The sequence below is a fragment of the Gopherus evgoodei genome, chromosome 1 (assembly GCF_007399415.2).
Source record: "Gopherus evgoodei ecotype Sinaloan lineage chromosome 1, rGopEvg1_v1.p, whole genome shotgun sequence".
Classification (NCBI taxonomy): Eukaryota; Metazoa; Chordata; order Testudines; family Testudinidae; genus Gopherus; species Gopherus evgoodei.
In genome coordinates this window covers 263,390,563-263,509,492 of record NC_044322.1, presented here as the reverse complement: position 1 = coordinate 263,509,492, position 118,930 = coordinate 263,390,563, and the positions used below count along the sequence as shown (strand labels likewise).

The 118,930-nt window shown below is 44.0% G+C and overlaps 4 protein-coding genes across 10 annotated transcripts in view; 2 read left to right on the top strand and 2 right to left on the bottom strand.

Annotated features, from left to right (window-relative positions):
* The first annotated feature begins 17,089 nt into the window (after positions 1 to 17,089).
* On the top strand, positions 17,090 to 55,698 carry GLT8D2 (glycosyltransferase 8 domain containing 2). Of its 2 annotated transcripts, none has more exons than XM_030544616.1 (10): positions 17,090 to 17,114; positions 33,448 to 33,492; positions 36,400 to 36,495; positions 37,647 to 37,815; positions 38,909 to 39,026; positions 41,422 to 41,506; positions 44,036 to 44,148; positions 44,864 to 45,030; positions 46,758 to 46,870; positions 53,250 to 55,698. In XM_030544616.1, exons 2-10 carry the CDS (start codon positions 33,474 to 33,476, stop codon positions 53,420 to 53,422), a joined length of 1,053 nt encoding a protein of 350 aa, XP_030400476.1. In that variant the 5' UTR covers positions 17,090 to 17,114; positions 33,448 to 33,473; the 3' UTR covers positions 53,423 to 55,698. The 2 variants fall into 2 exon arrangements, with proteins under 2 accessions (XP_030400476.1, XP_030400465.1); XM_030544605.1 differs by lacking the exon at positions 17,090 to 17,114 and adding an exon at positions 30,625 to 30,889.
* On the bottom strand, positions 54,017 to 77,428 carry TDG (thymine DNA glycosylase). 6 transcript variants are annotated; one of them, XM_030544551.1, is made up of 10 exons: positions 77,263 to 77,428; positions 70,166 to 70,311; positions 65,370 to 65,587; positions 64,793 to 64,862; positions 60,553 to 60,688; positions 60,380 to 60,462; positions 60,202 to 60,296; positions 58,454 to 58,625; positions 57,993 to 58,121; positions 54,017 to 56,332 (listed from the first exon to the last, which is right to left on the bottom strand). In XM_030544551.1, the coding sequence occupies exons 1-10, from the start codon at positions 77,373 to 77,375 to the stop codon at positions 56,196 to 56,198; spliced, it is 1,299 nt and encodes a 432-aa protein (XP_030400411.1). In that variant the 5' UTR covers positions 77,376 to 77,428; the 3' UTR covers positions 54,017 to 56,195. The 6 variants fall into 6 exon arrangements, with proteins under 6 accessions (XP_030400411.1, XP_030400439.1, XP_030400429.1 ...); XM_030544579.1 differs by having other exon boundaries at positions 77,140 to 77,353; XM_030544569.1 differs by lacking the exon at positions 77,263 to 77,428 and adding an exon at positions 75,369 to 75,452.
* Positions 77,429 to 77,483: 55 nt separating this feature from the next.
* Positions 77,484 to 81,431, top strand: C1H12orf73 (chromosome 1 C12orf73 homolog). The gene is made up of 3 exons (XM_030544630.1): positions 77,484 to 77,648; positions 78,058 to 78,208; positions 81,060 to 81,431. Exons 2-3 carry the CDS (start codon positions 78,101 to 78,103, stop codon positions 81,153 to 81,155), a joined length of 204 nt encoding a protein of 67 aa, XP_030400490.1. The 5' UTR covers positions 77,484 to 77,648; positions 78,058 to 78,100; the 3' UTR covers positions 81,156 to 81,431.
* Positions 81,432 to 101,241: 19,810 nt separating this feature from the next.
* Positions 101,242 to 118,930, bottom strand: part of HSP90B1 (heat shock protein 90 beta family member 1) — an 18,048-nt gene continuing 359 nt past the window's right edge. Inside the window, exons 2-18 of the mRNA XM_030544541.1 lie at positions 118,470 to 118,569; positions 116,928 to 117,069; positions 116,732 to 116,848; positions 115,934 to 116,265; positions 113,841 to 113,952; positions 112,736 to 112,849; positions 111,831 to 111,947; positions 109,725 to 109,862; positions 109,559 to 109,636; positions 109,386 to 109,451; positions 108,666 to 108,935; positions 106,918 to 107,163; positions 105,967 to 106,103; positions 104,968 to 105,046; positions 104,725 to 104,880; positions 103,653 to 103,754; positions 101,242 to 101,958 (exon numbers count right to left, since the gene is read on the bottom strand). Coding sequence (XP_030400401.1) covers positions 101,929 to 101,958; positions 103,653 to 103,754; positions 104,725 to 104,880; positions 104,968 to 105,046; positions 105,967 to 106,103; positions 106,918 to 107,163; positions 108,666 to 108,935; positions 109,386 to 109,451; positions 109,559 to 109,636; positions 109,725 to 109,862; positions 111,831 to 111,947; positions 112,736 to 112,849; positions 113,841 to 113,952; positions 115,934 to 116,265; positions 116,732 to 116,848; positions 116,928 to 117,069; positions 118,470 to 118,569 — 2,336 coding nt within the window. The 3' untranslated portion in view covers positions 101,242 to 101,928. The remainder of the gene's footprint in view (positions 101,959 to 103,652; positions 103,755 to 104,724; positions 104,881 to 104,967; positions 105,047 to 105,966; positions 106,104 to 106,917; positions 107,164 to 108,665; positions 108,936 to 109,385; positions 109,452 to 109,558; positions 109,637 to 109,724; positions 109,863 to 111,830; positions 111,948 to 112,735; positions 112,850 to 113,840; positions 113,953 to 115,933; positions 116,266 to 116,731; positions 116,849 to 116,927; positions 117,070 to 118,469; positions 118,570 to 118,930) is intronic.

Here is a 118,930-nt window from a genome sequence, read left to right as displayed (position 1 = left end):
TGCTGAGCACTCTGACTCCAATCCAGCATGTCACTTAAATACATCGTTAATTTTAAGTATGGGAGTAGTGCCATGCCCTAAGTGACAAGGTCCTGATCCTGCGGCCAAGCACTTGCTTAACTTTAAGCACCCAACTAGGGTTGCCAAGTGTCTGGTTTTCGACTGAAAGGCCCTTTCAAAAAGGGACACTGGTGGCCCTGGTCAGCACTGCTGACCGGGCCGCTAAAGGTCCAGTCAACGGCGCAATGGGGCTAAGGCAGGCTCCCTGCGTACCCTGGTTCTGTGGCTCCCAGAAGCGGCCAGCATATCTCTCCGGCTCCTAGGCACGGGCAGCCAGGGAAGTTCTGTGCACCACCTGTGGCGGGTTAGATTGCAGAACCCCTCCTGTGAGCTGCCACCTGATGTGCCCAGACTACTTCTATCCCTGCTTTCGCTACCTGCGTGGGACCCCAGCACCCTGTCTTACTGAGCCAGACACTCCCATCTGCTCCAACACAGACCCAGGGTCTGAATTACTTGCCCCAAAGCTGCAGGTTTACCTGAAAGCAGCTCACAGAAGTGTTCCTGTCTTTAACACTCAGATGCCCAACTCCCAGTGGGGTCTAAACCCAAATAAATCCATTTTATCCTGTATAAAGCTTATGCAGGGTAAGCTCATAAATTGTTTGCCCTCTCTAACACTGATAAAAGATATGCACAGCTTTTTGCCCTGAGGTATTAACACATCCTCTGAGTTAATTCATAAGTAAAAAGTGATTTTATTAAATACAGAAAGTAGGATTTAAGTGGTTCTAAGTAGTAACAGACAGAACAAGGTAAGTCACCCAACAAAATAAAATAAAATGCACAAATCTATGTCTAATCCAACTGAATACAGATAAAATCCTCACCAGTTCCAGAACGTTCCCTTTTACAGGCTAATCTTTTAGCCTGGGTCCAGCAATCACTCAAATCCCTTGCTCGCTGTCCTTTGTTCCAGTTTTTTTCTGGTATCCTGGCAGGTGGAGAGGCTCTCTCTTTAGCCAGCTGAAGACAAAATGGAGGGGTCTCCCACAGGTTTAAATAGAGTTTCCCTTGTGGGTGGAGACCCCCCTCCTCACTCCTATGCAAAGTCCAGCTCTAAGATGAAGTTTAGGAATCACCTGGGCAAGTCACACGTCCATGCATGACTCTCAGTTTTTACAGGTAGCGTCCATTGTTTACATGCTACCTTGAACGTCCTCAGGTAGACGTCTTACGTGGATTGGAGCATTCCAAGATCCATTATCCTTTAAGTGTTTATTGATTGGGTACTTAATTTCAACATTGCTTTCTCCAGGAACTGACCCAATGCTCTACTAAGGTTATTTAGAAATCAAGTCAGTACACAGCCAACATTCATACCTTCAAATACAAAAATGATACATGCATACAAATAGGATTAATACATTCAGTAGATCATAATCTGAGATGTTACATGGCATATGTAGCATAAAACACATTCTAAGCATATTTCTATAAAGCCTTATGGGAGGTGCCGTCACACTGCCCTTGCCCACAGGCGCTGTCCCCGGACCAAGGCAAGCACAAGGGTGTTCAGTTTTCTGCAGTCAGAACATTGGCAGCCCTACGCCCAACTAATACCACAGGACTAGGCACCTTCTTCAAATTAAAAAAAGTGCATGTTTGCAGGATTTGAGAGATGTGAACAGTAGAGAAGGAGGGGGCGTTATTTAGGGTGGGTCCAGAAGGCTCTTACTGGGAAGGATTCAAGTAAGGAAGCAGCAGTAGCTTCCATTCTGAACCTCTTCCCGCACGTCACAGGAAGAGAACAGCTTGTACCCTGCCGGTCAGTGCAGTGCTCTGCTTCAGGACTCACTCTCTGCTTGGCTCCAACAAGCCTGTTGTCTTCACAGCAGCACTGACAACACCCACTGCACAAGTGCAGGGAAGATCTGCCTGTGGCTGAGCCTGCAGGAAACACAGGCTAATTTGGTCCTATTGGTATAGATGCTACTGTACCCTTTGCAGCCACTTGCTCCTCCCCCAATTACACCAATCCACCCTGCACATTCAGCACTCTGGAATCAAAACTCACCTATCTAAAGGCATTGCTTAAATATCTGAAGCCTGCACGCACACAAAAGAAGTTGGTCAGGTAGCAGCCAACCTCAATGTGTGTGCCGGAGTTCACAGTGATTAGATTTGGAAGTGGAGGCTCATTTTGAACCAAAAACAATGGGGAATCCGGTGGTTTCTTGAAGACTAACATTTATTTGGGCATAAGCTTTCATGGATAAAAAACCCACTGATGCAGATGCAATCTTGTGGATACAGACTAACATGACAACCCCTCTGACATTTGAAGCAAAGAAACCACTGACTCAAGCAGGCCAAATCAAAATGTAAGGCAGCCGAGCCACCCCGCCTGCTGGCTTTCACACATTAGCTATGTTGCTGATATATGTTCTGCAGACTCTCCAGCTCTAGGCTGGCCATGCATCCCACGCATCAGCTTCCTGCTGAACTGCCCCCAGAACACCCTGCATACAGAACGCTCAGCAACTGCACCTGCATTACGCCACACAACAGCCCGGCTCTGACTTTAGGCAAACTGCCCCAGGGCACGCATGAGAAAGTTTGTGGCCAGGAGTAGGAGCTTATTAGTTAACTCCCTCCTCACGCAGTACTGAAATTCTCCCCAGAGGGAGAACTACCATAAAGCCTATAGCACTTGCAGCCTCAGCCTGTTCTTAAGCTCCTTGCTGAAAGGAGCTTTCTCCCTCACACTCGCCCCAGTTTTAGAACTTCTTGTCTTTAATGGTTTACCTATCAGACACTTGCCAAGAAGGATGGTTTTGTACTTAAGGGGCAGGCATAGGCAGCAGAAGGCCTAGGGTCTGTTTCCACTTCTAACAGTGGCCATATTTTTCCTACCTCAAGTGGGAGCTGTATGGTTCCTGTTACATATGTAACATAGTCAGTCACAGCCTTTAGCCTGGGGGTGGGATGTAGGTGATCTGGCTTTAAATCTTTGCTCCGGAATAGAGCCAGAACACCCTTTATTGATTCACCAAAATTTAAAAAAGTCAAATCAGGTTCAGTTCAGCCTAAACCAACTTTTTGGTTTGGTTTGTTTGTTTTGGAACTACCACCAAACCAAAAGATCAGTTATTTGCCATGTAGATGTACTCAAGGAGTCCTGACTAGAGCTGGGCAATCAGAAACCCACAGCAGCGAGTCTGGGTCTAAAAACTTGGGTTCACAGGCTCATGCCACAGTGCAGCAATAGCTGTGTAGATGTTCAGGCTTGGGCTGGAGCTTTGGCTTTTTCTGCAGAGCTATTTTTAGCAGTGTAGCATGAGCCTGAATCCATAGACCCAGGGTCTGAGACTTGCTGCCACATGTTTCTGCTAGTGTAGACTTACCTCTTGGGTCTTTATCCAACTCTGCCAATGGCTTGCTGCATGACCTCCAATTAAGCATGCTATTTAAACTTTCTGTACCTCAGTTTCCCCATCTGTAAAATGTACTTGTTTCTGGATGTGGTGAAGCTTAATATTTATAAAACATTTTGAGACCCTTCAATGAAAAGTGCTATAAGGGTGCACAGGCATATTTATTTTCATTATATTTTTTATTTAATGAGATTTGAAAATGCCATAGCCACAGATAGTTTAGAATACTTTGAACAGGGAGGGCATGAGTCCTCTTCACTTATATGACAGTGGAGTTACTCCTGACTTTACACCAGAATAAGTGAGAGGAGAATCAGGCCAAGAGTCTTAACAGACTTACAGGAGCCCCATTTGCACATCAGATAAGGTCTAATATGCCTAGCCTATACTGGCTGCTTTTGTAAGCATTTTGAAGAGATGGGCTGGGGAACTGCTTCTCCTTGGAACTATTGAAGCCACTGATAGGATTTGTCACCCTTCCATGGGTTACTCTTTAGATAAATTAATATTTAATAATAATTAATTACATGTTCTAGATATGCTGACTTTATAAATAAGTCATCACAAAATGGTGCCTTAACCCACAGGTTCCTGCCCATTTATGTAAACATCAGCTAAAGCTCCAGAGAGAGAGAGAGAGAGAGAGAGAGAGAGAGAGAGAGGGCATGTGCTGCCCCAGTGCAGCAAAATAGAAATGTGATCCTTAAAAAACAGAGAAAAAATTACTTTAGGGCAGTAAATAACCCAAAGCTAATTACATCTTTCTCTGTTCTCTTAGGAGAGTGCTCATCGAACAAATATTTGGGGAGGGGTTTACAGAAGGAAAGGACTGCAACTCAGTGGCTCTCAAGCTTTCCAGACTACTGTACCCCTTTCAGGAGTCTGATTTGTCTTGTGTACCCCCAGGTTTCAACTCACTTAAAAACTACTTGCTTACAAAATCAGACATCATAATGCAAAAGTGTCACCACACACTATTATTGACAAATTGCTTACTTTCTCATTTTTACCATATAATTATAAAATAAACCAATTGAAATATAAATGTTGTACTTCCATTTCAGTGTACAGTATATAGAACAGTATGAACAAGTCATTGTCTAGATGAAATTTAAATTTGTACTGACTTCTCTAGTGCTTTTTATGAAGCCTGCTGTAAAACTAGGCAAATATCTAGATGAGTTGATGTACCCCCTGGAAGACCTTTGCGTGCCTCTGGTTGAAAACCACTGCTGTAACTTATTTGATCTCTGAGTAAAATGGAAGCAAGTATATTTGTATCATGGACCTAGAGAATGCAGAGTAAGAATTTAGAGGGTGAGGTGTGACTGAATGATTTGGGAGTAGTGGGAAATGAGTTGCAGTGATTTTCACCTCTAAAGCACAAGCTGCCATGCAGCTCCACCTCAGTGGATTGAGTGACTCAAGGAGATAGAGATAAAAGGTTCTGTATGCTAAGGCCAGGGCCGGTGCTACCATTTAGGCAGCCTAGGCAATCGCCTAGGGCACCAGAATAATTGGTGGGCGCCGTTTTGCTGGAGGGGGCTGCAGGTGGCTCCGGTGGAGCTGCCGCAGTGGTGCCTTTGGAGGGTCCGGTGCTCCGTGGCTCCGGTGGAGCTGCCGCAGCGATGCCTGCGGGCGGTCGGCTGCTCACGCGGCTCCGGTGGACCGCCAGCAGGCATCGCTGCGGCAGCTCCACCGGAGCCGCAGAGCACCGGACCCTCCGCAGGCACTACAGTGGCAGCTCCAGCGGAGCCGCGGGACCAGCGTGCGGGGCGGTGAAATTGCCGTCTGCCTAGAGTGCTCAAACCCCTAGTGGTGGTCCTGGCTAAGGCACAGTTTACATCCACTCTCAGGTCATGGGGAATGGGTTAAATAGAGTTTTTTCACCTCTGCAGAAGTAATCTTTTCCAATGTTGCCCTATGCATGGGGAGAGTCAGTAATTCACGGGGGCTGGAAGGGGACACTTAGCCACTCAGCTTTAGGTGCCATCAGTTCCTATGTAGATTCATAGATTCTAGGGTCAGAAGGGACCAATGTGATCATCTAGTCCGACCCCCTGCACAAAGCAGGCCACAGAACCCTACCCATCCACTTCTATAACAAACCCCTAACCTATGCCTGAGTTATTGAAGTCTTCAAATTGTGGTTTGAAGACCTCAAGCTGCAGAGAATCCACCAGCAAGTGACCCATGCCCCACGCTGCAGGGAAAGGCGAAAAACCTCCAGGGCCTCTGCCAATCTGCCCTGGAGGAAAATTCCTTCCCGACCCCAAATATGGCGATCAGCTAAACCCTGAGCATGTGGGCAAGACTCACCAGCCAGCACTCAGAAAAGAATTCTCTGCAGTAACTCAGATCCCATCCCATCTAACATCCCATCACCAACCACTGGGCATACTTATCTGGCGATAATCAAAGATCAGTTGCCAAAATTAGGCTCTCCTGTCATACCATCCCTTCCATAAACTTATCAAGCTTAATCTTAAAGCCAGATATGTCTTTTGCCCCCACCACTCCCCTTGGAAGGCTGTTCCAGAACTTCACTCCTCTAATGGTTAGAAACCTTCGTCTAACTTCAAGTCTAAACTTCCAAGTGTCCAGTTTATACCCATTCGTTCTTGTATCTACATTGGTACTAAGCTTAAATAATTCCTCTCCCTCTCTAATATTAATCCCTCTGATATATTTATAAAGAGCAAGCATATCCCCCCTCAGCCTTCTTTTGGATAGGCTAAACAAGCCAAGCTCTTTGAGTCTCCCTTCATAAGGCAGGTTTTCCATTCATCTAATCATCCTAGTAGCCCCTCTCTGAACCTGTTCCAATTTGAATTCATCCTTCTTAAACATGGGAGACCAGAATTGCACACAGTATTCCAGGTGGGGTCTCACCAGCGCCTTATATAACGGTACTAACACCTCCTTATCTTTGCTGGAAATACTTCGCCTGATGCATCCTAAAACCGCATTAGCTTTTTTAACGGCCATATCACATTGGCGGCTCATAGTCATCCTGTGATCTACCAATACCCCAAGGTCCTTCTCCTCCTCTGTTGCTTCCAACTGATGCGTCCCCAATCTATATCTAAAGTTATTATTATTAATCCCTAAGTGCATGACCTTGCACTTTTCACTATTAAATTTCATCCTATTACTATTACTCCAGTTTACAAGGTCATCCAGATCTTCCTGTATGATATCCTGGTCCTTCTCCATGTTAGCAATACCCCCCAGCTTCGTGTCATCCGTGAACTTTATTAGCACATTCCCGCTTTTTGTGCCAAGGTCAGTAATAAAAAGGTTAAATAAGATCGGTCCCAGAACTGATCCTTGAGGAACTCCACTAGTAACCGCCTTCCAGCCTGACAGTTCACCCTTCAGTACGACCCGTTGTAGTCTCCCCTTTAACCAGTTCCTTATCCACCTTTCAATTTCCATATTGATCCCCATCTTTTCCAATTTGACTAATAATTCCCCATGTGGAACCGTGTCAAATGCCTTACTGAAATCGAGGCAAATTAGGTCTACCACATTTCCTTTGTCTAAATAGTCTGTCACCTGAAGGAGATCAGGTTGATTTGGCATGATCTACCTTTAGTAAAGCCATGTTGTACTTTGTCCCAATTACCATTGACCTCAATGTCCTTAACTACTTTCTCCTTCAAAATTTTTTCCAAGACCTTACATACTACAGATGTCAAACTAACAGGCCTATAGTTACTCGGATCACTCTTTCTCCCTTTCTTAAAAATAGGAACTACGTTAGCAATTCTCCAATCGTATGGTACAACCCCCGAGTTTACCGATTCATAAAAAATTTTTGCTAACGGGCTTGCAATTTCATGTGCCAGTTCCTTTAGCATTCTCGGATGAAAATTGTCCGGGTCCTCCGATTTTGTCCCATTAAGCTGTTCAAGTATGGCTTCTGCCTCAGATGTAGTAATATCCACCTCCATATCCTCATTCCCGTTTGTCATTCTTCCATTACCCCTAAGCTCCCCATTAGCCTTATTAAAGACTGAGGCAAAGTACTTATTTAGATATTGGGCCATTCCTAGGTTATCCTTAACCTCCTTTCCATCCTCAGTGTGTAGCGGTCCCACTTCTTCTTTCTTTGTTTTCTTCTTATTTATATGGCTATAGAACCTTTTACTATTGGTTTTAATTCCCTTTGCAAGGTTCAACTCTACTTGGCTTTTAGCCTTTCTCACTTTATCCCTACATGTTCTGACCTCACTAAGATAGCTTTCCTTGCTAATCCCACCCTTCTTCCACTCCTTGTAGGCTTTCTGCTTTTTCTTAATCACCTCCCTGAGATGCTTGCTCATCCAGCTTGGTCTACAACTCCTGCCTATGGTTTTTTTCCCCTTTCTCGGGATGCAGGCTTCCAATAGTTTCTGCAGCTGGACTGAAAGTAATTCCAGGCCTCTTCCGCATTTAGATCCACAAGTTCTTCAGTCCAATCCACTTCCCTAACTAATTTCCTTAATTCTTTAAAGTTAGCCCTTTTGAAATCCAAAAACCCTAGTCCCAGATCTGTTTTTGTTTATCCTTCCATCTAGTTTGAACTGAACTAGCTCATGATCACTCGAACCTAGGTTGTCCCCTACAACCATTTCTTCTATGAGGTCCTCACTGCTCACCAAAACCAAATCTAAAATGGCATCCCCTCTTTTTGGTACTTCAACTACTTGGTGAAGGAATCCATCAGCTATCACATCCAGAAAAATCTGAGCCCTACTATTCTTGCTAGCACTTGTCCTCCAGTCTATATCTGAGAAGTTAAAGTCTCCCATGATCACACATTTCCCATTAGTGTTTACTTCCTTAAAAACATTAAAGAGGTCTATATCCATCTCCAAATCAGATCCTGGCAGTCTGTAGCACACCCCAAGCACTATCTCAGGGGAGGCTCTAGTAGCTTTCTTTCCCATTGTGATTTTTGCCCAGACAGACTCTGTCTTGTCCATTCCATCACTTCTTATTTCTATGCAGGTCAGTAGTGAGTGATCAGAATTCATTCCCATCTGCCCACTGTTCAGTGCACTGTGTGAAATTGTTTAGGGTTGCTGTCTAATACCTGTTTGGACAATTGTCCACATCACAAAACCCACTCCCATGGCTGGGATTGCTTACCCTTAATTGGCTGTCTCCCAAGGAATGGATGGGTCACAGAGACCAAATTCCCTACTCAGCCCTGGAAGAGGGATCATGATCAAGTCACTTTGATGGAGGACTGATGTGTTGGAAACTTGTACTGCCACTGCTCATACTATACCTGTTTGGAGAGAGATACAAAGAGCTTGAGGTTCCTGGACTCATAGCCCAGCACGTTTCACTAACATTGTATTCATGGAAAGTAAACCAACAAAAAACAAAATAGAGATAGAAATGTCCTCTTTCTCCAACCAGGAGGCTGGTACAAGCTCATTGACTATGGGAGGCTTGATGGTGTAGGTTCATAGTTCAAAATACTTAGTCCATAGGTTCATAGATTGTAAAGCTAGAAGGGACCACTGGGATCATTCAGACTGACCTGTATAATGCAGGCCATAGAACTTCCCTAAATGAATTCCTGTTTGAGCTAAACAGGAATTCATTTTTCCTCTGATGCTTCAGAGGAGATTGAAACATCCACAATGCCCCATGTGAAGCACCATTCCACCATATATACCATGAAAGGAAATTTCTTCCTGACCCCCAGGGAGTAGTTTATGCCCTGAAGCACTAGGAATGAGGGAAATATGTAACCCCTGTAGAGTCACTGCAGATGCCATTCTTATATTTTAATTCCTACAGAGCTATTTGCCTCAGTAGTAACCCAGGTCAATGCCTTCAATTGGGCAATTCTAACTTTCTTTCCTTTCAGGTGCCCCCTTTACCTTCTGTTACGGGTTAGGATGAATAAAAGTGCCCAGCTGGCCTTTGCATTGATGGGTCTTTTCCTGTTGCTAACCAGGTGTCGGCAACCTTTGCACGCAGCCCATCAGAGTAATCCGCTGGAGGGCCGTGAGACATTTTGTTTATGTTGACCGTCTGCAGGAACAGCCCTCCGCAGCTCCCAGTGGTTGCGGTTCACCTTTCCCAGCCAATGAGCCTGCGGAAAGTGGCGGGCCACAGGAACATGCAATGTAAACAAAATGTCTCACGGACTGCCACCGGATTACCCTGATGACCCGCATGCCGAAGGTTGCCAACCTCTGATTCTAAACTATGCTAACACCTCCTTCTGTACTTGCAGTTTCTTCCAGGTCTTCTCCATTTTGCCATCCCTTGACCATATCCCTAGGAGTAGCGGTGACCATTCTGCTTGGGACTGTGACAGGTTTGGCTGTTCTGAGTAAGTTCTGGCTCCTTGCTTCAAAACCAAGAAGTCACAAGAAGGGGAGGGTTAGTTCAATAATGGATGAGACATGCCATAGGACCTCCATTTTTATTATCATATTTTCCATCCCTAATCCATCTGCCCTGCATATTACACTGGAAACACAACAGCTAGAGATTTCTAGCTCTCAGCCATTTTAATTGATGGAAGGAAAAGAGAGCCCACTGAAGAGGGAAAAAGTTTGCATTTAGAAAAGCTTGGCATCTTCATTCACTGCTCCTGCTACTTGTCCATTTGGCCAGATGAGACAAGTGTAAAGCAATGACTGAGGCATAAAAGCAAACCTCTGCCATAGGCAATTTGGAGAGACAGTCAGGCCGTCTGTGGCAAAAAAAAGGACAATATTAGACGAGCCTCATTTTTCCTCTATCAGCTCATCACAGAGTGACACTGCCCTTAGGAGTGAGCAGAGCCAGTGCCTCTGTGACCCATCAGCTGTCTCCCAGTTGTTTTAAAAGAACATAAGAATGGCCAGACTGGGTCAGACCAAAGGTCTTCTAGCTCAGTATCCTCATAGACTCATAGGTCAGAAGGGACCAATCTGATCATCTAGTCTGACCTCCTGCACAAGGCAGGCCACAGAACCCCACCCATCCAATTTTATAACAACCCCTATCCCAGGATCGAGTTATTGAAATCTTCAAAATTGGTTTGAAGACCTCAAGCTGCAGAGAAACCACCAGCAAGCGACCCGTGCCTCACGCTGCAGGGGAAGGCGAAAAACCTCCAGGGCCCCTGCCAATCCGCCCTGGAGGAAAATTCCTTCCCGACCCCAAATATGGCGATCAGCTAAACCCTGAGCATGTGGGCAAGAGTCACCAGCCAGCACCCAAGAAGGAATTCTCTGCAGTAACTCAGTTCCCATGCCATCCAACATCTCCCCGCAGACCACTGAGCAGACCTATCTGGTGGTAATCCAAGATCAATTGCCCAAATTAACAATCCTATCATAACATCCCCTCCATATACTTATCAAGCTTTGTCTTAAAGCCAGGAAAGTCTTGTGCCCCCACTACTTCCCTCGGAAGGCTGTTCCAGAACTTCACTCCCCTAATGGTTAGAAACCTTCGTCTAATTTCAAGTCTAAACTTCCTAATATCCAGTTTATACCCATTCGTCCTCGTGCCTACATTAGTACTAAACTTAAATAATTCCTCTCCCTCCCTAACGTTAACCCCCCTGATATATTTATGTAGAGCAAGCATATCCCCCCGCAGCCTTCTTTTGGCCAGGCTAAACAAGCCAAGCTCTTTGAGTCTCCTTTCATCAGGCAGTTTTTCCATTCCTCGGATCATCCTTGTAGCCCGTCTCTGAACCTGTTCCAGTTTGAATTCATCCTTCTTGAACATGGGACACCAGAACTGCACACAGTATTCCAGATGGGGTCTCACCAACGCCTTGTATAACGGTACTAACACCTCCTTATCCTTGCAGGAAATACCCCGCCTGATGCATCCCAAAATCGCATTTGCTTTTTTAACAGCCGTATCACATTGGCGACTCATGGTCATCCTGCTATCAACCAGTACCCCAAGGTCCTTCTCCTCCTCCGTCGCTTCCAACTGATGTGCCCCCAACGTATATCCAAAATTCTTATTATTAATTCCTAAATGCATAACCTTGCACTTTTCACTATTGTATTTCATCCTATTTCTATTACTCCAGTTTACAAGGTGGTTCAGATCTTCCTGAATAGTATCCCTGTCCTTCTCCGTGTTAGCAATACCCCCCAGCTTCGTGTCATCCGCAAACTTTATTAGCACATTCCCGCTCTTTGTGCCAAGGTCAGTAATAAAAAGGTTAAATAAGATCGGTCCCAAAACCGATCCTTGAGGGACTCCACTAGTGACCTCCTTCCAGCCTTACAATTCACCTTTCAATATGACCCTCTGGAGTCTCCCCTTTAACCAGTTCCTTATCCACCTTACAACTTTCATATTCATTCCCATCTTTTCCAATTTGACCAACAGTTCCCCGTGCGGAACCGTGTCGAACGCCTTACTGAAATCTAGGTAAATTATATCTACCGCATTTCCTTTATCTAAGTAATCCATCATCTTCTCAAAGAAGGAGATCAGATTGGTTTGACACGATCTACCTTTAGTAAATCCGTGTTGCAATTCGTCCCAATTACCATTGACCTCTATGTCCTTAACTACTTTCTCCCTTAAAATTTTTTCCAAGACCTTGCATACTACAGACGTCAAGCTAACAGGCCTATAATTACCCGGATCACTTTTATTCCCTTTCTTAAAAATAGGAACTACATTAGCAATCCTCCAATCATACAGCACAACCCCCGAGTTTACTGATTGCTTAAAAATTTTCGCTAACGGGCTCGCAATTTCACGCGCCAGTTCCTTTAATATCCTCGGATGGAGATTGTCCGGGCCCTCCGACTTCATCCCATCGAGCTGTTCAAGTACGGCCTCTACCTCAGTTGCGGTAATATCCACTTCCATATCCACATTCCCGTTTATCATCCCTCCATCATCGCAGTGGCCAATGCCAGGTGCTTCAGAGGGAATGAACAGAACAGGTAATTATCAAGTGACTGTGATCCATCCTCTGTCACTCATTCCAAGCTTCTGGCAAACAGGAGTTAGGGGCACCATCCCAAAAGAGGGCACCTGGGCTGAGAGGAAGAGAAACCTGGTGAATCAGAGCTCCCAGAGAGCAGGAGATGGGAGGAGTTGTCTGGCAGAGTCTGTAGGGAGCAGAGAGCTCTCTGCAGGCCTTCCCTGGAAAGAGGTGGGAATTCTTAAGAAGGCAGTGGAGGTGCTGGCTAGCTGACTTTCCTGAGCTAGACCGACAAGCCAGGAGAGAGCTTAAGGCTGAGAGCAGTGGAGGGAGATGCCCGCTGGCCTGTGGAGCCAGACACCTGAAGCCAAAGGGACAGAGAGGGTGGAAGGCTGAGAGAAAGGCCTGGTGAGGGATGCCAGAGCCTGCGGTGAGGGATGTTGATTGATTTGATGTTGGGAATATGATTATGGGACTTGGGTTATGGATTGTGTGCGTCGGACTTTGGTAATTAACCCTGCAAGGACTATGGTTGTACTCAAAGATTGTTTGGACTATTTACTGGGAACTCTGAGAAAGGGGAAACAGGCAGGTGCACCTCTCATGCTGTGGCTTGCTGTAGAAGGGCACTCCAAGCGAGGTTGCCATGTGATACAGCTACTCATTTTGCTTAATCCATTACACGTGTTTATATATCTGTGTGTTTTCTATTTTAAGTCTTTCAAGGCTCTAGTCTCAGCTGCCTCAACAGTGCCCAGAATTTGTCTGAGGAACGTAGTGGAAACAACCAGAATACGTCCAATGACCTTCACAGAAGTACTATGGTGATGCTGGGCAAATTAAAGGAACATTTTTGTGGGGAATTAGAGAGCGGGGAAGCAGGTAACAGTGTCATGTGATATTCTCCTTCCTGTGCATCACTGAAGCATGCAGAGACCTGTATCTTTATTAATAATAGTTCATAGTTTTATGACTGGAGGCATTTATAAAGCCCTAATCACTGTAGTACCTTGGTGCACTTTGAATAATTTAGAGCAGGTTTGGAAACAACATTTTCCCCTCTCCCCAAATACACAGCAAATACACCATTGTCCTCTGCAGCACCAAACTGGCTACCCAAAAAGGATATGGGGTGGACCACCTAGTGGCCTGAATGGCATTCCCACAATCTGCACTTACTATAAAGTCTGAACTGAGAGATGGATTTTACATCGCACTTCAAATGAAGCCAGGCTCAGATCAGATATTTTTTCTAGCAGAAGTGAATTCCAGAGGTGAGGACTGGAACATCCTGTCTATGGTGCCCAGGTCTAGCCCCCCTCAGGCAGGTGGCAGGAGCATTCCTGCTGAGCATAGGTGCAATGACTGGACAGAGAGAGAGCGAGCTGGAGCCTAGAAACAGGGCTTTAATAGGTGATGATCAGTGCTTTGATTATCACCTAGTGATGACTTGGCACCTCAGGAAGAGAAAGGAGCATGGGTATAATAAGGTGCTGTTGCTCTGCACCCTTCAGAAAGCGGGCAGCTGCATTCTGTATTAGGTGAAGCATCTAGCTGGTTTTTCAGGGAGTCCCCAGGTAGTGTGTGTTCCTGCAATCTAGCCTTGAGTAGACAAAGGCAGGGACTGCCATGTCAAGCTCCACATCTGAGAAGAAAGGATGGTCTGTGAAAGAGAAAGGAAGCTGGAAAAAGGAGGGTGAAAATACTCCATTGATCTCTTCATAGGACTCTTTCTTTACTCTGTAGAACATGCCCAGTGTGAGTACTGCCCACTTGGATGGGTTCTGCACCATGGAAAATGCTACTACTTCTCGGAGAAGAAAAAAAACTGGAGTAATAGTGAGAGATTCTGCAACTCACGGGCAGGCAGCCTGGCTGTGATTGACAATGAGGAGGAAAAGGTGAGAAAACACCTCATTCACATTTCTAATGGAGAAAGGGGGAGCAATCCAACAAGGAACATAAGAAATACCATACCAGAAGGAAGTAAAATGTAGCTCACTTCTTTCCACAGAGGGTCAGTCCATTGTATGGTCTGTATCAAGCTCCTGACATACCAGACATGACCAGGAGTCCATTTGTCCAGGGTCCCTTCATCTGCTGCGCCACTACTGGTTCAGATCAATGGTGCATCTCATCCATTATACTCAATCAGCTTTTGCCATAGTGGAACAGACCAAAGGCTCATCTAGCCCTGTATTTTGTCTCTGACAATGGTCAGTGCGAGATACCAGTAGGATGTATATCCACAATGCCCTATTATTATACTGGGGGATGGGGGAATTGCTTCCTTGAAAGTCGGTCTTCTCTGATTTTTTTTTTTTGCTGAGGGTCCTGTTGTGACAACTGGTCTATAACTTTTGCCTGCTTAGAAAATTACCATGGAAAGTAGATTGTTATTTTCAATTAAAAAAAAAAACAGCGTTATAATTGGGTGCAAAAAAATCAGAGACTGGATTAGCCTAAACCAAAAAGATCACGTTGATATAATCCAAGGACTTGAAATTATGCTTGTTAAAACATTATGTGGAGCCAGATATTAATGAATTAAAAGTAGTATGTCAGTTAATAGACCTAATTGCTGAACAAAACAAGAGGGATGGACTATCCCACCCACCATTCCTTTTGTGAGTCCTTAAAGAAAAAGTCTTTGGGGGAGAAAGGAGTGAGTTTCACCACCCTGGCTGCCACCCCCACCACCTCCTGGGATCCGTGGGCCTTCATTTATCCTAACCTGAGGATATGCCTGCACAGGGATAAAAACACATGGCTGACCTGGGTCAGCTGACTTGGGCTCGGGCTCCAGGGCTGACAAATTACTGCTTAGATATTTGGGCTTAGTCTGGAGCTTGAGCTCTGGGACCCTGTGAGGGTGGAGGGTCCCAGAGAACAAGCTCCAACCTGAGCCCAAACATCTACAGAGCGATTTTTTAGCCCCATAGTCCAAGCCCCACCAGTCTGGGGCAGCTTCTTTTATTCCTATGTAGACATACCATGAGAGATGTCCTGACCAGACTAGGCCAGAGAGCAGTACCCAGATGACATTGCCACCTGTACCGGCTCCAGCTGAATCCCAAATATTACCTGGGATTAAATGGGATCTCCTTTAACAGTAGCAAAATCTGCTCCAGCTCATTTCAGCTAACCTTCTCTTTTGCCCAAAAAGACAGTTATCACCATCTTTAATAGCATCTAAGAGACTGTCATACAAATGTATTTTCCTTCTAACCCTCTCTGCAGCTAAAAGGAAAAGGAATAGAAAATGTTGTTAAATTAAAAGCCTTAATTAATACTTTACATTTCAAATAATTTAACTTCTCTTCTGTATCTTTTAATAAAAGGTTACAAGGATTTTTAATGGTGTATTTGCCATACATGATTTGCCACAGACTGAAGTCTCTGTATGCCAAATCATGGACCTTTGTTTAACACGGTTTAGTGTTGGACAGTGAGTGGGTTATGCTAATACCTTTAGCCCATATATTCCATGTAAATTAATACAACAGTCCGGGGAAGATGTATTATGTGAGATCCTTTGTTTTCTTTTATATGTTTTGTGAGCACTGTCGCACTTTCTGGAAAGTGTCTCCATTGTAGTCACTTTTCTTGAACTGTATTAATGCTCTTATTTTTAAAACAAATTGGGTTTAATTTTTGTAACTATTAAGCCCTGGATCTTATCTTCTCTTTGTGCAGAGAAGTGAGATTATGCCATTAAGGCACCAGGTCACTTCACAAGCTAACCAGAGTCCCTTTAGAGTATCCTACTTCTGTCTAAGGACAAAGTACAATAATAGAGAGCTTTCTATCCAAAGCATATTAGCATTAAAGAATCCTGGAAAGGCCTTATTGTTGTTATTTATTATTAGGCTGAACGTAGTCCAGTGCCCACACCTCACTAGCCAGTTCAGTATTGTTCCTTGCAACATATGCTCACTGTTGTTCTTTAACTCATTTCTTTAGAAGTTTCTAGATATGGTGTTTCAACCACTTCCTCAGGGGACTGTTCACAAGGGGAACTGAGTGTTACACTCAATTGATATGGGCTCAGAAAGAATAGTCTTGCAGTTAACACACAGGTCTGGGGGTCAGGAGACCTGGATTCTGTTCCTACTCTTGTCACAAGCTTGTATGATTTTTAAAATTACTTAAACTATTTGGGTCAAATTCACCTATGCTCAGAAAGACAGAAACAGTGTCTAAGTACCACTTAGTTGCATTCACTGGCCTGCTGCACAGGGGTGAATTTCACTCTTTGTACCTTAATTTCCCCATTTTTAAAATGGGGATAATAAGACTTAGCTGTTATTTATAAAGAGCTCTAGATCAGTGCTTCTGAAAGCCAGTCCGCCGCTTGTGCAGGGAAAGCTCCTGGTGAGCTGCGATTGGCCAAACCTGCTGATGCGGCAGGTAAACAAACCGGCCCGGACTGCCAGGGGCTTTCCCTGCACAAGCGGTGCCTGACTTTGAGAAGCGCTGCTCTAGAATGAGAAGTGTCATGAAACTGACATTATTATTATTATTTATTTATTATTATATGATTTTATTTAGGGATTATTTCCCATAAGAGCATTGGGACAACTGATTACATGTTTTTCTTTCTTTTGCCTTCATTAATATTATCCTGTCAATCTGATTCAGTTTTGGTCTTGTGTCTTCCAGACCTTTATTATGAACAGGATGAAGATGGAAAAAGGCTACTACTGGCTTGGACTCAGTAAGGGGAAGGACAGATGGCTGTGGGTAACTGGTGCCTGGTTACCAGCAGAGAAGTATGTTGAATCCATTCCCTTTTATTATTATTATTATTTTATTATTAATAATTTTAAACTATTTGGATCAAATTAGGATTCTGTTGTTTATGCAACGTCTTTACTGCACTAAACAAAAAGATCATAGGTCTGAAGAGACCCCTGGCCCATCTAGTCTGGTATCCTGTCTGTGGCAGACAAGGCCGTCCTTAGGATTTATGGAGCCCTATGCAGTATTATTAAACTGGTGTCCCTATGCCCGTTGGCAGCCTGGGCTCACGTGTATTTTAGATAAGGGTGGTCTTTTGAAGGATTTATTTAAAAACTATGTATCTGAAGATCCAAGCATTTAAAGCTAAAGATGAATACTCAGATTGTGCATCTGAAAATCTGTGCAAGGATTTTTTAGAGATGTGATTTCGTAATCTTCAGCAACACACTGATGACATATTTTTAAAGCAAATATTAAACTAAGGTCCTGTAGACTAGCATGTTCTGAATGAATATTACAGTCATGCACAACTCTTTTTTCTGTAAATTCAGAAACTGACAGCATATACCTGGGGGTTGGCAAATGCCTGTTAAATGGCATCGTTACCGCTTGAATGGCTCTTTTAACAGTTTCAGTGTTGTGCTAATAGGTCTGGCAGGCTGGAAGGCTTTTTCACTTTTAAGTACTAGATCCCCTCAGGAGGAAGATTCACCAGGCTGCAGCAGCCAGCTGTGGTGGGAGTCTGCAGGAAGGGTCAAATTAGAACAGGGATAGGAAGAGGCAGGAGGGTGGACACTAAGGCCATGTCTACACTTACAGTTTTGCAGTGCTGGTAGTTACAGCTGTGTTCGTACAGCTGTGTAGGGCCAGCGCTGCAGTGTGGCCACACTGACAGCTACCAGCGCTGCAGTGTGGCCACATTTGCAGCACTTGCAGCTCTGTTGGGAGTGGTGCATTGTGGGCAGCTATCCCAGCATTCAAGTGGCTGCAACGTGCATTTCAAAAGATGGGGGTGGGGTGGAATGTGACAGGGAGCGTGGAGGAGACAGACAGAATGGATTTTTGGAGTTGACACTGTTCTCAGCTCCCTGCCTTGCAAGTTCTAAGGACTGGAAGATATAGAGTGCCTACCTTCAATCATTTTAAAAGTTCTAACTCCCTTCCCCCACTCCTCTCTCATTCACTAAATGCAAATTATGTACTGCTAAATACCCGTCAGACCAGATAAGCAACTGCTCAACACAGACTTCCCCCTCCCCCTCTGCCGTGTGAGCGTGCTGTTTCTCTCTTCAAGCAAACCGCTGTGAACATTCCAAAGTAATTCCCCTGCCTGCCTCCGCTCGCTCAGCAAACAGGAGCTGTGTTTGTTTTTTAAATAAGCAGTTTGGCTGAACTCCGATCTCTCCCTTTCTTCCGGTTTGTTGTGGACAGGAATTCTGGGATACCTCCTTATACCCCGGAGGTCAATAAAAGCGCTGGTGGGCGTCCACACTTGCTGACCAGCGCTGGATCACCAGCGCTGGAATCCCTACACCCGAGGCTCGACCGGGTGTACAGCCAGCGCTGCAACCAGGGAGTTGCAGCGCTGGCCATGCTTTGCAAGTGTGGCCACATCCTAAATTGCAGCGCTGTAACCCCCTCACCAGCGCTGCAACTCTCTAGCGTAGCCATGGCCTAAGGCTTTGGCTACTCTGGCGCTTTACAGCGCTGCAACTTTCTTGCTCAGGGGTGTGAAAAAAACACCCCCCTGAGCGCTGCAAGATACAGCGCTGTAAAGTGCCAGTGTAAACAGTGCCACAGCGCTGGGAGAGCTCTCAGCGCTGGCGCTGCAACCAGACTCACACTGCGCTTTGAAGTTTCAAGTGTAGCCATACCCTTAGACCCTAAGGACAGCCCTGGTGGCAGAAGGCAGTACTTGATGCTTTTGAAGAAGATGAAAGTCCTGCAGAATGCAATCCTATTTTCAACGTTGCACGACTGGAGCAGGGGTCTGAGCATGGGAAAAATTGCTTCTGTCCCCCATGGTGATCATTTCATGCCCTGAAACAAGATACTGAGCTACAGCTACTGTTACTGCTCATAAAATTATGCTACCTCTTTTAAAACCAGCTACAGTACTAGACTCTCACCTCCTGCAGCACTGCGTGCCACAAGTCAACTGTCTTGTATAACAAACATTCATTTTATCCACTTTTAATTTTCTGTTTTTTCCTGTGTTCTTGAGTTATGAGGGAAAGGGATGGCAATTAAGAGTACCTGAGTGACAACGTCTACCATTCCTTTTGAGGAACACCTCTAATTAATTAAATAGATCTGTTTTATACTGCTGCCCACCACTGTAGTATCTGGGGCCAGATTTGTAAAGGCATGTAGGTGCTTAAAGATGTGGGTAGGCAGCTAGTCAGAATTTCAGACGTGCCTAGGCACCTACTTCCCATTGACGTGAATGAAATTGGGTGCATACATGCCTAGTGAGATTTTCAGAAGCACCTGTCTGCATCTTTAGGTACCAAATATCTTTAGAAATCTGACCATCAGTGCCTTCCTTGTAAGACCTATACCAGGAGCAAAGTCTCTTGTGGACTTCACAGAGTTGTTGACACTTCTCCTTTTTGGGAGTTAAAACTCTGCTTAGGCTTGGGGTATGGGTTTTGTTTTACATTTTGTTAATTTCCTATTTTTGGTTGGTCAGTAGGTGGAGGTTTAAGGGGTCAGTGTTTTGAGTATTAGTCTTACTGTAGAAAGGCTTTTTCAAAGAGGAAAGTTTTGCAGCATTTCCTTAAGACGGCCAGACTCTTGATTTGCCTGGTCTCCTCTGGAGGATTGTTCCACAGCCACATCCCGCTGGCTCAGAATTCTTTGTGCCCAGCTGTCATGTGCTTTGTTCTAGGATTTGTGACTTCATTATCCCAGAGGGGAACAGCGATCTCCGCAGTTCATAGACCAAAATTTGATCTTAGATGGAAGCTAGGGCTTAATTCACAAAGTGCTTTGAGAAATAGTACCAAGGCCATAAATTGATAGCTGACAAGGAGCCAGGGAGGGGCTTGAATACAGGCCTGATGTGCTCACAACTGCGTAAACCATGAAGAGGGGAGGCAACCATGTTCTGTACCAACTGGAGCCTGTACATTCTCTTCACATTCAGCTATAGATACAGTGAATTACAGTAACCTGGACTGGATGCGACACATGCATGGATCACTCTTGCCAGGTCCTCATCTGGAAGGAAGGAACTAGCAAGCTAACAGTGAAAGAGGGCAGTTTCAGATACATTTAATGCTCCTTGGATCCAAGCTTAGTAAGAAGTCCAACTGGCCCCTGAGCTTTTTTACCATTTTGAAGAATAGGGGCTGTGTGCCTTCAGTAGAAGGTGGTGACAGTGTCTTGACTAGTTCTTCAAAGCATTTTCTCTCTCCAGCCAGCATCATTTGGGTCTTGCCTGTGTTCAGCTAAAGCCAATTGCTCTTTATCCAAGAGCTGATCTCTTGCAGACATTTTAGGAGTGGCCATGGTTGCACCAGTTGATATCACATCCCCAGCTTACTCTCTTCCTTCTCTAGAGTATGCCACTTTGGATAAGTACTTTCTGCCCACTTATTATTTGTAGTATCATATCACCTAGGCACCTAGTCAGGACCAGGACCCCACAGTGCTAGCATTCTACAAACATTGAACAAAAAAGCGGTCCCTGCCCCAAAGACCTTCCAGTCTTAAAATTCCTCCCGTAGTTTGACTTGGAAACAGGATTCTTCCTTTCCTTTCCTTACCGGTTATGTAGAGGTGCTTGGGTTTGTTCCAGATAACCTGCAACGGAAACATATTGGGCCTTTGCCAAGAGTGGCCTGAAAGGGTTCTGTTTTTTGTTTTGTATTTTATTTTAAATTTTCCCTCTACATTAGAAATTCAGGTCTTGTCTACCCTCTCTCTCAACTGAGAGACTCCATGGACAATGGAAGAACTAGTAGGTTTATGACAACACAAATACCAAAGGTGTGAAACTTGAATAACTGAGGTAGGGTCAGAGCAGAGCAGAAAATCCTTAGCCAGATTTTTTGAAACCGTTTACTTCTGTGAATACCCGTTTAGCTCAAATGTTGGGAGGAAAGCTGTCTTAGGGAAAGCTGTTATTAACATACCCAACTAGCACATCACTGGAGTAAAATCTGCTTCTCTGACACTCTCTTCCATTAGGCTTCATGTTACTGGCAGCAGTGGCAGTCATAGCTGTGTTGTTTGTGGCATGGACGAAGTTCTGGCTGAGAGCTGTTTCAACCCCAACGAATGGATCTGTGAAAAAGCCACCATGGAATTTCCAACTGTGAAGAGAGCCTCACTGGACTGAAATCGCCTCCCTTGTCCCAGCAAAAGCTTCGTATAAATAGGGCAAGGAGCACTGTTACACCAAACACAAATGTAATACTTTGGGCACAACGTAAGATTTGAGGCTAAAAGACTGAATAGGCCAGAGAGTGAACTTCTCTTTCACCTTGAACTAGTCCCCCACAGGAGAATCCCTAAAGGTGTGTGTAATGCAGTGATTCCCAACCAGTGTGCTGTCAGGCCCAAACAGCTGTGCATGGAATTTTTTTTTAAAACTACATAAGAACAAGGGGGGGAAGCCGCCTTCTGATGGGCCATCTGCCTCACCGTCCCTCCTTGTCCAGGGGTGGAGCAACCAATCAGAGCTTCCTTTCGTCCCTCCTCACATCTTGTGTAAACAATGGATCAGCTCTTCTGCTCCTCCCCTTCTCTCCTGCAGCTTCCAGCCGGAAGTGAGGGAAAGAGACCCTGGAGATCAAGGTATGCCATGGCAGAGAAAAGGTTGGGAACCACTTATGTAATGTGCAAGGGAGAGGAAAAAAAAAGTTAAAAAATTTTGGCTGAAGATGGAACCTGTGCCAAAGCCTACCTATCCAAGCTAAGAATTGGTTAATGTCTCCTACAGCATCTTTGTAGAACTATTGATCTAGTCAACGTCACATCCTTAATACTATATTTTTCCAAGCTCCTTTCCAAGCAGCAGCAGCAGCGTCTGTAGCCACCCAGGCACCTTCCACCTCTCTGGCTTGTACAGAAAAATTGAATTGTATATTACATAATTTTTCTTCCCCCTCAAAGCTCCTTGGGGCACTCTCTGTTTCTACCCCTTCCTCCCATTGCAAGGCCTGCCTGTCATAAACAGATAGCTAAGGGTTAATGTCTCTTTCACCTGAAGCACCTGACCAGAGGACCAATCAGGAAACCGGATTTTTTTCAACTCTGGGTGGAGGGAAGTTTGTGTCTGAGTCTTTTGTCTGTCTGCCTGCTTTCTCTGAGCTTTGGAGAAGTAGTTTCTGCTTTCTAATCTTCTGTTTCTAAGTGTAAGGACAAAGAGATCAGATAGTAAGTTATATGGTTTCTTTTCTTTGGTATTTGCATGAATATAAGTGCTGGAGTGCTTTAATTTGTATTCTTTTTGAATAAGGCTGTTTATTCAATATTCTTTAAGCAATCGACCCTGTATTTTGTTACCTTAATACAGAGAGACCATTTGTATGTATTTTTTTTTCTTTTTATATAAAGCTTTCTTTTAAGACCTGTTGGAGTTTTCTTTTCTGGGAAATTTCAGGGAAATTGAGTCTGTACTCACCAGGGAATTGGTGAGAGGAAGAAATCAGGGGGAGATCTGTGTGTGTTGGATTTGCTAGCCTGATTTTGCATTCCCTCTGGATGAAGAGGAAAGTGCTTTTGTTTCCAGGACTGGGAACGGAGAGGGGGAGTCACTCTGTTTGGATTCACAGAGCTTGTGTCTGTGTATCTCTCCAGGAGCACCTGGAGGGGGGAAGGGAAAAAGGATTATTTCCCTTTGTTGTGAGACTCAAGGGATTTGGGTCTTGGGGTCCCCAGGGAAGGTTTTTCAGGGGGACCAGAGTGCCCCAAAACACTCTAATTTTTTGGGTGGTGCCAGCAAGTACCAGGTCCAAGCTGGTAGCTAAGCTTGGAGGTTTTCATGCTAGCCCCCATATTTTGGACGCTAAGGTCCAAATCTGGGACTAAAGTTATGACACGGTGGCAGCAGCATCTGTAGCCACCCAGGCACCTTCCACCTCTCTGGCTTGTACAGAAAAATTGAATTGTATATTACATAATTTTTCTTCCCCCTCAAAGCTCCTTGGGGCACTCTCTGTTTCTACCCCTTCCTCCCATTGCAAGGCCTGCCAATAAACATTTCCCCTTTGTTTGAGCATAACTCCATTTATATTTGCTGTTCAGGACCACTAACTTTTTATTTGACTGCAATAGCCAAGTACACAGGCTGTTTGTTTCAGGGAGGTCTTGTGGTGAGATCTAAGAATCAGGAGCTGGAGAACTGGCTTCTCATCCTGGCTATGACACTGATTTCCTGTATGGCCTTGGGTCTCTGTCTGCCATAGTTTCCTGATACCTGAAACTGTGATAATGATGCTTCCCTACCTCACAGGAGTATTGTGAGGCTTAAGTCAGAAATGGCTGTGAAGCACTCAGATACTACAGTGATGAGTGCCATAGGAATGTCTATAAATAAAAAGGCATCCATCTGTAATTATTTTGCTTTGGAAGAGTGGTAGCAATTATTCATACAGAGCTCTGTATAAAAATTATGAAGTCTCATAAAACAAAATTGCTGTACATTTCTCATGCACACACAGAGTATTCTTTGCAACCTGTAACATATGGGGTGAGAGCCTTTGTATTAAACTGTAGAATCCATATCACTCAACCTACAACAACCCAAAATGAAGGACGTGAAAAAATCATTCATGCAGGAAGTTTAGAATGCTGTGGGATTTATTCGTTTTGGGTAAACACCGCTTTCTATAACCGCAAGGCAATGATTCTGTATTCCAGATGTAAGCAATTTTTCAACCATGAAAATGAGGAGACACCAGGTTTAGAGTTGTGCCAGAATGTTCCAGAATGCCATTCTGTCATTTTTTTTATGCTGGAGCTGAGTTTGGCAGTGCACTGGGGTCAGTTGCCTCTCACTAGCTCACTCCACCCCAAGCCAGGGGAAGGTGCTTTGACAGATGCACTGGGGACTCGGTCAGAGATCCATGCTGCTGATAGATTGCCAGTGCCAGCAGCGAGCATGTGGGGGTGTCACAGGACGGTTTTTCCACATTTTCCCATGGCAAACAGATTTCTAGGATCCCTGCATATGACTCATACTACTTCTGTAGTGCAACCATAATTTAAAACAGCGGTTCTCAAGCTGTGGGTCAGGACCCCAAAGTGGGTCTGTGACAGCACCCCTCATAAGGCTTTATGGAAATATGCTTATGAATATAGATAACATAACTGGAACATGTTCTCTGCTACACATGCGATGTAACATATCTACATAAAGGTTATGATCTACTGAATCTATTTAATCCTATTTGTATGCATGTATCATTTTTGTACTCGTTATGAATATTGGCTGTGTACTTGCTTGATTTCTAAATAACATTCTAAATGAGCATTTGGTCAGTTCCTGGAGAAAAGAATTCAAAAAGTTAAGCGTCCAGTCAGGAAGCACTTAAGGAACAATGCATCTTGGAATGCTCCAGTCCACACAAGAAGTCTTCCTGGAGACATTCATGATATCATGTGGGCAATGGCTTCTGCCTATAAAAACTGGGAGTCATGTATGGACATGTGACTTGTCCAGGTGACTCCAGAACTCCATCTTGGAGCTGGACTGCATAGGAGAGAGGAGGGGGGTCTCCACCCACAAGAAAAAGTCTAATCAAGTCCATGGGAGATCCTTCCATTTGGTCTTCAGCTGTCTAAAGAGAGAGCCTCTCCACCCCCAAAGATACCTGAAAGAAACTGGAACAAAGGACAGTGACTGCAAGGGGTGTAAGTGATTGCTGGACCCAGACTAAAAGGAGATTAGTCTGTAAAAGGAAGCATTCTGGAACTGGTGAGGATTTTATCTATATTCAGTTGGATTAGACATAGACTGGCGTGTTTTATTTTATTTTGCTTGGTAATTCACTTTGTTCTGTTGTTACTACTTGGAACCACTTAAATTCTACTTTCTGTGTTTAATAAAATCACTTTTTACTTATTAATTAACCCAGAGTATGTATTAATACTGGGGGGGAGGGGGAACAGCTGTGCATGTCTCTCTATGAGTGTTATAGAGAGCGAACAATTTGAGTTTACCCTGTATAAGCTTTATACAAGGTAAAACAGATTTATTTGGGTTTAGACCCCACTGGGATTTGGGCGTCTGAGTGTTAAAGACAAGAACACTTATGTAAGCAGCTTTCAGCTAAGTCTGCAGCTTTGGGGCGAGTAATTCAGACCCTGGGTCTGTGTTGGAGCAGACAGGCATGTCTGGCTCAATAAGACAGGGTGCTGGGGTCCCACGCTAGCAGGGGCAGAGGTAATCTTGGCACATCAGGTGGCAGCTCCCAGGGGGTTTCTGTGATTCAACCCATCACAGGGTCGCTACTCCATTGTAATGGCGTCACCAGGGCTGGCATTAGACTTGCTTGGGGCCTGGGCCTGAAGCCCGAGCCCCACCGCCCGGGGCCAAAGAGCCCTAGGTGGTGGGGCTCAGGTTACAGGCCCGCCTTTGGGGCTTAAGTCCTTGGACTTCTGCTTTGGGCTCTCACCCTGGGCGGTGAGGCTCGGGCTTTTGCTTTGGCCCCCCCCCCCAGGACGGTGGGGTTTGGGCAGGTTCAGGCTTCAGTCCCCCCTCCTGGGGTCATGTAGTAATTTTTCTTGTCAGAAGGGGGTTTCGATGCATTGAAGTTTGAGAACCCCTTATTTAGAAAAAAAAACACAAAATACTTGATTGTCTTTTAAATCTGGTGGACTTAGTCCATACATTTTGATTGTATAAACATTCTACCTGCTTTAAGGCTTTCATAAGAAAAAGAGACTTCATTCACATGTAGAAAGACAGTTTGTCTGATTCACAAGGCACACAAATGTGCAACTTCTAATTTGGGATAAAAAGCATATTAGATCATTTAGTCTGACCTTCTGTATATCATAGGCCACCAGCACCCAAATACTAAACCCAACAACTGAAATTAAACCAAAGTATTACAGCCGACAGGAGTCTAAGCTATTATGTGCCACAGGCAGAGAATAGGAGGGACTGAGGTGCACCACTGCCCAAAGTCCCTACAATCGTAGAGAAATGATGAAATGAGATGCAGTATAATTCTGTTTATCCAAAACCCTGTTATCCTAATCTCTGCATTATCCCAATCCCTTTCTAGTTCCCCAGCCTGAGGTATATGCTTCAGAGGACATGCATCTCAGGCTGGCGAACAAGTAAGGGTTAGGGATAATGAAGAACTTTGGATAACAGAGAAGAGACCCCCCAGTCAGGACTGCGAGGAGGAGGAGTCCCCCACACTGGTATGTGTGTGTGTAGGAAGGCCACCCTACTGCTGAATGGCTCCTGTTCTCTCAATCAGGGCCAAATTAGTCTTTTGTGGGCCTGGCGGCAAACATATTTGTGGGCCACCATGTGCGAGGGGCCAGCTGGGGGCAATGGGGCATGGTGAGAGGTGTCAGTCCCCGGAGCGAGGGGCTGGCTGAGGGCAATGGGGCACGGGGAAGGGGGGTGGAGGAGATCTACTCTGTATGAGGGTGGGGACTGAGGAGGGGGTCTCTTGTGTGAGGCTGGGCACAGTGGATCTCTGTGGGCTTGGCTGAGTGATTCCAGGGAGCTGTGGGGGAGGGGTGGTCTCTCTGTGGGGCTGGGCTGAGGGGGTGCTGGGCTGGGAGGTCCCAGGGAGCTGTATGTAGGGGGAGGGCTGGACTGGGGGCAATGGGTCTCTGTGGGGCTGAGCTGGAGGGGTCAGGCCCGGGGTCCTGGGGCAGGCCAGTCCCTCTCTCTTTTTCTGAGGCTGAGCTGGGGGAAGTGGGTCTCTGTGGGGCCAGGCTCAGGTTATCCTGGGGAGATGTGGGGGATGGTGCCAGGACGGCAGTCCCTCTCTCCACGGGACTGGACTGGAGGCAATGGGTCTCGGAGGGGGCGGGCTAGGGAGGTTTCAGGGGAGGCAGGCTATGGGGTTCTGGGGAGCTCTGTGTGTGGGAGGCATCCTGCGGGGGTCTCTCTTTCTCTCTCTGGGGCAACTGAGGCCCTGTCTGCGATGGAAGCAGCCGGGCATGGCCTGCCTCCTGCCCAGCCTGGAGGAGGGACCCACCACCAAGATGCTGGGGCTGGAGCCATGTTGTTATGGGCCCTTTCCAAGTGTGCTATCCCCAGGTGAGGAGCAAAGCTCAGGCTGCTGTTCCACTTGCAGGCAGGGTCAGGAGAGGTTTTTCCCTGCGCTCAGCTCCCTTGCCCCACCTGGGAAGGAGCCTGGCCACAGATCAGTGGGGGTGGGGAGAAGTGTTTTGAATCAGGGGAATATTCTGTCCCGAACTGCAAGCACTTCTGGTGAGTGGGGAAGGGGCTCAGAGACCAGCTTCTCTGTGGCCTGGACATGTCCCCTCTGGCTCTGCCATGCTCTGTCCTCCCATGGGAAATGTCACTGGCCCAGATGCCTGAGCTCATGGCCCTCTGCTGTTTGGCCCAAATGGCTGAAGTTTTTCAGCCACTCGGGAGAAATTCCCCCTCCAAAACTTCCAGCTCGGGGCAAATGCTTGAAGCAGAGCAGGGCCAAGCCTTCCTGCCGTCCTGCCCCATGTGCTCACTTCATGGGCAATCAGCCACCTCGGGCTGATCTACACTAGAAATGTATATGTGCATAGCTACGTCTCTCAGGGGTGTGAAAAAACAACCCCCCTAAGCGACATAAGGGTTGCAGGCATAAGCACTCATGTGCACAGCGGTGTGTTGGCGGGAGACGCTCTCCCGCTGACAGCTACCACTGCTCATTGAGTTGGCTTTATTATGTCGACGGGTGATTTCTCTCCCCTCAACATAACGTGGCTACACAAGCGCACTTAGAGCTGCAAAGCTGTATTGATACAGCTTTGCCACTGTAAGATGGTAAATGCAGACATTCTCTTAGGCACCCACCTTTGAAAATGTTGACTATTCAAAGTCCTTATCTGACCCTTTCTGGAATTCACCGATCTCCACCTATCACTTTAGCAAAGAACTTAGATTGTAAGGTCTTCAGGGCAGGGACTGTCTACGACTGTGTTTGTATGCTGCTGAGCACAGTGGGGCCTCATTCTTGGTTTGTCCTCAGGCACTACTGCAATAAACATGATTATTATTAATAGTAATATGAGAACTGACAAATCTGTGAGAGAAACAATGACTTGTAAAATATTGAAGCTTGAGAGAAGCGACCAGGCTGTTCTATTGAGCACATCTATTAAAAAGACCACGGAAATAGAGAAAGTTTTACTAAAGGTGTTGAGACTCAGGACCCATGGAGTGGGGTGGGGATGATGAATCTCAGAATCTGCAAACAGGTCTTGATTCTGTGGGTGTGTAGTGGTGAGAGTATAAACACAAAGCAAACAGATGAGGTAGGCCCCCCTCTTGAGAGTGCTGCAGCTTGGCTGCCAATTACGCTAATCCTAGTAGTAGGAGTGAGATCTAAGGCTCCAATACTGCAATGAGCTTCACACACGCAGACTCCTGCCCTGTCATGGAGTCTGAGGGTATGGCTACACTTGCAGCCGTACAGCGCTGCCGTGGGAGCACTCCTGCGGCAGCGCTTTGAAGTGCAAGTGTAGTCGCAGCGCCAGCACTGGGAGAGAGCTCTCCCAGCGCTGCACGTACTCCACCTCCCTGTGGGGGTTAGCTTACAGTGCTGGGAGCCACGCTCCCAGCGCTGGGGCAGTGTTTACACTGGCGCTTTGCAGAGCTGTAACTTGCTACGCTCAGGGGTGTGTTTTTTCACACCCCTGAGCGAGAAAGTTGCAGTGCTGTAAAGCGCCAGTGTAGCCAAGGCCTCAATCTCTTCAGTGGGCCTAGAGGGGAAATGGAAGATAGATGGAACGAGGTGTGGGTGGGACTGAAGAGACATGGGTTTGATCATTTTTTCCCTGGCAGTGCTAATGAGGTGCTTAGCTATACGCTCCTCTCTTCCGCTCTGGTCCTGCAAGCACCTCTTCACAGGTGGAACTCTGTACCCATAAAGAGTTGCTTGTTGGATCAGGACATAAATCACACACAGACAATACAGTTCAGGTATTTGCTTGTCTGGTGGACTTTTTAAAAAATCTATATTCTAAATTTGGTTGGGCCAGATTTGGAATTTTGGTTTGGTCTAACTCTAGTTTCCCTAGAAAAACAAAGCTGTTTTGAATATTGATAACTGGACATGAAAAAATTCTATCTTCAGAAGCTCCTTAAAATCTTGCATTTTGTCTCAAGCTGTACTAATACTTAAAAAAGAGTTTAGAATACTATGTACAGTATGATGCTACTGCTATAGAATAGTAGTATAGTGTGATACTTTTTTCAATACATCCTCCTGAAAGCCCCATGGTTTTATTGTAAAGAAAATATTTGAATGGGGAAAGGGCATTTCACTGGTACAAGGGGAGGGAGGAAATTCCAAGCACGAGAGGTGACATGGAAATAGACATGGAAAAAAGAATAGGAAAAGGTTCAAAGAGGGTTTCAGGAGGAAAGGTATATCAGCATATAGTAATAACTTTAGTAATGGTGTTCCAAATTCCCTTTTTGTTCAAACCAAAACTCCATTTCATAATTACCCCAAGATTTGGGAGGGACAGAATTCAGAATCACAACCCACATTCAGAGCTGAATTTTGTAAACATCCCCTAGTTTTATAAAGGGAAAAACCAACCTCTTGGAGGTGAACACTTTTGAAAATGTTAGCATGTTTGAAATCCACGTTAAATTTTTACATCTTGAGCTTGACTGTAATGGAAACGATGATGAAACAACAGAAAAAAATCTGTAATCTAAAAAATAAAAATAAATTGTTTCTGTTACAGTGGTCCAGTGGCAAAGTATCAGTACTACAGATACCAGCAAAATTCCAGGGGTAAAAGCCTGATAAGAATTTGCCATTGATTTCATGGGAGGGGAGGGAGAGGAGAGAGATTTCACCGCAAATGTTCAGGCTTTGCTATTATTGAGATTACAGTTAGTTTATTTTTCTTTTTAAATGTAACCTGCCAATAAGGATGCTAAGAAAAAAGCCAGCCTAATAACCTTTAATCCACAGCAATTGTTAAAAACACATCATGCTGTCCTTAATTGTGAGTATTTTCTAAGAATTAATGTACTTATTGATGTCATATTAGTGTTCACAATAGTCATGTAGTATGTTAATACATTGGATTTGTGCCCATTCTTCTTACTTGATTCTTGCTTACCAATAGTTATCTCTTCATGGTTACCAAAAATAACAATTAAATAAAAATGTTACTTGAGACCATGCGATTGTTGAAGTTGCTTCTGGAGGTATTTGCTTTTTCCTCCATCTGGACTTTTGTTTCCTATGGGATTTATTTGCAATCTGCCGGATGAGGATCTGAGGGGAGTTTGCCAGATCTGGGGCTGCATCATTCAGCACATCTGGAAGTGATTTATGGGGCTCTTTCACTACGCCAGTGCAATTTCTGGATTCTGAGCAGCTTCTCAGAACAGAAAAATAAAAGAAAAACCAGCACCGCTCCAAAGCACACTTGAAGGATTTGAAAAAGGATTCCCAATTTAAAAGCATTACTGTGGCCCTTTAAGGCTCACGTACCTAGGATTTCCAAGGGGAGTCATGGGCAAGGCAGTTTTGGCATGAGTGCTTTGCAGTTTTGGGTTAGCTAGGAACCGAGTGTTGTCGCCCTGCAGTTCTTCTGGAGAAAGAAGCCGTGAGTGCTGTGCTGCGTTTGAAAGGTAAAGACTAATTAAGCAGGAAATATCTAAACAGTAATGTCACTGTTTCATATGCAGCTTTCCCTACTGCCGCCCCTTATTTTGTTATATGATCTGGCAGTTGTGTCTAGAGACGTCAGATTCCAGTAATCTGCGTTTAGGAAAACTAGGGGTAAATGTTTGCAGAGTAACAAGTCGAGTTCCTTTCTTTCTTGAAAGGCTACAAAATGCAGACCACTGATATTAAGAATCTTTTCAAATATTGAACTAAAAGTTTTGTTATATGTGAGTCTTTCTAGGTTTGGATTTTAAAGATTAAAAACTTGGAGCGATTCGGACTGTTTTAATTATGTCTAGAGCTAGTGTAGGGTTCTGACAAGCCAGCTGCATATCACAGTGACTGCAAGTTACATTTACAGTTTGGGACAAATTATTTTAATTGTAAGAGTGACATCCTGGTCCTATTGAAATCAATGACAAAACTGCCATTGATTTCACTAAGGCCAGGATTTCACCCCAGGAGTGAGAATTTTGTCCACTTACAAAAATTACTGATTCAAATTTCCAGACTAGAAAGGAAACAATATTTGTGTTCTGTGCACAGGAGAGGAGATTTCTAAAGGCAAAGCTCTTCTCTTGACTGATCGTCTGATCTACTTACATATGAAAATCAAGGGGGTTCCGTGCATATGGAGAGAGCAGAATATTGGAGTTTAGATAAACAGTGCAGATCTGATAAGAATTTAGCCCTAAAATAACTATTACCTTACACTATGTTTATTAATCCGTCTTTTTCAAACCAGTCACAATATTTATATGCATACAGACTGTTCTGTTTACGTGTTCTGTTTAGAATTTAACGTGTCAATCAAAATTGGAGACTGACTCGAGATCTTTCTGTAAACTCAGAATTAACCAAGAAGACATAACTGTATTTTGTGACTCAGCTTTCAAGAATTCATACCACTCTAGCCTCTTCTAAATGAATCAAAATGAATTTTATTTAAAAATAATAAACATAATATCTGTATCTGCAGGCATGAAAATATAGAAGGGGGTTGAGATGCTAGGAAGAGATACAGTGCTGGAGGGAGAAATGTCACATGAGTACATTGTTTTCTTTTTTGCCTGTAGTGCTGTGTAGTTCTTGTTTGTTTTAATTTTTGATATCTTATCTCATGTCTTCAATAACTTGTTTCCTGAAGTTTCAGTTTGCTTTCATAGGTTTACAGGCCTCAGGTGACTGGAATGTAAAAAGAAATTCCCCTTACACATTGATCAAGATTATGACTGAACCTCCATAGGTATAGTAGACGGGCCAAAAGGCTAGCTGTGCTTGCAAGCTTGAGGAATGTGGGCTGGCTAGCATCAAAGGCAGCTCTTATTAAGGGCAGGAGAAAGGCCTTGTGCTCCCTGTACACAACTAATCATCCTTTTTGTTTTCAAATGTGTGCCTAGTGTGGTATTTTATTTTTAAAAAGAACTGTTTACAAGTTTTTTTTTAAAGGCCTATGTCCAGGGAAGAAAAAAAAAAGGTAATATTTTTTTAAATGATGCAACACAACATCTGTATGATGAGCCCATCGTTAAAATCAGTGGGAGTTGTGACAGGTCTGAATTTGGACCTATAAATTTAAAAATAAATCATAATCTGCTTTTTACTATTAAGATTTTCTAAATTTGTACCGCTTAAAGTACAAACTAAAAAATAATTTGGCTTCTAAAATACAAGGAAACGTGGGATTTTTCCATAAATGTCCATTAAGGAGATTTAATACTTTCCTTAGAGGCATCTGATCCTGGCCACTTTCAGCGCTTGACTACAATGACAGTTTTAAGGAAACTTCTAGTTGCTCCAGCACTGTAGATGATGTGGTTAAAATGCTCGTGGCTGGTCTTCACCAACGGTCTCCCCTTATTCCTACAACCTGTTGAATTATGCTGTCCCCTGGTTGCTGCCACCATTGAAATTACACTGATGTTATAGTGCAGACACAGCCCAAGATTGAAACAGGATTCTAGGCTAGATAGATCCTTTGTCTTATTTAGTATGGCAATATCTCTGTTGCTGTGTGTTTGATTATAACAAGATTTAGAAATGGCATTATGGTGTTTACATTTGTTGTTCTGCTGTATGGGGAGTCAAGGATAATTTCAATGGATTAAAATACCTACAGATGCATTTTGTAAACACATTGTATATTTGCATATGTTTTATTTTCTGTTTTACATTAAGAAAAATCTGTGTTATAAAATGTAAGTATTGCTGATATAAGTGACTGTACTGAGTTTATTGAAACATTAATTGTTTCACTATAGTTATATAGCTTTGAAAATGGGTAATGTACTTAAAACATTTTTGCTTTTAAATTCTGGATTATATAAGGTCATAAATTGTTGCCCAAAACATTGCAAATGTAACATGTTTCCATGAAAAGCTTTCCAAAGTTAGGATTCTGCTTCCATTCAAGTCAAAGGCAAAACCTAAAGATGCAAAATTGGGCCCATAAAATACTAAAGAAATATTCATCACTCTGTTTATAACTTCTCTCTTTCTCTCTCTTTTTTTTAAACTACAGATCGCAGTTCTTAACCAAAGGAACATATGGCTCTGTTAAGGAAAAGTAAGAAAGATTCAGAACATTTCAATATCAGTTTGATTTACATTTTTTTTTAAACAGCTAGATAAAGATCATGTAAAAATTTTACAGGAGATTGCATAGGAGGATTGCATGCTAATTTATGACTCCAATTCTGCAAACACGTAAACCATTCCTACATACATCTTTCTTACATTTTCCTTTTATGTGTTTTCCTGTTACCTGCCTCTCTTCCAGTCTTCAGCGTGGAAATTATACAAATGTAGACTTTCTTATATCTGCTCACCAATGTGTAACTTGCATCATCTTGCACATCACTTCTGAATTTGAATCAATGGAGAAAATCTTGAGAGGTGCCACTCTGTGTTGGCATGATCGACACTGAGAACAGTGAGGCTGTAGAATGGCTTCTCATCAGGTTCACACTTAGGTCCATTGGAGTTATAGAAGCTCTTGCATGTAAGCAATTCCACCTCCTCCTATACCCATTTGCAGATCCTGATCCTTCTGTCTTCCTCATGGAGGAGCCATGGAAGCTACTGCAGTGTTGAGACAATATTAAACCGCATGAAGCAGTATGCAAGAGGGAGACAGAGCAATCCAGGGACTGGGGCTCACTCTGAGCCTTCCAAAAAGTGGATGGTTGGGAGTTTGAGGGGGCTATGCTAGCTCCCAAATTCCAGGATCATGGAGACCCTCAATGTGGATGAATCCTTCACTTTCTTGGCTAACAGCTCTGTTGTGATGCTATCAGTTGGTTCCATAAGCCGCTTGCTTCCCTTGTTGTCAGTCAGCTGGGGAGCACGTGCTCTCCATCCCCCATGCAGGTACATCTGGAGAGGCACTGCCTCCCACTTGACATCACCTACCAATATAGCAGAATTGGAATTCTGCCTCTGGGGGAATGGATGGATCTTTTTGTTCTATGGAGCAGCTCTGTGGCCACTATTGAGAAGGAGGGTTCCACACTCAAGACATGATTAATGCCTTTGGGTGCTGAGCTTAGCTTTCCTGCAGAGCTCTGGATTTTATGCCTTCTCAGCACCACAGTTAGGATTTGGCCCAGTGGGATTCAGGGTTCTCAATACCTCTCAGGATCAGGCTAAAGTGAGCAGACTATGCCCTCACTCCATGCAACCCCATTGAAGTCAATAGGTGAGATCCTCAGCTGGTGTAAAAAAGCATAGCTCCACTGACATTCTTTATCTATGCTAATTTACACCAGCTGCTGATCTTGCTGAAAAGATTGGTACAGGTGTAACTGAGGGCAGAATTCTGTGATGTTTTTTGAATATTTTTCCCATTCTGAGAACATTTACCATGCTACATAACTAACCAAATAGAATTGAAGATGACATTCAGCCAGTTCATTGATAATGATGATGATGCTTATTTACCCTTAGCCTTTCCAGTAACATCCTACTCAGAGGTGATTTATGTTAGATTGCTTAAGCATTCAGTCCAAGGCAGACTCTGGTAGAAGCTGAAAAATCCAAATATACAGTAAGGCATTTGCTTTTTGCATGCTTTGATTTTGCTAAATAAAGTACTTGAATCAAAATATGTATACCTTTGCAAAGATTTTGGAACATGCACAGTTTCTGTGGCATGCTGAGTTTATTTTTGTAATACTTTTAGAGTTAGCCTCAAATAGACCTTGAATAGCTGAACTATTTCAGTGAAATGATCTAGAATGCTTCACTGTTTGAAGGTCTACCCAAAGGGGTTTTGGGTAAAGGAAAGGGCCAGGTAGGGTTAATTCTGAAATCCTATGGCAATTGGAAGACCATAGGATAGCCAGAAAAAAAGTTCCAAAATCAGTTAACAGCTTTTTATACATCTCTTACACATTTTAAAATCAGTACAATTATACAAATAAAGAAGAACGGTGCACTTCTTCATTACCCTCTAGATGTGTATATTAGACTTTCAAGTGACCTCATAATCATATTCTCTTCCTCATCCTTCCACTTTCATCCCCCTTCCTGTGTGTTTAGTTCCTCCTTAGCTTAGGACCTGATTCTGCAGAGTTATTACTGAATTATCTTTTCTAAGCGATGTCCGCTGGGGATAGGGTGACCAGATATACCGATTTTGGAGGCTTTTTCTTATATAGGCCCCTATATCCCCCCACACCCATCCTGATTTTTTACACTTGCTGTCTGGTCATCCTAGCTGGGGGTGATGGACAGCACCCTGTCTCCCACCTGCCCACTGCTCCCTCTGCCCACCTAGTCCCACCCAAGTTTGGGCCATAAAGAGCATTTTTTGAGGGGCAGAAGAACTATGAGGTCAGTATCACAAAGGTGGCTGAACCACCATTCTGTGTGGGACAGAGGATGCTCATAATGGTATGAAGTATATAATACCCCACTTTGGGGATGGGAACAGTTTTCAGCATCACTATAAAAAGTGTGTATGAGACCAATCCCCACCAAGCCTGTATCTTGCTGTCTGTAACTATGATGAAAATGGATTTGTCTCATCTACAAAAGCAGTTAAAATCATTTTCAACAATAGTTAAGGAGAAAATGGGGATAGAACCTCTGGCTGCCAACCATTTTCAACAGGTAATTTTCCTAGGGTAAGCAGCCCTTGAATAATAGGCTTAATGTTTTAACAGTTTTCCTATTTAGGAAGTACTTGCAATCAGAACATCCTTGAAAACCAAAAATCTGGAAAGAGCTGACCACAGATTCCTGATTACACTGAACATGGGCTACAGTGCGAATTTCTAAATAAATCTTACAAGCAGTTTCTGTTTTTAATTTGGTCAAATAGCAAATGAGATGATATTTTCAAAACAAATACAGGAATACAGTAAATGGCAGTCATCATCTAGCTGGTAAAATAAAATACAGGTATTTGAGCAATTAGTAATTAGCATTAGTTTTTATACTAACTTTTAACCAGTTGTCCTTTTTATTTCAGTTAATCAGATCTTATTATTCCTACTTGTTTTGACCATCTGTGTCATTCTGTATAATAAAGTTCACAAGGTGCCATCTACATTAAATAATGAAACAAGTAAGTAGCTCGTTATTTTATTCTGTTCAGATTTCATGGTAACTCAGCACTGGTTTCTGTTCCTCCTGTAGGATAAATAGAAATTTATAACAGAATCACTTGTGTTATTTTGATGTAATCTAGGACACAGAACTTTTAATTTCTAAATCAGCTGATTCGAATAATACCAGGTCAGTAGTGGCTAAGAATCTCCATTGTGCTTCAGGGCCTGATCCAACTCTCCTTGAGGCCAATGAGAATTCTTCCACTGACGTCAATGGGAGCTGGGTCACATTCTCAATTTTTTGCAGAGACTAACAGAAAAGTCAATTGGTAACAACCATGAGGATGTTTTTTAATTATGGGAATCTGCCTGCTTGGGAATAGACTGAGACCATTAGTTCATTTCCAACAGGCCATCAAATAGCGGCAGCAGGTAATAACCAACCTGAGCCAGCCAACCACTGACTAAGGACTTGTCTACACTAGAAAGTTTTTCCACTTTAACTGTACTGGGTACAATTATACTGGTGTAAAATGTAGGGAATATACTGTACCAGTATAAGTCACTTTTATATGGTATAACTGCTTTCACACTAGGGATTTTACCAGTATAACTATGTTTATTAAAAAAAATCACACTCCTAAATGAGATAGTTACACCAGTAAAACTTTTAAGCGCAGATCAGACATTAGGGGTGAAAGGCTTCATATCATAGTCCAGGTCTAAACTACAGAATTCTGCTGGCATAAGTCAGGGTGTGAAGAGGTGTGATTCTTGAGCAACATAGGTGTGTTGGCAGAAGTCCCTAGTGTGGACACAGTTATGTTGGGAAAACGGTGTTTTTAGAAGTATAGCTTGTTTAACTGGTGGGATGTGATTATAGTGTACAAAGCACAGCTGCATCCACACAAGGAGAGCTCCAACGGTGTAGTGTATTCCTACATCAATAGAGCACTTCTAGTGAAGATTTAGCCCTAGTGTTTATTTTGGTATTTATGTGCACTAATCTCAGTACTGTTAATCGTGTTCCCCAGCTCTTCAACCCTTAGCAGCTTCCTGAGCATTGTAACACTTTTGCTCCGTTTCTAGTTTATACAATTCAGAGACTAAGTCTGTTATAAAATGGTGCTGAATTCTGTATAATAATTTTGGGGTTTGCTATATGCAGTTGATTTGGAGAATCCTGAGGAAATGGAAGAAGAAATTCCAGTGGTGATATGTGCTGCTGCAGGAAGAATGGGTGCAACGGTAGCAGCAATTAGTAGCATCTACAGCAACACCGATGCTAATGTTTTGTTCTACATAGTTGGCCTAAAGAACACAATTCCACATATCAGGTAATAGTATTTACCAAAATTATTCATTCTGCTGCTTAGTTAGGGCCAGATTGTTACTGGGCTTAGCACTGGTGCACAGGGATTGGAGGAGGGCCCAGGGAGTCATTCCTCCCCGCTGTGCAAAGGCCATCACAGTCACAGATCCTGCAGTCCCCTGGGTACAGGGATTGCTGCCTGCTAGGGGCACCAGCCACCCTAGAAGGGAACTAATCTAAGCCAGGTGATGGCCACTGCCCCGCACCAACCAGCGGCGGAAGGGAGGTCATGCTGCAAGATGGTACAGTGTGTGTGTGTTTCCCCTGAACAATCCTTCCTGAAGCTGCCTCTGGGAAAATGTGGCTTTGCACTGCTCCATATTCAGGGCTGTGCCTTCAACTTCAGAGGAGAAGAACAGATAGAGTGGAGCTAACAGAGAAAAAAGGAGAGGTAAAGGTTATAAATATGGGGTTCCACCATGATCATAGAAAATTGTAGATATTATTTAAAGTGGGGTGGGTTGAACCCAGGTGCAGACCAAGGAGGAATGAGACCATCAATGTAGGGGCCATCTCAATGAAGAAACAAGAGTCTCTCTCTTTAGCATATTTACATAGCCTTCATTACTTTAGGTTCTTTACAATCTTTAATGTATTTGTGCTCGCAACGTATCTGTGAGGTAGAGAAGAACTGTTAACACCATTTTACACATAAGTAACTGAGATCCAGAGCCTCAAAAGTGAAATCAATGGAAGGTAGGAGTCTAAGTATCTCAGAGGAATTGGGCCAGAGAGAATAAATGACTTGCTCAGGATGACACAGGAAGTCTGTGGTGGAGCAAGGACTCAAACCCAGGTCTGGTAAGATCATTAAAAGGTGCAAATACCTGTCAAAATGAGGCTCAAGAAGAGAATCTCGTATAGAGCTAGTCAAAATATGGAGTAAAAAGTTATAAAAAAATGTTATTTTTTTTTCATTAAAAGATTTTTGTGTTTTGTTTTAAAACCAGTAGTGTTAAATATAGCCAGGGCATATGCCATTAGGCACTTTGACATTTGATACTGAAGGTCTCTGTGGTTTTCTGTAACACACTTCTTTCATTTCTCTTTCATCTCAGAAAATGGATTGAAAATTCCAAACTGAAAGAAATAAAGTATAAAACGGTGGAGTTCAACCCTATGATACTAAAAGGAAAAATAAGACCAGATGCATCACGCCCTGAGTTACTCCAGCCTGTGAGTAAGCAAATACTATATACCACCAAAACAGAGCTGTCATAGTCTCCAAGTTTTGAATGCACATTGAAGACTTCAAATCTCTGTGCTCTGCTCCTTCATACAGAACCACTGGGGTATTAGAGGAGCCACACCAGTTGGTAATAACGTTGGATGGTTTTCTTATTAGACTAGCACACCTCCTGTGGCAAGTGCTTCTACTCCACACTGTTGCTCTTCTGCTCTATCTCATGAGGTACAACCCCCTTTATATGTTGTAGGAGAGCCTTCCAGGTGGATAACCTGACTTGATTAAACCCTGATCTGACCTGGTTAAATCTTCGCCAGGCCATATACTTGGGCTGGCCAGTGGAGAGACCAAACTTAACTAGCACTTTAGAGATCCATAAAAATAACACTTTTACAGAGAGGTAATCAGAATAATTAGTGTTACTGCCTTGCGCTCCAGGACTGTAACTCCTAACAGATTACATTTTTTTCTTACACATCACTCAGAGAAGGAACCAACAACTAAATGTTGAGACATCACTCAAAGAGGGGAGATCATTGCAGCAATGGCCCCACTAATTTGCCCATCTTCCTGCATGGGATGTTATCTGTTAGGGAGCTTAACCCTGGGGCTTATTATTTTAACTTTAAGGACTTAAACTCAGCTGCAACCATGAGCTGACTGTGTTCTGGGCTAGTGACTCCCTCTCAGCATAATTTAGAGCCTGAAGGCTACTCTAAATTACACTGGCTGCCTGCAACTGCTATTGACTAATGTGGAAGACAAAGACTGCTAAAATGCAAGGAAGCTACAAATGTGTCCCCTTTCTAGGGTTGCCAACCCTCCAGGATTGTCCTGGAGTATCCAGGAATTAAAGATTAATGTTCAGTTAAAGATTATATCATGTGAAGAAACATCCAGGAATAGATCCAGCCAAAATTGGCAACCTTTGCTACACTCTTTCCCTCTGCAATGCCCCCTGCTCCCGCAGAAGGAACTGTGTGTAGTGTAGGATTTGCTATGCCAAGCCTATGCCACTGGAGGAGTCCCTTATGCTGCGATGATTCTCCTGTGCCTGGCTATGCTGCCTTTAGGAAGGCTTTGTACTGAGAGTGCCCTGAAAAGCTGCTGCACTGCAGTGGAAGATCTGGGGAGGGTTGCTAGGTATTTGGTTTTCGACCAGAATGCCTGGGCAAAAAGGGACCCTGGTGGCTCTGATCAGCACTGCCAATCAGGGCATTAAAAGTCCAGTTGCTGGCACACCAGGGGCTGGGGCTAAGGCAGGCTTCCTTGGAGCCACGATAAGTGCTGCCGGGACCGCCCCTGCCCCCCAGCCCCCTGCCCCCCAGCCCCCTGCCCCCCAGCCTGGAGCTCCCTCCTGCCCCCCAAACCTCTCATCCCCGGCCCCATCCTAGACCCTGCACTCCAGCCGGAGCTCTCACCCCCTCCCGCATGCACACCCTGCACCACAACCTCCTGCTCCAGCCCAGAGCCCCTTCCTGCACCCCAAGACCCTCATCCCCGACCCAACCCCCAGCCAGAGCTCACACTCCTTCCCGCACTCTGAGCCCCTCAGCCCCAGCCTGGAGCCCCCTCCTGCACTCCAAATCCCTCATCCTTGGCCCCACGCCAGAGCCTGCACCCAGAGCCGAAGTCCTCACCACCTCCCGCACCCCAACCTCCTACCCCAGCCCAGTGAAAGTGAGTGAGGTTGGGGAAGAGCGAGCAACGGAGGGAAGGGGGGTGGAGTGAGCGGGGGTGGGACCTCAGAGAAGGCATGGGGCATGAGTAGGGCCTCAGAGAAGGAGTGGGGTAGGGATGTTTGGTTTTGTGTCATTAGAAAGTTGACAAACCAAGATCTGGGTCATTGTGAATAAATACTGACCACCAAGGCTATTACATTTTTAAAGTTAAGGTGGCAGGATAAATCTCTGAATGTAAGCACCCAAGCAGACTGAGTCTGATTCAGGGAGAAAGGTGTCCTCCTGGAACTTCTCTAACATTATCTTGTGGCATTGTGGGTCAGATGCATGCATGTTGTGTCAGCATTGACTTCATCTGAGTTATACCAAGGAAGAATATGGACTCCATGTGCTTTAGAATAATCTCAACATTTGACAGAGAATCTACAGTTAATATTTACAAAGTTCTTGGGTGAAAGCCTGGCCCCTCTGAAGTCATTGGGAGGAATTTCCCATTGACTTCAGTGGGGCCAGGATGACATTGTCTTAAAGAAAATATGGAGGCAAGTTTAAAATTGTGGCAATCAGTAAATGGTAGTTGGACAACGTACAGTGATGAGAGGACTAAGTCACGTCTGAATCCTGAAAAAGAAATTCAAGATGACTGCATTAAGCCACTGTGCCACTTACTGTCTGTCATTGTGATTGGGTTTTTTTTTAACAGCTGAACTTCGTTCGATATTATCTCCCCCTGCTTATCCACAAATATGAGAAAGTCATATATTTGGATGATGATGTGATTGTGCAAGGTAAGTTGTCATCCAAAAATTCTTGGAACCTAACAGAAGTTTGCAGCAGGAAGTTCAGCTGCTTTATTGGTCACCAGGAAAGATGGGCTCTAGTTAAAATTGAGGAGGTTGCTTGGAGTGCTGCACTTATGACAGCTTCACACTCACCCTTACATAGTATTTAACAAAGGAAAATCAAGGGACAATTTCTACTTTTGGATGTTTGATTCTGATGGTAGGTATGTGGGTGACGTTCAGTGTTTCTTGCATCTGATCAGTTGCTGTGCATGAGTGTACAAGGCAATTCCAATAAGCGTGGTTTCACCAGAACAGGACTTGATGTTTCCTATTTTGTTTGGTCGATGTGAAGCTGACTTTGAATCCCCACAAATGCTGGCATCCTTACCCCAAATAACTGCTTATTCTTGAGAGAGAATTTACTCAAATCAGGTTGTAAAAGACCCTGGATCTTGTTCTGAGCACCTTCAATTCCTATTTATATCTATGGGAGTAAGGGCCCTCAGCACCTCACAGAATCAGACTAACTGATATTAATATCTTGTGGTTAATAAAGACAAATCAGGAAACAATTCAAGTGCTGGAAAATCCCTCCATGCCCATACAGCAAAAGCTAAGTAGAGGCACAGTTATCTTTTCAGGAGGATTTCTCAGTCTGTTCATTCCTTTCTTTTTCACTTTCTCTGTTCTTTCTTCCTGCTAGTGTTGATATCTTCTCTTGCTTTATCTTTTTTTTTTGCCCTTCAGCATTCTTGCACATTCCTGTTATTTTGATAGCATCTTTCATCCAAGGATCTCAGAAGCACTTTGCAAGTGTTAATTAATTAAGCCTTATGAAACCCTTATGCAGTAGGGTGTCTAAGGACATTGGGTCAAGTTAATCCCTGGAGTAACACCTTTGAAGTCAGTGGAATTACAACAGCAAAGAGTTTGGTTCATTTAGTTTTCAACAGCTTTTCTGCAGTTTTTCTTGCCTTCAGATGTAGATTTCAGAGCATCAATACTTAAAAGGACACTGTTGACCACTTTTTAAAGTTGGATTTGTTTTCTTTGCCTTCCCTTCACTTTCAGTAAGCTGGATAGTGCAATTTCTTCCATATTATACTATCTGGGGAAAAAATAGATTTCCCCCTCACTTGCATACACCTTTCCAGTGGAGTCAAAATCTCTGCCTTTTTTTATCATCAGTAATATTAGCAGGAATATTAAACAATGTGGAACAAATTCTGAAGTCTTTGCCTAGTCAAATCTCCCTTTGAAATGAATAGGAGTTTTGCAGAAGAAACACTGAACATGGGCTTCAGGATTTAGCTCTATGGAAATAGTATTTGTTAGCTAAGTGCTTTCTGCAAAACAACAAGAAGTTCACACACTGAATTTTGGTGTGTCACACCAAAAACACTGCTTTGATTTTCTTGTTGTTTTGTTTTACATCTCACAAAACAGAAGCTGTTTAGAATCTAGAGGAAATTCCTTCCCAGATCATAACAATCTTAAGGTATGTCAGTTTTGAACCATAACTAGGTTAACAGCGTCCCTTTAATTCAAACACTGTCCGATTGTGGGACTTGAATCCTATTTCAGGTTTTCAGACAAACTTGCGAGTTGTCCCTACAAGATGATGCAGTTCCTGTATTACGTCATGCCAATATTGCTTTAATCGGGTTTCCTAGCAAATGAAAACAGAATTATTTCATCACTGGTATAGCCGGAAGCACTGTGAACATTTTAGCTGCCGGTGTTAGCCTATGGATATTATGAGCCCACTTTTCAAACAGTGAGGCCTCGTATTTTAATAAGATATAGCGAAATAATGCCCTAAGGAGAAAATCCGCTCCCCTGAACAAAAACCCAGGTAAAAGGGCATTGTGCAGGGTACCAAAGTGGGATGGAAGGGGAAGGGGACACAGTCCCCCATCCAGAGGCAAGGTACAGACACACACCAGGCTACAGCTCATGTCTCACATTTGGACCTTCAAATCAGCATATAAGCACATAAAGTATAGATCAGGGGTCGGCAACCTTTCAGAAGTGGTGTGCCGAGTCTTCATTTATTCACTCTAATATAATGTTTTGTGTGCCAGTAATATATTTTAACGTTTTTAGAAGGTCTCTTTCTCTAAGTCTATAATATATAACTAAATTATTTCTGTATGTAAAGTAAATAAGGTTTTTAAAATGTTTAAGAAGCTTCATTTAAAATTAAATTAAAATGCAGAGCCCTCCGGACCGGTGGCTAGGATCTGGGCAGTGTGAGTGCCACTGAAAATCAGCTTGTGTGCCACCTTCGGCACACATGCCATAGGTTACCTACCCCTGGTATAGATGAATACATGCAAACATAGGATTTTGACTTCCAGTTACAGGACCCATGTTTGAAACCAATGTCCATAGAGCAAAATTCTGCCTTCTTTCTGTCCAGGCCATCCCTTGACATTGGAAAGGTTGTACCAGTGTAATGGAGAACAGATATTGTCCTAAACAGTCAATAAAACAAACCCATTCTTAAAACTCCCAATTCTGTATTCTCAGGTGACATCCAGGAACTGTACAACACAAAGCTAGCTCCAGGCCATGCTGCAGCTTTTTCAGACGACTGTGATTTGCCATCTACTCATGAAATGGTGAGAAGTGTAGGAATGCAGGTAAGATGTTAGTTTTAAATTCAGATTGTTGATGGATTTTTACGTACAGATTTAACATGATTTTCTTTATCCCCAAATGAAAGTTTTATCAGGATAAAGTATAGTATTAGGATTTAGGTACATAGTTTAATAAGGGGAATTATTTCCTGTAATCATCTTAAGATGTGCTGTCTCCTGATTCTTTTGCAGTATGTTTTGTATTTTACTAAACTCTTCTTGTTTCGGTAGGTCACTTGTGCAACATATTTAGAAGAGAGTATTGATAGGATTGATATTAGACTTTCTGATAATTGAGAGGGAGTGAGGGTTGAACTTCGTGGGCTGCTCAGAAGATATTGTTTGAAAACCAGATCCGGAGTAGTACAGAGCATCTGCAACTGCCATTAAAGTCCAGTAGCCTTACGATAACCGCACTGGTTTTACGCCAGATCACCTAGAGTAAGGTGAAGAGGAGTGAGCTGAAAGACAAAGCTCTGTAGGACTCCAGTGGAAATATCGCTAACACATAATGATTAGAATAGCCTGTCCTTTAGCCTTGTGCCTCACACTGAAGTCAAGGCAGGTAATAATCATCTAGAAATCCAGTTCTCAATGCTTATTGTTCAATGCCTATGTATTCTGCATGTGCATGAGGTAGATACAGCTGCATCTAAACAAATCTAGACATAAATTAGATTTACAGTAGACATCTATATATAATTTCCCTTCTTTCTAGAACACATACATGGGATATCTGGACTACCGGAAGCAAACAATTAGAGATCTTGGCATCAGCCCCAGCACCTGCTCCTTTAATCCTGGTGTAATTGTGGCTAATATGACAGAATGGAAGCACCAGCGGATTACAAAGCAATTAGAAAAATGGATGCAAAGAAATGTAGAGTATGTACAGATATCGAAGTCTTCACTTTTTCCTGACTGAATGTGCTGTTTAAAGTTGAATTTTCTGTTCATTTTTCAAAGATCCATTACTTAAGACGTGCTTCCCTTCACAGATCGTAATTCAAAATAACCTTACGTTGCACAACTTCCACCTGTGCTAATCCAGCTGCAGTCACGAACAACATAAAGTGACCACTTGGGACTCTGCAGCCTTGTGCTGACTCAGCAAGCCAGGCCTAATCCTGAGAGGTGCTGAGCACATGCAGTTTTCATCATGGGTGATCAGCGCCAGTCAGGATCAGGGTTTTTATGGGCAGGGCTGACCTTTCCTTCTTGCAGTGGGATCAGAGTGGAAAGAAACTCTCTACTCTTGCGTGGGGCCCTATAAACTGCAATGTCAGCAATACTGGAATGGGGACACTTTTTTTTTACATAACCCAAGAACCATTTCTTGAACACTTCCTAAAAAGATAAGCCATAATTTACATAAACTGCTGAAAACCAGAAAAAGACCCAACCCCAAGAAGCTGTAAAAGTGGCAATTCCACTATGAGAAGTGGTGGTGATGGGGGACTTTATGGCATTCTCTTCAAAAAACAATGTATGGTCAATGACATGAGTCAATTCGCAACATACATGTGGTATCAATCCATTGTCAGCGTGTGTTGGTAACTTGAATATCACCTGCTGTACTCCGCACAGGGTAAGTCAAACTGCAGTAAAGCTAAGTGAAATGAAAATGGATCATACTGTTGGTCACTTGTCAGTTTTCTGCTACGCTGGGAAAGCAAATGAGAGCCGGGGAGGGAACACCCAGAACTAGGGGAGAAAGAATAATATCCCAGGACCAACAGCTACAACTGCACTGCATGTGAACAGAAGAGGAATGCAAACAGCAACCTTCCCCAGTTCCCTTCTTCATCTCTCACTTATTCTGCGTGTCTCATTTGGTCTAACACTTGATTTTATCCCTTTTTAATGCTTAGACGAAATACCCATGAACACTACAGCAAATTGCTGCACAGATATAACAAAGGATTTTTACATTTTAAAGTGCACACACATTCTCTGTAGCTGGAGTCTGAGCCCACAATAAAAACAACACTTCCAGGTCTCATGTGGACTATCCTTTGCTTCTGTACATGCTGTGCCAGTCCTTTAGACTTTAGGCCCTTCCAGACAGGGGTTGGCTTCATTTTAGGTCAGGTTCTGTCACGCTCAGACTGAGTAGCCCTTCATTCTGAGTGGAAACCCAATGCTACCATCATGAGGCGTCCCATTGATTTTGCTGGCACTACTTCCAGAGTAAGGTACCACTCAGCATGAGTAAGAGTAGGGTGACCAGATGTCCCGATTTTCTAGGGACAGTCCCGATATTTGATGCTTTTTCCTATATAGGCTTCTATTACCCCCCACCTACTGTCCTGATTTTTCACACTTGCTATCTGGTCACCCTAAGTAAGAGTGGTAGACTTTGGCAAGATTTCTTGTACAGTACCAAACATTGTCCACAATTAGAAGAAAAAAAAATTTTGTAAGTGCTGGAATGCCAGTAAAAAGGTGCATATTTAAAATTAAGTAAAGAAGTAGCATGTCAGTCTATACAAAGCCGATTTTAATAGTAAATTAGCCAGAGCATTAGTATTTATTGCTTTTGCCTTCTGATTTTGTAGTAAAGTTCCTTTTCATTTCAGGACTTTGAGCTGCTCTTTTTTGCCTTTTCGCAGAGAAAACCTCTACAGCAGCACCTTGGGGGGAGGTGTGGCCACCTCTCCAATGCTCATTGTATTCCATGGAAAATATTCTACTATTAATCCCTTGTGGCATGTCCGACATCTTGGTAAGTATGTTTAATTTCAAAACACTCTGGGCTGGAACAAAATACAAAAAAGATTTAAGGACCCTCTGGATGATTTTGCTCATCCTCAGTACATTATTTTATGCCTCAGATCCCACATCGCTGCTCTACACTCATTCCCCTTCCTTCCAGATTCAAAATTAGCCCTTTATCCTTGTCCTACTACAGCTATTTACTTGCAGCTTCTCCTCCCTCCCCATCTTCAAATTAACCACATTCCTGGAAGATATGCTTTAACCACCCAAGTTATTGAGCTCAGTACAGGGTGAAATGTAACAACCAATGACATGCAGAAGGTCAGGCTAGGTGATGTGATGGGTCCTTCTGGTATTAAACTCTACGAAGCCAGGGGCTGAGAAGCAGTTGCAGGCTAAATCACTGATAACAGCCCTTGAGCTGGGGTTAAAGGTGGGATAGCTATTTTACACAAAGAGCTAGCCAGAACATATTTGCCTATATACTATGATACAAATGTATAAAAGGCAAGTTGATCTCCTGAGGCCCCTTCCAACCCTAATAATCTATGATTCTATGATTCCATACTGGAAAATGAGACCTCACTGAAGGGGTGGCTGAAACTGGCTCTGGCTTGGTCCAAAACTCTGGTGCATACTGAGCACGAAGACAGCCAGTGAACATAGGAAACTTCATATTTGGATCAAATGGGATCTACCCACAGTAAGGTGCAAAACCAGTCTATTAAAAATAACCTTAAGACGGTGGTTCCCAAACTTTAACAACCTGTGAATCCCTGTCACTAAAAATGTCGTCTCGCAAACCCCCTCCTAGAAATGAATATTTCCAGGGATTTTCTCCTTTTCCTGAGTATAAATTATAAAAGCAGTGATCTTGGAAATACAAAATTTGTTTTCATGACATGCTTATTACACATAATTTCTTATTAATTATTTATCATTACAGTATTTTTATTACATTATGAAAATAACAACACTCTTCCAAGATCTCACTTTTGTAGGTTGTATCACTCTGAATAAGCCTGTTATAAGACAAAGGCTCCTATGTTTCATCAAGGAGTATCAGATGTGAAACAGCATGAAGGTATTTAAGAAGCCAACTCAAAGAGTTCCTCCTACACAAGCATTCAGGTCTTTAGCACTCCAGGCAAACAATTAGGGTGACCAGACAGTAAATGTGAAAAATTGGGATGGGGTGGGGGGGTAATAGGAGCCTATATAAGAAAAAGACCTCAAAATCGGGACTGTCCCTATAAAATCGGGACATCTGGTCACCCTACAAACAAACAAAGCTTAAACTTGTTCTTCATAATAATTTAAAAAAGAAAACTAGCTGCATATTTAATTTTAAAAACAGCAAAAATATCCACCTTCCTTTCCATTTCTTATAGGAGTCTTGAAATTTAAATCTCGTCAGTGTGACGGCTCTGCTTGCTTTGATCTGCTTAGCTCTTGGAAGTCCAGGGACTCCATGCTACTGGCCCTGTGCTGCCCGAGGTTCCTAGGGACAGCTCTGTCTGCCGTTAGGGAATTTTTTCCTGAGAACCCCCTCTAACATTTCACAAACCCCAGTTTGGGACCCACTGCCTTAAGAGAAGGATCTTTAGTTTAACTATTCAAAATTGCACTAAAGATGTATTTTTGAGACTGGTAGTTCACCTAGGAATTAAAAAAATAGGACAGGGAAATACTGGAATCAGAGAAATATTTAGCAGGTAAGGTTACTAATTGCTTTATGATGAATTCCTCCTTCCAGAAGAAGGGTGTAGGAGTGCATGGTCATCTCTCCGTGTCAGTCTCAGGAGGCGGCCATGCCCCCCTTGCTGTCTTATTCTGCAAAAGGCAGTCTGAAAAAGTGGGGGGTATTAGCTGTCTCTGTGGCTCAAGCCCTCTAGCAGAGTGGAGCAATGAATAGTTTAGTGTCCTAGCTCTGGCGGACAGCTGCCTAACACAGGCCTTTTGGCCTACGGTGGGGTGGCAGGGGGTAGCGGGACATGGCTCACCCAACTCTACCGTGTCCCAGATCAGGCCCCTAACAGTGGCGGCATTTTCTGCCATTGGGTCAGCGGGGAATCCAGCCGCAACATGGGCTCAGGCAGCAATGCAGCTGGACTAGAGTCGGCTGTCCCTGGGATACTTCCTACCCTCCCTTTGGGGTGTACCTGAATCCTGGGGTTGTCTGCCATCTCCCCGGGATACCCAGCCAGCATCTGGTGTGCCTAGCAGCTCTGGTGAGTCTTTGGGACAGCAGCGCCCTTCCGTGGGCTCTCGTTCCAGCAGCGGGTTGTAAGTGTCTGTCTCCCTCAATAGCTCCTGGCTCCCCCCACCAGGAGGCTGACTGGGAGGAACCACCACCTATCTCAGATGGAGGCCCTTCCCCCTCGCTACAAGGGCAAATGTTATATTGAGATGTACTAGTAGGAGTAACACTTGTCTATAACCCTCCACTCCACCATAATCAAAGATTTATTTAGAACAATGCAGGATTTGGGCACCATTATTTAAAGAGGCACAAACATAGTTGAGTGTGAGCATAATGGGGTAGGGGGGCCGCCTCCTGCTGTTTGTAAAGCAGCATGTACAGTACATTAGTTGTAGGGCTCTACCAATTTCATAGTCCATTGTGTTGTAATTGTAGGAGTCCTGACACAAAAAGGAGTTGTGTGGGGGTCGCAAGGTTATTGTGGGAGGCGGGGTTGCGGTACTGCTACCCTTACTTCTGTGCTGCTGCTGGCGGCGGTGCTGCCTTCAGAGCCTGGCAGCACCACAGAAGTAAGGATGGCATGGTATGGTATTGCCACTCTTACTTCCAGTGATGAGCTGCTAAAATCTTAACAACCGGTTCCCTATAAAAAGTTCTGATTTAAGGGATGTGCCACAGAATGTATTTTTTGTACCAACAGGGTTACCATATGTCCGTATTTTCCCGCCCAGACAGCGATTTAAGAACCAAAAAGCCAGCCATGTCCAGGAAAATACAGATGTATGTTAACCCTACCTAAAGTTCTTTTTTAAAAAGATGGGCTTGAACTAGAAATGAGCTCCTTTTCACACGTGTGGGTCCCCGCCACTCCCTTGGGGTGTGCTAGGGTGACCAGATGTCCCAATTTTATAGAGACAGTCTCAATTTTTGGGTCTTTTTCTTATATAGGCTATTACCTCTCACCCCCTGTTCCAATTTTTCACACTTGCTGTCTGGTCACCCTAGGGTGTGCACATGTGTGGGTCCCAGCTGCTCCCTGCCCCCCTTCATTGAAGCAGGTGTGCAGGGTTACTGCCCTGAGAACTGCAGGGCACCAGTGGACATGGGGCTGGCTGCAGACAGGGGTGTGGGGCAGGGCTAGCTGGAGGCAGGGAGTGTGACACGGGCTGGCTGCAACAGAGACTGGTTGTGGGAAGGTGATGCAGACGGGCTGGCTGCAGTGGCTGTGGGTAAGGGGTGTGGCAGGGGCTGGCTGCGGGTGGCTGTGGGCAGAGGCTGGCTGCAAGCGGCTATGGGCAGGGGGTGGCTGCGGCAGAGGGTGGCTGCGGGCAAGAGCTGGCTGCAGACAGGAGGTGGCTGTGGCAGGGAGTGGCTGCGAGCAGAGGGTGGCAGGGGCTGACTGCTGGCAGAGGGTGGCAAGGACTGGCTGTGGGCAGAGGGTGGCTGTGACAGGAGCTGTGGCAGGGGCTGGCTGTGAGCAGAGGGTGGCAGGGGCTGGCTGTGGGCAGAGGGTGGCTGTGTCAGGGAGTGGCTGCGGGCAGAGGGTGGCAGGGGCTGGCTGCGGGCAGAGGGTGGCTGTGGCAGGGAGTGGCTGCGAGCAGAGGGTGGCAGGGGCTGGCTGCGGGCAGAGGGTGGCTGTGGCAGGGAGTGGCTGCGGGCAGAGGGTGGCAGGGAGTGGCTGTGGGCAGAGGGTGGCTGTGACAGGAGCTGTGGCAGGGGCTGGCTGCGGGCAGAGGGTGGCTGTGGCAGGGAGTGGCTGCGAGCAGAGGGTGGCAGGGGCTGGCTGCGGGCAGAGGGTGGCTGTGACAGGAGCTGTGGCAGGGGCTGGCTGCGGGCAGAGGGTGGCTGTGGCAGGGAGTGGCTGCGGGCAGAGGGTGGCAGGGGCTGGCTGCGGGCAGAGGGTGGCTGTGGCAGGGAGTGGCTGCGAGCAGAGGGTGGCAGGGGCTGGCTGCGGGCAGAGGGTGGCTGTGGCAGGGAGTGGCTGCGAGCAGAGGGTGGCAGGGGCTGGCTGCGGGCAGAGGGTGGCTGTGACAGGAGCTGTGGCAGGGGCTGGCTGCGGGCAGAGGGTGGCTGTGGCAGGGAGTGGCTGCAGGCAGAGGGTGGCAGGGGCTGGCTGCGGGCAGAGGGTGGCTGTGACAGGAGCTGTGGCAGGGGCTGGCTGTGGGCAGAGGGTGGCTGTGGCAGGGAGTGGCTACGAGCAGAGGGTGGCAGGGGCTGGCTGCGGGCAGAGGGTGGCAGGGGCTGGCTGCGGGCAGAGGGTGGCTGTGGCAGGGAGTGGCTGCGGGCAGAGGGTGGCAGGGGCTGGCTGCGGGCAGAGGGTGGCAGGGGCTGGCTGCGGGCAGAGGGTGGCTGTGGCAGGGAGTGGCTGCGGGCAGAGGGTGGCAGGGGCTGGCTGCGGGCAGGAGGTGGCTGTGGCAGGGTCTGAATACGGCAGGGGCTGCGGGCAGAGGGTGGCTGTGGGAGGGGCTGTGGCAGGGGCTGGCTGCGGGCAGAGGCTGGCTGTGGCAAGGCGTGGCTGTGAGCAGGGGCTGCCGGGAGGGGGTTGTGGCAGGGGCTGTGGCAGGTACTCAAACGGGGAGCGTGGCTGGGAGAAGCTCAAGCAGCAGGACGAAGCCGGGGTCCCACGGCCAGAAGTCCAAGGAGCAGCAGCAGCAGCCACAGGGCCGAGAGGCAGCCCACATGGCTCTCGCAGCTCCCCCCGGCGGCCGGGAGGAGGAATTACAGGCTTCTCGGCCAGAGCCCATCGAAGCTTCCCCTGCAGGGAAGCCAGTTAACAAGGGGTTCTAAAACCGCTTCTAAATTTAACAACTGGCTCCTGCGAACCAGTGCGAACCGGCTGGAGCTCACCCCTGCTCACTTGTGTGCTGCTGCCTTCAGAGCTGGGCCCTCAGTCTGCAGCTGCCCAGCTCTGACGGCAGCAGTGCAGAAGTAAGGATGGCATGGAATGGTATTGCCAACCTTACTTCTGCACTGCTGCTGGCAGGGTGCTGCCTTCAGAGCTGAGCACCAGGCTAACAGCTGCCACTTTCTGGCCACCAGCTGTCACTCTCCAGCTACCCAGCTCTGAAGGCAGCACAAAAGAGTGGCAATACCATTATTAAAAACCTAATTCAAGCAGAGGATTTTCATGGAGTTTCAACAGGCAAGAGAAATAACAAATTGATTCTTCATACAGATGATGCCTATTATTTTCCTAGAAATTCTAGACCCTATAATAACCTATTAATCAATTCAGTGATATTCTAGGTCCACTTTATGAGTTCAAGCCTTATAATTGATATCCCCACTAGATTTAATAGTTCATTATGTTATTAAGCCGTATTTATGTCAGTAGTATCGAGTACCACAATGCCCGTAAAAAACCTTGTGACCTCCCCTGCAATTCCCTTTTGGGTCAGGACCTCCAGTTTGAGAAATGCTGGTCTCCCCCATGAGATCTGTATAGTATGGGGTAAAAAAAACACACTAAAGACCGGATTTCACGGTCCGTGATGCATTTTTCATAGCTGTGAATTTGATAGGGCCCTAATCATTTGTGACTGACCAACACTGGCAACCAGACAGGTCAGAGGCGATCGACTACAGATTTTTAAAGATTTTTAAAAAATAGCTTGAAGAAAGGCTAGGAACTGGGCATATTTAGTGTAAAGAAAAACAAATAAAATTTCATTATTTTTTTAAAGTATAAGACAGACAAACCTAGAGTGTCACTAATCAAGGGCAGAAAAAGTAAAAAGCTTGAATACAGCTGCAAGAAATTTCAAATAAGGCAAATTTTTCCTAGCAGAACAGAAGCTGCTAGGGTAGGTTGTGCAATCAGCTTCAGGGGACAGAGTCAACATTCACCTGGACAGAGGGCTGATGGTTCAGTTGTGCATAATACAAGGCAGTGGACTAGAATAGGCACCTGAGGTTCCTTATGACTCCATCTATGCTAGGATATTAGAATAGAGTAGTGCTGCAATCCCAAATGTTGTTAAATAGAACTAAGTATAAGGACAAATGTGAATTAAGTTTATCAACACCTTTTTCAAAGTAGCCCATTGTGTTTAGTACCAGTAAAAAGGATACTAATTAGCATATTTTTTCTTTAAATCAGTTTTATTAAAGTTGTATTTTGTTTAATTGCATAGTATCTTTGAGTACTGATCTTTATGAAAGCTAGAGATTTATTTCTGTTTAGGGTGGAGTCCCGATGCCAGGTATTCAGAGCATTTTCTTCAAGAAGCTAAATTACTTCATTGGAATGGAAGGTATAAACCTTGGGATTACCCTAGTGTTCATAATGACCTATGGGAAAACTGGTTTATCCCTGACCCATCAGGGAAGTTCAAAATGATTCGTCCCAATAGCTGATACTGAAAGACATCTAAAATGTTTATGCTTTTAAAAATAAATCAGTTTCCAGCCATATCGTAATGGATTATTCTATATCATACTTTTCAATAGTTTTTCTGTGCAATATATGATAACTATTGTGTACAACTGTATGTGTAACTGATTTACAAAAGTAACCCTGAGTATTTAAGCTTTATCCTAAAAATAAACTTGTGCTGGTATAGGGGGTAATACATACAAACTTTAGATTAGCTTGAGTTTCTAGTAATACTGTGAGATATTAGTTTACTTGATTAAAAACATTTTAAGATGTTTACAAAGATGAAAATGAGGACTGAACAGAATGGGTTTCAATGCAATGTCTTGTATCCTCTAAAGAAGGTTCCAGTTGCTTGCTGAATCTATACCAGCAGTACTTAGTGTTGAGTACAAGATGTTTTAGCTTTTCTAGTCCAGTTTTTTTAAGCAGCATTAAACCAAAATGAATGAAACATTTCAATAGATCTAATTTTCAAAACACTACAGGGAAACTATTCAGCAGGTGTTTACATGCATCATAATCAGATCCCATCACTAGTAAGAGGGCAACATATCACACTTTAACACAAGATATTCCAATACAATTCCTGATTTTATTGTGAAACATCATTAGATTTTCAAGATGGGTTTAAAACCTCTATGTTACAGCACCAATTTGAGAGAATGCACATGTTACTTGCCATATTTAATGAAATAGTCATTGTACATTTAACTCTACTTTATACCTACATAATCTAGTAGGCGCCTCTGTCAAAGAACAGAACTGTCCCTTCAAATTAAAAAAGCACCTTTACAGAAGTTATGTACTATTGCACTATCTACTCAGCAATAGTAGTTACATGCTTCACATACTTTTGTTGAAAAATAAATTGAATTGTTACAAATCCCTGATGCAAGGCACTTTTGAGCACCTGCAGGAACATGTCCATGTAAACAGCGATACATGATACAGTACATTTTAAATAACAAATGAACAATTTCCATACATCTTTGACCGTATAATGAACAGCTTTACACTGAGGCTCACAAACATGATCAGAACCACAATGCACATTTTGTCTTGATTTAAAAAGTTCTCTTAGGATTAAGACAAACAACTGGGGAAGAGAACTGTAAACATCATGCCTGCCTCCCACTGAGCTGGCAGTGTGCTTCCTGTGTGTGTGAGATCCAAAGTTATTAGCAGGCTTAGGTTCTATATCACATGGATCCACTCAATCCATGATGGCAACTGCCAAAGTGTGGAAGAAAGGATAAAATCTCTGGAAGTGTAATATCTAACCAGTTTAGATTAAGAAGATACAGTTTGTGCATATTTCAAGTATACAAAGCACCTACTCTCATAAGATCACCAAAACATTAGATGTTTTGATCAGCTTATTGCTTTTACTTCAAGCCATATCTTCCCTTTTCTATTCAAAAGAGAAAGAAAGTGATATTTTATACCCGAGCATGGAAAACTCATTTCACTCCCTGAATATTATATTGGCCACATAAGTCAAAGTTTGTCTAGAAACACAAACTATTTAAGTACTTTAGAAGACCGTGTTTTCCAAGGTTGACTTTATATTCACATACCAGCTGCCAGTGGCTTTAACTTCATACCATAAATTATTGGGGGGGGGGGGGAGCAAGGAGGAGAAATTCCCCCTAAGCTCTTAGAGAGAGTTCTCAATTCCTTCCTATTTTAGGAATTGTCCTCAGTCCTGTTCCAACCCCATGCCAGTTTTCCCTTTTGGTGACATATGCAAATACAGTGTCTGCTCTTAGAATTCCCAGAGAGTACGGCCTCCCCATTTTCTGCAAGGGTGCTCTCTAAGCTCACCAATACTGAGGTATTCTCTCTCCCCGCATTTAGTGCTATTGCTGCACTATAAGGAGCTGCTCAGTGTAAACCAAGTGGGAAGTCAGAGACTAGCCATGGAGGAGAGGGAGGGCACTTCAGCTCCACAGATCCCAGGAGGCTCCACCTTATTTCTTAGAGGGCGAAGTTGATACTAGGCAGCCTTATTACAAGACAACTAAGTAGGTGTCTTCAAGCCCTGCCCCCACTCAACAAACTGGATTCTCCTCCCCCCTTTACAAGGTGGGGGAGATGAGGTCTCAAGTTTCTTAGAACTCCAGGTGCCAAATGGCAAATGAGCTGAATGGAGACGGAGCTTGGAAAGCAAAGTGGGAAACACTCACTCATGGCAGAGAACAGAAGGCAGGCCTTGAAAAGGCACAATTCATGTAACTACACTGACTTTAAAAAACCCTATTCCCTGTGAGAGCAGGGCTACACTGTCAAGCGACAGTGGTAATCTTAATCAGCAAGTGGCTTTCATGTTCCCATTTTCCTCTCTCTGCATATAAAAGGCTTATGAAATATCCCCCCATATGAAGGAATCAGTAAAAAGTATAATTCCACAGACTACTGCACTACAAATTACAGAATTAAAGTAACCCCAGAAGAAATCAGTCTTCACATACGAGAAAGCAGTTTATCATAAACTGCAAGAAATGGTGTAAGTTAAATATAAAACTCATATACAAAAAGGGCAACCTTTATTTTTTTTTCTTTTAAAATGTTGGACATTTCCTTAAAAATTACCTACTTCATAGGATTAAATCTACCACACAATTGGTTTGGACTATAATAAAATAACAGATAATACACTATTAAAATGCTTCAGTTAGAGAACTGAGGTACCATTCTTGATAACTGCATTAAAACTGCAGCATTTATGCACAGCTGCCAAAGAGGCAGCTTTTACACACAGCTTTCTTGCTCTTGTGCCCCACTGTTACTGAATTCTGGAATCTGGTCTGTGAAGGACTGCATCATCCACTGTCCATTAGGAATGTCACCAAAGGATGACCCCCCACTGTAGCCTAGATTGTTCGCTTCTAGAAAAACAAACAAAAGTATTACTAGTTTAGTTGGCATCACAGCTGTAGGAAAGTTTCAGAAAAGTTCATTTTGATGAAAGAATTTTCCAAGCATTTCTGCCCCCTCCCCCCCATTTTTCAATTAGCTCTGCTAGCTGAGGTGCTTAGACATGTTTTCAGTTTTTACATTAACTCCTTTTCAGTATTTACTTTTGATCACTCTCTAGTCCATGTTAACTTCCTAAAAAATGACTCATGTTTATTTGAATTGTGACTAAGTTTGAGCAGAAATCAGTTGTTTCACTAGCAATGAACACACAGAAAACACATTTAAAAATCCTCAATTTTGTTTGTATCCTGCCTACCCAGTCTTCATAACCCCACACCAAACCCCATTGTATTCCAGCTATTATATGAGAATAAGAAATGAACTTGAAAGATCACGAACAGGAAGCAATATAGGCAGCAATCTACACCAGAGCGCAAGGTTAGGACATGAAATTTAAAGACCTTTATCAGAGGTTGGTAATTATTCATTAGTTCTCCTATATAGAATTTAAACCTGTTCTTCAGTTGTGACCAATGACACTTCCTCCCTTTTTGGTTTGAAGTGAAAACCAGAATTCCTAATTATGGCTATTCTGCTACAGTCAAGAGTTCCAACTCTCATTCTATTCTCCCCTTGTTTTTTTTCTGTTGCTAATAGTTTTCTCAAACTCACTTAAGGCTGAAATTGTCTATTTGTGAAAGCTCTGCAAGACGGCAGCTCTGTCTCAAGTCAGAAAACATTCAGGATCCACAGAATACATAAGCTCTATGTTTCTTTTTTTCTCCCCCACTCCCAATGTCTCTTTACAATTAGAAAGCCAAGAAAAAGTTAAGTGCAAAAACTAGTTTTGATATAAGGTTAAGACAATGCTCTCAAAAGTTGGGGAATACCAAAAGTTAAGGTTTCCTACACAACATTAAATGGGATACACTATATACAGTCTGTGGTTTGGGTGTTTTTTTTTAATTTTATTTTCTCAGTTTTAACAGTGTATTAATACAAAAATTTGCATTTAAACTAGACTTCAAATCAATTTATGAAGTTATATGGGAACCTCAAACTACCCTGATACAGGAAAAATACATTTGAATACATCCTCCATCACCAGTAGCAAGATGAACTGCATAACCTTATTTCTCTTTTTTTTATCATCACTTGTCAGGTCTTGCTGCTCTTAGAGTATAAGTTCAGAGGTTATGACTTTCTTTTGTAATGAAAAGCATTATGTAAATTTATGGCAAAAAATGGTAATTATGATGCTCTACTAGGCTGTTTCCATATATGACTTTTAACTGATTACAGTTATTTTTACACAACAGATTTGTGTAAGTATCCCTAAAATCTGATCTTGGGAAAGTTGCTGAAGTTGCAGAAAATATTTTATTTAAATGCGAGTGTCCAGGAAAAAAGAAAAAAAAAGTCTCCCCTCTTTCTCCCAAACAGAAAAGGGGCCCTGATGTCCAAACAAAATGATATAGAAGAAATTATAACTTTAACCGTTTAAAGTACAACAGCATTTAAACAAAAACTGCCTGAAACAGTAGAAATGCAGAAAAATAATCTTAGTATATTTTCCACACATAAAGACTTGGGGATTAAAAGCCACAAAAAAAAAGCATAACTTTTTACCTGTTCCATTTGAAGCGAAATTACACTGTTCATGCTCATAGGGGATTTTCTCACTATAAGCACCACCATACGCTGCTTCGTAACCTGGATCATATTTTTCTTCTTTAACTGCCATCTTTTTAGCATCCTCTGGAGAAAAAGAAGGCCTCAGATATGTTAATCTTCAGGATAATAGTAAACCATGAACATTACATCACACAACACTGTATACATGCAAGTTCCTATCCCACCTTCCATGAGATAATGGGTAATTCAGATTTTAAGAAAAGATGAAATAAGTAACATTAGTTCTACACAGCCTGTTGTAAATTGTAGGGAATAGAGTTACATGTTTCCTATAATACTTTATTTCCTTCTACCCTGATAACTGCTGGTTCTGTATATTATCCATTTCATATCAAACCTCATGATATGGCCATCATATACATTTTAAGGAACGATTACCAAAAAAAGCACTATACCTTGTGCAAGCTGTAAGTCAAACGTATACTGCACCTCCTGCACCTCTGCATTTGACGTAATGCCTTTCAGTTGATCCCTTAAATCTTTAAGCTTTATGTAATAATGAACTTTATCCTGTGCACGTGGAAACTGAGCACATCTTGCACTGGATGATGGCATAACATAGCAGAGCTTGACAAGAGAGACAACAAAAAGGAAGCAATGCTAAATTAAAGGTCAGTAAAGCATACAATATGTAAAAACTCAAGAATAACTAAGCACTTAACCACTTTTATATTTGTAAGCCTTTATACAAACATTAGTTAATCCTCAGATGGAGTAATACTTACTTTCTTGTTTTCGCTTATCTGCTGAGGATTTTACCTCAGACAGAGAGGTAAGATCATCAGCTGACAGAGCTATGACAATTAACACCACCTGAGGATCTGCCCTAGAAAAACTAAGATTTAAAACTAACTCAGAAAAATTAAGTGACTTGTCCAATAAAGTACTACAATACTTATTTATGAATAATGTAGTATTTATAATATTTATTAATTAGAACACAACCAACATGTTACATGGGATTATTTACCTTAAAACAGATACAATATTAAAATTCAAGGTGTCCATTGAAGGGGTGTTTTAAGAACAGTTTGTAGAACAAGTCTATGTTTAGTCCATCCATGCTAGTACTTTATGGTCCACTCATTACTTACAGTCCATCACTAACACACTCTTCCTCAAAGAATTTTATTGAAACATCAAAATTCAACGGAGTGCAACTGCAAGTAACCTTTAGAAGGTTGCATTTACAAGTACTGATCACCTTGCATGCCCAGATACAGCAATTTTGTTACTAGCACTAATAGCACAGTGCCTGACAACTGTTCCCTCCCCCATGCTTGGACTAGTGTCATAGTCATCCTTGAGTCCATAGGCGCTGACTTCCCCTCTAGCCAGTGCATGTGTGTGCACACGCTCGACCCTCCCCCTCGGCCCCAGGTCCTGCCCTCACTCCACCCCTCCCCTAAGCCTCAGCCTCACCTCTTCCCACCCCTTCCCCGCCACCACACCTTCCCCCAAGCCCCCACCTCTTCCCACCCCCGCTCTGCCCTTTCCCTGCCTCTTCCCCCTACTTTCCTACATGCTGTGAAACAGTTGTTTCTGGTAGGTGGGAGGCACTGGGAGGGAAGGGAAGCAGTGACCAGTGGGGCTGCTGGCAGGGGAGAGGCACTGCAGGGGGGAGGGGAGAGGAAAGAGCTTGGCTGCCAGCGGGTGCTAAACACCCGCTAATTTTTCTCGGTGGGCGCTCTACCCCTGAAGCGCCCATAGAGTCAGCGCCTATGCTCGAGTCCCTCCTTGTTACCAAAGGGGGTGGGGGGAAGGAGAGAATAGAAGGGGGGTTACTGTAGTATTTAGATTGGATTTGAGTTTCTGAATGGTATATTTGTTGTCAAGTTATAATATCCTATTTGTGGGTGAATTAAGGCTATTCATGATGGTACATACATTCTTTTATTCAGACTATAGATCCCTTTCAGCATGTAGCTATCCTGCTGACAATAATATACCATTTCTAAAAGCAAACCTATAAACCCCTACAAAAGTTTGGTTGAAGAAAAGGATTATATTTACCCAATCCCATCCTCTTCTGTTTAAATAAGACCCCTTGACTTCCCCACACATATTCTGGGCAAAATTTGCCACTGGAGTAAGTGGGATTCATTAGTTTCATTAGAGTTGAAATAACTTTGCAAGAACTTACAGTTTCTGTGTCTGGGACTTTGTGGGGCTGTAATCCAAATTCCAATTTTTTAACCTTTACTCCAAAAACTTCTTTACTAAAAATGTCATAAATACCTAAAATGAAATGAAATTAGATCATTACATGCCACACAGAAGGCTGCTGGAAAGAGAGAATGATTCAAAATTAAGATTCTCACATTTTCCATTAAAAGCTGCTATGCGAGGCTTATACTTTTGTAATTTCTGCATCAGAATTCGTCCTCCTTCTCGAAATTCTTTGCTAAATGAGAAAAAAACCCAATTGCATTCAAGATTAAGATCTTGGCTACTATTCATTGTTTAAATATGGTACTATCCTGCATTTTCCTACCTGGAGAGGTCTTTGCTACCTGGTGTTGTTCTTTCCACCATGTTTGTAAATCCAATACCATATTTTTGTGGTAAAGTGTGGTCATCCATATGGTTCAACTGTTCCTCACTCAGCCCAGACAAAAAGAGACACTTCCCTGTGAAGAGAGAAGATACAAGTTTACTCTTATGCATTCTGAAATACGTCAAGGTGCCAAAATACTATAATGAAATATTTATTTCTAAGGAGATACTAAAATGAAAAAAAAAAAAAGAAAGCTATTAAAAAAAAAAGACTGCCCAATATATAGTATTGGAATGCTAAAGAAATACTCCATGTTAAGCAAACATTTATTTCAGAAGATGGTTGCCTTGTCTACGTTTATTTAAAGACTGCTTATAGTGAGCATTGTTTCTATACTGCTACAAGATAGAAAATCCCTGTTGAAAAAAATGTAATGCCAGCACTGGATTCCTTGTTTCCATAAACAGGACTTTGTTCCTACAAGTTAAATTTGGAGCTTTAAATTTTATGACTTAAGTAAAAATGGAACAACTATGATCAATATCTATTTCCACGTTATTCTCTTGTGAAGCCCAGGACCACAAAGTTAGCATTAGAAGCGTTATCCTAGGTTTGGAGAATTCGTTGTGGTGCTAGAGAGAACACATTTTCAGCAATTTTTCCTTTCCTGCAAGGGCTATAAAACAAACAAAAAGAGGCTCCCAAAACAAAAAGCAATAACAACAAATGACACACCACTACAGACTAACAGAGGTTCAAAACAAAGAGCAGGAAAAAAAAGCAATATTGTTCAAGCAACCAAAGTTGAAAGGTTAGTTAACTTTCATTATAAAGTCTCAAAAATCTAGGCTGTTCTGATATTAAGCAAGTTGACACTGTTCATATTAGGAACCCAAAACGGTGCAAGCCCTGGCTACATATGAGATCTCCTCGAGGCTTCTCTGAACTGCCACACATGTTCAACACATCCACTGACTTTTATGGATCTCAATATCATGTCTTCAGTCAGCAACCAATCAAATATTTACCATGAAAGCCACTCCCCTTGATGTTCATCTGTTACTCTCCCCTCACCTAAAAACCCACACCAATTACCACCATTTCAGAGTTGTTTTTTCCATAATATTTTTCGGCATGCCTATTGTTAGTCTAATTTACTAACTTACCCTGCTATCACTTGTCTTTTTGTACTGATCATGGACTGTTTGAATTTGAATAAGTAGATTAATATTTTATTATATTTGAGTCATGTTATGTGCTGTACACTGCCATGGAGCTCTTCAGCATAAAGCAAGCACACTTACTTTTTTTGTGCTTAAGTTCTTATCTTACGTATTTCAGTACTATTTCTGCCTCTCCCCAATTTTTGATGTAGCATGAAAAAGTTTAAAATGACAAGTTTAGTTTGGCTCACTGTAAACAAGCATCTTCATACTACAGAATGGTTTTATCAGCATGCACATATTTGGACTGATTCATGATAAAATACACATTAAGTCAAATGCTCATTCTGATGCTGGCAGATTAGATGCCAGCTCTTGCCCAGGCTGCACACATTAGCTAAGAACTGACAGCCTCATAGTTGGGGACCAGACCAGGTCACCTGGATGTTGGTATTGCTCAAAAGAGAGAGTGGTAGTTAAAAAGACATTTTAGAGAACAATGGATAGACTCTTTATTTAAAATGGGTTGGCAATTTAAAAGGAGGGGCTGCGGTTTTCGGGTTAATATGCAGCACAAACCCAGAAGATGGTGCAGTACGACTACAGACAGGACTGAAGCTCCATGAGACAAAACTTAAAAAGAGAATGACCTGCAGTCACTCCCATTTATGTCCAGGTGCCCCTGCCAGACTTCACTGAGGTCTGCCAGGAGCACCCATATCTGCCCAGGCGACCTTGATCACCTCAGGAGACGACGGCTACCAGTCGTAATGCAATGTAGCTGCCAAAAGGCAATGAGCTGCTGCTGTGTAGCAATGCAGTGACACGTTTGTCAGCACCCAGGAGACGTATGGCAACAGTGAGCTGAGCAGGCTCCATGCTTGCCATGCTATGGTATCTGCACAGGTAACCCAGGAAATAAGGCTTGAAACAATTGTCTGCTATTGCTTTCATGGAGAGGAGGAACGGGGGGGGCCTGACATGTACCCAGAACCACCCGCGACAATGTTTTTGACCCATGAGGCATTGGGAGCTCAACCCAGAATTCCAATGGGCGGCGGAGACTGCGGGAACTGTGGGATAGCTACCACAGTGCAACACTCTGGAAGTCGACACTAGCCTCGGTACTGTGGACACACTCTGCTGAGTTAATGGTCTTCATACTCTTGGTGTGAGGACACACACAAATCAATTGTATAAAATTGATTTCTTAAAAAAAAAAGAAATTGACTTCTATAAATTCGACCTAAATTTTGTAGTGTAGACATACCCTATGAAATGTGTGTATGTTGCTGCAAGCATTAATCTCACTTACAATATCTATAGCCCATGTTATAAGCTAGTATTTAAGTGTTTACTATGAAACGGTAACTCTCTCCAGTCAGGAGAAAAACATCATCAAGTGTGAAATACTAGATTGTCACAGGAGGTGTTGTCTCCTTCCCAACCAAAGAAGGCCCATAGACACTGGAAGAACCACTGTGGAACATCAGAGGACAAAAGACTGTTTATTGGTCTCCCTCCTTCTAAACTCGTCCCATCATCTTGTACTCTGGGGGAAAGGAATACAAATCCCTGTCAAGAAGAAACTGCATTTTTTTGGCTTTTTGAACTCTGAAGGGCCCAGAGACTCTAAATTGAAGCCAGACATCCCCAGAGATCCTCCAGGGTCTGCCCTGAAAGACAATTTGAATAGATAGATCACTACAATTCTGTCACTCTTAAGATTTAGATTGAAACTCATTTGTATGTATGTTTGCTTGCTTTAACCTGTAAATAATGCTTTTAAAAAAAAATTTAATAAAATGTTTAGACAGTTTATTACAGGACTGGCTACAGACATTGTCTTTGGTGTAAGACCTAGGGTACTGATCGATCAGGGATAAGTGACTGGTCTCATGGGACTGGAAGCAACCTAAATGTGGTGCGACTTTTTTGATGTAAGTCCAGTTTCTCTCGGTGGCAAAATAGACTGGAAAGTCTAAGGGTACCGTCTGTGACTCAGTGTTAAGATTGTTGTAATAATCCAGTTCACATTTGTTACTGACTTGGTCAAGTTTAATTATAGAACACACGGCTAGTTTGGGGTGTCTGCCCTGAGGTAGGTACTCAAAGTTGTGAGCCACTCTAGACAGCGTGACACTCATTTCAGAGGAAAATAAATGAAAAATCCACTAACACAAAAACCCAGTACAAGATGTAGGCATCAGACTTGTGTTTCATACACAGCCTTTAATATGGACTTTTCACTCCTGTTAACATCAACAGGTGCTCACACAGATGAAGGGCAGATAGTCTTTCATAAAGAACCCTGAAAACAAGCTATGTACCTACCTACAACAGGGCATGGTAGATAAGCCCTAGTTTGTTTACAGGAATCTCAAATTAAGTCAATTTTTGTACTTCTCCCTTCTACCCCAATAGCAACATTTGGATGAAAAACGAAAGTGTCCAGAATGATTAAAATAAATATGAGGCAGTTGTAAAGATATGGCAGTATTTTTTTTTTAACTTCAAATATGGTGTACCATTAATGTAAGAAACTACCAGTTTGGTGAATTGGAAGGGTAGGGGGGAAAAGGGTTTGTGTTTTATTCAGACATCTAGAAGGTTTTTTAATAAAGAGGTAAATACAGAATTGGTAGGGCATTCAGAAAATTATATTTGGGAAAAATGGTGGTTGTTTTTCTGTTTTTAATTCTGAAAGTTGGTGACTGCTGACTTATAAAAAAAAGCCATGAAAACTCAAATACTTGTAATCTGATTGATTTAATTATATGCTGTAATAAACTAAGATTAAACAAAATTGTTTTTTCAATTATATAATCCTGTAACTGTTTACATAATTCTGTACTCGTATTTATAAACAAGAGCAGAGTAATCACTGATGACCCCATCTTTGTTTTGTTTGTGTGGCTTTACATGATAGAACATAGTATTATGTGCTTGTCATTAAATTACAGACAATGCTGAGCGTGTTCAAAAAATTGAAAATACAAACAGCCTCATTTAAATTGTCACATGATGACAGAATTCTGCAAATCCCAGTAAAAAGAAAAGAACAATAAACTTACAAAAGTGGTTTCCAGGTCCAGGGTAATGATGCCCTTTGTATGCTGCCATTAAACCCGGGTTTATGCCAATCTACAGAGCAAAGCATCAGTAAATTGTAGCTTCAAAAACATAATTAAGGGAAAAGGGAATAAGTTTAAACTGATCTAATTACTTGCATAATAATGCATTTGTCAAACCTAGTAATCATAGCTCAATTAACGATTTTCAGTTATTTCAAGATTTTAAAAATTTAAGACAAGATCTCAGTTTATAGGTGTAATGTTATAGCATTACCGCAACATATATTTTATAACAGTTAGGTGTAGCACTTAGGTGGAAAACAATAAGGAAAGAACACTCAATAATAGTATGAACAGTTTCCGCCTTCCCTTATATTTAAATTGAAGATTTTTTCATAAACTAGAATGCTGTTACTATAATCCCTGACAGAAAGTGTGAAGCTACTGTACACAAACAACAACTTGGATGTTACTTTATCCTGTGAAACCTCATCATAAAAATGCTAGATAAACAGTAAAGTAAATCATAATTCATGAGTTACAGACTTCAAAATGTCACTTAAAATGTATGACTTACAATTACAATATCCAGATTGAAGGTCAAAATATCAGGAAGAGTCTTGGTCAAAAGTTCAGCTTCAGACACACCATTAAAACGGTCCACTTTTCTTTTGACTTTGAATGTATCTGTGATCTTTTCTTGTTTGCCTTTTGATTTAGTTGATTTAGGTGCCTTAGCAGCCGGTTTTTTTGGCTCTGTTGATTTGGTTTTTCTCTTCCTTCCCTTTGTAACTTCTGAAACACAAAGTAATAGATTCCTTTTTGCATGGCTTTTCTAAAAATGTAGAAGAACTGTTTTTAATAATATTGATGTCAAACATTAATACAAAAATATGCTGCTCAAATTTTAACTTGTCTACTAAAAACTGCTCTCATTTTCATAATATTCATGCAAAATAATCCTTACACAAAACAGCCTTCAGCTGAAACTCTGTATTCCAGGTTCGGTCTGTGAACAGCACTAGCCCATGTCAGAAAGTGAAGTTGTAGAGGTTTAGGTTCATGCTGATAGACAGACAATACTGGCACATTTTGCTTTGACAGTTGCTGGACACATAAAAGGGGAGCATTTGGTTTCATTTGCTAGTGATTAAAATTAGACTCGTTGTCCAATGGAGTGCTACTTTATCTCATTGGGAATATCACTTGATAGGATCACCTAAATCAAAACCATGGTTCTGGCTTAATGAACATCATGCACAAAAATGGTTACTTTATAGAAAATTTAAGATGTTCTCAAGAAGAGTCCACATACAAGTTCCTCACCATATTACCTAATTAACTATGCCTATTGCTAATTCTTTGGCCATCTGGGACTTTACTCAAGAATTTAAGTTTTGCAGATAACTCTTCATAGACACACATCATAATTCAGCTATAAATTATAACGGACTTCAAGAGTTACACGCTTGATAGCCCAGTAAATACTAGGAGTTTTTCATATTTTCTTATATGCTTAGCTGCCCCTATCTTGTCTCACTATTTGAGAATTGTTCAAAAAACAGAAACAAACAAAACCTTTAAAAAGTTCTTCCATGTTGAAAATACATGCAGAGCAAAAACTACATGCACATATAATCAGAGTAGCCGCTATGAATGCATAGTAAAATTTATTTAAAAAACAAAAAAGGCCACCAGCTCACATTGCTTAGATAACAGAGCAGACAGCCTCCATGGTTAGAAGCTTGGCACAACTACTTTGCTGACCAACAGCTAAAAGAGCAGGTAATATTTCAGAGAAGAGAGATTTCAAATAAAAATCTGAAAATATTTGGTATGACTTTCTAAAAATCTTTAGTAAATCCAAGCAGATGGAAACTGAGATGTTGCTCTCCTTTCCCCTCCATGCCCCCCTTCCTTTCCTGTTCTTTTTGTCTCCCTCCCCTTATTTTTGGGACAAAAGTCAATATAAATTGGAAAAAAAACCCAACCCTGAACAAACTACCACTACTTCAGTTCTCACAGTGGAAGAAACTACAATATTATGGCTACAGAACACAAATCAAGAATGCAGTAGTCAGACAGACAATTTAGGCCAATATGCCATATACACCAGTGCCTTGGAAACACTTCAAGGAGGTAAGAAAATTTCATAAGCTTTTCTTTTGTTTTGTGGGTGGAGGCAGAAGCAGTAAAGTTCTACTCTGCTTTAGGGGACTTCAGCTTATATATACACAAAGGCTGATGACTAGAGATCACAGTTTCTCAGCACCTAGTATATTTCAACGTACTGGGTGAATGGCATATCAAAAGAAAGAGGGAAGATAAATAACAAAAAGATAAACACACAATATAAGATATGAGCTTGCCTCTACCATAAACTCAACCCTACAGCATATAGAGGAAATCTAAATAAAATTGCACAATCTCTGAGGCATAACTTAAAACTTGAGTGCACCATTATCCTTTCCATTTGACAAAGTGAGACCAGAAGGGGATTTGTTATCTAGGATGTATATGAACAGAAAGTAATTCATGCAGCTGAGAAAAAAAAAATCTTTATAAACTTATAGCATAGAATTTCTATATTTACTATCAGTACTGACACTACCTTGGTCATGACATGTGATTCTAGTGACGACTTTCTGCCCACCATCCTAACATTGAGGAGTCCGGTGGCACCTTAAAGACTAACAAATTTATTTGGGCATAAGCTTTCATGGGTAAAACCCCACACTTCTCTGACGAATCTGTTAGTCTTTAAGGTGACATCGGACTCCCCCAATGTTTTTGTGGATACAGGCTAACACGGCTACCACTCTGACACTTGATGTCCTAACATGGTGACACTAATGAACAGGCTTAAAAAACTCAAATGCCCATTTAACAGTGGCAAGTGATAAGTCTAACCCCATCAACTAATGCAAAATTTAAGCTTTTATTTTATTTTTTAAAAACTTTCAGCATGAGGATAATTTTGAGATGAGGAAACTATAATGGAAAGACAATGCCTTCCTGAGTTTGCAGACATCCCTGGTGCATCTGTGGCACTCTGCCAAGCAGTAGCATAGCAAAATTAGCACCACAGTAATCTGTTTCACTGCTGCTATGCAGAACTGCAATGGGCAGCAGTGAAACCGTCAAGAAACATTTTAATTTCACACTCTTGTTTCTGCTATTTAGGAAAGCTATAAGCAACAGCAGTCAGGCACTGAGTTATTCACAAGGAAGAAGGACCCAAAAAATTGAAGTCTGTGGGAGCGGTAGAACAACCGATTTCCCTCCCTCTTCCTCTCCTTGTAGGAGCAAGAAATCTTTGCCAGTAGTCACAGAATGGAAGAGACCCACCCCTACTCCCAGTAGCCAGACTCTCAAGGGAGAAGAGCAATGTCTTCCTCAATCCCAGCAGCTAAAACAGGGTTGAATGTCAGATTTATCAGACACCTACTACCCAGACTATCACTACAGATGGAGCTCCTAAGCAGGGTCCAGGGACAGCATCCTAACAGGAAATCCCAAAAACCTCTCCCTTCCAAAGGCTGGGAGTTGATGAGCTTCTCACTAGAGGAGTCACACCACCCTGGTCTTTCATATCTATCTCAGGAGAGTAGGTCTAGTCCTCTTGTTAGTAAGTATCTAGTTAGTTTTTCAAGCTCTGCTAATGAGCCTGTGGAGATTTCACCTAGTTCTCAGTGTTCACAGCAAGACCTGGAATAGCTCAATAACAGAACACTATTTGGTCTGACTTTCTAAAAATCTTTAGTAATTCCAAGCAGATGGAAGTGTAATTAAAAGACAGCTTTCTCATCACAACATGCAATGCTCCTCATGCAAGAGATGCTTAACTGTACTAAATACAATACTGCAGTTGTGCATTAACTGTAGTGAATAAAATATAGTGTCTCTGTTAGAGTGACCATAGCATTTACTGCTTGAACTAGAAGATGGAGATTCACTACACAATTTCATCTTCCCAAGGGTTACAGCAACTATCGTGAAAGTAAATTTTTATGTAGATGTGGCACACAATTAGGCCTGGGATGCCATCATCCCAGATTTAACATTCTTGCATTATGTTAGTACAGAGAGACTCACACCCATATTCAAAATATGGATAAAGGATTAATTCTGAAATAGTGGAAAAGTGCAGTTACTAATGATTTAGAACTAGCATTCAAGTATGGCAGATGTTACAAGTCGTAAGCAATAAGGTGACATCATTACACAGGTTCCCATTCTGGCATACTTATCATCAAAACTAATAAATAGATGATATATATATGAAGGCTAAAGAAAGAAGATAATGGTGTTCCTTAGAAATACTCAGAGCACAGAATGACAAAGAAGAGTTGTGTAGTAATGACCCAGCCTCTTGCAAATATCTAGATATAAAGAAAAGAGATCTTATTGTATTGAAGAGTCCACCACATAAGCCCGAAAGCTTTCCTTGTGATTCTTTTGGCAGGAAATTACCAGTAACAGTTTTTTTCTAAACAGCTGAGTAATGGTTAATGTATGGTGTGGAGTAAAGATGCTGCAGCAATATTTTGTTTTCCCTGCAGTCTCTACAGAAGTGAAACTCAAACTAACCAATTACATCATTCAAAATTTGTCGAAGGTGGAATTGCCGATAATTGGAAAAAGGTTTATGAGAAAATCAAGAGTCATGAGGAGTGGGTGGGTGAGATTCTGTGGCCCGCATTGTGCAGGAGGTCAGACTAGATGATCATAATGGCCCCTTCTGACCTTGAAGTCTAGGAGTCTAACTGAAATGTATCTCAAGGCATGGTTTCTAGCGTTCTCATATTTGTAGGTGGCTTAAAGTTAGTTTTTAAAGTAGTAATTAAAAATTCAGATGATAATGCACCCCAAAACCCCAGTAATTAAATATGTAACCATAATAAAGATTTTCAGTAAAACAAGGTCCTACTATGCTAATTTTACAAAATTGCTATGAACATTTACTAGCTGAAGCAAAGAGTCTAGCTGCTGGCCTCTTACCATGATGACTGATTTAGAAAAACCACAACACAAATCAATTAATCGTAGTTTTCTCGCCTATGAAAATGATCACTCATGAAAGATCAGAATTTGGCAAGCCTGAGCAATGTCAAAGCTACAACCAGGGTTTGCATTTGTATTTTCCTATATGCATGCAGCAATATTTTTATTATTCTTTATGAAATGTTACAAAAAACAAGTTTCTGAACACTTGTTCAAAAAGTGCCAAAAAAGAGAAAAACCAGGAGATTACAGAAGCAAATTATTAAGACAAATTATCCTTGAAAATCAACTATTAAGTATCAATTTCATTTTCAGCCTCATTAATCAAGATTTTAATTTTATAAAGTTATATTAATTTGGTCATACTACCTTGAACAGGTTCTTGAGCAAAGTTTGTATCTGGAATGCCCTCCACAGTCTGTTGTTCATTCATAATTTCCATGTTAGGAGCTGCAGTCATCATTTGATGGAATGGAAATGTATAAAATGCTTGAGCTTGCTGAAGAGAATAATATCTGAAAAGAAAGAAGTCAGTATTGTTAGCCATATAACATTAATCTTTCAGAATTTTCTTAAGTTTATAACTTGTTCAGTATATTACTTAATCAAAATAAAATCATGGCATTCCTAACCAGTGTTGGCATACACTGCATGTTATATTCTCCAGTTACAGTCTATTACAGCAACACGTCGAATATCCAATTCCATTAAATAAATGGCCAATACTTCTGATCACATAGTGGGAATCAAACATTGCTGAACATCCCATCTCCTTTTTAAAACTAAGCATACAAGAATCAGAATATTCAGATTATTACAGTCACATTAAATATATGCCTTATTTTCTTCCACTTTTCTATAACACAATTATAACTAAAGGTTGTGATTCTTTCACGGAGGTCGCGGGAAATCACAGAATCTGTGACTTCCCGTGACCTCCATGACTTCTGCAGTGGCTGGGGCCAGCTGCTCGGGCCCCCCACAGCCAGTCACACTGGCCACTGCTGGAGCGACCGAGGGCCAGCCGCTCCGTCGGTCCCCAGGGCCAGCCGCTGCTAGGGATGTCCTGGGCAGCTGGCTCCAGGGACCACCTGAGCAGCAGCCAGTGTGGCTGGTCCCGCAGACCGTCCAAGCAGTGGGCATGGGGGCGGCCCCGGTGAACATCAGAGCAGAGGTCCTGGAGCTAGCCACACCGGCTGCTGCTTGGGCGGCCCTTGGCATCTGGCTCTGGGGACCTCCAGAACAACGGCTATTGTGGCTGACTCTGTGAAGTGCCTAAGCAGTGGTCTTGGGGGTGCCCTGGGGACCACCTGAACAGCAGCAGTCTGGACAGCAGTCCCCAGGAGCAGCAGCCGGGTGGGGGAGGCAGGATGGAGGAGGCAACCCCCAGCATTGGAGCAGGCCCCCCACCAGGGCAGCAGGGCCTCAGAAGCAGAGATTTAGTCATGACTATTTTTGGTAAAAGTCATAATTTGTTGAGGAAGAGTCAATATGGTTTTAGTAAAGGAAATCAGGTCTCACTAATCTACTAGAATTCTTTGAGGGGGTCAACAAGCATGCAGACCAAGGGGATCCACTGGATATAGCGTACTTAGGTTTTCAGAAAGCCTTTGACAAGGTCCCTCACTAAAGGCTCTTATGCAAAGTAAGCTGCCGTGGGATAAGAGGGAAGGTTCTCTCATGGATTGGTAACTGGTTAAAAGAAAGGAAACAAAGGGTAGGTATAAATGGTCAGTTTTCAGAGTGGAGAGAGGTAAATAGTAGTGTCCCCCAGGGGCCACTACTTGGCCCAGTCCTATTCAACATATTCATAAATGATCTGGGAAAACTGTGAGGTGGTAAAATTTGCAAATGATACAAAATTACTAAAGATAGTTAAGACCCAGGCAGAATGTGAAGAGCTATAAAAGGATCTCTCAAAATTGGGTGATGGGGCAACAAAATGGCAGATGAAATTTAAGTTTGATAAATGCAAAGTAATGCACATTGGAAAGCATAATCCCAACTATACATATAAAATGATGGTGTCTAAATTAGCTGTTAGCACTCAAGAGATCTCGGAGTCATTGTGGATAGTTCTCTGAAAATATCCACTCAATGTGCAGTGGCAGTCAAAAAAACAATCAGAATGCTGGGAATAATTAAGGAAGAGATAATAGGACAGAAAATATCATATTGTCTCTATATAAATCCATGGTACGCCCACATCTTGAATACTGTGTGCAGATGTGGTCGCTCCATCTTAAAAAAGATATACTGGAATTGGAAAAGGTTCAGAAAGGGGAACAAAAGTGATTAGGAGTAAGGAATAGCTTCCGTATGAGGAGGTATTAATAAAACTGGGACTTTTCAGCTTGGAAAAGAGATGGCTAAGGGGAGATATGATTGAGGTCTATAAAATCATGACTGGTATAGAGAAACACCATAACAAGGTTCAAAAAAGAATTAGATAAATTCATGGAGGATAGGTCCATCAATGTCTATTAGCCAGGAATGGTGTGCCTAGCCTCTGTTTGCCAGAAGCTGGGAATGAGCGACAGAGGATGGATCACTTGATGATTACCTGTCCGTTCCCTCTGGGGCACCTGGCACTGGCCACTGTCAGAAGACAGGATACTGGGCTAGATGGACTCTTGGTCTGACCCAGCAGGGCCATTCTTATGTTCTTACGTAAAAGTCATGGACAGGTCATGGGCTATGAATTTTTATTTATTGCCCATGACCTGTCCATGACTTTTACCAAAAATACCTGTGACTACATCTTAGCATTAATTATAACACATTACACTTTATGTTCTTAAAAGTATACCATCAAATACACAGAGTGTGGGCAATCTAGCTGAGTTAAAGCTATTGTCCAACTAACTTAGCTCGACTTAATTTGGTAGCGTAGGCAACGCCAAAGTCAGTAGTTACTGTGATGGTTCATGGTCACACTACACCCCCTATGTCTGTCGTACGCATCCTCACCAGGAGCGCTTCCACCAACTTAACCGTGTGGGGTACTGACAGCGGTGAGTCCTGTGCAGAGCTGACAATCAACAAGAAATTTAAATAACGCAGCATCTACATAGACAGTGTGTCACCATAACTACATCAATCTAAGCGCTACGCCTCTCACAGAGATGGCATTATTGTGTCGGTGTAGTGGGGGATCCACATCAGTGGAAGCAGTGTTTCCCAAACTTTAACAACCTGCAAACCCCTTTCACTAAAACGTCGTCTTGTGAACCCCCTCCTAAAAATGAATATTTCCAGGGATTTTCTCCCTTACCTCAGCATAAATTATAAAACCAGTGATCTTGGAAATATAAAATCTGTTTTTATGACATGCTTATTACACACTATTATTAATCATTACAGTATTTTTATTATATTATAAAAATGGCAACACTCTTCCAAGATCTCACTTTTGATTAAGCCTGTTATAAGACAAGGCTCCCACCACAGGTGCCAGTGGGAAAAGGGGCATGGGGCAAAGCCCCCACACGTCCCGGGAACTGGGGAGCACAGCTGGAAAAGTGAGGGGGCCCACAGAGGCTGCCAGAAAAAAGGGGAGGGACCCACGGGCTGGGAGGGGTGCCGATGCGTGGGCAGCACATGACTCTCGTCGTCCCCCTGCACTGGCACCTCTGGCTCCTATGTTTCATCAAGGAGTATCAGATGTGAAACAGCATAAAGGTATTTAAGAAGCCAACTCAAAGAGTTCCTCCTACACAAGCATTCAAGTCTTGAGCAGTCCAGGCAAACAATGCACGTTACAACAAAGCTTACATTTGTTTTTCACAATAATTTAGGAACAACACTAGCAGCCTATTTAATTTTAAAAACAGCAAAAAATATCCACCTCCCTTTCTATTTCATATAAGGAGTCTTGAAGTTTAAATCTCCTGAGTGTGACAGATATGCTTGCTTTGATCTGCTTAGTTCTTGGAAGTCCCCAAGGCTCTGGGCTGCTGGCCCCATGCTGCCCAGGGTCCCTATGGACAGCTCTGTCTGCCATTAGGGATTCACCGCCCAGCCCCGAGAACCCTGTGTAACATTTCACAAACCCCAGTTTGGGAACCACTTAGTGGGAGCAACATTGTAGCGTAGATACTTACATCAAGCTAACTCTGTAAGCTGCCTTACAAAGACCTAACTCTGTAGTGTAGACCAAGTCTTAGAATTAATTGAAACTAGGTGGGTGAGATAAAATCTGTTATTGGACAAGCTTTTGAGTTTATACAGAACTCTAACCTGAGGCAGAGCTGTGTGAACTCAAAAGCTCGTCTCTCTCACCAACAGAAGTTGGTTGAGCAAAAGATATTACCTTACTACCTTGTATCCTAGGACCAACATGGCTAGAATAACACTGCATACAATTAGAATTACCTGACTATTGCCAACTTTGAATTTACTTAATCTTCCATCAAATTATTTTACTTTATCTAATACATACTGAGTGTGTGAAGCACTCTGGGTTGCAAGATGGTATAGGTGCCTAGGTGATTTGAGGCAATTAGCCACAGTGCACACTGTTTAGTATCTTTAAGCAAAAGTATCCTTTTTGCGGATACAGACTAACACTGCTGCTACTCTGAAACCTATCTTTAAGCAGGATTGTACCAAGCACAGGCCAATGACATCAGAGACACTCTTGCAACCAGCACACAGGGACACTCCTACTCCAGATACACCTCCCCATATATACTCATAGACCTGCCCAACATAGGGCCCCTGCTCAATACATCCCCCACATATGGGCACAAACTCCCACTCACAGACACGTGTCCCTGCTCCATAAACCCTTAGTATATACACAGAGACACCCCCACCCCCCATCCACTCACAGACACGGGCCCCTGCTCCATAAACCCTTAGTATATACACAGAGACACCCCCACCCCCATCCACTCACAGACATGGGCCCCTGCTCCATAAACCCTTAGTATATACACAGAGACACCCCCACCCCCATCCACGGGTCCCTGCTCCACAAAAAGCCTTAGTATATACACAGAGACACCCCCACCCCCATCCACTCACAGTCACGGGCCCCTGCTCCATAAATCCTTAGTATATACACAGAGACACCCCCACCCCCATCCACGGGTCCCTGCTCCACAAACCCTTAGTATATACACAGAGACACCCCCACCCCCATCCACTCACAGACACGGGCCCCTGCTCCATAAACCCTTAGTATATACACAGAGACACCCCACCCCCCATCCACTCACAGACACGGGCCCCTGCTCCATAAACCCTTAGTATATACACAGAGACACCCCCACCCCCCATCCACTCACAGACACGGGCCCCTGCTCCATAAACCCTTAGTATATACACAGAGACACCCCCACCCCCCATCCACTCACAGACACGGGCCCCTGCTCCACATGCACCCCCCGCAGACAGACGGGCCGACCGCCTGCTGACGTCACCCCTGCGGCTGCCCAGTCCCCGCCCCGCCTACGTCACCATGCGCGGGTCCAGCAGTTGGGAGCCGGGCAGCCGGCTGGGGGGGGGGGGAGCTGAGCAGCGGCAGGGGCCTCCCCGCGCCAGGCCTAGGCCCGGCTGCCCCGTGTACCTGCCCGGCTCCTCGGCTTCCATCCCCGGGCGCTAGTGCGCGCCAGCTGCCGAGCCCATCCGCTGCCCCCGCCCCGCGCAGCCGCCCGTCCCCTGACCCCTTCCGCCTCTCACACACAGCGCCGCCGGCCTGCCTGCCGAGCGAGCGATCACGTGGGGCGGGGCAGCCAATCCGGATCAGGCACCCGCCGGGCCATAACCACGAGGCCTGCGGGGGTGGGGAGAAGGCAGAAGAGGCGAAATGGGGTGAAAGGAGACGGGCAAGGGGGCGGGGCCTCTCTGCTCGCACCGCCAAAGGCAGCCTGTTGGATGACTGACTTCCCCCCGCCCCCCAGCCTGTTGGATGACAGATCCAGACAGACCTAGGACACTTGACATGCGCCGGGATTGTTTCGTGGCTCCAGTTTTCTCTGAATCTCTCCCACTTTCAGGCCTTTTCTCTTGGCAGTACAAGGGGGTCGGGGGTGGTCACCGGGCTACATTCACGACTGGGTCCACGCTAGACATGTTCACAGACGTGAACATGCCAGATGCTGTGAGATTCTTGGGGCTAGAGAGAAGGGATCTGTAATCTAGTAATTGACATTCCTAGGAAATGTGGCTCTCAAACGGAGCCACTGTGAAGTAGGATTCGCATGAGAGGCTGGGCTTTGGTCACAGTTAAGGCATCGCTGAGTACATCCCTGTGTACTTCTTATTTGGGAGAATAAAGACAGAATGTGATCAGTGTTTGCCAGACAGTCCATCTAACCTGCCCATACTACTGGTTGCTCTGTGCACATCAATGCAAGTGCATTCCTGAAAAGTAAAATCGCACAAGGCAAGAGAAGAAATCCAATAAGCAGTCTATATTAAAGGACATGCCAAAGCCTTTAAAAGAAAATACCACTGTATTCCATAGTAACAGTTCTTAACACTGCAGCTTATAGAGTTATGATATGGGACTAGTATATTTCCACATGGCTACTTAAAGACTAACAGATTTATTTGGGCATAAGCTTTCGTGGGTAAAAAAAAACCCATTTCTTCATGCATCTAAAGAAGTGGATTTTTTACCCACAAAAGCTTATGCCCAAATAAATCTGTTAGTCTTTAAAATGCCACCGGACTCCTCCTTGTTTTTGTGGATACAGGCTAACACCCCCTGATACTTGACATAAGGCTACTGTGGCTCTGATCATGCAAATATTTGTACCTATGCTTTCCTATATACATGTGACTAGGGCCATTGAAGCCAACAGGGCTACTTATGCTTAAAGTTAAGCACATGCAAAAGTTCCTTGCTAAATCATGGATCACACAAATAAAGTTAAGAAGGCATGTAAATATTTGCAGGAGTAGGGCCTATATTGTTGTAACAAGGCAACTAATGTTACCATAGAACTACAGTTCTGCTATCAAAAAGCATCAAAAATCACAAATCAGGACCCAAATATGAGGCTGACAAAAATATTTGCCTTATCTTTGAGCCTTTAGTTATCACATTTCCAAGCTTTCTCCCCACAATCACGAGGGTTAGAAACTTAAAAAAAAACAAAAAACCCATACGCACACACACGCACACACACACAAAGCGGAGATTTTCTCAATCACACAACACCAAGAACTCGGGACAACTAATGAAAAACACCAAACGTTCTGAACCTTGGCAATTCCTATACTTTTCCTGGATTGTTAACATAACTACAACTACTAGTGTTAGGAGTTACTACCTTATTACTACACTATTTTATTGTTAATGTAATCACTCAGTTAATGCTAATCTTACTTACCTCGGGGGGTAGGTTGCTACAGTGGGCTAAGCTTTTAGGCCCCTGCAGTGTATTAAGGACAGAGCAGAGTATCTCTGAGGGATGCGTGAGACCACTCAGGGACATGAATGAACACAGACTTACGGAGCCAAACACGGGACCAGTGAGGGTGCCTCCCTAATCACCGCAGCATCCTCTCTCCCCAGCCAGTGTGGAAGGGGGTCTTGCAGCAGCGGCTCCCTAGGGGCATCGCCCATTTGCGAGGAAGCGAGGACAGACTGGCAATGGACGTAGCGCCGTAGCAGCTGCTAGAGTCACGTGAGAGATTACGTAACTGCCCTGAGTCACATGATTTGATGAGAGTCGCTCAGCTCCTCTTTTTGCGCAGAAGGACTGGCTGGCTAGTTTGTCTGTGCGGCCTTGGTGCTGTTCTGAGCGCAGAGCCTGTCAGCCGGGACCTCCTCCAAATGTGTCCTGGGCAGAGACCAAGTGCCGTCAGACCAGCGTAGCCAGAGCTTTGCTGCGTGCAAGTAGGTGCATTTTCCATGCCTCAATCACCGGCAAAGGATGGTGTGTGTAGCATGGTTGGGTAGTGGGGTGGGTTCTCTCCAGAGTTTGTGGAGTTGCCTTTGGGGTAAGGACAAAGAATCTTACCGGCTGATGTCCACGGGGGGGAGCGGTTACCTTTGTAGTGTGTTGAAGACACTTTGAACATTTTTTAAAAACACTGTTTCTTCTTTACCTGCTTTTAAACTTTTTAAGTAAGGCTCCATTGCAAAAGGCCTCCTGTCCCCATCTGTTTCCTACCGAAGCTGGATGTGATTTAACCAAATGTATGCAGTTTCTTATTAACAAATTCTAATAGTATGAATTGTATTTCAGAATGGGCTAGTTGGCATACTAATTATTGCAACTTTTTCCCCCTACTTCTTCACTCAGTCAACTGGAGTACTCAAATCTCAAGTGCTGTCTGCCCTTCATCATGCCTGCTGGGGCATCTTGGCCTCGCTACTTGAAAATGCTCAGTGCAAGTATATTGGCTATGTTTGCAGGTGCAGAAGTTGTGCATAGATATTACAGACCTGATCTTGTAAGTGATTTAAAGTTTTGATTTTCATTTATAACTGCTAAGTAATATGTGTTTGAAATTTCTCCTATAGGAATGCTGTTTAGTGGACATTGTTAAGGTCACTGTGGCAAAAATACCAAAATACTTCTATTTCAAAATGTTTATATGCTTGTTTGTCAGTCCCATAATAAGGAAAAAGGCAAATATGTGAAGCTGCTAGAAAGTCATGTCTCAGGATTTTTCCTCAGTTATTAATAGCAATGTGCATCAGACATTAAGAGAAATTATCTAGTTTATCCAGAATGTAAAACATTTTGCATGTGCAATGAAAATTAGCACTCTTCTTGGAGTATTTTTGTCAGAGTAAAGTTACCTTTTCTATGGGGTTATAAGATTCTTTTCCTCTCTAGACTAGAAGAGCTAGAATCCCAAGTCAGTAATACCAACACAAGGGTGAGTGGGTTTTTTGTGCTTAAATCCGAGTCAGCAGTTAGTTGCTTTCACAGCTTGGTTGGGAAGCAGATTGTAGTAGTAAAACAATATCGCATGCAGAGGTAGTTGTTTTTCCAGGACCTGAAAATATATAATCTTCATTTTTAAAGGCATTAGACACAGAACCAGGAAAAAGTAAACTTGTTTTATTAAGACCTAAAGCTCAGAAGTGAACTTTTGGGCAGAGTTGGGTGGAAAGCATGTGAAATTTTTGTGAATTCAGTCCTAAATCAGGTGAAATGCTACAGTTTTGGTAGTGATTTGTAGTTTTGCTTTGTCTAGAGATTCAAGGGGTGAAAAATCTATGCAAATCAAATGTTGGAAAAAGTATTGCAATGGTTTGACATCTGATGCTTACAGCTCGCATTTTACCTTCTATATTTTTCCGAGCACTTGACTCTTACAAGCTTTTTTTCCCTTTCTTTGTCCCTTTTACATTAGGAAAACATTCCCTCCTCCCACAATATTCCTTCGCTTCAAAAAATGGAGCTGAAATTAACATGGCTTTGTTGCCTTGTTTATACACTAGTATAATCTACTATTACCACACCTGTGCAGATGCAAAGTGTGGCTGCATAAAGCGTAAAGTATCTTATGTGGCTCCCATGTAAACAGCTGCTGTCTTATTCATGCAGTGGTAACTGAGCCTTTGGGCAGGTCTACACTATGGGATTATTCCAATTTTACATAAACTGTTTTTTCAAAACAGATTGTATAAAGTCGAGTGCACGCAGCCACACTAAGCACATTATTTCGGTGGTGTGCGTCCATGTAGTCTTCCATCTTTCCCAAAAAAGGAGAGGAAATAGAATCAACATTTTGCTGTTCAAAGCAAATACATTAAAAAGAAACTGAATTTAATACTTAAAATCTGCAGTCCTGGAGAGTGATGTTCTGGCATATTATGGCAATACCAGCACAGGGTACTCCACAGTGTCCCACCAATATGCCTTCTTCCTGATCTAGAGGCAATCCTTTGAGGGTTTCCATGCCTATTAGATCTTTGGCTTCTCTCATAATGATGCTGACAAAAGTACCAGTTGCCGTGATGATAGATGCGTCCACATTGCAATCACTCGGTACAAGGTGGTTTCATTTGAACCGATTGTCTTAATCCAACAGCCATCAGATGGTAACTGGTGACCTGGTTTAAACTTGAACCAATGCCCTACAACTTCTGCAACTTATAAGCCATCCCACTCTGTCTGTAGAGCTTTTGTTGTTCAAACTTGTATAACTTTATTTCAAAAAGTAGTGGGGTAGCTCTGCCTTCTAGTAGAGGAAACACAAGACCAGTTTCACAATGCCCTGTTCAAAAATAGGAATTCTTTAAGAAGAAAAATTATACTTGAAGAATCTTCCCACACAATTTTAGAGTGATACTTTTCCTACCAGTAGATTAGTAATTAGGAAGTATATAGTAATTTTATGAAATGGTTTCTTTGACATAATGAGCATTTTGTACAGCTATACATTTTGTTTTGTCATCTGTAGTTAAACTAGTGAAGACTCTAAGAGCTTATAGCTTTAAAAGCAGCAAAAGTTAAATAATGTGAAGGGTTTTTTTCACCCCCAGTGTAGGTGTTTCATCTTCAAGACCAGTGTGAGGGCTGGTGAGGATGTGAATTTCCACTATCACCCTGTTTGACATGTAATCTGAAGCTCCCTTTAGCAATTTAAATGTATACTAGCCAATAATACAGCTACTTTCCTCTTCTGAAGAGTAGAAGAGACTCTTGTTCCTGTGGCCAAGCACTTACCATATTCTCCCACCATTTTCAAATTTTATCTTTGGGAGTGCTTATGCACATGCACCCTGACCAGGTTAACTGGAATGGCAGTTACAAAGGTGGAAGACTTAACTGAAGAGAGACAGCTGCTTATCAGGAAACCATGTGGCAATACATAAAGATTAAGGGAAGGATACATCAGTTTGAGCTATAGTCTTAAGGGAGATGGTGAAAACACAGTCCACTCCAGATCTCTAGTAACTAAAATGCCAGCCACACTTATAATGTCCTATAAAATAACCAGGTTTCAGTGACTCATCTCCATCCCTGGAATGGAATTTAGCACTGTGGGAAGGATTCCTTAGAAAAGGTATTCCCCACCTCCCCCAAGATCAAGTTGTTCCAAAGGACTAAAGTCAAATTGCTAGCTGCAGGAAGTTGAAGGTGAATTAGAAAGAATTTATTTGATGCTAGAGATCAGTCTACAATTAGCTCAAGAAAGGAGGAGAAAAAATTGTAACTTGAATGTAGTAGTTTTTTCTGCCTCTCAGGGGATGTCTAATTTTTCTGTTTTGTTTAGCTCTGTTTTCTATATCTCAGTCAGATTTTGAGCACTGACCTCTGTTTTTTGTTTTTGTTTTTTTTAATAGACTATACCTGAAATTCCACCTAAGCCTGGAGAACTGAAAACGGAACTCTTGGGTCTAAAACAAAGACCAAGCGAAGGTCATACTTCACAACAATGACCACAGAATATTGAAGTCATGAAGGGTAGAATTTTCAGAAGTGCCTAAATAACTTGGTCCTGAGTCATTTTCCTAAGTGATTTAGGAACCAGTCATTGGGACTTATGCACTTCTGAAAATTGTACCCAAAGTCCATGTATGAAATGCTGTAGTCCTGTAACTCTGTATTTATTTAAAACAAAAAAACCTTGTATGTATGTAAGAAAGAAGAATCCTGTTTATCAGAAATCCAGCCAGTTGTTCATAAAAACTCCTTGTATTTTTGTTTTCAAAAGAGTAATTTTTTTGTCCTAATTACTCTAAGAATTTTTAACATCTTTTGAAAGTTCATATTGGCTCGTTGTCTAAAGAATTATTAGGAATTTGAAAATTAACAAGATTTTATTAAGATTATTAAAAATGTAAAAAAAATTACAGAATGCTCTGCAGATTCAGTCATCTTTAGTACAGATCACTAGAGCTAGTGGCTTGACATTTTCTGTAGCACCACCACATTGATTTGATTAGCCTTTTTTAAAAAGCAGCTTTAATGGACATTTAATACTACAGAGTCATGCTTTAAATATTTTCTCTAGTTGTATGTGCATATATACATGGTATTTGCATATGAGGTTAAGTAGAACTTTGCTTACTGGTGCTTTTATGAGCAGTTATGCTAGATTTCTCATCAGAAATTTTGTCAGCAAATCACTTCTTCATAGTACTGTTTATGTATAATTCAGTGTAGCTGCTGTTCTTGTATGTATGGGAAAGGCAGAAATAGTGGAGTTGAGTGTCCTGGTGTGTGCTTTTTTCCCCCCCTGAACATTGGAACATCTCAGTATGGGCTGCTTTAAGAAATGTATCACAAAATTTAAAGAAGGGAAGAGAGTAGAAATAAAAGCACTAAGAAGATTTAATGGTAAGTATAAAAGACAGAATGAAAAACTTACTTTAATGAAAAAAGAACAGGAGTACTTGTGGCACCTTAGAGACTAACAAATTTATTTCAGCATAAGCTTTCGTGGGCTACAGCTCATTTATTCGGACGCATAGATGTGCAGGTGAACAAGCCCCAGGGGCATATACCAGTGTGATATGTGCTAGCAATGCTGCTCTGCCATGTACATTGGCCAAACTGGACAGTCTCCACACAAGAATAAATGGACACAAATCTGACAGAAGGAATCGTAACATTCAAAAACCAGTGGGAGAACAGTTCAACCTCTCTAACCACTCAGTGACAGACTTGAAGGTGGCAATTTTGCAACAAAAAAAAAACCACTTCAAAAACAGACTCCAAAGAGAGACTGCTAAACTCAAATTAATATGCAAATTAGATACAATTAACTTAGGTTTAAACAGAGACTCGGAATGGTTGGATCATTACACTAACTGAATCTATTTCCCTATGTTTCTCCTCACACCTTCTGAGAGTCATCTATTATCACTTCAAAGGTTTTTTTTCTCCTGCCAATGATAGCTCATCTCAATTGATTGGACTCTTCCAGTTGTATGTGTACTTCCACCTTTTCATGTTCTCTGTATGTATAAATACCTCCTGTCTGTGTGTTCCATTCTATTCATCCGAAGAAGTGAGCTGTAGCCCATGAAAGCTTATGCTGAAATATCTTTGTTAGTCTCTAAGGTGCCACAAGTACTTCTGTTCTTTTTGCGGATACAAACTAAGACGGCTGCTACTCTGAAACCTTACTTTAATGAAGGTTTCCCAAAAAGTTGTGCCTCTTACTGTTGTGAACGTCCAGAACAAACATCACTTCTTACTTTCTTACCCCTATCTGACACTTCCTATGAAGCATGGAGATCATGCCTGAAACCTATGTGACCCTCTGCAAAGTCTCTTACTGTTACTGACTTCTATTCCTTCAGGAGGTAAATGAATCAATAGGTGTACGCTATCCTAAAGTTGGTAGTAATACTAGGTCCTGATGGCCAGTAATAAGGAATCAAAATGTATATTAGTCCTCCTTTCATGCTTACATAATTGGGCAAAAAGGAGGTCAGTTTTTATAAATTTGCTGAAATCTAACTTAACGTGTGCAGCTGGGGCTCGGCCCACTCCACTCAGGTTGGTCCGGGAGACTAGCCCAGCAGTCCTTGCGGTGCTTGTCCATCCGGCGGGCAAGGGGCTCAGGCCCTTCGCCAAGGCGGACAGAAAACACAGAGTCAATAAGCTCAGGCCTGGGTTAGGACTGAGTAGTACCAGTAATAGATTAAGGTCCAGCCCTGGGTCAGGGCGGGTAACAAACGCTGAGTCAGTAGGCTCAGGCCTTTCGTCAGGGCTGAGCAACAGTAACAGTTATCAGCCTCCTCAGGCCAGGGAGAGGGGGAGTCTGCCCACTTCACTGCGTCCCAGCCCAGGGCCCTAACAGCAGCTATTGCTCCGCTGGGCAATCAGTGGGGATCCTGACCGCAACACACTGACTTAGGCTCAGGCAACTTCGCACTGACTGGGGTCGGCTGCCCCCAGGCTGCTTCCGTACTCCCCCTCAGGACCTACCAGGGTCCTAGCATTGGCCTCTGAAGGGTCCACAAGCATGGGCTCGTCGCGACCAGGGCTGGGTGGTAGGTCCAGGAGTTCCTCAGGATAGTCGGGCTAGGGTAGCACCGGTGGCTCCTCTGGGTAGCAGGGGCGGGGAAGCTCCGGCGGCTCCTCCGGGTAGCAGGGGCAGGGAAGCTCCGGCCAGTCTGGGCGGCTCCCCTGGGTCACCGGAGTCTCCCAGCCTCGAGCTCCCTGAGGTACATCTGATCTCTCCAGCTGCCTGAGCTCTGAGGGCCGGTTTTTATAGTTCCGGGTCGCTGCCTGACCCTTTGAGGGGCAGGCTCAGAGTTCCGTAGCTCCGCCCACTCTGGCCTCCGGCGGGGCTTGACCCTCTCCAGGGAGGAGAGGAGCCACACCGGTCCACTACACTAACAAACTATGTTTGTTAATTGAATAAGTGTTATAACCAATAGAGAATGGAATGTAATAGAATAACCCCTTTTCACTGAGTCCTGGGAGTGTTAGCTGACTAATATTAATGCTGGTTCTTTTCAGGTCAACTTTTAACCTGAATAGTATTCTCAAATCAGGATACTTGCTTATTCCTATCTAATCTGTAATTTATTAATCCACCCAGAACCATATTAGTGTACAATCAACAGCTGACCACTCGTATAATCAAACACATGTTGTAGGTGTGCTACACATACACAATACAGTCTTGCAAGCAATTATCAGACGTGAGGCTCAATAGTTATGTCAAGGAATAATGCAAATTATCAAGGTTTCTTACTATGTTTACTTATTATCATCAATTTGTAATTCTTTAGTATCTAACTCATTTATCACACTTTCAAGGATGCACTTGTTTTTAAGGCACTTTAAGAGTTTGGTTAATCTTGTTGGAATGAATTGGTTCAAAATGGACAATTTTAGACTATTAAAAAAATTGCTTAAATGTATTGTTTTCAATTTCTATTAGGTTAATTTGCTTGGATTTATAAAGGAGTTGCAATCTAAAATATTGTTACTTGAGGTCTCACTAGAATGTGTAGACTTAGCAAGAAAACCTACAGTTAATATATTAAAGAAATAGAATTGGAAATATAATCTTGGTGAGATTTCTTTTCAATTTCTTCTTATCTTCTTAACCTTGGGATGGGGAGGATCCTTTCCACATGGTTGGTCTGAGTGTCAGTCACACTTAGGATTGTGCAGCTTCTTGTTGGGTTCAGTTAACGCTCCAGTTACACATGATGACCTCAGTTTTAATACCTAATCTTTCTGACATCTGTCAGAGGGAGTAGAGTGGGATTCTTGGATATGTAAATGGGAACATCAAGTAGGATTAGGAAGGTGATATTTCTGCTGTATAAAGCATAGTGAGACCATTATTGGAATACTGTGTTCAATTCTGGGGTCCACCCTAAAAAAATAAAAAAGTTGAAAAAGTAGAAGTGGTTCAGCAAAGAGCTATAAGAACGAGCTGAGGTCTAGAAAACATGCCTTATATACCGAGAGGTTTAAGAATTTCCATCTATTTTATTCATTCAAAAGATGGCTAAGAGGTAACCTGATCAGTCTACAAGAAATTTCTAATAGTAGAGAGCTCTTTAATCTAGCAGAAAAATACATGAGATCCAATGGTTGGAAAATAGAGGTTACTTACCATATAGTAACTAGAGTTCTTGGAGATGTCATCCTCAGGGGTATTCACGGTGGGTATACATGTGCTCCCTGTTCCTGAGATTGGATGCTTTTTCAATAGCAGTGTTTGTTGGTCTGTACCTGTGTCTCCACTGAACAGAGAGTATAAGGGGTGCTGTGGACTGACTGCCTCTCCAGTTCCTGCTCCACTGTGAATTGGGAGGTGGTCTGACTCTGAACAGCAGGGAAGGAGGACATGTCATGGAATGTACCCATGGGGACTACACATCAGTTACTATAAGGTTAGTAAAAGATGGTTACTCACCTTTGTCACTGTTGTTCTTCGAGATGTTGCTCATATCCATTCCAGTTAGGTGTGTGCGCCGTGCGTGCACATTCGTCGGAAAACTTTTATCCTAGCAACTCAGTGGGCTGGCAGGTTGCCCCCTAGAGTGGCGCCGTCATGGTGCTCGATATATACCCCTGCCGGCCCACCCGCTCCTCAGTTCCTTCTTGCCGGCTACTCCGACAGTGGGGAAGGAGGGCGGGTGTGGAATGGATATGAGCAACACATCTCGAAGAACACCAGTTACAAAGGTGAGTAACCATCTTTTCTTCTTCGAGTGATTGCTCATATCCATTCCAGTTAGGTGAATCCCAAGCCTTACGTAGGCGGTGGGGTCGGAGTGAAATGTGGCAGAATGAAAACTGCTGAGCCAGAGGCTACAGCATCTCTTGACTGTTGAACCAGGGCATACTGCGAAGCAAAGGTATGGATCGAGGACCAATGGAGCTGCGCGAAGATCTCATGGGTAGGAACACGAGCCAGCAAGGCGGCAGATGAAGCCTGAGCCCTGGTAGAATGCACGGTGATGTGGCTTGGGGAAATATGAGCCAAATCATAACAAGTGCGGATGTACGCCATCACCCAAGATGAGATCCTCTGAGAGGAAAACAAGCAAGCCTTCCCTTTGGTCTGCTACCGTGACAGAGCTGGGGCACCTTATGAAATGGTTCTGTCAGCGCAATATAAATGTGAGCACTCTACAGATGTCCAGGGAGTGCAATTGTTGCGCCCATTGCATTGAGCTGTGGGTAACATGAAAGGCCGAAACCACCTTAAGGAGGAAAGCCGGGTGTGGTCATAAATGCACCTTGTCTTTGTGAAACCTAGTGTACGGCGGAACCACCGTAAGAGCTCTGAGCTCGGAGACTCGTCTGGCCGATGTAACAGCTACGAGGAAAGTTGTCGTCCAAGACAGGTATAGCAGAGGGCCGGTCGCGAACGGCTCGAATGGGGGAGACATAAGTCTGGTTAAAACTAGGTTGAGGTCCCAGGTTGGGGCTGGGCTGCGCACCCGAGGGTGCAAGCGCTCCAAGCCCTTGAGGGACCACGAACCCATAGAGTGTGAGAAAACGGAACGTCCACCTTAGCCTGACTGGAAGGTAGAGATGGCTGCCAAGTGTACCCTCAGCGATGATACCGCCAGGTCCTGCTGCTGAAGGCCAGAGGCAGGCCAAATAGAGGGGATCGAGACCTCAGTAGGAGCAAGATCGAACATATTGCACCTGTAGAAGAAACGCTTCCACTCGGCCAGGTACGTTGACCAGGTGGAAGGCTTTCTGCCACCCCGGCTCAGTTACGCAGCAGCCACACCGTGAGGCAAAGAGGCTGCAGGTCTGGGTGACGAAGCCTGTCCTGGCCCTGAGTGATGAGGTCTGGGTGGGGTGGCAGGGTAATTGGGTTGGTTATTGACAGGCCGAGCAACGTGGTATATCAGTGCTGCCTGGACCACGCTGGAGTGATCAGGATGATGCGCGCTCTGCCCCTGCAGAGTTTGAGTAGGACCTAATGAACCATTGGGAACAGTGGGAAGGCATAAAGGAGTTGGCCTTTCCACGGCATCAGGAATGCGTCCAAGATCGATCCCGAGGAGAGACCTTGGAAGGAGCAGAACATCTGGCATTTTCTGCTCTCGCGGTGAGCGAACAGGTCTATGTGAGGAAAAATCTCCACTTCTGGAAAGCAGAACGCCTCACATGGGGCAGAGTGACCACTCGTAAGACAGGAAAGAGCTGCTGAGTCAAAGTGCCAAGGCATTCCGAACGCCTGGGAGAAAGGACGTCACCAGCTCCATCGAGTGGGCCATGCAAAAGTCCCAGAAATGGATGACCTCCTGACAAAAGGGGGGAGGACCATGTCCCTCCCTGGTTATTTATGAAGCACATGGCCGTTGTGTTGGCTGTAAACACCGAGATACCACGGCCTCGCAGCTGCCGCTGGAACCCCTGGCACGCCAGGTGGACTACTCTCATTTTTGGGGCATTGATGTGGAATGCCAGCTCCCGAGAAGACCAAAGGCCTTAAGCTCGGAGGTGACCATGAGCACTCGAGCAGAGAGATGACGCATCCGTTGTCCGGGGCAGTGAGGGCTGGAGCGGATGGAACTGCATCCCTGCCCACACCAGGGAGGGAGTTAGCCACCACTCTAGGAAGCCTAAGGTGCTCGAGGGAACGGTGACTACCATGACCATTGGCTCCCTGTCCGGGCGGTACGCCGAGGTGAGACGGACTTGGAGAGGACGGAGGCGGAGCTTGGCGTGTTTGGTTACAAATTTGTGGGCAGCCATGGACCCAGGAGACTGAGACAAGTGCGAGCCGAGGTTGTTGGGAAAGTCTGCAGACCTCGGATGATTGTTGCCATCGCCTAAAACCACGGCTGTGATAAGCAGGCTCCGGCTAGGTCGGAGACCAGGATAGCCCCTAGGAAGTCCAACCTCTGCGTGGGAACCAGAGTGGATTGCTCTATAGTAATCATCAGGCCTAGACCTGTGAATAAGACTGTGACGATGCCCACGTGCTGAGTGGTTTGTGTCTCGGAGTCTCCTCGGATAAGCGAATCGTCCAGATATGGAAAAACGCATATCCGACATCAGCGAAGGTAGGCGGCGACTATGGCCATATACTTGGTACCTGTGGGGCTGCAGAAAGGCCAAACAGTAGGACCGTAAACCAGAAGTACTGACGGGTTGGCTAGAAAGCGGAGGTATCTCCTGTGCGGAGGGAAGATGGCGTTGTGAAAGTACGCGTTCTTCATATCAAGGGTGGCATAGCAGTCCCCAGGAGGCAAGGATGGGATAATGGTTCCCAGGGATACCATGCGGAACTTCAACCTTATCCTAAACTGGTTGAGTCTGCGCAGGACTAGGAAGGTCTGAGACCTCCGTTCGAGTGGGGGACTAGGGCATAACGGGAGTAAACCCCCTTGCCCCTTTCGTCCATCGGCGTCTGCACCTCTTGTACGAGGAATTGCTCGTGAGAGGGGTCCCTGAAGGGGGACAGGGTTGGAACAAATTAGAGGTGGTACCCATGCTCCACCGTGCGCAGGACCCAGCGATCTGAAATTAACTGGGGCCACGCCAGGAGAAAGTGAGATTGGGATCCAGGCCTGTGACTGGTACACCGCCCTCAGGCGCACCTTGGAAGGTTCGTCTTTGGTCCCAGTGGTAATTGCGAGGGACCTTGACCTTGGCTCTTTAGGGGTCCTGACATTTGTCTGCGACCACGTTGGCCTCACCGTTTGCCAAAGTCCTGTCTCTGGCTAGGCACAGAGTATGGTAGCTGGGGACAGAAAGGCCTGCGTTTGATCGCTGGCATATGCATGCTGAGAGAGCGCATTAGGACCCTATTGCCCATCAGGCTTCGCAGCCTGGGGCTGTCTTTGCCGCAGAGAGGCCTTTACCAACAAAGGGTAAGTCCTGAATGGCATACTGCAGCTCCGGCCGGAGGTTTGAAACCTGAAGCCATGAGATGCACCTCATGGCGACACCAAAGGCCAGAGTCCTGGCTGTTGAGTCTGCTGCGTCCAACGAGGCCTGGAGGGACGCTCTGGGTACCTTTTTCCCCCGTCCTCCAAGACGGCAGCGAACTCTTGGCAGGAGTTTTGAGGGAGAAACTCCATAAACTAAACTACCTTCACCCAGGTGCTATAATTATAGCAGCTAAGCAAGGCTTGTTGCTTTGCTACCCAGAGCTTCAGGGCCTCTGCAGAGTACACCTGGCGGCCAAGTAGGTTCATTCGCCAAGCAATACCTCTCCTTAACAGACTGAAAGACTAGTGAGCAGAGAGGAGAGCGGACAGACGAGTAGTCGTACCCCTTAGAGGGCACCATACCGGGTCCTCTACCTCTGGGACCTCCTCCACCTCAGGTTGTCGGGGGGCGTATCAGAATCGTGGTCCTGAGCATAAGATCTGCGCATGTGGGATGACACAGATGCGTGTCTGGATGGCCATGGAGGTACTAAAAAAAGGCATGGGCAGAGTCTCTGACTCTATAGGACCTTGCCCAACTCGGCACCGGGGACCGGCACCGGGAGGCGTACCTGTCACGGAGTGTGGGGGAGTCCGGCCCTGCACCCCTCTTCCTGGGACCCACAGTGACTCTCAGCCAGCCAGTAAAACAGAAGGTTTATTGGACAACAGGAACACCGGTTACAGCAGGGCTTGCAGGCACAGTCAGGACCCCTCCACCGAGTCCATCTGGGCTTTCAGGGTGCTTGGATCCTAGCTAGGATACCCTGAATTCTGCCCATCCAGCCCCAAGCCCAAACTCAAACTGCTTCCCTCCTGCCACTCCCTTCCTTTGTCCCCTTCCCGGGCAAAGGTGTTGACCTTTCCCCTCCCTTACCTAGCTCAGGTTACAGGCTCTGGCATCGTCCATCCCCTAAAGTCCTCCCCTGCTCTCCCACTCCCCACACAGACAGTACCTACTGCATCACAGTACCGGTACCTGGAACGAGATCCAGACCTGCAACCAGAACAGTACCGGGAGGTCGACCGAGATCTCGAGGCTCGGGGAGAGGCTACGGGAGTCACGGTACCTGTTGCGGTGCCGGGAGTCGGAACGGTGCCGATAGTAGCGGGTAGGCGAACGGGATACCGACTGGTGCGGCGAGTGCGACCAGTACCGATGAGGAAAACAGCACCGGGACTGCAAGTGGTGTCGGGTGTGCCGACGGGACTGGAGCGTCTGCGGGACCGTGATCATGAACGGTGCCGCTCTGCTGTGCCGACAGAGGACGGTCATATGAAGAGACTGTATTACCCGCACCGGCGGTGCCGGGGTCAGGCAGCATCGACTCTGTCATGGCAATGAGATCCCTCGCCATTGGTAATGTCTCCAGCGTGGAGGGAACAGCAGGCTCAACCACAGTGCATACTGGGGAGCTGTCAGGCACCGGATTCGACGGCCCTCGTGGGACCGGGATCGACGGTACCGAGGTCGTCAGAGCCTCGGTAGGTGTCGGTGCCGGGCGATCCGACTTAGACGAGCTCTTTGGCTGCGGTGCAGTTGGCACAGAAGCAGCAGGCGCAGTAAGCTCAACCACGGCGCGTGCTGGGGAGCTGTCAGGCACCGGATTCGATGGCCCTTGTGGGACCGGGATCGACGGTGCCAACGTCGTCGGTGCCTCAGCAGGTGTCGATGCCGGGCGATCCGACTTAGACGAGCTCTCTGGCTGCGGTGCTGTTGGCACGGAAGCAGCAGGAGCAGGGGGCTCAACCACGGCGTCTGCCGGGGAGCCGTCAGGCACTGGATTCAATGGCCCTGTGGGACTGGAATCGACAGTGCCGGTGCCGGGCGATCCGACTTAGACGAGCTCTCTGGCTGCGGTGCAGTTGGCACGGAAGCAGCAGGAGCAGTAAGCTCAACCATGGCGCGTGCTGGGGAGCTGTCAGGCACCGGATTCGACGGCCCTTGTGGGACCGGGATCGACGGTGCCGACGTCGTCGGTGCCTCAGCAGGTGTCGGTGCCGGGCGATCTGACTTAGACGAGCTCTCTGGCTGAGGAGCGGGTGGGCCGGCAGGGGTATATATTGAGCACCATGACGGCGCCACTCTAGGGGGCGACCTGCCGGCCCACTGAGTTGCTAGGGTAAAAGTTTTCCGACGAATGTGCACGTGCGGCGCACACACCTAACTGGAATGGATATGAGCAATCACTCGAAGAAGAACCTCCATTTCTTTGAGTGCTGGGCCCTATGGATATTCACAGTGGGTGACTCCCAAGTAGTACTCACTGTGGAGAAGGGTGCAAGAAAGCTGCACCTTCGATTGCAAGATCACTGAACCAAAGGAGGCATTCCAGATGAAGTTTAAACATGAGTGTAATGCCTAGTAATGATGCAAATAAAACCCCAAGTTGTCATACTACAAAATTCAAAGAGGGGAACTCCCTGCAGGGAAGCCACCGAGACAGCTTGTGCTCTAGTAGTGTGTGCCTTGAAACTGGAAGGGAAGGGGCTTCATAATCTCACAAAAGAGAATAGACCCTGAAATCTCTCTCGAGTCTGTGGCAAGTGCTGCTTCCTTCAAGACTATTTGTTTCCATCGCTGAGAACAGAGATTTCCTAAAGGGCTTAGTCCTCTGCAAGTAGGTGGCTAAATCTCTCTGTGGACATCTGAAGAGTGGAGCTTTTTGTCCTCCCTGTTTATTATGAGGTTTTAAATAGAAAATGGGCAAATGAACAGTATGATTCAGGTGAAATTCAGAGGGAACCTTCGAGATGAACTCAGGATGCAATCTCAAGGACACTTTATCCCTGTGAAACATGGTGTAGGGAGGCTCCGCCAGGAGGGCCTCAAGCTCATCCACTACTCTAGCAGAGGTGATAGCCATTAGAAAAGCTGTTTTCACAGAGAGGTACAAAAAAGACCAGGAGGCAAGAGGCTCGAATGGTGGGTTCAAAAGTGCTGAGAGTACCAGGTTCATGTCCCTGGCCAGTGCAGGTTGTAATACTGATGGAAAGGCTCTGATGATGCCTTTCAGGAACTTGACACTGTTGTGGGATGGGTAACAATGGAGTTCTCCATCAGAGAAGGAAGTCGTTGATAGCTGCCAGATGCACACGCAGCAAACTGACAGGTGAGTCTGATGTCTTCAAGGAAAGAACATAGTCCAGAATAAAAGGGATCCCAGACTCTTCTAGAGAGGTTATGCTGTTGACACCAGAGGTAGAACAACTTCCATTTGGCTACACAGTACTTTCCTGTAGAGGGTCTCCTGTTGTTTGTTGAGGATGGAATGGACCTGCTCAAAGCATGATCTCTAAATCTGTTGATCATCCAAAAACCAGTCTGTCGGATAGAGGCCAGATTGGGATGGTTAGTTCTGCCCCTGTTCTGACATAGTAGCTGTGGGAGTGGTTGCAGATGTATGCATGAGTGAGAGGCTATCTGCAGGGTGGTGGTGAACCAAAACTGTCTCAGTCACGAAGGTACTACCAGGATTACTTTTGCCTTATCCTGCCTGACATTTCTGAGGATGCAAAATAATAGAAGAATGGAAGGAAAGGCGTTCGTAAGTGGATCCGACCATAGTACCAGAATGCATAGTCCCCTTTGGAGTTGTGTTGCTGGGTGGCTCAGGAGAAATTATCTGGGCATTCCTTGTTTGGGTTACAAAGAGGTCCCAGGATGGGAAACCCCATTGCCAGATAATGCCGTGCCACTAAAGAGGGGAGCTCCCATTTGTGATCCTGATGGAAATGCCTCCTCAGGCTTCTGCTAAGGTGTTCACTACTCTTAGTAGATGAACTGTTGAGAGGGTGATCTGATGTCAGATGCACCAGTTCCAGAGTCTGATTGCACCATGTGGAGCAGGGAAGACTTTGCTCCTTCCTGCTTATTTATATAATGTACTATAATGATGTTGTCTGACATGATTTGGACGTGTGCACTGGATGAAAGGGTAGAAACCTCTTGCAGGCTTCACGAAGTGCCTGAAGCTCAAGAAGATTGATGTGCAGTTTGGATTCTGGTGGAGTCCAAGCACGCTTAGCTATATAGTCATCCAGGTCTCCCTAGGCCAGTAGGGAGGTATCCATAAATGTCTTTGTGGATGGTAGAGGGATGAAGGGAATCCCTACATAGACAGTCTTTGTTTTCCTACCAAGTGAGGGACGTGAGGACACTCTGAGGGAGGAAAAACTTGTTTTGTTCAGGGTATGCCTGCTTGGCATGTAGACTGCAGCCATGCCTGGAGGCAACAGAGGTGAAGTCTCACAAAAGGTATCACATAGGCATGGGGAAGAAGGGGCCATGCCCACAACAATTGGCATGAGCATAGAACTCCTCCACCGTGGCCCCAAGGCTAGAGCTAACAGCCCTCTAGCCTGGGGCCACAGCAGGGGGAGTGAGCTCCTCTGGCCTTGGTGGGAGCTGACAGTTCCTCCAGCCCTGAAGCTGTTGCGGGGACACAGAACTCGCCCCACCAAAAGCGGTCAAATTTAAATTTCTGCGTATACCCCTGAATAGGTACAGGCAGCCATGTCACCTAGAAGGACCAGGCAGAAAAGACGGTTACTCACCTTTGTAACTGGTGTTCTTCGAGATGTGTTGCTCATATCCATTCCAGGTAGGTGTGCACGTTTGCCGGAAACTTTTTTACCCTAGCAACTCCAGTGGGCCAGCAGGTCGCCCCCTAGAGTGGCGCCTCTATGGCACTTGATATATACCCCTGCCGGCCCGCCCGCTCCTCAGTTCCTTCTTGCCGGCTACTCCGACAGTGGGGAAGGAGGGCGGGTGTGGAATGGATATGAGCAACACATCTCGAAGAACACCAGTTACAAAGGTGAGTAACCGTCTTTTCTTCTTCGAGTGATTGCTCATATCCATTCCAGGTGGGTGAATCCCAAGCCTTACCTAGGCGATGGGGTCGGAGTGAGAAGTCGCGGCATGGAGCACTGCAGAGCCAAAGGCCGCATCATCTCTGGACTGCTGGACCTGGGCGTAATGGGAAGCGAATGTGTGGACCGATGACCAAGTCGCTGCCCTACAAATGTATTGGATTGGCACGCGGGCAAGGAAAGCCAGCAATGACGCCTGTGCCCTGGTGCAGTCACACGGCCCGCAGGAACGTGGGCCAGGTCATAACAGGTCCTGATACAGGAGGTAACCCAGGAAGATATCCTCTGCGAGGAAATCGGTAGTACCTTGACCCGGTCCGCTACCGCCATGAATAGCTGGGGGGACTTGCGGAACGGTTTGGTCCTGTCCACATAAAATGCTAGCGCCCGACGGACATCTAGCGAGTGGAGTTTTTGCTCCCTGCGGGACGAATGGGGCTTTGGGAAAAAGACGGGGAGGAAGATCTCCTGGTTAATGTGAAAAGCTGAGACCACCTTGGGTAGAAAGGCAGGGTGTGGTCTCAGCTGCACCTTGTCTTTATGGAAGACCGTATACGGGGGATCTACTGTGAGGGCCCGTAGTTCCGACACCCGTCTAGCTGAGGAGATGGCCACTAGGAAGGCGTTCTTCCATGAGAGGTAGAGCAGGGAGCAAGTCGTTAACGGCTCAAATGGAGGGCCCATGAGCCGAGTTAGGACCAGGTTGAGGTCGCATGAAGGGGCAGGAGGGCGGATCTATGGATAGAGACGTTCCAGCCCCTTCAGGAATCTCGCCACCATAGGGTGGGAGAAGACGGAACGGCCGTCCCCTCCGGGATGAAATGTGGAGATAGCCGCTAGGTGAACATGAAGGGACGATAATGCCAGACCCTGGGCCTTGAGGGACCAGATGTAGTCCAGAATAGTGGTGATAGGTTTTCTCCCTACGGAGGTTCCCTTCTCCGAACATCAACAGGAGAAACGTTTCCACTTAGCCGAGTAAGTAGCCCTGGTGGAAGGCTTCCTACTGCCCAGGAGAACCTCCCGAACCGGGGTAGAGCAGTGTAACTCGGAGCTGGTCAATCACGCAGGAGCCATGCCGTAAGGTGCAGAGACTGAAGGTCCGGGTGACAGAGCCTGCCGTGGTCCTGGGTGATCAGGTCCAGATGAAGGGCAGGGCAACTGGGTTGGCTACTGAGAGGTCCAGCAACATGGGGTACCAATGTTGCCTGGCCCACGCTGGAGCTATCAGAATCACGCGAGCTCTGTCTCTGCGCACCTTGAGGAGGACCCTGTGTACCAGCGGAAAGGGAGGGAACGCGTAAAACAGATGGGTCGCCCATGGGATAAGGAAGGCATCCGCTATTGACCCGGGCTCCCGACCCTGAAAGAAGCAGACTGTCTGACATTTCCTATTCTCCCTGGACGTGAAGAGGTCCATCCGGGGACGACCCCATCTCTGGAAGAGTGAGAGGGTGACGTCCGGGCGGAGGGACCACTCGTGTGAGCAGAAGGACCTGCTCAGTTGATCTGCTAGAGTGTTTCGTACTCCCGGGAGATAGGAGGCGGAAAGGTGAATGGCATAGGCTATACAAAATTCTCAGAGTCGCATCGCCTCGTGACGTAGGGGAGAGGACCTGGTGCCGCCCTGCTTGTTGATGTAGAACATGGTCGTCATATTGTCGGTGAACACCGCGACACAATGACCTTGAAGGTGATGGACGAACGCTTGACAAGCAAGACGGACCGCTCTCAACTCCCGTATGTTGATGTGGAGGTCCAGCTCCTGAGGGGTCCACAGGCCCTGAGTCCTCTGAGCGCCGCTATGCGCCCCCCAGCCCAGATCAGAGGCGTCCGTCATCAGGGATGCCGAGGGTTGGGGCAGATAGAACGGGAGCCCTGCACAGACTACGGACTGATCCAGCCACCACAGAAGGGAGTCCAGTACCCCTTGGGGGACGGTGACAACTGTGTCCAATGAATGTCTGGCCGGTCGGTACTGCGCGATGAGCCAAGATTGAAGAGGCCTCATGCGGAGTCGGGCATACGCTGTCACGAACGTACAGGCCGCCATATGTCCCAGGAGGGCCAGATATGTTCTTACAGAGGTCAGTGGGGCTGCCTGCAAGCGCAGAATGATGGCCGATAGTGACTGGGACCTGGGCAAGAGTAGCAAGGCCCTGACCAGGGTAGAGTCCAGAATGGCCCCGATGAACTCTGTCCTCTGCGTGGGGAGCAGAGTAGACTTGTCCACATTGATCACGAGGCCTAGGGCAGCAAAGAGGCTGCTGATCCTGTGGATGTGGTCGCAGACCTGCAGCTCCGATGTGCCCCGAACCAGCCAGTCATCGAGGTAGGGGAACACGTGAATGCGGCCGTGCCGAAGATACGCGACGACGACTGCCATGCATTTCGTGAACACCCTCGGGGCCGTAGAGAGGCCAAACGGGAGGACCGCAAATTGATAATGCTGGCGGTCGACCACAAAGCGAAGGAAATGCCTGTGCTGGGGAGATATGGCAATATGGAAGTAAGCGTCCTGCATGTCGAGGGCGGCGTACCAGTCTCCAGGATCCAGGGATGGGATGATGATCCCAAGGGATACCATACAGAACTTCAACTTCACCATATACTTGTTGAGTTCCCGCAGGTCGAGGATAGGCCTGAGGCCCCCCTTGGACTTGGGGATTAGAAAATAGCGGGAATAAAACCCCTTGCCCTTCTCACTCTCTGGAACCTCCTCTATGGCTCCCTTGTCGAGGAGCGTCTGCACCTCCTGACGGAGGAATTACTCGTGAGAGGGGTCCCTGAAGAGGGACGAGGGTGGGAGGAGAGGGGGAGGGGGATGAAAACTGCAGGCGGTAACCGGCTTGCACAGTGCGCAAGACCCAACGGTCCGATGTTACTTGGGTCCACGCCTGGAGGAAAAACGAAAGACAGTTGGAAAACTGCGGGGAAGGATCCGAAGGGGAGACTGGTACTGCGCCCTTGGGCGCACCTTCAAAATGAAGGCTTGGGTCTGGGTGGGGCCTTGGCGGAGCCTTGGTTTTGCCCCGTTTGGCCACCTGATTGTCTGCGCCTACTGTTCCTGCCGCGGCACCTATTAAGGTCCTGCCGCGGGCGGAACTGAGGATACGGCCGACGCTGCTGCTGTTGGTTCTGCTGTCGGAAGGGCCTGCGCTGTGTCGCAGGCGTTTGCATCCCCAAAGACAGTATGATGACCCTATTGTCCTTAAGGTCCTTTAGTCTGGGGTCTGTCTTATCAGAAAACAGGTCCTGGCCTTCGAAGGGGAGGTCCTGGATAGTATGCTGGAGCTCTGGCGGAAGGCCAGAGACCTGGAGCCAGGAAATGCAGCACATCGTAAGCCATGAGGCAAGGGTCCGAGCGGCCGAGTCCGCAGCATCTAAGGAGGCTTGCAGCGAGGTCCTCGCTACCTTTTTGCCCTCGTCAAGAATGGTGGTAAATTCCTGACGCGCGTCCTGTGGTAACAGCTCTGTAAATTTGCCCACCGCTACTCAGGAGTTAAAAGAGTAGCGGCTAAGGAGGGCCTGCTGGTTCGAGACCATGAGCTGTAGCGCCCCCGCTGAATAGACCTTATAGCCCAGGAGGTCCATCCGCCTCGCCTCCTTAGACTTGGGCGCCGGGCCCTCTTGACCATGGCACTCCCTGTCGTTCACCGACTGGACCACAAGGAAGCAGGGTGTTGGGTGAACGTGTAAGTATTCATAGCCCTTAGAGGGGGCCATGTACTTTCTTTCCACTCCTCGTTGATCCCTCTCCTTCTTTGTGCGAGGCTTAAAGGCCTTGCAGATACGACACTTCTCAGTGATGTGTGATTCCCCCAGGCACTTGAGGCACGCGTTGTGGGGATCGCTAGTCGGCATCGGCTTCTTGCATGCCAAGCACTGCTTGAAGCCCGGCGAACCAGGCATGAGCCCGGTGCCGGGAAGGGCAACGGCCCACCCCGCGAATAAGTTCTACAACTATATACAATAAACAACTAACAACTCTACTACCTTAAACTGTTTTTGAAACTATTTACAACTACAACTACTAACAGTGTACAAGGGAGAGCTAGGGACGTGGAGGACAGCAAGCCGCACTCCACAGTTCCAGCAACCGACACGGCGGTAAGAAGGAACTGAGGAGCGGGTGGGCCGGCAGGGGTATATATCAAGTGCCATAGTGGCGCCACTCTAGGGGGCGACCTGCTGGCCCACTGGAGTTGCTAGGGTAAAAAAGTTTCCAGCAAACGTGCACGCGCGGCACGCACACCTACCTGGAATGGATATGAGCAATCACTCGAAGAAGAACCAGACTGTTGTCTGGGGGCTGAGTCAGAGTTGGGCACTGAGATCCCTCATCATGAGGAATCTGTCTAGTGGTAAGTATGCTTTGGCTGAAATTGAATTCAGACTCACTCAGATAAAATCTGATATAGGTCAAAGTGGACTTTTTAAGATTTGCTTGAAGCCCCTACAAGTGAAAGAGATCAAGTGAGGAGAGGACTGCCCTCTGCACCTCCTGGTATGGCTGTCCCTTGAGCAGCCAATTGTTGAGGAAATACTATGCTGCCTTGGTACTGCAGATACACTGCTACCACAGAGAGAAACTTTGTAAAAACCCAGTGCTGCCACTAAGCTGAAGTGAAGAGCCCTGTATTGGAAGTATTCCTGAACCACTTTGAAGTACAGGAATCTCCTGTGTGCTGGATGAATGTCTATGTGAAAGTAGGCTTCCTTCTGATTGAGTGCTGCAAACAAGTTTCCTTCATTTTGAGAAGATCTCCAAAAGCTTATGGATTGAACACTCTCCAGATCTCTCTGGAGGATATCTGCATTTTTCCTAAAGAAGTCCTGATAGTGTTTATTATAATCTAGTGGTAAAGGTGAGGCTGGTGCCACTGCCTCATCTGGGAAGAAGAAAGTGCTGCTAGTAGAGTGTGTGGTAGTAGTGATTCTTCTTCAAAACCGTCTCGGGGCAGAGGGGCCTGAAACTCCTTTCCAGGTGGTGATCTGGCTAAAGCATTGCCCAGGGTCTTTGTAATTCAGAACTCTAAAATATGGATTTAAGGAATTATAAGATGACCAGTGCGTGGGATCATATGGATTAGGAGGACCCTATGGGGGAATCACTGGTCATTAGGCCAATGTTCTGTGTGGGGATGTGGTGTCATTGGAAAAGCTCTGGAAGCCGTCAGGGTCCATTTCTCACCTAAGGACTGTTAGTGGAATTTCTGGCATCATGTCCTGTTCATTGGAGGAATAGGAGTTGCCTGACTCCACTGGTGGAACCGATGGTACCAGCTGTCTTGTGATACTCTTTAAGGGAAGGAACCAGTAAGTGGTGAGCTGTTGTTGGAGCCTCAGCAGTGACTGGTATTCAGAATTGGCATCTGACACAACACAGGTGTAGGAATATCCCTGGGCAATACTGGGACTGAAAGGACTGGCAACTCTGTAGGTAGCTGGGTCAAGAATTTTCTAGTCTGGCAGATGGAGTGGGAAGGACTCCTGACTCTAGGCTATGGATCTCAAACATGCAGAGTTGTTTCCTACAGCCTACCATAGCTCCCCTACCCCCCTAAGTGGGCCATGTCTCTGCTTCTCCACCTACCTCCCAGCACTTCCTGCTGCCAAACAACTGTTGAGTGGTGTTTAGGACTTTCCAGGATAAGGAAAGGATGTGAAGAGGTGGGGCTGGGGTTGGAATAGGGGCAGGGACTTTGGAGTAGGGATAGGAAGAGAGAGGGCCCCATTGAAGGGGTGAAGTGGGGAACTTTTGTATCTTTGTATGAAAAGGTGCCAGTGATGTGGCCCTTAGGCCCATCTACTAGTTGTCATGGTGATTTGAGATCCCTGCTCTAAGTTATGTTAGTGCAGGTTTATGTGAGGCAGTCTTCTCATGGTGCAGTACTGCCAGTGCAGGAAATGAAAAGTTTCTACTCTTCTTGCAGGGTTCAGACCCACCCCTACCTGTCACTGTAGTTGATGCCAACAGACATTATCCATGAACTCCAGCCACACTTGTACTGGGAGTCTCTCATGGTACTGAGGGTAGGCTGTCCTCTTTATAAAAGAGGAAGGTGAAGTAGTTTCTCTCTTCTTAAGGGAGTGTTTACCTTTACCCTCCTCATGCCTGTTTAGAGGTCCTTGGGTTTATTTGGAGCAATGGTGTGTTAAAGCCAGAGGGTAGCAGGGACTGTCAAGTTGCTGAGCTACTTAAAAAGGCAATGTACTTACAGTTGGGTCAGTGTAAAGGGGCAATGTGTGTGAGAGAGATACACAGGTATGAGTGTCTGTCATGCTGTCTCCCCTCCCTCCATTTGTGCTGCCTTGTAAAGTGTGAGATTACATTAACAACACTGTTAACACTTGAGGGCTCAGCAGTTTAGTTCATCATTTAGCAGTAAAGCATTCCCTAAGAAATATCCTACCCTCTGTATCACCTCACTCAAGCTTTGTCATCGCCACTGTGTATAGTATTATATTGTTTAAACAGTGTAATGAAAACTTCTCTGGAACCTAACCCATCTTAATTCTTATGGGGAAATTGGATTTGTTTAACATTTCACTTTGTTCTTCAAAAATGCACCTTAACAACATTAAGCAAGGTGTTACTGTACACGTTGAAGCTCAGGTTTAGCACAGTAATAAAGTCAGACTCTGGCTTCTTACTTTGCCATAGTGCTTCTGAATCTTAAGATTAGTATGAGCAATACCCCCACCTGCATTTGGCCCAACAGGAGTTTTGGGAGACCTACAGACCCATATGAATTCTGAACTTAATACATTGTGTAGTAAAGAAAAGAGTTATTTTATCTGGATTTGTTAAGTGTTTACCATATGCAGAGTTGCAGTTAAAGAATATCTGAGGAATTATAAGAAAACTGATTTACCACCTTTAAATGACCAGAAACACATTAAACTATTTAACTTCTACATCAATTCCTCCAGCTCCTGCTGTTTTTGGGTATGAAGACAAAAGGTCTTGTTCTACTCCCATCCATGCCACTAGTTTGTTGTGGCCTTAGGCAAGCCACCTCACCTTTCCGATTCAGCAAGCCCACCTGCCTCACTCACAGGAGTGTGTGAGGATTAGTCTACTTCTTCAAAGTCCAAGAAGAGTGTTGTAAGTTGTACTTGAACCATAAATGTGGGTGGATGGTGCATTAGACTACTGAACAAATTGTAGAAACAAGTTTAACTTACTTAAACTACTGTAGTCTATGAACCTCAGTAACTTCTACATCCTACCATTTAGGTATGGCAATAGAGTCTATTCATCTTGTGCAGCAGAGGTTGAAGACATTTATACAATCAATGAACATTTTAATGCAATTTGCAGTTAAAACATTTCTATTTGCTACAACCAGCCCCTTTTGAAGCAAGCTCTGAAGCTGACCCTTCAAACTGTGAGTGCTAAGATGCTCCAGTGCATTTAGAAGCCTGCTTTGCATTTTCATCCTTGCCAATAAGATGTAGTTCAGTACTTGAAGTGATACTTGTACAGCTTCTTCTAGTCTCCCCACTGCCCAAACATATGATCTTTAAAAGGTTAATTCTACATCTCTCCACAAGAGAACTGAATGGTCTCACTCTGACAGCAGAAAAGTTTTAGTTAAGACTGTTCTAGAGAGTGAGCTCTTGACATCACAGGATATTCCCCACAGCTATTAAACATGGAATAAAGTAGTGCTAGCTTACATGCCAGATGAGAGTGGCCCTTTAGTATAGAGTTTACACATAGTATTTGGGAACATTTTTATTTTGTACACGTGACAAGATTTTACACCAAGAATAGTCAGTTAAATAGTACAATTTACATTCATGAAGAATGTTCTAAAAAATTCAACTTAAAAAATACTCCTCTGCCCATAACCCCCACAACACCCCCCTCAACATTTTACAGTGAAAAACTGAACAATCTAATTCACATTCCCTCCTCACCCCAGACAGGATGCTAGTTGAGTGCAGCTTACAGTTCATCTTTTACATCTGTGGATTCCTGCAAAGATGAGAGAGAGTTAAGTTTATGGTCTCAAAACAGTTTAAAAAAAAAAAAGGTTAGTCATCTCAATTTATAGATCTTTGTATGCAGAAAATAGCAGCTTCCATGCATTATATGATGCTTCCAAAGGCCAGTTTCTGCAGTATATTTGCTGCATTTCTCATTTTCACAGCACTTGTAATACCTGTGACAAAAGATTTTTAGTCCCTTTTAAAAACAGGGATTTTGTATCTGTTCACACCCATTTAACAACCCAAAGTGGTCTTAAAGATCAGACAATTGTCTAAGACCACCCTGTCTACAGGGGCTCCAGCTATCTGCTTGTCCCACTGGAGGGGAAGATATCTTATTTCATCTAGAACAATTAAAAAAAATTCCTTCGAGGCCCTTTATATCAGAGCAGCAAAAAGGGCAGAAACCCCAACTTCTCCACTGTAGGCCACCTTTGGAATGCAAATTATGATTGTGGTCCATCTCTGCTCAGTTTGTAATCCCCTCCACCCCTACCCCACACTACCAATGCTGAGAAGTCTACCGGCTTTCTGATCATGACTGTTGAGATCATAACAGGAATTCAATAGTGTGGACTAGCAAGCCAACATAGTAGAGTTCCCTCCATACTATTATTGCTGCAGCAGCTCAGAGTAGGTGTGGCAGGTAAATTTAAGCAGCTATGAGTCCAGATACAGGGAGCAGTTTTAAGTCATTTTTACCCCCCACTAACCTACTCTTGGGCAAGTACTTCATTAAAAGCAGCCTTAGATTCTCGGGTACAATTAAGAAAAGCACCACTATGCAAACTCCAGCTTTACAGGTAAGAGATACAGACTATAGGAGCCAACAACTTCAGGTAGGTGACTGAACATCAGGACCAATCTCCACTTGGTATCACCAAGAGATCAGAACAGATTTATGTAAATGGATGAGGCCCTTCCCCAGCCTAAACTGCTGGGAACCAATAATTTAGTCTATTTGGTTCAATAACCCTTCCAGCTGGTCCTCAGAATTGGGAATGAAGCAGTAGGGAACTGCAGTACTGAAAAGAAAAGAGTCCCAGAGCATCACAGCTTGCTACCCTCTACATTAAAATAGTTGCAGACATCTTAAAAAACCCAGGGTTACTTTACTGAACACCCACAATGGAATTTAATCAATTTTAACCTTGAAACATGATCAACTGGAAATACAAACATCTCCCAGTTTTATTAGAAAGTGCTAGCATTCTAATTAAAAAAACCAACCCCCTCCACTTATTTCTGACCACAGATTCAGCAAAGTTCAGCCATTAGCTAAATAGTCCATCTCCAACAAATTATACTTCCCAATCTGCTCTTCTGCACTTAAAGTTAGTGGCTTCTTGTCTACTAGAGTTAGGACAGGCATACACCAAGTGCCTTAGGGAAGTAGCCTTGCCTATATCCCAGTTTAGATCCAGCCTTAGACTACAAAATGAAGCGATTTATTTCAGTCTCATTTAACAAGTTCAGCAAGTAGCAGCTTGCTTGATGTCAAAGCATATCGTCAGTCTTTGGTATACAGTGAACCTCCACAAGTTTTATCTACACAATGCCTCAATGAAGCCATGTTTTGGTTTGCTCCATGAACTGTTCACTTGGAAATGTTACTTTCATTAGGTTTAGAAAAATTTGAGTTAGAGACTGTAGTAATGAAGAGTTATTCTTAGAACTTACCTTCTCTGTTTCACCCTCATCACCATCAGCTTCTACTTCCTCCTCCTCCTCATCTTGCTCTACTTCAGCAGTGTCTTCAGGTTCTTCTGGCTCCTCTTCCACCTTAGATAACATGAAACAAAGTTATTCGTTATTCCATCCTCAACAGATCAATTTGCTTATCTGTCTTAATGGTACACAGGATATATGCAAGATTCAGTTGGATGTTATTGTATGAATGGAGAATGAATGGGTTTCAGTGAAGCAAGGCAACAGATTTAATCACTTGATACATCTAGCTATTGGATGTTAAATGAAGTTGTACGTAAAATGCAATGAACCGAACTTTTGTATCTTTTAGTTTTAAGATTCACAAGTAGTAGTCTGGTAGATAGGACTGAAAGTGTGTCAGAGGCTCACTTTTCTGGCCCATTCACCTGCCTTTGCACTACTTAGGTAGCAAGACCTGCCCATATACCCTGATGCGGATTTCTTCAAGTGTGGCCAATTTTCTCCAGTGGGCACATCAAGTATAGCTGTCTCTCACAATCTCTATATAGCTACAATTGGGGGGGAAGACGAGTGCTGAGGCAGAGCATAAGAGCACACTGCACTGTCTTCAGCTGCTGCTGAGTCACTTGGGGGAAGTGCCAAGTGACAGAACTTAAGAGCTGCTTTGGAATGTGGCCAGTAAATCAGAACTGGGTCATTAATGACCCACTCTTGTGTGCAGAGAAACTGCATATACTGTAAGTGGGTCTAGATGTTAACTATGCCCAATTGTTACTTGGAAAACATCTACACAGTATTTTGGAGTAATCCCAGGTTGACAGACTTGGGCTAGCAGGGCTTGCGCTCTAAAAACAGCTGTATAGTCAACTTCAAAGCACTGTCTAACTTCAATCTGTGGCTTTTACAGCTATTTTTAAAAAGTTAGCTGAAGTCTTGCTGGCCCAGATCTATTCACCTGGGCCAGGAACACTCACTCCAGAATGTTGTGTAGACATACCCATATTCCCCATACATGCACACACCTTAAGTTTTGATTTTATTTTTTTAAACCAAACATTACCCAAAATGGAAGGAAGCTCACCTTTGCATCAAGGTCAATGTTTAAACTTAAACGAAGCATTCTTTCTATTCTCTCTCCATATTCCTTCGTGTCTGGTAACATATAACCTGATCGTATAGTTGCTGTTTCAAACAGAACTACAGCAAGATCTGCAACAGTTTTATCATCTTCATTTTCCTGATTTGGAAAAGTAAGGAAGAGCCATTAATCAGGGTTCATGCAGCCAAACAGTTGATATATCATTGCTTTGTAACTTCCGTTTACCTTGATGCGCCTGAGCATGTCCTTGATCAGTGGATGTCTAGGGTTAATTTCAAAGGTCTTCTTCTGACTAGCATAGTAACTACAAGCAGAAAATTACATCAGTAGCTAGCTTTTTAAAAGCAGTAGTACTACTTTAGTTTGCCCTCTAATGTTTATGCTTGGCTTATTTCAGAGTAGTCCATAAGTTCAAGTTCTGGAAGACAACTGAAATGCAGGAAGTCAGCTTTACATGTAATACTTAGTTCACACTGCTGTTCTGCTCTTCGATATGTGCAGATGCTTATCAATTCATTCTGTTGTGCTTCAGTAGCATCAGTTTGTGAAGCAAGCAGGTATGCTAGCTAAGAGAGGAGTTACAAACCAACACACACTTTCAATGCTTAGACACTAGATAGATTCAGTAAAGAGTTCGTTGTAAGCTTTGCTTTCTAAATAGTTTAATGTAGCACTGCTGAATGCCTTTATAAATAATACTTTCTGAATTTTTTCTCTTACAGTCACTACCATTGTGACAGACCACCTATTTACACTATTACACCAATGGACAGTTTGATTTGTCAAACAATTTAAATATTTAAAGATAGTCAAGACAGATTAAGTTAAAGACTAGGCCTGAGTTTTTGGCATCTGATCAGCTTGCTTTTACCATTAGTAAAAGCCTACCTGAGCTACAGCCTCACTGCTGTTAACACTGCAGGGGAATGTCTGCATACAAAAAGACTTTCAGTGTATGTATATTGTATACACACACACGATTTTGTAGTTTGGGCTGTTAAGTATGTGACTGGATCCCTTTAAATTAAGTCCTGTAAATATGTATAAAATTCAATGATGAGTGTATACTTCAGTCCTTGAGATGAAAAATAATTAAAAATGAGGATTCTCTCTTATAGGTCCATCATCAATATGGAGCACTGTTAGTCAATTCATAAATGCATGCTAACTGTGGCTTGCATCTGTGGTATTGGTAGACCATGACATACAAGTATGAAAGCTTACTTTGTGGAGATATCTTTCCCAGTCTGGTATGCCTGAGCCTTCATAATTCTTTCCATGTTGCCAGACCATCCATACTGACTAGCCACCAGTGCACATGGAGACTGAGTTAAGCGTTGAGACAACACTGCTTTTTCAATCTAGGGGAAAAAAAAGTAGATTGAGGAACCTCTAACGAGCAAGAGAAGTGTCTACCTATTTCATTGATCTCAAACTACTGCAGTAATTTGAGATGAAATTTGCAGTTCTCAACTTTGAGATCAAGTTAGTTTTTACTAAAATCTGTAAAGTTTAAATACAGTCCTATAATACACTTGTTATAAATACTTCAGAGTTGGCTTTGAGAGCTTTTCATTGGAAATCAGAGTCCAAATATACCATTAGTATTTTTGTCTTCTAAAAAGCCATTGAGAGAGTTGAGCAAAGTGATTTTTAGAAGCTGTCTACAATCATATAGAAATGAAGTTTATGCCCTCAAGGGACAAATGAATGAATGAAGTCTACTGCGAGGAGGAGGGTGTAAAACTAAAAATTAAAGGGATTAGTCAGATGCCTTTTATACACACACACACACACACGTCAGCCGTGTTAATCTGTATCTGCAAAAAGAACAGGAGTACTTGTGCTCAAATTCCTTAGTTTCTAGGGTGCCACAAGCTTTTGTGGACTAGTCTACTTTCAGATTCATGCAGTGGAAAATATAGCAGGAAGATCACACAGAACATGAAACAATGGGTGTTAACCATGATTGATCACTTAGTGGTAAAATTACTTAGTATGGTAAAATCCTTTGTTTCGTGTGTGTCTTTCTACTGTATTTTCCACTGCATGCATCCAATGAAGTAGGCTGTGGCCCATGAAAGCTTATGCTCAAATAAATTTGTTAGTCTAAGATGCCACAAGTACTCCTGTTCTAGATGCAAAATAATGCTCCTGTGAACACAGATTTTGTACCTTGTCCTTTAAAGCCTTGTCTTTCATCCAGGTTAAGAGTGGCTCAAATTCTTTTTCTAAGGCTTCCCGACTCTCCTTGGATTTGTCACTTTCATCAAATTTCACTCCTTCCTTAGCAACATTTTGGAATCTCTTGCCATCAAATTCTGGCAGCGCTTGAATGCAGTATTCATCTACAGGTTCAGTCAAATAGATCACTTCATAACCCTTTTTCAGAAGACGTTCAACAAATGGTGAAGATTCAGCCTAGAAAGACAAGTTAATTAGAAACAAGTTTAATATTGCTTGACACTAAATTATTGAATTCCATTGCTGTATAGTTCAGCCAGTTATGAAAGTATTAGCAGTGTCTGGCATTTAGGTTAATATATCTTAAGTTGCATTGAACAGCAACAGTAGTACTACAGTACACACAACTACAGTCATATGGCACAGAGTATAGCCATTCTTTCCAGCAGTAACATCTTGAAGTACAACTAGTTTGATTCCTAAACTCAGATAGGTTTGCTACTTGACTATTTTGCTTTACAGTAACTCACTTAGTCATCCTAGTTAACATTGCTGATCAATTAGAGAACGTGGTTGTTTAAAGTTGCACAATGCTCCCTTAACACATTGTTTGGTAGCCACCTGCTTTGTCCACTGCTTGCAAGAAGAGCAGCCCATTGCCACTAGCTAGTGGGGGCTTGGAACCAGGGTGGATTGGCAGGTGGATTGGTAGCGCCGGTCGCCAGAATTTTTGGAGGGTGCTATTTTGCCGGGGGGGGGGGAGGGGCGCAGCATGCAGGTCCGGTGGACTTACCGCAGTCATGCCAGTGGACGGTTCGCTGCTGGAAAGGCTCCGGTGGAGCTGCCGTAGTAATTTCCTTTAGACCAGCGCATCGTCCGCCAAAAGACTGCGGCAGCTCCACCAGAGCCTTTCCAGCAGCGGACCGTCCGCCGGCATGACTGCAGTAAGTCCACCGGGGCCGTAAGGGGTGGCAAAATGGCCATCTGCCTAGGGCGTCAGAAACCCTGGCACCGCTCCTGCCCCTGCCCCATCAGCACTCTGCTCCCTTAAGTTCCCTGTGGGGCAGCTGCCCAGCAGGCTATCAATTGCCAGCAGTTCAGCTGTCCCCCCCCACTACGTGCTGCTCCTGGGAGTCTCTTGCTTGCTGTGCAGGAGGGGGGCTAATGTCAGGGTGTCCCCCCTCCCCTACTTCCTGTCCCTGCCCACCGCTTACCCTTTCTCCATATAGAGCAGGGTGGGGACAGGACAGGCCTCAGGACAGAGAGCTTGCTGTTGCTGGCTGCAGCTACTGTCTCAACTTCTAGATCTACTTAAAAAGGCAATGTACTTAGAGTGATGTCAGCGTACTTAAAGGGGTAATGTGTATCTCTGTCCCTGACACGGGGTGTGTGTCTGCCATGCACTCTCCCCTCCCTCTATTGGTGCTGCCTTGTAGAGTGTGAGGCTACATTAACATATTAACCCTGATGGCTCAGAAGAATGCTAGATCATTTAGCAGTAATGCATTCCCTGGGAAATATCCCACCCTCTGACTTCACCACCTCAACCAAGGTTTACCAATCACCACTGTACAGTATTAATTGTTTTCTCTCTATCAAAGTTTTGTCTGGTGAAAAAAAATTTCCCTGGAACCGAATACTTCCCCCTACCCCCACCATTTACATTAATTCTTATGGAGAAATTGGATTTGCTTAAAGTTGCATTTTTCTGTATAACATTGGAAGATTTTTATTCTTACCTCTTTTCTGTTGGACCCGGCCATGAAATAGATTTTGTCTTGTTTCTCCTTCATTCTCTCCACATACTGGTCCAGACTAGTAGTGTTACTTTCATGATGAGATGATTGAAAACGAAGAAGTTTAGCTAGACGGGTACGGTTGGAATGATCCTCAATTACTCCAAGTTTTATGTTAGTACCAAACTCTTTCCAAAATGTATCGTTGTATTTTTCTTCAGCAATCTTCTTGATCATGTCAAGAGTTTTACGAACCAGTTTCTTCCTAATAACCTAAGAATTCCAGAGACAAAATATCAAGTTCACCCATACTGTTACATAAACAGTGAGCACAACTAATCTTTTAAAATGCTACTACAAAGAATGCTCCAGACAATCTGCTAAATACTACCTCAGTTCTCATGTTACTCTTCTGTAGCCATCCCCTTTTCATTTTCTTCCACTTAAGATCTAATACACTTTGAATTTGTGGCAAGTTTTCATGAATTGTTCCTCTTTGCATCTTCACTTTAATTAAAAGTGAAATCAAGTTAAGCTTGATGTCTTGCTTTTTACTTTACTCCTAATTTAGATACAATAGGGCCAGAAAGAGTCTAGGCTAACTATGGCTAGTTGGGTATTGTTTCCCCATACTTGCTACAGTCATGTTACTTAACCAGGGAAGTAGATTTATCCACTCCTTGCCATTAGGTAGCTTGTTAAATTATGTTTAAATGAAGATACCTTTAGCAATTTATGCTGCTGGAGGGTTTCACGGGATACATTCAGAGGAAGATCATCAGAGTCCACCTAATGGGTGGGGGAGGAGGAGGAGGAGAAGAAAAAAAAAAGAATTTATGAAGTAGAAGCAACCATAACTTAAGCCAACTCAGTCAAAAAAACTTCAAGATACTTACAACACCCTTGACAAAATTAAGATATTTAGGCATCATATCATGGAAATCATCAGTGATGAACACTCTCCGGACATACAACTGCATGATTAAAAAAATAAAATAAAAAAGGAATTAGGAATGTTTGAGGGATGTTTAAGTATACCAAAAGCTAGAATAATGTTTTTACCTTAATGTAATCACTCTTTTTGGATCCATATTCATCAAATAAGCCCCGTGGAGCTGAGGTGGGAATAAACAAGATAGACTTGAATGTTACTTCTCCTTCAGCAGTGAAGTGAATATAAGCCATAGGATCATCATGTTCCTGTGGAAGAAAAGTTACTATTTAGTCAAGCTCTGGAAAGAAACAAACACTGTGAAAGCTATTCTTGCGAGTTTGAACTCGTGGAAGGAACAGCTGGATCAGTGATCTAGAAATAATTCATGGGATAAATAAGTGCTGGTAACCCTCTGCATAACTACCACTGGTTTATCCATCCTTTAGAAGGGAAGTTTTATTTAACTTCTTCCTTTCATTCTAGATTTGCATGAAATGAGATTAAGGAGATTACCATAATCTGGGGTTTAAGACTTCAGTCTCAATACTTAGTTGGCAGTTTATTTCCATGTTAAATAGCATGTAAGCAGTAGTTCACCAATATTACTAAGGCCATGTCTACATCTAAAATTTTGCAGCGCTGGTTGTTACAGCTGTATTAGTACAGCTGTATAGGGCCAGCGCTGCAGAGTGGCCACACTTACAGCAACCAGCGCTGCAAGTGGTGTTAGATGTGGCCACACTGCAGCGCTGTTGGGCGGCTTCAAGGGGGGTTTGGGGATCGCTAGAGCAAACCGGGGAAGGAGACCAGCTTCGCCGCGGTTTGCTCTCGCGTTCCCGGAACCCCCCAGCAAACCTCAGGGAAGGAGACCTGCTTGCTCGGGGAACGCGAGAGCAAGCTGGGGAAGGAGACCAGCTTGATTACCAGAGGCTTCCTCAGGTATGCTGGGATACCTGCTTATTCCACGGAGGTCAAGAAAAGCGCTGGTAAGTGTCTATACTTGATTACCAGCACTGGATCCTCTACACCCGAGACAAAACGGGAGTACGGCCAGCGCTGCAAACAGGGAGTTGCAGCGCTGGTGGTGCCCTGCAGATGTGTACATCTCCTAAGTTGCAGCGCTGTAACTCCCTCACCAGCGCTGCAACTTTCTGATGTAGACAAGCCCTAAGCAGCCTGGTTCTACCAAAAGTGAGGAAAGATAATTGAAACTGAAAAATTAAGCAATATACTAGTGGAAAGTAATAAGAGCCATTACACAACCACTAACATTTTCACTGCTATTTGCAAAGAATAATTCTGCACCGTTGTGCAGGGAACATTAATTCTGCATTGCATAATTCCCCCTGAATTTGATTTTCACCAAGAAGCTTATCTTCCAGTTGCGTTTCAAAAATGTTAGTTATGTGTACACACAACCCTAGCAGCACCACTCTCCATCTTATATTCCTTGCCAGCTTGAATCCACATCCTCTGCTCCCATCTATCACTAAATCCCTACCCAGCACTTCTATCCATACATGGCATGGGGGCATCACTTCTGGAGATGAAAGGGTATTGGCTGGCAAATCATGTACATGACTGAACATGCACACTCACTGACTATCCTGGGGTCTCCCTTCCCCATGCCAGCCACTTGCTATCTTACAACTATTGCTAACACCCCAACCCTCCCATCCCACTACAATGGCGTAACCCAAAAAAACATAGAAGCTTGAACTTGAGACCAGACATGACAGACACACAAAGCAGTCCTTAAGGACGCTATCGCCCTCTTAGGCCAGGTCATTATAATACTCTTATATAATGACTGTTTAAATGAAATATTTAAATTTAACTGAAACAGAACAGTCAAAAATGCATAAACTTCTTTATTAATATGCCTAGAAACCTATTTCTCAAAAAACAGTTTCTGAATCTCTCTATTGTTACAGAGATACCTGCTGACAGGCATTTTGAAATAAATTGCCAAAAGTAAATGGAAAAAGGCATGACTATATTGCGTTATTTTGACAATATGTACAATATTTTGAAGTTGTGCAGAAAAAAATATTTTGTGCAGCATTTCCCAAAAAGGGAAGATCATACCAACTACCCTCCCCACAACTCACATTCCCTTCCCTACTCCCCTCAATCAGAACAAGGACCTTTACTGAACCCATATATTGCTTTAGACTGAGCTTGTACTGTATCAGAAGCGCACTATAGAAATGTGAAGCCCATAGCAAGTTTACCTTAGAAAACGATTTGTAAAAAGCTTTGTATTCATCTTCTTCTACTTCCTTAGATGGTCTCTGCCAAATTGGCTTGATATCATTCATAAGCTCCCAATCCCAGACAGTTTTTTCAACCTGTGCATGAAAAGAAAAAAAAAAAAAAAAAAGGCAATTCTACATTGTTCAACCCTTTTGCACATGCCTGAAATTGCTGGTATTGATGTATAAATTACTGCAAGTTACAGACGAAAGTCACTGCTTCTCAAATTAGAAAAAGCAGCAAAGAGTCCCGTGGCACCTTATAGACTAACAGACGTATTGGAGCATGAGTTTTTGTGGGTGAATACCCACTTAGTCATCCAATCCAGACCAACACGGCTACTCCTCCGATACGCAAATTAGGAAGTTTCTATATGTATTGTCAACCTTTGTAGTGTTCTGCATGCAGAGTATTACTTCAAGTGCTCAGTGGTGTACTAGGAGCATAGAGTTTGCATTATCTAGTGGCTAGCCGTTCAAGAGTCTTGGGCTGTTTATCTGCCCTCAGCAGCTTACTTGCCAATGTAAGAAATACATTACAGTACACCTAGCCCTGTTCTCAGCCTCTTGTAGAGAAATCCTTATGGAACTACCATTCACAAAGTACTACTAGTATTTCTGAACAAGAAAACATTTTTTGCTGTTGGGCAACTGTTAGGATCAAAATATTGTGTATTAGAATTTTATTTTACTGCCCTGCTAACAGCAGATTTTTACTAACACCGTATAGATGTAAACTTACTAGAAGGCACCATTGTTGCTAAAAATATATCATGCACATCTGGAAGATAAAGGAACACGGAACTGTAAACCAAGCTGTCTAGTGCTTTGAAGTCTATTAACCCCCTCCCTCCCCAAAAAAGGAAAGCTACACACAACCATACCTTTTTAGTTTTTGGCTTTTTCTCCTCTTCTTCCTCCTCAACAGCAGCTTCATCATCTGTTTCCTCTTTTTCTTTTTCTTCCTCCTCTTCAATGGGCTCTTCTACAGTCTCAGTCTGTGGAAACACTTACCTATAAGTCTATTTTGCTTCAGAAGGACCTGGTCAAACAACCTTTCCTTGGTAGGTACTCACACAACATCTAGATTTGAAAATCTAAGCCCCTTAACTATCATAAGTCACCATTTGACTACAAAAAGCCATTATTTTAAATGAATGAGTAATTCTAGAACATGTCAACTACCATGCTTTAAGATAAACCATGTAGTATGTTCTGCATTCTGATTATTAGTAATATGTAATAATTCACTCTGAATAGCAACAGATTGAGTGTGGCTGTGGCAGAAACAAGCTTGCCTAAGTTGATTTTCAACCACTGTGTCTGAATTTTGTACTTTAACACACTGAAGATAAACAGAGGCACATGACAAAATGTGAACCTTCAGTGAGGTCCCAAAACAATACCCTGGTGAGAAGCCCCAGGATCTCCAGGCAGCAGGTAGATATTTCCACCATGATGCATTCTCTGCTTGAGGCTTCCACCTTTTGGTTTTGCTTCTTGCTAATAGATAAGAAGCTACAGGGTGGCTCTACCTGAGAGGAAGAGTAGCAGTTATTTCTTCCCCCTCCCCCCAGTTGGGAAGGTGAGGGACAGGTCCCTCACTTATCCCTTCACCTGTCTCTTTTGAGTCATCCTGCGTATGGATTCCAATTTCCTCAGCTACTGCTCAGCTTTTACAAGTAGCGTGAAGTTGCCATAAGTTCTCCTATTCCCCAGATTTGAAGAGCAGTGAAGCTGACCAGTTCTGCTCCTTTGAGAAAGTCAGTTTGGAGAAACACCAACACCACCAGCCAAACAAGAACCAATGGAGTTTTTGGAACCATGAGGATAAGTGCTTTCATAGAATGCTTAAGCTCTGTAGAGCAAACAGCTCAGGAAATTTTGTGATGAATGAGGGCACCCTATCAGGAAATGGCTTTTTCAAGCCTTTGAAACTTGTGCTGTATATATAATGAATGTAATTATTTAAGAGTGAGAACTATTTACCTTGCTGCTCCACACATATATAGGGAAGTTAATGAACTGTGAATATTTCTTGACTAGATTTTTAATTGTATCCAGCTCAAGATAGTCAGATGCCTCCTCCTTCAAGACAAGGCTGAAGAAGACAGTACAAGCATTAGACAGGCTAGTATTTCAAGGCAGTTTTACTTAGTTGAATCTATGTATAAGTAACTTGAAGAATCGAGTGTATCAGAACACCCAAATAGTGGACAATCCCTTGGGAAAGTTCCAAAAACAGTTTACTCTGCTCCTTTGCAGTCCTTTTTCCTCTCGAAAAAGGAGTACCTTACAGCTCTTCCAATTATGGAAGCCCAACAAAGCAGACCAGAACAGCTTTAGAAAACTGCATTTAAAGACAAATCACATTAGCAGACTCTAAAATCATTGTTTGAAACCGATTCTACATCATTTACTAGATTTCAGAAGGGGGAGGGAAGAAGAGGGACGGAGAAGTGTCATGAAGAGTCTTACTAGTTGAGTATCTTCCCCCAACGAGTATAACAAACATTCTTAAAAATAAAAACTTAAAATCAGCTGCAGCCAAGATGCATACCCAAATGAAGAGAAGGGTCCACTGGAGGATACTGAGTCACCCTCTAATCCATGAGCTGCCACCAAGCCAGTCCCAGAGTATAACTGAAATTGGCTGCTCAGAGGGATTTTTATTGTCAGGTAGTTTGGCCTCATTTAAGAGGAACTACTACATTTAGCACTGGTTTCATTTTTTCCACCACATTACATTGTGGAAAGTCTTCCAAACAGTACTTGCAACTCAAGTATCAGGACTAGAAAGTTGTGTCTCTTACAGAAATCTGAAATGTACTAAGTGAACAGCAAAAAAGGTAGACATTAATCATGCAATTTCAATTTTTATAGGTCAGTAGCAGACAAATTTAAGATTTAGGTTGTCTACAGCACTTGAAGTTAATGGAAAGTTTGACAAAACGGAGAAAGGCATGTTTCTCTTTTGGTTCTTGCTACTTAAGTTTGCTAAGCCTCAGATAGGAAGAGCAAGCCAACTGCATTAGCAGAAAGAACAGCCAACACAGTCGCCAGTTATGTCAGAGCAGTACAAGTTTGGAGATCAGCTCTGAAGAGATAATTTGTTAGTTATTCTCTACACCGTGCATAACAAAAGTTTTGTCAGTGTGGCCCACAAAAATTGACTGGAGCTATTAAAGTTTGCAGGCAGTTCATTTGTTTCTTCTGGTCCACTCTTCTCCATCACTAAGTCCACTTTAGAAATAAAACACTAGCAGTTTAGCAAGAGTACTGGGGAGTATGTACTTTTCAGGTAATGTAGCTGAACTAAAACAAATTCTGGCTTTAAAACTAGAAATCAAGCATGACAAAAAACATACCTGTTACATCTCATCACATCCTTAAGCTATGCAAGGAAGTGAAAAAACTGAACACCTTTAGTAGTCAGTAGTTATTTTCAAAGTCCTTATACCACAGCTTTGATTCAGGAAGTCATTCCTATTCAGGAAAAGCACTTATTCCAGGCTAAGGACACTATAAATGAAGAGTTGCATGCACAAGATTCATAGTGTCCTATCACATTCACAGACATGAAAAATTCATTACAGACCATGAAATCTGCTTGTGCGCTTTTACCCTCTATACTATATTGATTTCACAGGGGGGGACACCCATTTTTCTCAAATTGGGGGTCCTGACCCAACATCGAGTTGCAGGGATTGCCACCCTTACTTCTGTACTGCCTGTCTTCAGAGCTGGGCTCCCGGCCAGCAGCTGCTGCTCTCCAGCTCTTAAGGCAGCAGCACAGAAGTAGGGGTTGTGGTACTGTTAACCTCCTACAGTAACTTTGCAACCCTTCCACAACTTCTTGTTGGATCAAGATCCCCAAAATTATAACACTGAAATTTCAGATTTAAATAGCTGAAATCTGAAAATTTATGATTTTAAAAATCCTATGACTGTGAAATTGACCAAAGACAGACTGTGAATTTGGTAGGGCCCTATTCATAATGCAGAGACCAACCAACAACATGCTAGTGAGCAAGGTATACATCAGTTTAATAAGTTTTTTTGGGATCAGCTGCAATACTTACGTTATGGTGGTGCCTCTGCCTAAGGAGTTTCCTCTAGGGTCATCAATCACTGAGAATTCATTTGAATCAGATTCCCAAATGTGTTGAGTATCATTGTTATGCTTTGATGTAACAATAACTCTGTCTGCTACAAGGAAGGCAGAATAGAAGCCAACACCAAACTGGCCAATCAACTCGGATGTTGACTGACTATCTTCTGGCATTTCAGTAATCTTGTTTAAGAATTCACTTGTTCCAGACTTGGCAATGGTACCCAAGTTTTTAATTAATTCTTCCTTGGTCATGCCAATACCTGTGTCTGTAACATGAAGCATGTTCTTCTCTTTATCGCACTAGAAAATAAATGAGGTAAATTCAGTTAAATGTCACTTGAAGACAGTATGCATTGCATCTTGTTAAAGTTGAAAGTTACAGGTGAGACATTACAGTAACTGGGAAGATATTCCATGAATAAGATCTGCTATGCAAAACTCTGGCTAGAGTATAGATTCACATTAATGCAATAAGGGAAGACACTCTTGCTGATGCAATGCAGTGGTTCAGCCACTCTCCACAGAAAGTGGAACACTTCAGAGGCAGCCATAAATGCTTGCTACAACAGTAAGATGAGGCATTTGAGGATTTTATAGTCAAACCAATGGTAGTGTACCAAGATTTTAATCTAAGTAATTTATAAACTCTGGGATAGGCAGAATATTAAATACAGATTTGTAGCTTGGGCAAGTCAAGAAGTATTGTCCACTGGTGGGGGTGGGTGGAAGAACCAGCAGATTACTATTAATAGCTAGCAGCTCTTACCTTTATTTTAATAGTGAGTTCTTCATTACCAGCAAGGGCATTTTCATCAGTCAGTGATAATAGCCTTATCTTATCTAGAGCATCAGAAGCATTTGAAATTAATTCTCTCAGGAAAATCTGAAATGAAATGTATAAGGATGATAAACTTTGCTAGAACTATACATGCTCACATTGTCCAGATAAACATACTGCTTACCTCCTTGTTTTTGTATAAAGAATTGATAATGAGTTTCATCATTCTGTTAACTTCAGCTTGGAATGCAAACTTCTCAGATTTTTCTCTGATTTCTTTTATCTGGGATGCATTTAAGCCATCTAACTGAATAGCTTCCTCCTCTCTGCGGAGACAAAGTTAGATCTTTTATTAGGCCGTATTCAGTTAGTATGTAGTTAGCCCAGCAGCAGGAACAACTGAATTTGAGGTTACAGCAGACAGACAGATCTTCTGTTACTATGACATTCCACAAACCATGACATCAGGACGACAGTTTAGAACTGCAAGATTTGATTTTGACCATGGAACAGTAAGTGTGAAAACTACTAGGAAAGTCTGATAACAGGTGAGTGAACTAGATGTTTTAAAAGCTAGACCTCTCTACTATTCAGCAAAAATCCTATCACAGTCCCTGGTCTACAGGCTCCACTCTGAAGTTACAATATACAATAACCTCTATGCTACAGAAGGGTAGGCATACAACTGAGTTTTTATAACATTAGAGGTTATTTCAAGTGTACTGAATTGTGTGCCCCAAGCCAGTGTACTTGTATTGGTGACCCCTTTCACACAGCAAGCCTGAGTGCAACCCCCTTCCCCCCAATGAATTAAAAACACTTGTTTGCATATTTAACATCATTACAAATGCTGGAGGCAAAGCAGTGTTTGGGGTGGAGGCTGACAGCTTGTGACTCCCATGTAATAACCTTGTGACCACCTGTGGGGTCCCAACCCCTGTTTGAGAACCCCTGCCCTAAGAAGTACCAGAAAAAGAAGGAAGCTGACTGGTACCAAAGGAAGTCAATGACAGATGTCAATCTTTGACTTCAAATATGTAACATGGCAATCTGGCTACCATTTCACTTAGCTATTATGTTTTACTTACCATTTATCTGCTTTTAAAGGGATTTAATATAAACCCACAAAACACAGACAATTTGCTTTATTAAAAAATAAAGGTACTGAAGAGACTGGAGCTCGTTTCTCTGAAGCAGTGGCTCTCTACCTTTCCAGACTACTGTATCCCTTTCAGGAGTCTGATTTGTCTTGCATTCCCTCCAGCTTTCACCTCACTTAAAAATTAATTGCTTACAAAAATCAGACATTAAAAGACAAAAGCATCACAGCACACTATTACTGAAAAACTGCTTACTTTCTCACTTTTACCATATAATTATAAAATAAATCAATTAGAACATAAATATTGTACTTACCTTTCAGTGTATAGTATCTAGAGTAGTATAAACAAGTCACTGTATGAAATTTTAGTTTGTACAGACTTTGCTGGGGCTTTTTAACATAGCCTATTGTAAAACTGGGCAAATAGCCAGATGATTCAATGTACCCCCTGTACACCCCCAAGGGTACATGTACCCCTGCTTGAGACCCACTGCCCTGAAAGACACTACATGAGACACACAAACCTCTCCCCCATCACAGTACTGACGCCTTGGCCAGCGAGAAGGACGAGGCGATAACCAGCACGTGGAGTTCACAGCTCTTTACAGGATTATAGATACAAACCTCTGAACAACTTCGTCATCGGTCCGAGAGCCCTCTCTGCTTTTCCCCAGGTCATCTTCTACTGTGCCGTCCACCTCCAGCTCCTCCGCTCTAGCCGATGCTGGGGAGAAGGGGGCGTTAGCGAACTGACCCACAGCGCGGAGCCGCCTCGCCCCTGCGGGGGCCTGCCGCGCCGTGCACTGCGAAGGAGGCGCCTGTCAGGACCCCGCCGCGGGCGACACGAGGGGAGGGAGGAGGCGCGGAAGGTCTCCGAGCTGCAGGCCCAGCGCCATGACGGGCCGGGCAGTGCAGGGAGCTCCCCCCCCCCACAGACGGTGATAACGGCGCTGCGGGAAGCGGCCCCGACCCCACCATGGGGCGCAGCGCCTCGAGGCTCAGGCCCCTGAGGAGAACCACCAGCGCAGACCCTGCCAGCCTCCGGGGAGGCTGAGGAGAGATGGGGAAGAGGGACCGGACGGTTC

Coding starts and splice junctions, on each gene's coding strand:
- GLT8D2 (XM_030544616.1), top strand. Junction 39,027..41,421: donor GCCCTGAGTTACTCCAGCCT/GTGAGTAAGCAA, acceptor TTTTTTTAACAG/CTGAACTTCGTTCGATATTA. Junction 45,031..46,757: donor TGGATGCAAAGAAATGTAGA/GTATGTACAGAT, acceptor GCCTTTTCGCAG/AGAAAACCTCTACAGCAGCA.
- C1H12orf73 (XM_030544630.1), top strand. CDS start 78,101: ATGCCTGCTGGGGCATCTTGGCCTCGCTACTTGAAAATGCTCAGTGCA. Junction 78,209..81,059: donor GATATTACAGACCTGATCTT/GTAAGTGATTTA, acceptor TTTTTTTAATAG/ACTATACCTGAAATTCCACC.
- TDG (XM_030544551.1), bottom strand. CDS start 77,375: ATGGGCGATGCCCCTAGGGAGCCGCTGCTGCAAGACCCCCTTCCACAC. Junction 60,463..60,552: donor GGTAGCAAAGACCTCTCCAG/GTAGGAAAATGC, acceptor TTTCTCATTTAG/CAAAGAATTTCGAGAAGGAG. Junction 56,333..57,992: donor TTTCGCTTCAAATGGAACAG/GTAAAAAGTTAT, acceptor TTGTTTTTCTAG/AAGCGAACAATCTAGGCTAC.